The 144,179-nt window shown below is 45.3% G+C and overlaps 2 protein-coding genes, 1 long non-coding RNA gene and 3 pseudogenes across 9 annotated transcripts; 4 read left to right on the forward strand and 2 right to left on the reverse strand.

The window, feature by feature from the left end:
- The first annotated feature begins 18,648 nt into the window (after nucleotides 1-18,648).
- On the forward strand, nucleotides 18,649-19,386 carry LOC125524616 (pEARLI1-like lipid transfer protein 2 pseudogene; annotated as a pseudogene).
- Nucleotides 19,387-21,876: 2,490 nt separating this feature from the next.
- Nucleotides 21,877-23,025, reverse strand: LOC125519167 (L-lactate dehydrogenase B pseudogene; annotated as a pseudogene).
- A 32,057-nt stretch (nucleotides 23,026-55,082) lies between these two features.
- LOC125530142 (protein SEMI-ROLLED LEAF 2) lies at nucleotides 55,083-63,267 on the forward strand. Of its 3 annotated transcripts, none has more exons than XM_087532678.1 (20): nucleotides 55,083-55,200; nucleotides 56,061-56,204; nucleotides 56,289-56,363; nucleotides 56,453-56,568; nucleotides 56,725-56,839; nucleotides 56,934-57,062; nucleotides 57,767-57,814; nucleotides 58,193-58,383; nucleotides 58,467-58,663; nucleotides 58,750-59,036; nucleotides 59,215-59,364; nucleotides 59,465-59,986; nucleotides 60,105-60,254; nucleotides 60,603-60,678; nucleotides 60,913-61,037; nucleotides 61,621-61,821; nucleotides 61,908-62,045; nucleotides 62,161-62,283; nucleotides 62,531-62,749; nucleotides 62,864-63,267. In XM_087532678.1, the coding sequence occupies exons 2-20, from the start codon at nucleotides 56,070-56,072 to the stop codon at nucleotides 63,032-63,034; spliced, it is 3,168 nt and encodes a 1,055-aa protein (XP_087388804.1). In that variant the 5' UTR covers nucleotides 55,083-55,200; nucleotides 56,061-56,069; the 3' UTR covers nucleotides 63,035-63,267. The 3 variants fall into 3 exon arrangements, with proteins under 3 accessions (XP_087388804.1, XP_048550496.1, XP_048550497.1); XM_048694539.2 differs by lacking the exon at nucleotides 55,083-55,200 and adding an exon at nucleotides 55,249-55,602; XM_048694540.2 differs by lacking the exon at nucleotides 55,083-55,200 and adding an exon at nucleotides 55,251-55,602 and having other exon boundaries at nucleotides 62,867-63,267.
- A 10,034-nt stretch (nucleotides 63,268-73,301) lies between these two features.
- Nucleotides 73,302-74,255, forward strand: LOC125521623 (auxin-responsive protein SAUR19 pseudogene; annotated as a pseudogene).
- A 6,358-nt stretch (nucleotides 74,256-80,613) lies between these two features.
- Nucleotides 80,614-81,365, reverse strand: LOC125520937 (auxin-induced protein X15-like). Its single transcript, XM_048685979.2, has one exon. It carries the CDS (start codon nucleotides 81,255-81,257, stop codon nucleotides 80,853-80,855), a length of 405 nt encoding a protein of 134 aa, XP_048541936.1. The 5' UTR covers nucleotides 81,258-81,365; the 3' UTR covers nucleotides 80,614-80,852.
- Nucleotides 81,366-90,195: 8,830 nt separating this feature from the next.
- On the forward strand, nucleotides 90,196-93,175 carry LOC125532232 (uncharacterized). Of its 5 annotated transcripts, none has more exons than XR_015610923.1 (7): nucleotides 90,196-90,606; nucleotides 90,735-90,788; nucleotides 90,885-91,005; nucleotides 91,100-91,377; nucleotides 91,856-91,983; nucleotides 92,100-92,544; nucleotides 92,677-93,175. It is a non-coding gene; the product is annotated as an uncharacterized LOC125532232 (long non-coding RNA). The 5 variants fall into 5 exon arrangements; XR_015610921.1 differs by having other exon boundaries at nucleotides 90,735-91,005; nucleotides 92,677-92,706; nucleotides 92,851-93,173; XR_015610922.1 differs by having other exon boundaries at nucleotides 90,735-91,005; nucleotides 92,677-92,706; nucleotides 92,855-93,173.
- Nucleotides 93,176-144,179: the final 51,004 nt, after the last annotated feature.

Below are 144,179 nucleotides of genomic sequence, written 5' to 3' on the forward strand. Positions count from 1 at the left end.
AAAATGTCTGGGTATCATAATCACTTGACTCAACTGGGGGTTAATCTTCCTGTTGATAGTGTCATTGATAGAGTTCTTCAATCACTGCCACCAAGCTACAAAAGCTTCATGATGAACTATAATATGCAAGGGATGAATAAGACTATTCCTGAGCTCTTCGCAATGCTAAAAGCTGCGGAGGTAGAAATCAAGAAGGAGCATCAAGTGTTGATGGTCAATAAGACCACCAGTTTCAAGAAAAAGGGCAAAGGGAAGAAGAAAGGGAACTTCAAGAAGAACAACAAACAAGTTGCTGCTCAGGAGAAGAAACCCAAGTTTGGACCTAAGCCTGAGACTGAGTGCTTCTACTGCAAGCAGACTGGTCACTGGAAGCGGAACTGCCCCAAGTATTTGACGGATAAGAAGGATGACAAAGTGAACAAAGGTATATGTGATATGCATGTTATTGATGTGTACCTTACTAATGCTCGCAGTAGCACCTGGGTATTTGATATTGGTTCTGTTGCTAACATTTGCAACTCGAAACAAGGGCTACGGATCAAGCGAAGATTGGCTAAGGACGAGGTGATGATGCGCGTGGGAAATGGTTCCAAAGTCGATGTGATCGCGGTCGGCACGCTACCTCTATATCTACCTTCGGGATTAGTATTAGACCTAAATAATTGTTATTTGGTGCCAGCGTTGAGCATGAACATTATATCTTGATCTTGTTTGATGCGAGACGGTTATTCATTTAAATCAGAGAATGATGGTTGTTCTATTTATATGAGTAATATCTTTTATGGTCATGCGCCCTTGAAGAGTGGTCTATTTTTGATGAATCTCGATAGTAGTGATACACATATTCATAATGTTGAAAGCAAAATATGCAGAGTTGATAATGATAGTGCAACTTATTTGTGGCACTGCCGTTTAGGTCATATCGGTGTAAAGCGCATGAAGAAACTCCATACTGATGGACTTTTGGAATCACTTGATTATGAATCACTTGGTACTTGCGAACCGTGCCTCATGGGTAAGATGACTAAAACGTCGTTCTCTGGTACTATGGAGAGAGCAACGGATTTGTTGGAAATCATACATACAGATGTATGTGGTCCAATGAATGTTGAGGCTCGTGGCGGATATCGTTATTTTCTCACCTTCACAGATGATTTAAGCAGATATGGGTATATCTACTTAATGAAACATAAGTCTGAAACATTTGAAAAGTTCAAAGAATTTCAGAGTGAAGTTGAAAATCATCGTAACAAGAAAATAAAGTTTCTATGATCTGATCGTGGAGGAGAATATTTGAGTTACGAGTTTGGTCTACATTTGAAACAATGCGGAATAGTTTCACAACTCACGCCACCCGGAACACCATAGTGTAATGGTGTGTCCGAACGTCGTAATCGTACTTTATTAGATATGGTGCGATCTATGATGTCTCTTACTGATATACCGTTATAGTTTTGGGGTTATGCTTTAGAGACGGCTACATTCACGTTAAATAGGACACCATCGAAATCCGTTGAGACGACGCCTTATGAACTGTGGTTTGGCAAGAAACCAAAGTTGTCGTTTCTGAAAGTTTGGGGCTGCGATGCTTTTGTGAAAAAGCTTCAACCTGATAAGCTCGAACCCAAATCGGAGAAATGTTGTTTCATAGGATACCCAAAGGGGACTGTTGGGTACACCTTCTATCACAGATCCGAAGGCAAGACTTTTGTTGCTAAATTCGGAGGTTTTCTAGAGAAGGAGTTTCTCTCGAAAGAAGTGAGTGGGAGAAAAGTAGAACTTGATGAGGTAAATGTACCTACTCCCTTATTGGAAAGTAGTACATCACAGAAACCGGTTTCTGTGACACCTACACCAATTAGTGAGGAAGCTAAAGATAATGATCATGAAACTTCAGATCAAGTTACTACCGAACCTCGTAGATCAACCAGAGTAAGATCTGCACCAGAGTGGTACGGTAATCCTGTTCTGGAAGTCATGCTACTAGATCATGATGAACCTACGAACTATGAAGAAGCGATGGTGAGCCCAGATTCCGCAAAATGGCTAGAAGCCATGAAATCTGAGATGGGATCCATGTATGAGAACAAAGTGTGGACTTTGGTTGACTTGCCCGTTGATCGGCAAGCAAGTGAGAATAAATGGATCTTCAAGAAGAAGACTGACGCTGACGGTAATGTTGCTATCTATAAAGCTCGACTTGTTGCAAAAGGTTTTCGACAAGTTCAAGGGATTGACTACGGTGAGACCTTCTCACCCGTAGCGATGCTTAAGTCTGTCCGAATCATGTTAGCAATTGCCGCATTTTATGATTATGAAATTTGGCAAATGGATGTCAAAACTGCATTCCTGAATGGATTTCTGGAAGAAGAGTTGTATATGATGCAACCAGAAGGTTTTGTCGATCCAAAGGGAGCTAACAAAGTGTGCAAGCTCCAGCGCTCCATTTATGGACTGGTGCAAGCCTCTCAGAGTTGGAATAAACGCTTTGATAGTGTGATCAAAGCATTTGGTTTTGTACATACTTTTGGAGAAGCCTGTATTTACAAAAAAGGTGAGTGGGAGCTCTGTAGCATTTCTGATATTATATGTGGATGACATATTATTGATTGGAAATGATATAGAATTTCTGAATAGCATAAAGGGATACTTGAATAAGAGTTTTTCAATGAAAGACCTCGATGAAGCTGCTTACATATTGGGCATTAAGATCTAGAGAGATAGATCAAGACGCTTAATTGGACTTTCACAAAGCACATACCTTGACAAGGTTTTGAAGAAGTTCAAAATGGATCAAGCAAAGAAAGGGTTCTTGCCTGTGTTACAAGGTGTGAAGTTGAGTAAGACTCAATGTCCGACCACCGCAGAAGATAGAGAGAAAATGAAAGATGTTCTCTATGCTTCAGCCATAGGCTCTATCATGTATGCAATGCTGTGTACCAGACCTGATGTGTGCCTTGCTATAAGTCTAGCAGGGAGGTACCAAAGTAATCCAGGAGTGGATCACTGGACAGCGGTCAAGAACATCCTAAAATACCTGAAAAGGACTAAGGATATGTTTCTCATATATGGAGGTGACAAAGAGCTCATCGTAAATGGTTACGTTGATGCAAGGTTTGACACTGATCCGGACGATTCTGAATCGCAAACCGGATACGTGTTTTTACTGAACGGTGGAGCTGTCAGTTGGTGCAGTTCTAAACAAAGCGTCGTGGCGGGATCTACATGTGAAGCAGAGTACATAGCTGCTTCGGAAGCAGCAAATGAAGGAGTCTGGATGAAGGAGTTCATATCCGATCTAGGTGTTATACCTAGTGCATCGGGTCCAATGAAAATCTTTTGTGACAATACTGGTGCAATTTCCTTGGCAAAGGAATCCAGATTTCACAAAAGAACCAAGCACATCAAGAGACGCTTCAATTCCATTCGGGATTTAGTCCAAGTGGGAGACATAGAAATTTGCAAGATACATACGGATCTGAATGTTGCAGACCCGCTGACTAAGCCTCTTCCACGAGCAAAACATGATCAGCACCAAGGCTCCATGGGTGTTAGAATCATTACTGTGTAATCCAGATTATTGACTCTAATGCAAGTGGGAGACTGAAGGAAATATGCCCTAGAGGCAATAATAAAGTTATTATTTATTTCCTTATATCATGATAAATGTTTATTATTCATGCTAGATTTGTATTAACCGGAAACATAATACATGTGTGAATACATAGACAAACATAGTGTCACTAGTATGCATCTACTTGACTAGCTCGTTGATCGAAGATGGTTAAGTTTCCTAACCATAGACATGAGTTGTCATTTGATTAACGGGATCACATCATTAGGAGAATGATGTGATTGACTTGACCCATTTCGTTAGCTTAGCACTTGATCGTTTAGTTTGTTTCTATTACTTTCTTCATGACTTATACATGTTCCTATGACTATGAGATTATGCAACTCCCGTTTACCGGAGGAACACTTTGTGTGCTACCAAATGTCACAAAGTAACTGGGTGATTATAAAGGTGCTCTACAGGTGTCTCCGAAGGTACTTGTTGGGTTGGCGTATTTCGAGATTGGGATTTGTCACTCCGATTGTCGGAGAGGTATCTCTGGGCCCTCTCGGTAATGCACATCACATAAGCCTTGCAAGCATTGCAACTAATAAGTTAGCTGCGGAATGATGTATTACGGAACGAGTAAAGAGACTTGCCGGTAACGAGATTGAACTAGGTATTGAGATACCGACGATCAAATCTTGGGCAAGTAACATACTGATGACAAAGGGAACAACGTATGTTGTTATGCGGTCTGACCGATAAAAGATCTTCGTAGAATATGTAGGAGCCAATATGAGCATCCAGGTTCCGCTATTGGTTATTGACCGGAGACGTGTCTCGGTCATGTCTACATTGTTCTCGAACACGTAGGGTCCGCACGCTTAATGTTACGATGACAGTTTCATTATGAGTTTATATATTTTGATGTACCGAAGGTTGTTCGGAGTCCCGGATTGAAGGAAATATGCCCTAGAGGCAATAATAAAGTTATTATTTATTTCCTTATATCATGATAAATGTTTATTATTCATGCTAGAATTGTATTAACCGGAAACATAATACATGTGTGAATACATAGACAAACAGAGTGTCACTAGTATGCCTCTACTTGACTAGCTCGTTAATCAAAGATGGTTATGTTTCCTAACCATGAACAAAGATTTGTTATTTGATTAACGGGATCACATCATTAGGTGAATGATCTGATTGACATGACCCATTCCATTAGCTTAGCACCCGATCGTTTAGTATGTTGCTATTGCTTTCTTCATGACTTATGCATGTTCCTATGACTATGAGATTATGCAACTCCCGTTTGCCGGAGGAACACTTTGTGTGCTACCAAACGTCACAACGTAAATGGGTGATTATAAAGGTGCTCTACAGGTTTCTCCAAAGGTACATGTTGGGTTGGCGTATTTCGAGATTAGGATTTGTCACTCCGATTGTCGGAGAGGTATCTCTGGGCCCTCTCGGTAATGCACATCACATAAGCCTTGCAAGCATTGCAACTAATGAGTTAGTTGCAAGATGATGTATTACGGAACAAGTAAAGAGACTTGCCGGTAACGAGATTGAACTAGGTATTGAGATACCGACGATCGAATCTCGGGCAAGTAACATACCGATGAGAAAGGGAACAACGTATGTTGTTATGCGGTCTGACCGATAAAGATCTTCGTAGAATATGTAGGAGCCAATATGAGCATCCAGGTTCCGCTATTGGTTATTGACCGGAGACGTGTCTCGGTCATGTCTACATTGTTCTCGAACCCGTAGGGTCCGCACGCTTAAGGTTTCGATGACAGTTATATTATGAGTTTATGAGTTTTGATGTACCGAAGTTAGTTCAGAGTCCCGGATGTGATCACGGACATGACGAGGAGTCTCGAAATGGTCGAGACATAAAGATTGATATATTGGACGGCTATATTCGGACACCGGAAGTGTTCCGGGTGATTTCGGAGAAAACCGGAGAGCTAGAGGGTTACCGGAACCCTACCGGGAGAAGTAATGAGCCTTATGGGCCTTAGTGGAGAGAGAGAGAGGGGCAGCCAGGGTGGGCCGCGCACCTCCTCCCCCCTGGTCCGAATTGGACTAGGAGAGGGGGGCGGCGCCCCCTTTCCCTCTCCCTCCCCACTTCCTTCCCCCTCCTTGTAGGAGTCCTCCTCCTACTAGGAGGAGGACTCCTCCTGGCGCGCCTATAGGGGCCGGCCGGCCTCCTCCCCTTGCTCATTTATATACGGGGGCAGGGGGGCACCCCTAGACACAAGTTGATCCACGTGATCATATTCTTAGCCGTGTGCGGTGCCCCCTTCCACCATAGTCCTCGATAATGTTGTAGCGGTGCTTAGGCGAAGCCCTGCGACGGTAGTACATCAAGATCGTCACCACGCCGTCGTGCTGACGGAACTCTTCCCCGACACTTTGCTGGATCGGAGTCCGGGGATCATCATCGAGCTGAACGTGTGCTAGAACTCGGAGGTGCCATAGTGTCGGTGCTTGATCGGTCGGGCCGTGGAGACGTACGACTACATCAACCAAACGCTTCCGTTGTCGATCTACAAGGGTACGTAGATCACACTCTCCCCTCTCGTTGCTATGCATCACCATGATCTTGCGTGTGCGTAGGATTTTTTTTGAAATTACTATGTTCCCCAACAGTGGCATCCGAGCCTAGGTTTTATATGTTGATGTTATATGCACGAGTAGAACACAAGTGAGTTGTGGGCGATATAAGTCATACTGCTTACCAGCATGTCATACTTTGGTTCGGCGGTATTGTTGGACGAAGCGGCCCGGACCGACATTACGCGTACGCTTACGCGAGACCGGTTCTCCCGACGTGCTTTGCACATAGGTGGCTTGCAGGTGACAGTTTCTCCAATTTTAGTTGAACCGAGTGTGGCTACGCCCGGTCCTTGCGAAGGTTAAAACATCACCAACTTGACAAACTATCGTTGTGGTTTTGATGCGTAGGTAAGATTGGTTCTTGCTTAAGCCCGTAGCAGCCACGTAAAACTTGCAACAACAAAGTAGAGGACGTCTAACTTGTTTCTGCAGGGCATGTTGTGATGTGATATGGTCAAGACATGATGCTGAATTTTATTGTATGAGATGATCATGTTTTGTAACCGAGTTATCGGCAACCGGCAGGAGCCATATGGTTGTCGCTTTATTGTATGCGATGCAATCGCGCTGTAATGCTTTACTTTATCACTAAGCGGTAGCGATAGTCGTGGAAGCATAAGATTGGCGAGACGACAAAGATGCTATGATGGAGATCAAGGTGTCGCGCCGGTGACGATGGTGATCACGACGGTGCTTCGAAGATGGAGATCACAAGCACAAGATGATGATGGCCATATCATATCACTTATATTGATTGCATGTGATGTTTATCTTTTATGCATCTTATCTTGCTTTTATTGACGGTAGCATTATAAGATGATCTCTCACTAATTATCAAGAAGTGTTCTCCCTGAGTATGCACCGTTGCGAAAGTTCTTCGTGCTGAGACACCACGTGATGATCGGGTGTGATAGGCTCTACGTTCAAATACAACGGGTGCAAAACAGTTGCACACGCGGAATACTCAGGTTATACTTGACGAGCCAAGCATATACAGATATGGCCTCGGAACACGGAGACCGAAAGGTCGAGCGTGAATCATATAGTAGATATGATCAACATAGTGATGTTCACCAATGAAACTACTCCATCTCACGTGATGATCATACATGGTTTAGTTGATTTGGATCATGTAATCACTTAGAGGATTAGAGGGATGTCTATCTAAGTGGGAGTTCTTTAAGTAATATGATTAATTGAACCTAAATTTATCATGAACTTAGTACCTGATAGTATCTTGCTTGTTTATGCTTGATTGTAGATAGATGGCTCGTGTTGTTGTTCCGTTGAATTTTAATGCGTTCCTTGAGAAAGCAAAGTTGAAAGATGATGGTAGCAATTACACGGACTGGGTCCATAACTTGAGGATTATCCTCATTGCTGCACAGAAGAATTACATCCTGGAAGCACCGCTGGGTGCCAGGCCTGCTGCTGGAGCAACACCAGACGTTATGAACGTCTGGCAGAGCAAAGCTGATGACTACTCGATAGTTCAGTGTGCCATGCTTTACGGCTTAGAATCGGGACTTCAACGACGTTTTGAACGTCATGGAGCATATGAGATGTTCCAGGAGTTGAAGTTAATATTTCAAGCAAATGCCCGGATTGAGAGATATGAAGTCTCCAATAAGTTCTATAGCTGCAAGATGGAGGAGAACAGTTCTGTCAGTGAGAATATACTCAAAATGTCTGGGTATAATAATCACTTGATTCAATTGGGAGTTAATCTTCCAGATGATTGCGTCATTGACAGAATCCTCCAATCACTGCCACCAAGCTACAAGAGCTTCGTGATGAACTATAATATGCAAGGGATGAATAAGACTATTCCCGAGCTCTTCGCAATGCTGAAAGCTGCGGAGGTAGAAATCAAGAAGGAGCATCAAGTGTTGATGGTCAACAAGACCACTAGTTTCAAGAAAAAGGGCAAAGGGAAGAAGAAGGGGAACTTCAAAAAGAACGGCAAGCAAGTTGCTACTCAAGAGAAGAAACCCAAACCTACACCTAAGCCTGAAACTGAGTGCTTCTACTGCAAGCAGACTGGTCACTGGAAGCGGAACTGCCCCAAGTATTTGACGGATAAGAAGGAGGACAAAGTGAACAAAGGTATATGTGATATACATGCTATTGATGTGTACCTTACTAATGCTCGCAGTAGCACCTGGGTATTTGATACTGGTTCTGTTGCTAACATTTGCAACTCGAAACAGGGGCTACGGATCAAGCGAAGATTGGCTAAGGACGAGGTGACGATGCGCGTGGGAAATGGTTCCAAAGTCAATGTGATCGCAGTCGGCACGCTACCTCTATATCTACCTTCGGGATTAGCATTAGACCTAAATAATTGTTATTTGGTGCCAGCGTTGAGCATGAACATTATATCTGGATCTTGTTTGATGCGAGACGGTTTTTCATTTAAATCAGAGAATAATGGTTGTTCTATTTACATGAGTAATATCTTTTATGGTCATGCACTCTTAAAGAGTGGTCTATTCTTATTAAATCTCGATAGTAGTGACACACATATTCATAGTGTTGAAACCAAAAGATGCAGAGTTGATAATGATAGTGCAACTTATTTGTGGCACTGCCGTTTAGGTCATATCGGTATAAAGCGCATGAAGAAACTCCATACTGATGGGCTTTTGGAACCACTTGATTATGAATCACTTGGTACTTGCGAACCGTGCCTTATGGGTAAGATGACAAAAACACCGTTCTCCGGTACTATGGAGAGAGCAACAGATTTGTTAGAAATCATACATACAGATGTATGTGGTCCGATGAATGTTGAGGCTCGTGGCGGATATCCTTATTTTCTCACCTTCACAGATGACTTAAGCAGATATGGGTATATCTACTTAATGAAACACAAGTCTGAAACGTTTGAAAAGTTCAAAGAATTTCAGAGTGAAGTTGAAAATCATCCTAACAAGAAAATAATATTCCTATGATCTGATCGTGGAGGAGAATATTTGAGTTACGAGTTTGGTGTACATTTGAAACAATGTGGAATAGTTTCGCAACTCACGCCACCCGGAACACCATAGCGTAATGGTGTGTCCGAACATCGTAATCGTACTTTACTAGATATGGTACGATCTATTATGTCTCTTACTGATTTACCGCTATCGTTTTGGGGATACGCTCTAGTGACGGCCGCATTCACATTAAATAGGGTACCATCAAAATCCGTTAAGACGACGCCTTATGAACTGTGGTTTGGCAAGAAACCAAAGTTGTCGTTTCTGAAAGTTTGGGGCTGCGATGCTTATGTGAAAAAGCTTCAACCTGATAAGCTCGAACCCAAATCAGAAAAATGTGTCTTCATAGGATATCCAAAGGAAACTATTGGATACACCTTCTATCACAGATCCGAAGGCAAGACTTTTGTTGCTAAATTCGGAAACTTTCTGGAGAAGGAGTTTCTCTCGAAAGAAGTGAGTGGGAGGAAAGTAGAATTTGACGAGGTAACTGTACCTACTCCCTTATTGGAAAGTAGTACATCACAGAAACCTGTTTCTGTGACACCTACACCAATTAGTGAGGAAGCTAATGATAATGATCATGAAACTTCATAACAAGATACTACTGAACCTCGTAGATCAACCAGAGTGAGATCCGCGCCAGAGTGGTACGGTAATCCTGTTCTGGAAGTCATGCTACTAGATCATGATGAACCTACGAACTATAAAGAAGCGATGGTGAGCCCAGATTCCGCAAAATGGCTTGAAGCCATGAAATCTGATATGGGATCCATGTATGAGAAAAAAGTATGGACTTTGGTTGACTTGCCCGATGATCGGCAAGCAATTGAGAATAAATGGATCTTCAAGAATAAGACGGACGCTGACGGTAATATTACTGTCTACAAAGCTCGACTTGTCGCAAAAGGTTTTCGGCAAGTTCAAGGGATTGACTACGATGAGACCTTCTCACCCGTAGCGATGCTTAAGTCTGTCCGAATCATGTTAGCAATTGCCGCATTTTATGATTATGAAATTTGGCAGATGGATGTCAAAACTGCAATCCTGAATGGATTTCTGGAAGAAGAGTTGTATATGATGCAACCAGAAGGTTTTGTCGATCCAAAGGGAGCTAACAAAGTGTGCAAGCTCCAGCGATCCATTTATGGACTGGTGCAAGCCTCTCGGAGTTGGAATAAACGCTTTGATAGTGTGATCAAAGCATTTGGTTTTGTACAGACTTTTGGAGAAGCCTGTATTTACAAGAAAGTGAGTGGGAGCTCTGTAGTATTTCTGATATTATATGTGGATGACATATTACTAATTGGAAATGATATAGAATTTCTGGATAGCATAAAGGGATACTTGAATAAGAGTTTTTGAATGAAAGACCTCGGTGAAGATGCTTACATATTAGGCATTAAGATCTATAGAGATAGATCAAGACGCTTAATTGGACTTTCACAAAGCACATACCTTGACAAAGTTTTGAAGAAGTTCAAAATGGATCAAGCAAAGAACGGGTTCTTGCCTGTGTTACAAGGTGTGAAGTTGAGTCAGACTCAATGCCTGACCACTGCAGAAGATACAGAGAAAATGAAAGATGTTCCCTATGCTTCAGCCATAGGCTCTATCATGTATGCAATGCTGTGTACCAGACCTGATGTGTGCCTTTCTATAAGTCTAGCAGGGAGGTACCAAAGTAATCCAGGATTGGACCACTGGACAACGGTCAAGAACATCCTGAAATACTTGAAAAGGACTAAGGATATGTTTCTCGTTTATGGAGGTGACAAAGAGCTAATCATAAATGGTTACGTCGATGCGAGCTTTGACTCTGATCCGAACGATTCTAAATCGCAAACTGGATACGTATTTACATTAAACGGTGGAGCTCTCAGTTGGTGCAGTTCTAAACAAAGCGTCGTGGCGGGATCTACGTGTGAAGCAGAATACATAGCTGCTTCGGAAGCAGCAAATGAAGGAGTCTGGATGAAGGAGTTCATATCCGATCTAGGTGTCATACCTAGTGCATCGGGTCCAATGAAAATCTTTTGTGACAATACTGGTGCAATTGCCTTGGCAAAGGAATCCAGATTTCACAAGAGAACCAAGCACATCAAGAGACGCTTCAATTCCATCCGGGATCTAGTCCAGGTGGGAGACATAGAGATTGGCAAGATACATACGGATCTGAATGTAGCAGACCCGTTGACTAAGCCTCTTCCACGAGCAAAACATGATCAGCACCAAGACTCCATGGGTGTTAGAATCATTACTGTATAATCTAGATTATTGACTCTAGTGCAAGTGGGAGACTGAAGGAAATATGCCCTAGAGGCAATAATAAAGTTATTATTTATTTCCTTATATCATGATAAATGTTTATTATTCATGCTAGAATTGTATTAACCGGAAACATAATACATGTGTGAATACATAGACAAACAGAGTGTCACTAGTATGCCTCTACTAGACTAGCTCGTTAATCAAAGATGGTTATGTTTCCTAACCATGGACAAAGAGTTGTTATTTGATTAACGGGATCACATCATTAGGTGAATGATCTGATTGACATGACCCATTCCATTAGCTTAGCACCCGATCGTTTAGTATGTTGTTATTGCTTTCTTCATGACTTATACATGTTCCTATGACTATGAGATTATGCAACTCCCGTTTACCGGAGGAACACTTTGTGTGCTACCAAACGTCACAACGTTACTGGGTGATTATAAAGGTGCTCTACAGGTGTCTCCAAAGGTACATGTTGGGTTGGCGTATTTCGAGATTAGGATTTGTCACTCCGATTGTTGGAGAGGTATCTCTGGGCCCTCTCGGTAATACACATCACATAAGCCTTGCAAGCATTGCAACTAATGAGTTAGTTGTGAGATGATGTATTACAGAACGAGTAAAGAGACTTGCCGGTAACGAGATTGAACTAGGTATTGAGATACCGACGATCGAATCTCGGGCAAGTAACATACCAATGACAAAGGGAACAACGTATGTTGTTATGCGGTCTGACGGATAAAGATCTTCGTAGAATATGTAGGAGCCAATATGAGCACCCAGGTTCCGCTATTGGTTATTGACCGGAGACGTGTCTCGGTCATGTCTAAATTATTCTCGAACCCGTAGGGTCCGCGCACTTAAGGTTTCGATGACAGTTATATTATGAGTTTATGAGTTTTGATGTACCGAAGGAGTTCGGAGTCCCGGATGGGATCGGGGACATGACGAGGAGTCTCGAAATGGTCGATACATAAAGATTGATATATTGGAAGCCTATATTTGGATATCGGAAGTGTTCCGGGTGAAATCGGGATTTTATCGGAGTACCGGGAGGTTACCGGAACCCCCCAGGAAGTATATGGGCCTTAGTGGGCCTTAGTGGAAGAGAGGAGAGGTGGCCAGGGCTGGGCCGCGCGCCCCTCCCTCCCTAGTCCGAATAGGACAAGGAGAAGGGGGCGGCGCCCCCCTTCCTTCTCTCTCTCCTCTTTCCCCCCTCCCGAATCCTATTCCAACTAGGAAAGGGGGGAATCCTACTCCCGGAGGGAGTAGGACTCCTCCTGGCGCGCCCTCTCCTGGCCGGCCGCACCCCCCCCCCCTTTGATCCTTTATATACGGAGGCAGGGGGCACCCCTAAAGACACAAGTTGATCCACGTGATCATATTCTTAGCCGTGTGCGGTGCCCCCTTCCACCATAGTCCTCGATAATATTGTAGCGGTGCTTAGGCGAAGCCCTGCGACGGTAGTACATCAAGATCGTCACCACGCCGTCGTGCTGACGGAACTCTTCCCCGACACTTTGCTGGATCGGAGTCCGGGGATCGTCATCGAGCTGAACATGTGCTAGAACTCGGAGGTGCCGTAGTTTCGGTGCTTGATCGGTCGGGCCGTGAAGACGTACGACTACATCAACCATGTTGTGCTAACGCTTCCGTTGTCGATCTAGAAGGGTACGTAGATCACACTCTCCCCTCTCATTGCTATGCATCACCATGATCTTGCGTGTGCGTAGGAAAATTTTGAAATTACCACATTACCCAACATTGGAGACTTCATATCTCTCAATCCGGGCATTTGCTTGAAATATTAACTTCAACTCCTGGAACATCTCATATGCTCCATGACGTTCAAAACGTCGTTGAAGACCCGGTTCTAAGCTGTAAAGCATGGCACACTGAACTATCGAGTAGTCATCAGCTTTGCTCTGCCAGACGTTCATAACATCTGGTGTTGCTCCTGCAGCAGGCTTGGCACTTAGCAGTGCTTCCAGGACGTAATTCTTCTGTGCAGCAATGAGGATAATCCTCAAGTTAGGACCCAGTCCGTGTAATTGCTACCATCATCTTTCAACTTTGCTTTCTCAAGAAACGCATTAAAATTCAACGGAACAACAGCACGAGCCATCTATCTACAATCAAACATAGACAAGAAAGATACTATCAGGTACTAAGTTCATGATAAATTTAAGTTCAATTAATCATATTACTTAAGAACTCCCACTTAGAAAGATATCCCTCTAATCCTCTAAGTGATCACGTGATCCAAATCAACTAAACCATGTCCAATCATCACGTGAGATGGAGTAGTATCAATGGTGAACATCAATATGTTGATCATATCTACTATATGATTCACGCTCGACCTTTCGGTCTCCGTGTTCCGAGGCCATATCTGTTATATGCTAGGCTCGTCAAGTTAAACCTGAGTATTCCGCGTGTGCAACTGTTTTGCACCCGTTGTATTTGAACGTAGAGCCTATCACACCCGATCATCACGTGGTGTCTCAGCACGAAGAACTTTCGCAACGGTGCATACTCAGGGAGAACACTTATACTTTGATAATTTAGTGAGGGATCATCTTATAATGCTACCTTCAATCAAAGCAAGATAAGATGCATAAAAGATAAACATCACATGCAATCAATATAAGTGATATGATATGGCCATCATCATCTTGTGCTTGTGATCTCCATCTTCGAAACACCGTCATGATCACCATCGTCACCAGTGCGACACCTTGATCACCATCGTAGTATCGTTGTCGTCTCGCAATCTTATGCTTCCACGACTATCGCTACCACTTAGTGATAAAGTAAAGCATTACAGCGCGATTGCATTGCATACAATAAAGCGACAACCATATGGCTCCTTCCAGTTGCCGATAACTCGGTTACAAAACATGATCATCTCATACAATAAAATTTAGCATCATGTCTTGACCATATCACATCACAACATGCCCTGCAAAAACAAGTTAGACGTCCTCTACTTTGTTGTTGCAAGTTTTACGTGGCTGCTACGGGCTTTAGCAAGAACCGTTCTTACCTACGCATCAAAACCACAACGATAGTTTGTCAAGTTGGTGCTGTTTTAACCTTCGCAAGGACCGGGTGTAGCCACACTCGGTTCAACTAAAGTTGGAGAAACTGACACCCGCCAGCCACCTGTGTGCAAAGCACGTCGGTAGAACCAGTCTCACGTAAGCGTACGCGTAGTGTCGGTCCGGGCCGCTTCATCCAACAATACCGCCGAACCAAAGTATGACATGCTGGTAAGCAGTATGACTTATATCGCCCACAACTCACTTGTGTTCTACTCGTGCATAACATCAACGCATAAAATCTAGGCTCGGATGCCACTGTTGGGGAACGTAGTAATTTCAAAAAAATTCCTACGCACACGCAAGATCATGGTGATGCATAGAAACAAGAGGGGAGAGTGTTGTCTACGTACCCTCGTAGACCGGAAGCGGAAGCGTTATCACAACGCGGTTGATGTAGTCGTACGTCTTCACGGCCCGACCGATCAAGCACCGAAACTACGGCACCTCTGAGTTCTAGCACACGTTCAGCTCGATGACGATCCCCAGACTCAGATCCAGCAATGTGTCGGGGAAGAGTTCCGTCAGCACGACGGCGTGGTGACGATCTTGATGTTCTACCGTCGCAGGGCTTCGCCTAAGCACCGCTACAATATTATTGTGGATTATGGTGAAAGGGGGCACCGCACACGGCTAAGAGAACGATCACAAAGATCAACTTGTGTGTCTAGATGTGCCCCCTTCCCCTGTATATAAAGAAGCAAGGGGGGAGGCTGGCCGGCCCTTGGGGCACGCCAAGGAGGGGGGAGTCCTCCTCCTAGTAGGAGTAGGACTCCCCTTTCCTAGTCCAACTAGGAAAAGGGAAGGGGGAAGGAAAGAGAGGGAGAGGGAGAGGGAAAGAGGGGCCGCGCCCCCCTCCCCTAGTCCAATTTGGACTCCCCATGGGAGGGGGCGCGCCACCTCCTAGGCTGCTGCCCTCTCTCTCCCCTCAGGCCCACTAAGGCCCAATACTTTCCCGGGGGGTTCCGGTAACCCTTCCGGCACTACGGTTTTCTCCGAAATCACCCGAAACACTTCCGGTGTCCGAATATAGCCGTCAATATATCGATCTTTATGTCTCGACCATTTCGAGACTCCTCGTCATGTCCGTGATCATATCCGGGACTCCGAACAACCTTCGGTACATCAAAATATATAAACTCATAATGAAACTATCATCGTAACGTTAAGCGTGCGGACCCGACGGGTTCGAGAACAATGTAGACATGACCGAGACACGTCTCCGGTCAATAACCAATAGCGGAACTTGGATGCTCATATTGGCTCCTACATATTCTACGAAGATCTTTTATCGGTCAGACCGCATAACAACATACGTTGTTCCCTTTGTCATCGGTATGTTACTTGCCCGAGATTTGATCGTCGGTATCTCAATACCTAGTTCAATCTCATTACCGGCAAGTCTCTTTACCCATTCCGTAATACATCATCCCGCAGCTACTTATTAATTGTAATGCTTGCAAGGCTTATGTGATGTGCATTACCGAGAGGGCTCAAAGATACCTCTCCGACAATCGGAGTGACAAATCCTAATCTCGAAATACGCCAACCCAACAAGTACCTTCGGAGACACCTGTAGAGCACCTTTATAATCACCCAGTTACGTAGTGACGTTTGGTAGCACACAAAGTGTTCCTCCGGTAAACGGGAGTTGCATAATCTCATAGTCATAGGAACATGTATAAGTCATGAAGAAAGCAATAGCAACAAACTAAACGATCAAGTGCTAAGCTAACGAAATGGGTCAAGTCAATCACATCATTCTCCTAATGATGTGATCCCGTTAATCAAATGACAACTCATGTCTATGGTTAGGAAACTTAACCATCTTCGATCAATGAGCTAGTCAAGTAGATGCATACTAGTGACACTATGTTTGTCTATATATTCACACATGTATTATGTTTCCGGTTAATACAATTCTAGCATGAATAATAAATATTTGTCATGATATAAGGAAATAAATAATAACTTTATTATTGCCTCTAGGGCATATTTCCTTCAGTAGGTTATGGTTTTTCTAGAACGAAGGCCCAAGAAGAGCCCGGCTTTGAATTAACAAAGCCATCGACAGGCCAGGATTGCAAGAACACCAACTTACAAGGAAAATTAAGAAGAGAAACAAGCGACTGGTACAAGGAGCAAAGCAAAACAGACTCAAAGGCAGCAGTGATAGCAAGCACGCCATGCTGCCGCCATCACCCTACAGGACGACCTACACCAACCGGACAAGCTACGGACTTGAGAGGGTGCACCACCGCGCAAGCATCGTGATTGTAGCCCAACTCGAAGACAGAACTGTCACTCCTCTGGAACTGCCGCTGCAAAGGGCCCCTGCCCTCTCATCCTGGCTCGAAGGATGCCGCACCGGCAGGCGGCAGCTCGGTTCACCCTAGAACCCAGAGAAAGACGTCCAAGCTGCGCATGAAGAAGGAACTAGGAGCAGACTTGCTAGCTCAGAGCACACCATTCCGAGCACCGTCGTCGTCCGCGGTTAAGCCACACCGAAGGGCTAGAGCTGTCGGCCACCGTCGCAACAACAAGGGTAACAGCGATGAGCCACCGAAGAAAAGGCAGTGAAGCGCCGAGCCAAGCCGCCACCCGCCACCATCACACCCACAACCCGACTCTCTCGCCTCCCCTGCAATCCCGGACTGCGCCTCCAAGAAGGAACACATCACGGATGTGCCGTCGCCTCCCGAATCAGGGGACGTAGGTTTTCACCTAGCAGGGAAATGGAAGGAGGGGGAGAAGGATCCTCACCACAGCCTCCAGGGAGGGGTACGGCACCCAGGGTGTCGCCTGCGGCATGGCTGCGCCGGCCAGGGGTTTCCCCTGGATCCAACCCCACTCGACGAGATCCGCGCTAGTGGCGCCCGGGAAGAACGGTCTAAGCCACCAGGACCCGGATCCGGCGATGGAAGGAGCAGATCGAGGCGGAGAGGATGAGATGCATCTGGCGGCGGCAACCGCGCAGGGGAGGCCGCACACCAGCGACCGTGGACCGACGCCTCCTCGTCCCCCGCGAGACCGAGGGAGGCGCCTCACCAGCTCCGGCCGGAATGGCCCGTCGCCCGGGCCACCCCGCGCTCTCCGCCCGGGGCCGTCGCCCCGGATGCCGAGGCCCTCCAGGCTATGTGGAGCCGCCAGATCCCCTGCCGCCACCTTCATCGGTGTCGAGCGCGCGCCGGCGCACACCTCTGGCGGCGGCGGAGGGGAAGGGGAGGGGGGAGGAGGGGTGTGGCGGCGGCAGTTAGGGTTTCCCCCGAGTCGCCTCGAAGGAGACGACGTTGTGGCGGGGGGAGGGGATTTTCCTTCAAGATGAGGTTACGGTTTTTGGGTAGCAGTCTAGAATATAAGGACACAATACTATATGATTTTCTCGTTGAAAAGGAGAATAAGCCCGGCCTTAGCACTGTGCGATGCACATAATCATACAGAATTATTTATATCAAAAATCCAGCAGTCGAACAAAACTGACATGAAAAAAAATACAAGGCCGCATACACCGCGATAATAATTCCAACAGACAACCACTGACCCTATGATAAAAGATAAACTCAAAATGAAAAATACATACCTCCTAGGCCGCGCCTTTAAGAAGAAATCATCGCACGTGCCGATGATGACGAGTCCAGCCCAAAGTTAATCTCGGGATTCGCATCCCAAAACCAAGCTTCGATCCATCACCTTTACTAAGAACACGAGGAAAGATGACATGTAAATTTGCCATAAACATAGTAATTTAATTTGATGTCAGCCACAAAAAGGTGTGTGGGAGTTTGATGCAAATTGGATGATTTTTTTTTCGGGTAAATTTGGATGGACCTGCTTGCGCTGCTTGTCATCTGATTTTGACATCGGCCGGCTGATGGTTCACGGGTGCTTGTATGTTTGCTCTGGGAAGTTGTTTTGCTGCAACTAGTAAGCTGGAGCTCCTCGGATGGCCGGCCGATTACAAGAATTTATACACGCAATTTGCGCAATCCATCAGCATATCCTTTGTCTTTCTGGTTGGGTCGTATAACATGTCCCTTCTGTGTGCAAATCATTGATCTATTGCCCTGAGCTAGCTAGCTTCCAGGAACAGGCAAATCGATCAGTATCTGATCGATGACCATACTGCCCCGGCCACACAGTTTCGATCCCCTATAAATACTCTCCAGATCACTCATATACTCACACAGTCACGAAGCTAAAGCAAAACTTGAACTAGCACAGCTACATCACCAGGCCCACTCACGAACTAGAGCGAGCAAGAGCAATGGCTGCATCCAGGCCGAGCAGCATGGCCGTAGCAATGGTGGCGGTCGTGGCCGTGCTCCTATGCGCGGGCGTGCGGCCGGCGGAGGTGTGCAACGGCCACCCGTGCCCGTCGCCGGCGGGCAATTGCCCCGTGAACGCGGTGAAGCTGGCGGTGTGCGCGGACGTGCTGGACGGGCTGATCCACGTGGTGCTGGGGCAGTCGCGGCCCAAGCAGCCGTGCTGCTCCCTCATCTCCGGCCTGGTCGACCTGGACGCCGCCGCCTGCGTCTGCCTCGCCATCAACGCCAACGTCCTCGGCATCAACCTCGACGTCGACGTCGACCTCACGCTGCTGCTCAACTACTGCGGATGCAAGGTGCCCAAGGGCTTCCACTGCGCTTGATTGGATCAGCCATCGTGCATGCATGCGTGTGCATGTGCATGTACTACGTGTCAGGTCGTGTGTTTTTGTTATCAACATCAGTACCGGTCGTACGTAAAACGTATCTGCGTGTAGAGCGTGTGCGCTGGTTGTAAAAGCGACATTTTCCTCCAATAAAAAAGCACTTTTATCCTGAATAATGGTTCGTGAGGCGTAGACAAGCGCATCCGCCTACCCCATGGTTTCTCTGCCTCTAGCCGACACCGTCGCTGGTCCCTTGTCTCCGATGGCCTTAGGGTCACGGCGGTGCGGTGGATCCGGCGCTTGTCGGCCAGAGGGGTCTATTTTTAGATGTTCCTTTGAGTTTTTTTAGGGTTTATGTCCTATTCAGAAAAACGAGACGGCGGTAGCTCCTTGATGATGCAATAAGATTCTTCCCGTTTAACCCTGTCTCGATGATGCGTCTAGCATCATTGGTGGACGTGTGGAGATGTGTCTTCGACAGATCAGTACTTGGTGGATTTGTTCGGATCTGATCGTATTTCGTTTACGTTTCTATGTCCTCAAGTTGGAGCCTTCCGATCTAAGCTACTCTTCAATGGTTGTGGTTGATCTTCTGGTGCGTTGGTCCTATGTAGTCTTAACACGATGACTTTTCGACTATCTACTACAACAAGCTTTGTCCGGTTTCGATGAGGAAGAGACGATGACGGCGGCACGTTTTCGGCTCGCTTCAGTGTTCGTAATTGTCGGTAGGTGGTTTACAGATCGGGATGCAATTTTTATTATCTTTGGTGTTCATTATACTGGTGATTGAAATGAATAGGTTGAAAATTGTGTCGAAATAAAATCAATGTATCTATGAAGTCTATCTCTATCAAATTATCTCTACTTTGACAAAACTTATTAGGAAAAATATCAACATTCACAATGCCAAACCAATATTTTAAGATTCACTATGAAATGTAGTCATAGTATATATATTTGATATTACATATATTGATATTTTTTAATAAATTTGATCAGACTTTATAATGTTAGACTTGACACAAATCTAAAACATAGAGTAAAAAGGACCGGAGGGAGTACGTTCACGGTCTGTTTATTCGCAGTCGAGGTAATAACACCTGTGGTGCCTAAACTTGTCATTGACGTTCACTTTGATGCCTAAACTTGAAAAATACACCGAACTGGTTTTATAACTTGGCGGTATGGTTCAAATACGGTTCAAATCATGTCCAGATACATATGTATTGTTGACTAGACATGCCAGCGTAGCACGGGGCACACTTACAGTGCTGAGACAGGCTAACATGGAAAGAGTGCGTCTAAATGATCATCGGGTCCCACCTATCAGTACACAACTGAAATAAATAAAAATGGAGCTTGGTTGGGTTTTGTTGAACAAGAGACCTGGGAGCTACGAAGGGCCTGCGCAAACCACTTCGCCAGGGAAAGTTAGTTGACTATTAGGCATCGCTAATCTGTATCTAGCTAATTAGACTTGCAGCCAATTTTCCACATGCTAGTTATTTTTCGTTTTTCTGGAGAAAAAAATCAACCTATAGTAACAATATTAAATAAATAGTTAATAACCCCTAAAATGTTAATGAAATTTAAAATATTCAAAAAAATAAAATAATACAAAATAATTAATAAAATGGTTTCATAATATTTGTAAGGATTCATGAAATATAATAAAACAATTTAGCAATTTTTAAAAGTTATACATATTCGAAATGCTAATCTCATTTTCAGAATATTCATGTTTAAAAAAATTTATCACATGGTCCTTTTTTAAAACTATTAGTTATTTTCCCTTTTGTATGTGACCCTTCAAGATGTGAGTTTCTTTTTCGTTTTTTGTAATTCTAAAACTCATGTGAATTGTTGTATTAGTAATAAAAAAAGCTAGAATCTTCTTGTCTTAGAAATAATATGTTAATGTGATTTTATAAAATATTTACGTATTATTAAAAATTCATGTAATTAAAATGTTTTTAAGTAGACAAATGTATGTATAGTTTGAAAATTGTAATTTAAATTTAAGAATGTATAAAATCCTAGGGGAACACTAGGCCATTGTTTATTTATCACACATTTTTTTAAATTTATTTTTATTTGAAAATATATCTTTTGAAAAATACATATACTTTATTAAAACACATGAACACTTTTTACAATTAGAAATACATTTCCTAAAAGAACAATCACTTCATATACTATCTAAATATTTTATAATTTCTACAATAAGAAAAACATCTAACATGTGGAAAATGGGTGCACTATCTGCAGCCCATTTAACTCCAGCGATTGTGTCATATATATTATAAAACCTATATAAAATGTTGCAGTGTGTGAAAGACAGTAAACGTACATGGGGCAATTGGTTGGCACATGTTCTCTGTGGCGCACAGGTCACCTGTTTGAAACTCAGCCAAGCAACTTTTTTGTTTATTTCAGTTGTGCACTGACAGGTGGGACCTGATGGTTATTGAGACGCACACTCTTCATGTCAGTCTTTTCGGACACTGCAAGTGGGCCCCGTGCCATGCTGCCATATCTAGTTAGCAATACATACATATCTAGACGTGATTTGAACCGTATTTGAACCATACTGCCAAGTTATAGAACCAGTTCGATGTATTTTTCAAGTTCAAGTACCAAAGTGAACATCGATGGCAAGTTTAGGCACCACTACTGTTGTAGCTCGAGCTCCTGACAGTAGCCCCAGAGCGTCTCCGCGGACCGGCGGAGCGTCATTTCCTCGTCTCCGGTGAGCTCCAGCTCCGCGGCAACTCCGAGCACGCCGCGGCGCCCGAGCCTGGCCGGGAGGCTAAGGAAGACCTCGTGGACGTCGCTGGGGACGAACCCCTTGGCGAGCACCGACACCGAGTGCACGCGCCGCTGGTCGCGGAGGAGCGACCTGGCGAGGCCGGCCACCGAGTAACCAATGGCCCAGGACGTGTACCCCTTGAGGCCGATCACCTCGCGCGCGCCGCCCACCACCGCCCGCCGGATCCCCTCCAGGGCCTCCGCGTCGAACGACGAGTGAGTCTTCTGGAGGTAGCTCAGCACCGGCATGCCGCCGACGCGGACGCTCGACCACAGCGCCAGCGCGCCGTCTCCGTGCTCGCCGACCATGTACGCTTGCACGTCCTGCGCGCCCACGCCAAGGTGCTCGGCCAGGAGGCACCGCAGCCTGGCGGAGTCGAGGTCCGTGCCGGAGCCGATCACGCGGCTCGACGGGAACCCCGACAGCTTCCACGCCGCGTACGCCAGCACGTCCACGGGGTTCGACACCACCACCAGCAGCGACTCCGGCGACCCCTTCGCCACGGCCGGCACGACCTCCCTCAGCAGCGCCACGTTCCTCCTCAGCTGGCCCATCCGCGAGGCCGCCGGCGTCTCCCTGGACACCGTGATGATGGCCAGGTCGGAGGCTCGGAGCCCCTGGTGAGCGCGAGGACGTCGGTGCCTGCGGCGATGCGGACGCGCGGGAGGAACGCCGCGGCGTGCTGCAGGTCCAGCATCTCGCCGCGGACCCTGTCGGCCTCGGCGTCCACGAGCGCGATCTCGTCGGCGAGGCCCTGCGTGAGGATGGTCTGCGCGATGGCCATGCCCACGTTGCCGGCGCCGATGACGGAGACCTTGGTGAGTCGCTCAGTCCGCCGCAGCGGGGTCAGTTCCCCGTCGCGGCCGCACGATGGAACCTGGCGGTAGAAGCCGGCGCCGGTGTCGGCGTCGAAGCCGAGCTCGGACAGCGAGGACGCCTCCTTCTTCATCAGGCTCATGGTGTCAAAACGATCGGGTTGTGTTGATATTGTGCTTGCTCGATCAGTTAGGTTTGGAACTTTGGATGTGCTTTCTCAGTTGGTTTTTGAACTTTGGATGCATGGTACGTAGCTGAGGGCTCTCCTACTTATACTACCACAGTAGTTGGCTAAAAGTAGGTTCCTTCCTACTCCGTATATCTCTATAGATCATAACCTCATAAGTGTATCTGTTTGTCAACGTCTTTTTTTTTTTGTCTTTCTGGAAAGCGAACCAAAGAAAGAAATCGAAGTCTATGTTGACGGAAATAAAGAATGCGACTTTACAATACCAGAGAAGTTCCTGCCGGTTTTGGTCCACTGTTCATTCGTTGGACAAAGAGAGTATGAGAAAATTGGAGATCTGCTTATCCATGCAACTAGTTTTGGCTTTCAAGCGAAGGAAAGTCGACGCAAACTGAAGTGATAGTGGGTCGACTTTTGCTGACCACAGGAAAATAGGTGAATTCATGAGTCAATTCTTGGGGCCTGCTTTCTGTTTCTCTTGTTTCATTTGTTTGTTTGGCAGTTGACAACTTTTTTAAAAAGTATTCCCACCGTTCACAAATATAAGATGTGTCGGATATTGCAATATGGACTATATACGGACTGAAATGAGTGAATAAACACACTAAAACATCTCTATATACATTTGATTAAGAAAGAAGTTAGAACATCTTATATTTGTGACCGGAGGGAGCAACATTTTTAGGAAACCTTAACAACTGGACAAAGCTAACGGCATTCATACTACGGGTTTCTCAAAAAGAAAAAACAAGGGCATTCACAACATTTTTCTTTTCTGGAGAGCAACCAATCCGTGTATAGGCGGATCCTATTTGACGCCCGCAAGCATCAAACTGAAGCGAGCGAGCGCTACGATATGGCCTGGCCCACTTTGACCGAGCAACAGGTTTGGGAAGGTTCCCTGAACTGTATTTTTCCAGTTTTCTTTTTCCTTTACCAGGTTTTCTGAATTTCTTCATGTTTTTACTTTCATTTTTATTTTATTTTTTCGTTTTTTCTGCTTATTTCTTCTTCTTTTTATTTTTCCTGTTTTTTCATAAATTAAAAAACAAAACTTCATAATTTCAATTTTGTCTAAATATTTAGAATTAAACATTTTTTTCAAGTCCCATAAACTGTTCACGTTTTTAAAATTTCGTTCAGGTTTTCAAAACAAGTTCACCATATTGAAAAAGACATGTCCACTGCATATAAAAAATGTTCATAAGGTATAGAAAAAATTGTTCAATGTGCATTTCAAAAACATTTACCATATATTTAAAAAATGTTCAGCGTGTATTTGAATAATGTTTGCCGTATACTAAGAAAATGTGCAGTGTGTATTTTAAATGCCTTTTTCAAAATTGTTCATAGTTCAAAAAAATGTTCAGAGCTCAAAATGAGTTCACAATTTCAGAAAATGTTCAAAAAAATTGAAAAAAAATTGTTCATGTTCAAAAAATTTAATTTTGAAAGAAAATAACGATTAGAAACATTATTCGCATTTGAAAATAAATATTTCACAATTTTTGAAGAAATGGTCAACAAAATTTGAAATTTTTTAATCTGTCACTGCATTTAGTTCTTAAATGTTCATGGCCTATTAGCCGCTTACACCCAACAGCTCAAGTGGTAAGGAACACTTGAGGCTGCGAGTTCGATTTTAGTAGCCGCACAAGACAGCTCGGTATGGCGCCACCGAATGGGCTGGCCCATTAGGGTCACACCCTATGCGAAAGCGCTGGTCTTTGATGCTCACGAGCGTTGGCTAGGGGTTGTCCCCACTATGTGTGAGAAAATGATGATATTTCATAATGGCCCAGCGGATTTACACATTAGGCTCAATTATTTCTATACCATATCCATCTTTCTGACAAGCCCACAAAGCTCCTAAGCCAAATGAAAAAAAGAACTCGGAGAAACTTGTAGATGAAACGCATCCAAACAACTAGGAAAAAGAAAACAAATATTCCGAAAATGACATGATTTCGATAAAATTCACAAATATTTCTGTATTATCTGTAAGTTTAGTCGAATTCGCTAGTTTTTTTTCATAATAATGTGATCTTTGCCCTTTTTCTTACAAATAACATGATTTCTTGGTAGAGGAAATATTTGTCAACCTCATAATAAGGATTAGGTTTAGGAACAACTATTTATCATTTATCCTAGATTTAGGAGGTCTAGACTTGCTTGAGAGCTAACTGGCTGCAGATGTGGCTGTCGATAATGCATGAATGAATACAGGGGTAAAATTACTGATAATCAGAAGGGAAAAGAGAGGAATATGGGCATAATGTTTGCCTTCACGAGGAGGCGATTTGATGAGATGTACCCTTTGTGAATTCTCTGGATAACCTCGTCTGGAGCGCGATATGCAAGACACGTCAACAAAATCTTTTGAGGACCTGAAACCCCACAAATCCAAGAGGGACCCTGTTCGGGAATTCGGTGGCTATGGGCTTCCCTAGGTCGACACGATCACCCTAAGGCCTCGAGTTTGCTGCCATCGAACATGGAAAACAACGACGGATGAGGAAGGAGAGAATGAGGATAAATTAGGAGAAAAGATAGAAGATAAAAGTGACAAACCGGTTTGACAATTGTGTGTTATTCAACCGACTATCACCTCTCATCTGTATATGAGGCGATTGGACTTCCTGTACAAGAAAATAAATATGATTTTCATCCAAATATCCAAACCAACCATAATTCGGAAAAGTGGGTCCAGAACTTTGCACGGGTCAAAAGACAGAAAAGTTGCATCAGCCGAGATGTTGTATAACGCCTCGGATTGAAATGATTCAAAAGCAAAAAAATGACAAGACAAAGAACTTCCATATTTAACACTTTTCCATTTAAATCAATCTTGAAGCCAATTCTGTAGTGCATTAAAAATGTATTTCCAAGATGGATCTATCTTGTCAAACTTTCTAGGTTGCAAATAACCTCGGATGAAACTGATTCCAATAGCAAATTTCTTTATTTCCACAAGACAAACAACTTTCATATTGAAAGTTTTACAATCTAAGGTCGTCTTGATGTTGAAAAATGCCTCATGATGTTAACACAAAAATTTGGGACAAAACGGGCTGAAGCGGGTTCATTCGGGGCAATACAACAACCACTCTGAGGATGGGATCAATTATACTGGCCTAACAGCTGCGTGTTTTCGGGCCCAACTCCTATTTGGCACCCTCAACGCCGGTTATAGCCTTTTTGCATCTAAACACACTGCTTTATTATTTAAGAATGTTCATAGGGATATAATTCAAAACTGGAGGGTTTATAAGCCACAAATGACGCCCTAAATCAAGACAAAAAGTGTGTTTAGCAAGGCTATGTGCCTCGTGATTACTACTACGACCTTTGAAGATTAAGGTGCATTGCTGAAAAAGTGCAGAAGTGTCTCTTATCTCCTTCACAATACTTGCACACATGCCTCCAATGCCTTGATTGATGTCGTTAACCACCCCTTTGCAGTCAGAAGCAACAAGAACTGGCGCACACACCCCTTCAATCTTGGGCTTGGCCCATTTACTTTATTTTCCTTTTTCTTAACCTTACAAACAAGGTGCGCGAGAGATTCGAACAGTAGACCTCACGGTTCAGCACCACCCGCAGCGACCAACAACTGGGAAACCATACGTAATGTATGTACTTACTTTTTTTTTTCTTTCTTGCTTGCTTGTTGTGCGTCAAATGCGCCTAAACTATCTGGTTTTTTTGTTTTTCTTTTGTTTCACCTTTTTCTTTGTTTTTAGGCAATTTTGTATATTTATTTTCATTTTATTATCCTTTTTAAATTTTGCAAATCTTTTAAAAATCATGAACTTTTCTTAAATTTGTAAAAATTTCAAATTCATAAATATTTTTCTTAAATTCATGAACTTTTTTCAAATCCGTGATTTTTTTCTGAATTCATGAACTTTATTTTCAAATGCATGAATATTTTTTAATCCAAGAACTCTTTACAAATTTTATGATACTTTTCGAAATCCATGAACTTTTCACGATTTCAGGAACTTTTTTCTTCAAAATTGATGGACCTTCTTCAAATTCACAATTTTTTTTCTAAATCTATGAACTTTTTTCATTTTTCATCAACTTTTAACAAATGTCATGAACTTTAAAAAAAATGAACTTCTTGAAATCCATTGACTCGTTTTAAATCTTGTGAAATTTTCTCACAAACCTTTTTCCAAATTTGTGATCTTTTTTTTGAACTTTTCCCATATTTTACAAACTTCTTCAAATTCATATCTTTTACCCAAATTCACAAACTTTTCTCAAATCGGTGATTTTTTTTATAAAGCCATAAAGGTTCCTTGATTTAACAATTTTTTCAGTAGTATTAAAAAACTGGTCGGTTTTTTCCCTACTGAACTAACAACACAAAAAATGGAGAAAAAAACTAGCGGGACAAGCAAGTAGGGGCTTGTCGGTTATACAGGGCTCGGTTAGACTAAGCTGTTTTTTCTCAGCTACGCTGCACGATTTTCTCAGCACATGGATGGAATGAGACACATGATAAAGAGCCTAGAATGATCTTTCCGGATCTTTTGAAGGTTAACAATAAAAACTCTGTTGTATCGATGCACTGTTATCAAACGACACTGAACACAAAAATGGTGCATCAAGGCGTGAATAAGGAAGAAGTCACCTTTGTTGGTTTTCTTACACACAACAGAGTCAGGTCAAGTTTTTGTACCCGAGCTCAAATGAGTTCGGGTGAACAGTAAAGTCGAACAATATTTAAATGTTCGAACAAATCTGATTTTTTATGGAAAACTTTGACAAATGTTTTAAGAGCTTGCAAAGTTTCATCATGAAATCACGTGTGGAAGTCGTGGCTAAAAAATCAATACTCTGGAAATTCTACTTTCAAAAGCATTTTGGAGCACTAATTTTGTTTCTTTGCCACAACTTCTACAAATATGATTTCGTGATGAAATTTTGCAAGCTCTTAGAACATTTGTCAAAGTTTTTTGTTATGAAAAACAGATTTTTTTTTAAATATATATGTTGAAAAGCAAGGGGATAAATTGACCAAAATTAGGAGCAATTCATAATCCTATTTTGTATACTATAAGAACAATGCACTGAAAACTTGGAAAGGGGAGATGTCGCATACAATCTTGGATGGAGATCACTCAAATATTGGAATTGTTCTTTTCTACGAAGCAAACAACTTTCATGTTGTGCATTTTTTATTTGAGGTCATCTTAATTGCATTTTTTGTCATGCCAAAATCTGATATCAACACATGCCTTCTGTTTTTTCGGTAAAGCTAGCATGGAAAAATATAACTTGCACCGAATCTCTACTCCTAATATCTTGGTTGGTAGAATAGCCTTCACGGTTTTTTTCGTCTAGTCAATTTTTGTCCAGTTTATTTCCGTCTCACCTCCCACCACCCCTCCCACGTCAATTTTTTCTTCTTCGCACTTAAAACCGAATCGCGTCTGATACTCCTTCCATTTATTCGTACTTGCTTTGGCAGGTGTTGATTCAATTCAATCATATAAATATTTGGTAATTAAGAATTCAGAGATAATACCATACACTCCCTCCGTTTCTTTATATAAGGTGTATTTTTTGATAAAATTTCATAATGCACGGTGCATTTTTTTTCTAAATCCTCATAATTCCCTTTTTATCCCTCCAGAAAGAGGAAAGTATATCTCTCTCCTAATTTCCCGTATCTCTCCTTGTATCAAAAAAGGAAACTATCTCTCTCTCTCTCTCGATTGCATGTATCTCTTACTTTCCTGGACTCATTGATTTACTTGTCACTAACAAACAAATTTACCAAGGGTAATTTTGTCCTAACACCTCTATGATTATGTGCCTTGGTCACGGCACCAAAAATAATACACCTTGCATAAAGGAATGGAGGGAGTACATGAGATCACCTTCCAAACAGATCACCTCCCTCTCCAATTTATTTCTCCCACCGATCCCCTTCCACTCCTAACTAGTAAGCATGCACGTGCAACACACGTCTCAAACGTAAAACAGGTGAATTCACATAATATAAAAAAAACGTTTTTAAAAATATAAATCAAATGGATACACAATGTTTGATGTCGCTCAAATTGTATTTTCAAAAGCGAGTGGTTATGTTGCTGCATAGAGTAATAGCAGGAAAATATTCTCATTTAAATAAAATCAGCAATTATTTATTAATGCAGTAATATAGGCATGTAGTATAGTCTTCTCTTCGAGTGTAGCCAGGAAAAAAAGTATAAACTGCCTTACGGTGCAATCATATTGTTCAAGATGCTTAATTCTCGAACCTTATTTTATTCTACTAATCTGCATAGCAAAATATATATTTGTACTAATTTGGATCAAATTATATATATTTTTTGGTTGTGTGGACTGCCAAAATTATATAGCTACCTACTATGGATAATAGGAAATAGAAGATGATATGTGACTACAACGACTTCTATATGAAATAAAGATGATTTACAAGAACTAATTGAAATGTAAAAGGGCTAAAAGAAATCCAATAATTACCATGATAGAAAATATTTATCTGGTTTTGTATGTGTTTATGCGTTGGCAACCATACTAACTTACAATGATGTAAGACGCTTTGTACGTATAGAAACTGAAATGAGTTATGAAGAAAAATAAAGATAGAAGGAAAAGTATTCTAGAGTATTTGTCAAGCTTAACCTTATCAAGCTTTCAGGTCAGCTTCTAAATTACAAAAAAATGATGAATCCTCGAATAAGAAAGAGCCAACAATTTGGAACATGCTACAAAACTGGTGAAGATAGAAAGCATTCATCCTCTTTTTCCTTGTCGTAAGGAGTAGCTTCAGCATACATTTGTAACAGTGTAATACCTGATCCGGAAAAAGTTGTTCATTATTATTATTGGAGGAAAGAGGTGCGCAGACAAAGAAAGAGAGGCGGTGCAAATAAGGCCTTAAACAACATGTCTTCAAGTTTGATGACTGCAGATATGTTGGATCATTCGAAACTGCACAAGTATATAAGAATAAATATATATGCCAAAATAGCAAAAGGTATTTGGTTTCTCTGTCATGAAACAAAATAAATTCGACTGAGTACAATTTATATGATTTCTCTATACCAATATACGGCAGTTGTATTAGGACAGATCATTTGAAGGATCTATTTATTGGAACTCAGCCGGATTAGTTTCTTCATTGGATCCTTCTGTATGGTAAAATTCTCTTTATTGGAACGCAGTAGAGATTGTATAACTTTACAGAACAGCGAGACATATTCTCTAACAACAGTTACGGAGTCATGTGGCCCGTTTTAGATGTATAGAATCATGTAACTGAAATAGTAGTACATCTTCAATATCTTGCCTCCTACTGAATCTTACATAATTTACTGGATTTCTATGCAATTATGTTAAAGTGACGCGTGTAAAGTTTTCTCTAAGAATGAATCATATATTCTGATTTCCAACCTATCCCTGGAGATAGTGCCTAGGCAGGTGCAACCCACCTTAATTCCAGGTAAAGCAACGTCATACGTAAAACACACACTGATCAAATAGCACAAATAAGGCAATTCTAATCAAGGGGATGGCGTTACCTCTTGATATGGTCCAGTTTAATGCATATGGTGGTACAAAATAAAGCCCAAGGAAGCCGACATGAACATGAAACGCCCGTACATACCCGCCAGTGGTCGTCACTCCTGGCGGGATCTAGACTGGCCCCACAGATCAATACTAGTCTTTTCTGCGCACTTTGTCCTCACTCGTGCGCACCCGGGAGCAACTTCCCGGTCGGTCACCCATCCTGACACTACTCCAAGCTGAGCACGCTTAACTTTGGAGTTTTGTCCGAATTGGCTCCCGGAAAAGAAGGAATTCCTTATTGATATGAGTAGTCTATCATCCCTAATAAGCCAGGCTATCACATACACCCCCACTCAGAGGAAACGACGTCCTCGTCGGGCCACAGGAACGTTCCCTCTTGGCACAAACGTCTATGCTTCCAGTCCGGTACATGTGACATGCCGGGTGCCACGACGGGTCACAAACGTCATGAACAACATGACCACGCACCTGTCCGCAACCATCCGTGTAACCGCGAGGGTCGGCTCTGATACCAACTTGTAACACCCTCGATGCGACTATAACTCCCACGTGTCGAGGCATGACTTAGAGGCATAATCGCATTGAAGGAATATGTCGCAAGTTAGGCAATCTTCACAACATCCCATGTAATATGATAATAAAAGGGGAGATAATATAGTTGGCTTACACTCACCACGTCAAACAAGTAAATAAATAACATTACATCATCCAAACACTCATGGCCCGACTATGGCACCAAAATAAAAGAGAACCTAACTTGCGACATATGCCTTCAATGCGATTATGCCTCTAAGTCGTGCCTCGACACGTGGGAGTTATAGTCGCATCGAGGGTGTTACAGAACATGATAAGTAATTATGGGAAATAGACTCTGCATCTTGACTTCTTCAGTATCCCTCTTGATTCTACTTTGTAAGACAAGATTGTTGCATTTTTATGTACGTGCCATATATAATTACACATTTTCAGTACAGCAATCGGCAACCTAAGATAATCCCAAATCTATAATTCTAGATTGCTTGAAGCCCCACGATTCTTATAATATGTAATGCACGTGCACCCACTGAACAGACACTTTGTCGGCGTGGGTGCTGCGAGCGGAGCTGAAGTCAACGCGGATGCCGATGGTTGCCGGAGAGCATGCCCTGGACGTGTATGGAGTCGTGGCAGTAGCGGCAGAAGAGCGGCTTGCCTCCAGGCAGAAGACGATGACGGCGATAGCACGTGTGTTCCCGGAGGAAGACGAAGCTCCTCGCACTTCCCCCATCGTGGCTAGCGTGCATGATGGCGGCAGGCGGCTCGCGATTAGCTTCCTAATAGGATGGTTGCGTCCGAGATAAGTTTTTTAATAGGATGGATTTGTCCGAGATTAGTTTCCTAATAGGATGAATGCACTCTGATTTAGTTTCCTAGAATAGGATGCACACGTGATTATTAGTTTCCTAATTGCTCAGGCATGGAGTTTCATATTTTCCTCCACGGTGGAGTACGGTTAGTCAATGTAAATTGCTAAGTGCACACAGAAAATGGTTTAGGTTAAGGCTAACCGTTAGATTGATTTTAGTGGGCCTAATCGTGCGGTGATATTGGATTTGTGTACGCTTTGTGGGGTGTGCTTAAAGAAGTTCTTATTTGATTGTTTAATAGTAGTATAGATGTTTCAATCGGTAGTCTCGCCTCACCCACCACATCTCACAACTCCTATCTTTTGCCCACCTTTCACATCACGTCGATCCCTCCTCTCCTCGATCTTTGATCCAACTCCTCCTTCCCCGCCGTCGCCCCTGCCATAGCAGAACCCTAGGCTAGATTGTGGCCGCCATCATTGCGAACCCCAGGGCAGCTCCTGCTTGTGGTGAGTCATTGTCGCTGCTGTCGCCGTCATACAGGAAACGAAGAGGGCAGAGCGTGTTCGTGTTGCGGGTAACGAGGAAGGGCGCAAGGCCATGCCGACCCCTCCCTCTCGCGGTCTCCCCACTCTCTCCTCCCAAACCTTGTTGTTCGGGCGCTGCCAACCCCCGATGCCGCCGCTCAGGATGCCTATGGCCAGCCGGAGAATTAGGTATTTCCTGCATCTCTCTCTCTCTCTCTCACTCTGTCTAAGCGTACTCCTTTGATGCTCCCTTTGAGCAGCAAGAGCCCATGGGGCGGCAGCCTGAGGGCACGGGCGATAGTCCATTGGGTGGTGGTGCGGCGGTGGAGTACGTGCGTGGGTGGCGGCCCAAGGTCGCGGCGAGGCGATGGTGTGGTGTGGGCGACTCCTATGTCTGTCAGGATCTCACGCGGCAATACCCTGGGAGGTCATCCGGCCTAGAGCTCGCCCGGATCATCTACTCACCAACGTGAGGGACTACACCAGTTGCCTCCTCCTTCCTGTTCTACAAAGGTAGTGGGACGAAGTTACCTCCTCTCCTATCTTTTCTTTGGTTGGGATCTGATTTTACATACGGTATTGTTGGGGAACGTAGTAATTTCAAAAAAATTCCTACGCACACGCAAGATCATGGTGATGCATAGCAACGAGAGGGGAGAGTGTTGTCCACGTACCCTCATAGACCGAAAGCGGAAGTGTTTGCACAACGTGGTGATGTAGTCGTACGTCTTCATGATCCGACCGATCAAGTACCGAACATACGGCACCTCCGAGTTCAGCACACGTTCAGCCCGATGACGTCCCTCGAACTCTGATCCAGCCGAGTGTTGAGGGAGAGTTCCGTCAACAGGACGGCGTGGTGACGATGTTGATGTTCTACCGACGCAGGGCTTCGCCTAAGCACCGCTACAGTATTATCGAGATGGACTATGGTGGAGGGGGGCACCGCACACGGCTAAAAGATCAACTTGATCAATTGTTGTGTCTATGGGGTGCCCCCCTGCCGCCGTATATAAAGGAGCAAGGGGGGTGCGGCCGGCCAGGGAGGAGGCGCGCCAGGAGGAGTCCTACTCCCACCGGGAGTAGGACTCCCCCCTTTCCTATTTGGAATAGGATTCGGGAGAAGGAAAGAGAGAGGGGAAGAAGGAAAGAGGGGCCCGGCCCCCCTTGCCCTAAACCAATTCGGTTTGGGCCTTGGGGGGGCGCGCCCCACACTCTCCTTGCTTCCCTCTATTTTCACTAAGGCCCATGTAGGCCCATTAAGCCCCCGGGGAGTTCCGGTAACCTCCCGGTACTCCGGTAAAATCCCGATTTCACCCGGAACACTTCCGATATCCAAACATAGGCTTCCAATATATCACTCTTCATGTCTCGACCATTTCGAGACTCCTCGTCATGTCCTTGATCACATCCGGGACTCCGAACAATCTTCGGTACATCAAAACATATAAACTCATAATATAACTGTCATCGTAACGTTAAGTGTGTGGACCCTACGGGTTCGAGAACTATGTAGACATGACCGCGACACGTCTCCGATCAATAACCAATAGCGGAACCTGGATGCTCATATTGGCTCCCACATATTCTACGAAGATCTTTATCGGTCAAACCGCACGACAACATACATTGTTCCCTTTGTCATCGGTATGTTACTTGCCCGAGATTCGATCGTCAGTATCTCAATACCTAGTTCAATCTCGTTACCGGCAAGTCTCTTTACTCATTCCGTAATACATCATCCTGCAAATAACTCATTAGTTGCAATGCTTGCAAGGCTTAAGTGATGTGCATTACCGAGAGGGCCCAGAGATACCTCTCCGACAATCGGAGTGACAAATCATAATCTCGAAATACACCAACCCAACAAGTACCTTTGGAGACACATGTAGAGCACCTTTATAATCACCCAGTTACATTGTGACATTTGGTAGCACACAAAGTGTTCCTCCGGTAAACGGGAGTTGCATAATCTCATAGTCATAGGAACATGTATAAGTCATGAAGAAAGCAATAGCAACATACTAAACGATCGAGTGCTAAGCTAATGGAATGGGTCATGTCAATAACATCATTCTCCTAATGATGTGACCCCGTTAATCAAATGACAACTCATGTCTATGGTCGGGAAACATAACCATCTTTGATCAACGGGCTAGTCAAGTAGAGGCATACTAGTGACAATCTGTTTGTCTATATATTCACACATGTATTATGTTTTCGGTTAATACAATTCTAGCATGAATAATAAACATTTATCATGATATAAGGAAATAAATAATAACTTTATTATTGCCTCTAGGGCATATTTCCTTCAGGTATGTGCTTGTTGCGTCGGTGTATGTAAATGTCACTATTTGCACTTTTTGATTAAGCTATTTGGTGGAGAAGATTCATGCATCCAATTTGAGCCACACATACTTTCCTCTAGATGGCTTGCATCGCTAGATTCATCCATGTTTCCTCACCTCAGGTAGTGTATTCATTTGATGGTGATTGTTTTTGATTTTTATGTGTATATTTCTTTTGCGGGTTTACTACTATTGCCCGTTTTCTGCTCTTTCGGACCCAACCAAGCTTTTCGATGATCTCGGATGGAATTTCAGTAGACCTAAGGATCAGGGTTTTGAGGCTTTGAATTTTTAGGCCGTTCAGTTTCTATGGCATGCTCGAAATTTGAAGATAACATGCTCTATTTATTTAAGTGTGTATGAATGTTCATGCATGAAGCTACATAACCAAGTATTGCTAGATTTAGTGATGCTTTCATCGGAGTTCTTGTACATCAGACTGCACTGTTATCAGATGCTTGATATTTATCATGTGATCATTGGAAATGGGCCAGAGGAGAAGTTCTAAACGCTTCAGCCTATGATGTGCAATGGGATGTAGGCGCCATCGATGGAAACCATGTTGTATATGACTTCACGTATGTTCTAATTTTGTTCAGTGCTTTGTGGTTATGTACTCCGGTTTATGTGGTTCTTGCTTTATTTTGAAGGAAATATGCCCTAGAGGCAATAATAAAGTTGTTATTTATATTTCCTTATATCATGATAAATGTTTATTATTCATGCTAGAATTGTATTAACCGGAAACTTAGTACATGTGTGAATACATAGACAAACAAAGTGTCACTAGTATGCCTCTACTTGACTAGCTCGTTGAAACAAAGATGGTTAGGTTTCCTAACCATAGACATGAGTTGTCATTTGATTAACGAGATCACATCATTAGAGAATGATGTGATTGACTTGACCCATTCCGTTAGCTTAGCATTTGATCGTTTAGTATATTGCTATTGCTTTCTTCATGACTTATACATGTTCCTATGACTATGAGATTATGCAACTCCTGAATACCGAGTTGGCATAGATCGAGATTAGGATTTATCACTCCGATTGTCGAAGAGGTATCTCTGGGCCCTCTCGGTAATGCACATCACTATAAGCCTTGCAAGCAATGCAACTAATGAGTTAGTTGCGGGATGATGTATTACGGAACGAGTAAAGAGACTTGTCGGCAACGAGATTGAACTAGGTATTGAGATACCGACGATCGAATCTCGGGCAAGTAACATACCGATGACAAAGTGAACAACATATGTTGTTATGCGGTTTGACCGATAAAGATCTTCGTAGAATATGTAGGAACCAATATGAGCATCCAGGTTCCGCTATTGGTTATTGACCGGAGATGAGTCTCGGTCATGTCTACATAGTTCTTGAACCCGTAGGGTCCACACGCTTAACGTTCGATGACGATCGGTATTATGAGTTTATGTGTTTTGATGTACCGAAGGCAGTTCGGAGTCTCGAATGTGATCACGGACATGATGAGGAGTCTCAAAGTGGTCGAGACATAAAGATTGATATATTAGACGGCTATATTCGGACACCGAAAGGGTTTCGGGTGATCTCGGAGAAAACCGGAGTAGAGGGGTTACCAGAAACCCCCGGGGGCTAATGGGCCTTGATGGGCCCTAGTGGAGAGAGAGGGGCCAGCCAGGGCAGGCCGCGCACCCCGTCCCCTTGAGTCCGAATAGGACAAGGAAGGGGGGCGGCGCCCCCCCTTGCCTTTTCCCTCTCCCACTCCTTCCTTCCCCATCCTAGTGGGACTAGGAAAGGGGAGTCCTACTCCCACTAGGAGGAGGACTCCTCCTCTTGGCGCGCCCTCCTAGGGCCGGCCGGCCTCCCCCTTGCTCCTTTATATACGGGCGCAGGGGGACACCCTATGGACACACAAGTTGATCATTGATCATTTAGCCGTGTGCGGTGCCCCCTCCACCATAATCCACCTCGGTCATATCGTAGCGGTGATTAGGCGAAGCCCTGCATTGGTAGCTTCATCAACGCCGTCATCACGCCATCGTGCTGACGGAACTCTCCCTCGAAGCTCTACTAGATCGTGAGTTCGTGGGACATCACCGAGCTGAACGTGTGCAGATCGCGGAGGTGCCGTACGCTCGGTACTAGGATCGGTCGACCGTGAAGACGTACGACTACATCAACCGCGTTGTCATAACGCTTCCGCTTACGGTCTACGAGGGTACGTGGACGACACTCTCCTCTCTCGTTGCTATGCATCACCATGATCTTGCATGTGCGTAGGAATTTTTTTCAAATTACTGTGTTCCTCAATAGTGGTATCAGAGCCAAGTTTATGCGTAGATGCTATATGCACGAGTAGAACACAAAGGAATTGTGTGCGTGGGTATATAAATATTGCTTGTCGTCACTAGTTGATTCTTGATTCAGCGGCATTGTTGGATGAAGCGGCCCAGACCGACATTACGCGTACGCTTATGCGAGGCTGGTTCTACCGACGTGCTTCGCACACAGGTGACTAGTGGGTGTCTGTTTCTCCAGCTTTAGTTGAATCGGATTTAATGAACAGGGTTCTTTCTGAAGATCAAAAAGCAATCACTATACCGCGTTGTGGTTTTTGATGCGTAGGTAAGAACGGTTCTTGCCAGCCTATAGCAGCCACGTAAAACTTGCAACAACAAAGTAGAGGACGTCTAACTTGTTTTTGCAGGGCATGTTGTGATGTGATACGGTCAAGACATGATGCTAATTTTTATTATATGCGATGATCATGTTTTATAACACAGTTATCGACAACTGGCAGGAGCCATATGGTTCCCGCTTTATTCTATGAAATGCAATCGCCATGTAATTGCTTTACTTTATCACTAAGCGGCAGCAATAGTCGTAGAAGCAATAGTTGGTGAGACAACAACGATGCTACGATGGAAATCAAGGTGTCGCGCCGGTAAAGATGGTGATCATGACGGTGCTTTGGAGATGGAGATCAAAGGCACAAGATGATGATGGCCATATCATATCACTTATATTGATTGCATGTGATGTTTATCTTTTATGCATCTTATTTTGCTTAGATTGACCGTAGCATTATAAGATGATCTCTCACTAAATTTCAAGGCATAAGTGTTCTCCCTGAGTATGCACCGTTGCGAAAGTTCGTCGTGCCGAGACACCACGTGATGATCGGGTGTGATAAGCTCTATGTTCACATACAATGGGTGCAAGCCAGTTTTGCACACGCAGAATACTCGGGTTAAACTTGATGAGCCTAGCATATGCAGATATGGCCTTGGAACACTGAGACCGAAAGGTCGAGCGTGAATCATATAGTAGATATGATCAACATAGTGATGTTCACCATTGAAAACTACTCCATCTCACGTGATGATCGGACATGGTTTAGTTGATATGGATCACATGATCACTTAGATGATTAGAGGGATGTCTATCTAAGTGTGAGTTCTTAAGTAATTTGATTAATTAAACTTTACTTTATCACGAACTTAGTACCTGATAGAATTTTGTATGTCTATATTGTTGTAGATAGATGGCCTGTGCTGTTGTTCCGTTGAATTTTAATGTGTTCCTTGAAAAAGCAAAGTTGAAAGATGATGGTAGTAATTACATGGACTGGGTTCGTAACTTGAGGATTATCCTCATTGCTGCACAGAAGAATTGTGTCCTGGAAGCACTGCTAGGTGTACCACCCGCACCGGCAACTGCAGACATTGTGAATGTCTGGCAGTCGCGTGTTGATGACTACTCGATAGCTCAGTGTGCCATGATTTACGGCTTAGAACCGGGACTTCAACGACGTTTTGAACGTCATGGAGCATATGAGATGTTCCAGGAGTTGAAGTTAATATTTCAAGCAAATGCCCGGATCGAGAGATATGAGGTCTCCAATAAGTTCTGCAGCTGCAAAATGAAGGAGAATAGTTCTGTCAGTGAACATATACTCAGAATGTCTGGGTACTACAATCACTTGATTCACCTGGGAGTTAATCTTCCGGATGATAGTGTCATTGATAGAATTCTTCAATCACTGCCACCAAGCTACAAGAGCTTCGTGATGAACTATAATATGCAAGGGATGGATAAGACTATTCCCGAGCTCTTCGCAATGCTAAAGGCTGCTCAGGTAGAAATCAAGAAGGATCATCAAGTGTTGATGGTCAAAAAGACCACCGGTTTCAAGAAAAAGGGTAAAGGGAAGAAGGGGAACTTCAAAAAGAACGGCAAGCAAGTTGCTGCTCAAGTGAAGAAGCCCAATTCTGGACCTAAGCCTGAGATTGAGTGCTTCTACTGCAAAGGGACTGGTCACTTGAAGCGGAACTGCCCCAAGTATTTGGCAGATAAGAAGGATGGCAAGGTGAACAAAGGTATATGTGATATGCATGTTATTGATGTGTACCTTACTAATGCTCGCAGTAGCACCTGGGTATTTGATACTGGTTCTATTGCTGATATGTGCAAATCGAAACAGGGACTACGATTAAGCGAAGATTGGCTAAGGACGAGGTGACGATGCGCGTGGGAAATGGTTCCAAAGTCGATGTGATCGTGGCTGGCACGCTACCTCTACATCTACCTTCGGGATTAGTTTTAGACCTGAATAATTGTTATTTGGTGCCAGCATTGAGCATGAACATTATATCTGGATCTTGTTTAATGCGAGACGGTTATTCATTTAAATCTGAGAATAATGGTTGTTCTATTTATATGAGTAATATCTTTTATGGTCATGCACCCTTGAAGAGTGGACTATTTTTTTATGAATCTCGATAGTAGTGATACACATATTCATAATATTGAAGCCAAAAGATGCAGAGTTGGTAATGATAGTGCAACTTATTTGTGGCACTTCTGTTTAGGTCATATTGGTGTAAAGCGCATGAAGAAACTCCATTCTGATGGACTTTTGGAATCACTTGATTATGAATCACTTGGTACTTGCGAACCGTGCCTCATGGGCAAGATGACTAAAATGCCGTTCTCCGGAACAATGGAGCGAGCAACGGATTTGTTGGAAATCATACATACTGATGTATGTGGTCTGATGAATGTCGAGGCTCGCGGCGGGTATCATTATTTTCTCACCTTCACAGATGATTTAAGCAGATATGGGTATATCTACTTAATGAAACACAAGTCTGAAACATTTGAAAAGTTCAAAGAATTTCAGAGTGAAGTAGAAAATCATCGTAACAAGAAAATAAAGTTTCTACGATCTGATCGTGGAGGGGAATATTTGAGTTACGAGTTTGGTCTTCATTTGAAACAATGTGGAATAGTTTGCAACTCACGCTACTCGGAACACCACAGTGTAATGGTATGTCCGAACGTCGTAGTCATACTTTACTAGATATGGTGCGATCTATGATGTCTCTTACTAATTTACCGCTATCATTTTGGGGTTATGCTTTAGAGACTACTGCATTCACGTTAAATAGGGCACCATCTAAATCCGTTGAGACGACGCCTTATGAACTATGGTTTGGCAAGAAACCAAAGTTGTTGTTTCTTAAAGTTTGGGGCTGCGATGCTTATGTGAAAAAGCTTCAACCTGATAAGCTCGAACCCAAATCGGAGAAATGTGTATTCATAGGATACCCAAAGGAGACTGTTGGGTACATCTTCTATCACAGATCCGAAGGCAAGACATTCGTTGCTAAGAATGGATCCTTTCTAGAGAAGGAGTTTCTCCCGAAAGAAGTGAGTGGGAGAAAAGTAGAACTTGATGAGGTAACAGTACCTGCTCCCTTATTGGAAAGTAGATCATCGCAGAAATCTGTTCATGTGACTCCTACACCAATTAGTGAGGAAGCTAATGATGATGATCATGTAACTTCAGATCAAGTTACTACCGAACCTCGTAGGTCAACCAGAGTAAGATCCGCACCAGAGTGGTATGGTAATCCTGTTCTGGAGGTCATGTTACTTGACCATGACGAACCTATGAACTATGAGAAAGCAATGATGAGCCTTGATTCCGCAAAATGACTTGAGGCCATGAAATCTGAGATGGGATCCTTGTATGAGAACAAAGTGTGGACTTTGGTTGACTTGCCCGATGATCGGCAAGCCATCAAGAATAAATGGATCTTCAAGAAGAAGACTGACGCTGACGGTAATGTTATTGTCTACAAAGCTCGACTTGTTGCGAAAGGTTTTCGACAAGTTCAAGGAGTTGACTACAATGAGACTTTCTCACCTGTAGCGATGCTTAAGTCCGTCTGAATCATGTTAGCAATTACCGCATTTTATGATTATCAAATTTGGTAAATGGATGTAAAGACTGCATTCCTGAATGGATTTCTGGAAGAGGAGTTGTATATGATGCAACCTAAAGGTTTTATCGATCCAAAGGATGCTAACAAAGTGTGTAAGCTCCAGCGATCCATCTATGGACTGGTGCAAGCATCTCAGAGTTAGAATAAACGTTTTGATAGTGTGATCAAAGCATATGGTTTTATACAGACTTTTGGAGAAGCCTGTATTTACAAGAAAGTGAGTGGGAGCTCTGTAGCATTTCTAATATTATATGTGGATGACATATTATTGATTGGAAATGATATATAATTTCTGGATAGCATAAAAGGATATTTGAATAAGAGTTTTTCAATGAAAGACCTTGGTGAAGCTGCTTATATATTGGGCATCAAGATCTATAGAGATAGATCAAGACGCTTAATTGGACTTTCACAAAGAACATGCCTTGATAAAGTTTTGAAGAAGTTCAAAATGGATCAAGCAAAGAAAGGGTTCTTGCCCGTGTTACAAGGTGTGAAGTTGAGTCAGACTCAATGCCCGACCACTGCAGAAGATAGAGAGAAAATGAAAGGTGTTCCCTATGCTTCAGCCATAGGCTCTATCATGTATGCAATGTTGTGTACCAGACCTGATGTGTGCCTTGCTATTAGTTTTGCAAGAAGGTACCAAAGTAATCCAGGAGTGGATCACTGGACAGCGGTCAAGAACATCCTGAAATACCTGAAAAGGACTAAGGATATGTTTCTCGTTTATGAGGTGACAAAGAGCTCGTCGTAAATGGTTACGTTGATGCAAGCTTTGACACTGATCCGGATGACTCTAAGACACAAACCGGATACGTGTTTATATTGGACGGTGGAGCTGTCAGTTGGTGCAGTTCAAAGGAAAGTATCGTGGCGGGATCTACGTGTGAAGCGGAGTACGTAGCTGCTTCGGAAGCAGCAAATGAAGGAGTCTGGATGAAGGAGTTCATATCCGATCTAGGTGTCATACCTAGTGCATCGGGTCCAATGAAAATCTTTTGTGACAATACTGGTGCAATTGCCTTGGCAAAGGAATCCAGAGTTCACAAGAGAACCAAGCACATCAAGAGACGCTTCAATTCCATCCGCGATCAAGTCAAGGAGGGAGACATAGAGATTTGCAAGATACATACGGATCTGAGTGTTGCAGGCCCGTTGACTAATCCTCTCTCACGAGCAAAACATGATCAGCACCAAGACTCCATGGGTGTTAGAATCATTACTGTGTAATCTAGGTTTTTGACTCTAGTGCAAGTGGGAGACTGAAGGAAATATGCCCTAGAGGTAATAATAAAGTTGTTATTTATATTTCCTTATATCATGATAAATGTTTATTATTCATGCTAGAATTGTATTAACCGGAAACTTAGTACATGTGTGAATACATAGACAAACAAAGTGACACTAGTATGCCTCTACTTGACTAGCTCGTTGAATCAAAGATGGTTAAGTTTCCTAACCATAGACATGAGTTGTCATTTGATTAACGAGATCACATCATTAGAGAATGATGTGATTGACTTGACCCATTCTGTTAGCTTAGCATTTGATCGTTTAGTATATTGTTATTGCTTTCTTCATGACTTATACATGTTCCTATGACTATCAGATTATGCAACTCCCGAATATCGGAGGAACACTTTGTGTGCTACCGAACGTCACAACGTAACTGGGTGATTATAAAGGTGCTCTACACGTGTCTCCGATGGTACTTATTGAGTTGGTATAGATCGAGATTAGAATTTGTCACTCCGATTGTCGGAGAGGTATCTCTGGGCCCTCTCGGTAATGCACATCACTATAAGCCTTGCAAGCAATGCAACTAATGAGTTAGTTGCGGGATGATGTATTACGGAACGAGTAAAGAGACTTGCCGGTAACGAGATTGAAATAGGTATTGAGATACCGATGATCGAATCTCGGGCAAGTAACATACCGATGACAAAGGGAACAACGTATGTTGTTATGCGGTTTGACCGATAAAGATCTTCGTAGAATATGTAGGAACCAATATGAGCATCCAGGTTCCGCTATTGGTTATTGACCGGAGATGAGTCTCGGTCATGTCTATATAGTTCTCGGACCCGTAGGGTCCGCACGCTTAACGTTCAGTGATGATCGGTATTATGAGTTTATGTGTTTTGATGTACCGAAGGTAGTTCGGAGTCCCGGATGTGATCACGGACATGACGAGGAGTCTCTAAATGGTCGAGACATAAAGATTGATATATTGGACAGCTATATTCGGACACCGGAAGGGTTTCGGGTGATCTCGGAGAAAAGCGGAGTATCGGAGGGGTTACCGGACCCCCCGGAGGCTAATGGGCCTTGATGGGCCCTAGTGGAGAGAGAGAGAGGGACCGGCCGGGGCAGGCCGTGCGCCCCTTCCCTTGAGTCCGAATAGGACAAGGAGGGGGTGCCCTCCTTGCCTTTCCCCTCTCCCACTCCTTCCTTCCCCCTCCTAGTGGGACTAGGAAAGGGGAGTCCTACTCCCACTAGGAGGAGACTCCTCCTCTTGGAGCGCCCTCCTAAGGCCGGCCGGCCTCCCCCTTGCTCCTTTATATACGGGGACAGGGGCACCCCATGGACACACAAGTTGATCATTGATCTTTTAGCCGTGTGCGGTGCCCCCCTCCACCATAACCCACCTCGGTCATATCGTAGCGGTATTTAGGCGAAGCACTGCGTCGGTACCTTCATCAACACCGTCATCACGCCATCGTGCTGACGGAACTCTCCCTCGAAGCTCCACTGGATCGTGAGTTCGTGGGACGTCACCGAGCTGAACATGTGCAGATCGCGGAGGTGCCGTATGTTCGGTACTAGGATCGGTCGATCGTGAAGACGTACGACTACATCAACCGCGTTGTCATAACGCTTCCGCTTACGGTCTAGGAGGGTACGTGGACGACACTCTTCCCTCTCTTTGCTATGCATCACCATGATCTTGCGTGTGCGTAAGATTTTTTTTGAAATTACTACGTTCCCCAACATATTTCTGGTGTGGCCTTGAGGTACAAGAAGCTGGAGTCTGGGGAGAGGCAGTTTGATCGAGCTCTTGCTGGAGAGGGAGGTGGACGCAGACCTTGCGGAGTGATACGTCTCCAATGTATCTATAATTTTTTTTGTTCCATGCTATTATATTATCTATCTGTTTTGATTGTTTTATATGCATTAGTATGCTATTTTATATTATTTTTCGGACTAACCTATTAACCTAGAGCCCAGTGTCAGTTTCTGTTTTTCCTTGTTTTTGAGTTTCGTAGAAAAAGAATATCAAACGGAGTACAAATGGAATAAAACTTTCGCGATGATTTTTCTTGGACCATAAGACACCCGTAGGACTTGGAGTCCAAGTCAGAAGACCCACGAGGCGGCGGCAAGCCACAGGGCGCGCCCCTGGCTTGTGGCCCCCTTGGGAGTCCACCGACCTACTTCTTCGTCCTATAAATTCACATATATTCCCAAACCCTCAGAGCAAGCCACGAAAATAGTTTTTCGCCACCGCAACCTTCTGTTCCCATGAGATCCCATCTTGGGGCCTTTTCCGGTGATCTGCCGGAGGGGGATTCGATCACGGAGGGCATCTGCATCAACCCTATTGCCCTTCCGACGAAGCGTGAGTAGTTTACCTCAGACCTACGGGTCCATAGCTAGTAGCTAGATGGCTTCTTCTCTCTCTCTATGTTCTTGAATACCATGTTCTCCTTGATGTTCTTGGAGTTTTATCTTATGTAATCTTCTTTTGCGGTGTGTTTGTCGAGATCCGATGAATTATGGATTTATGATCAGATTATCTATGAATATTATTTGAATCTTCTCTGAATTCTTATATGTATGATTTGATATCTTTGTATTTCTCTTTGAATTATCGGTTTGGTTTGGCAACTAGATTGGTATTTCTTGCAATGGGAGAGGTGCTTAGTTTTGGGTTCAATCTTGCGTGATTTCACCCAGTGACAAAGTAGGGGTAGCGAGACACATATTGTGTTATTGCCATCAAGGATAAAATGATGGGGTTTTCATCACATTGCTTGAGTTTATCCCTCTACATCATGTCATCTTACTTAAGGCATTACTCCGTTCTTTATGAACTAAATACTCTAGATGAATGCTGGATAGTGGTCGATGTGTGGAGTAATAGTAGTAGATGCAGGCAGGAGCCGGTCCACTTGACACGGACGTGATGCCTATATGCATAATCATTGCCTTGGATATCGTCATAACTTTGCGCTTTTCTATCAATTGCTCGACAGTAATTTGTTCACCCACCGTATTATTTGCCTTCAAGAGAGAAGCCTCTAGTGAAACCTATGGCCCCCGGTCTATTTTCCATTATACATTTTCAGATCTATAAACCAAAAATACTAAAAATATCTTGCTGCAATTTATTTAATTTTATTTTGTTTTACGTTTTTGCAGTCTTTTATACCTATCTATATGAGATCTCACCTTTGCAATTGACCGTGAAGGGATTGACAACCCCTTTTTCGCGTTGGGTGCAAATATTTGATTGTTTGTGCAGGTGCATAGATTGGGGACTTGCTTGTATGTCCTACTGGATTGATACCTTGGTTCTCTAACGGAGGGAAATACTTATCTCTACTTTGCCATGATATGTTTATTTTCATCTCTAGCCATGGGCGTTAATATATTTATTGTAACAAGTAACTATCCGAGAGAAAGTAGGTGGATATATTACTGTAAATGCTTAAACTTTTTAGCCTGTAGCGCTTCCTAATCATAATACTTCAGTATACTTTTTGGCTCCTATTGAATTAATCCCGCTACATGTATTCATCTGCCTTTGGGTGGTTTTCCCCTTCCTTACATATATGTAGTAGTTATATATTTCCAAGCTATTGTTATTGTACTAGAATGAGTGGTTGGGTACGCATCCCTTTGTTTAGGACAATTACAGCAAGGAAGTAGGATGAAGAATAAATGCAGGCGACCTCATGAAAGCCAGCAGCAAAGATCCACATGTCAGCAATCTTGGTTCCTCTGCTTTTGCATTGCATATATATTTATTTTCTAGAGAACTTTTCTTTTTTCCAATTTCTATTATTTTGCTTACTACAAGTAACATGGAGATGTCATATGATTTTGTTCTATTTGTGAAGATGCAGAAGTCAGAGGAGGAACCATAAATTTTGATCAAGCATTAGTCTGTGACTCATGGATGAAGATTACAAGTACTACTTTGTAACTTTTCCATATTGTTGGCCGTGCTCTGAATTTAAGCCTACCATAAGCAAAATTAAAAGTAAGGTCTCATGTAACATGGTGAGGGCAGTCATGTCCTGAGCTTGCTATGTAGAATTATTTGCCATTTATATTTTGGATTTATTTTTTTTAAAAATAGTGATGTATAGGTATATTATTTTCAATATCTATTTTTTATATATCTAATGGAAATTAAGTGGTGACATTGTCCGCAAACATGAATTAGGGTCATTCCTCCGTTCCTTGGATACAATGGTTTGTTTATTCGCTCTAATTACACCTACGTGTGATGGTTCCAGTTATATCTTATGCAAATCGAGGGACACTCTGCGTTTAGATGTAGGGTTATTAGGTTAATTTCATTGAAAAGAAAACATGACTTTAGGAGGGCGTTAAGATAGAACTTCAGATCATGATGCGACCCTATAGGCAGGAAGGCATGGAATCAACGACAAAGCTTTTGGTTGAGATGCAGCTCTTTAGGCAGGGATGGCATCGATCCAGCGCCAATAACATCAATCAGGATGGATTCAACCAATGTGCTAGAACACTGGATGACATAATACGGTTATGATATGGGTTGATGATGGTACTCTAACTCCAACAAAACTCTGGCTCATCCGACCTCCAGTTCATGCTCACTATTCATCGATTTTAGTGCTATGTATTCATCAATTATACTTGCTCCATAAAATTATCGAATAAGGGAACTCTTTTTGTTTGGAAAGGGACATTAGTATTTCCAGAATCAGATACAACCAACTGATCCATGATTGTTCTTGGGCATCATATTTCAAAAAAAAATGGATTCTGTAAAGATTGTGGATAACAAGCCGGTGAGAGCTGACTGTTCAGTTAGACCCTCCCACTTATGTTATGCAGCAGATGTGGATATGGACGGGGGTTGGTGTTGGTCTATTCAATTAAGGATATTTGAGCGGAATAATTTCTTTACTTTAGAAAATGTGGCAAATTGCATTTCATTAGAGATGGCTTTGTAGTGAATTGCGTGAGGGACCAGTTCATGTATATCTTGTTATCAAGTTAGTACAATTTTTTTGTTAGGATAGAAGGGTAAATGCATTGGTTGGTTGCTTCAAGAGTTAATAATGGACACGGTGAGGTAACAGTTGCATGCAAGAAAATGGACATCGTCATATTTTTGTTTCATGGTAAATGCAAGACATTCGATTGTATGTTACAACGTGACAATGACTCGGAAGGCATCGGATCTGTCTTCTTGGCTCGGGGGGCATCATGTGAGGCGCACACCTCCTCCCCCTTGATGGCATTGGAAGATTGGCATGAGCCGATGGGAAGGGATCAGTCCAAAGAGCGAGGTGGTTGGCGTGGGTACTCCTCCTTAATGGTTCGTGGGGAAGTACGAGTGAAGTAGATAGGGTGTCATGGTGAAAGTGAGGTGGGAGTCATCCGACATTAAAGGAGAGGGCTCCAGCAAGAAATGTTGTGCTACAAAGGAAACCAAGCGGAAAGGAGATGATTCGACGGGAAAAGGGAAGGGTGCGTCGTAGGTTTAGGTTATTCTGTTGGAGATAACATGGCAGATAGTCCGGACAATAACATTTCTCCCCCACATGGTCTACATTTGGGAATCCTAGACTGTCCAGAGGGTTTGAATTTTCGGGAGCCCACGGGATGTCCGTTTGATGGTCAAACACGCTCGGGCGCATGAGGAAGAAATGAGCTTTGACCTTGAAGACAATCTTAATCATTTATTTGATAGATTTATATACATTGTAGCCCGTAGCAACACACAGGCATTCTACTAGTTTGTTCTAACGACGATGTTGACACTCCATCAGTCATTTTATTTTCTTAGGATGATAATTATATATCGGCCATATTTATGCTTAGGACGATAAGCATATATCAACCATTGGGAATAGCAACAAAAGTGTAGCTAATTAAATGTATAATGATTAGGTACTACCATTTCATGATATAGAAAAATTGTGGTGTCATCAGAATAAGCCTATAAAGAATAACCAATCATACATGGGGATGAGTTCCATGACATAGGCATCAATGACATGGTGGAAAATATATGAATGATGCGTCAACCGAAGATTCTGATGGGGGGATGCAAACCTTTGGCTTAATTGCTCACCAACTTCATTATCTCTTTGTTCACCTTTGCTGCACATTTTGTAGTAGAAGTTTGCACATTTTTTTATTTGACCGCTCCGTTTGAGAATCCATGACATGTTCTTCTCCTTTATCTTTCCTGTACTACGCCTTTGCAAATTCTTCTTTTGCCAATTTCATGAGCCGAGTGGACGCTCCGACTGTGATTTTGTTTCAAGCAATAGCAATTTTTATTTGACCGTGTGAGCTCTCAACTTCTCTCACTCAGATTTGACATCTTGATTTTGCTTCACTTCTTTGCCTTCGGTAGCCAATATCAGGACTTTAATTGTCTCTTTATCATATGAAATTGGATTTGAAGTAACACTCATGTGACCATATTTTTTAACGCGATAAACTTGCTTGATCATCTTTTTATTTCTTTTTCTTGAGCATCGGATTATGATTGAAAGCAGTGTCGCAGCCAGGATTGTGCCAAGTCCCGCGCAAGCCCTGGGCCAATCACTACAGTGCTAAAATAGTGTTAAAATTGATAGACTTTGTGGATCGGTCAGGCTAGGATTCCGGCAACAGTGATAGGTATTACCTTTCCTTGTGGATCGAGGAGCTCCGGATGCCGGCTATGGCACCGGTGCCAGTGTGATGGCAGAGAGTGGTGGTGGCGGTGCTTCCCATCAGCACTGCACTAACCCTAGATCGGTAGGGATGTAGGTGGGGTGTACGGCCCTGTGACGAACCTCGTGATGCGAGCCGCCGGCCCCCACCTCTTTATATAGTGCAGGTGACAGGGGCCCGTCACCCATAGTGGGTTGAGCGCCCCCGATCAGGGCGCGGATCTAAGGGCCCGGTGGGCCGTTGGACCCACGCGGTGGAGATCATCCTAACATTCTCCCCCTTGATCTCAACTTTTACTTTTGACCTTATACTTTTACTTTACTCATTTCATAACAGATCAATACATAGAACATGTTTCATCGTCACAGCTCAATTGCCGATAGAATCAGACAGCCATAACGTACCTCTCTGTTTTGAAACAAATTCTTTAACCTTGGGCCCTTTTATTGTCCGGAAATTTTAGACTATACCATAAAACCCATGTCGACTGTGTGTTCTCCGAACACACTGGGCGGTAAGCCTTTAATAAGAAGATCTGCAAACACTTGTCTGTTGCTTTTATGCTCCAAGTATTTCAACATAATTCCGGACTTTCTCCTTAACAACGTACAACTTTGTGTCAATGTGTTTGGCACCACACTTGACTCGTTGTCATAGGAGTGAATTACTTAACATGGTTATCGCTCTTGTCAACCATTATCAACTCCGGGTACAAGTCTCTTTAACCATTTTGCCTGTCCCTCAGCCTCATATCAAGCTATAAAATATCTTTGCATCACATTGATGATAATTGTTTCATTCTTTGGAGCTTTTCCACGCAAAAACCTCCAAGTATGAAAGTTAGCGACAATTGTGGATTTCGCTATACATTTCACAAGTCATGTCTTTGTACTCACAATCTTTTGAGAGCACTTATTTCTTTCAGCTTGAGGTCGATATCTTTGACTCCATTCCAGTGATCTATATATGGACTGGACATTGCCAAAACAACCCGGATATGTGAACTGTGTCAGGGTAATGTATTGAGCTTCCAACAACTGAAGCATATGGTACCATATCCGTTTTTCAATCTTTTCTCATCAACTCTTGGAACACCATAGTTTCCAGTTCCATTACCCTTGACTATAAGAACAGGCGTATGTTTTCTCGCATGCATACTTTAGAGACCTTTCTTAGCATGTCCATTCGACATCCCTAATACCCCCTTTTATTCTTTTCTTCGTGAATCTCGCTACTTATAACGAGAGACACTCTACCGAGAACATTCTTTTAACTTTGAGGACAAGAACTTATTTTCTCCTCCTGCAGTAGGTTGACATCACCATTAGCAAGTAGGATGTCATCCACATGCACAGGATTAGGAAATGAATTTCTCATTCTATAACTTTGCACGAATACAATTGTCCTATCATTTTCTTTGACCCAAAACAACATTTTGATTGCTTTAGTCCATAAAGGACTTCTTCAGGTAGTATCCCTTGTGTTCTTTACTTTCATCTGATGTAACTCAGATCATAATATCTTTCATCTGATGTAACTCAGATCATGATGTGCTACCAACACTCATGGTAATCTATTCAGTGCAAAACACGCAAATGTGGCAAGAACTTTTTTGCCACAATTTCGAAAACCATTGATAACTCTTGTGAATTGAGGAAACTTCGATTATCTACTTCATTCATCAGATTACTTCATACGAAATGAAGTTATCTCTTCATACAAAATGAAGTTATCTTTTAACTAGTATGGGAGTACTTTTTCCTCATTTCATTTCAGAAACTCAACAGAGTTCTTTGTCATTAGTACTTTCCCAAGTCTCACTTGCATATAATTCTTATCTTTAGGTTCATCTGTAACTTTTAATCTCTTTGGATTTATTGAGTGCTTAATGACCATTACACATAAGGTGTACGGTCGAAACTAGGAAAGCACAATAGCTACTCCATACTTTTCTCCTAGAGTGAGACACATTAAGCACATGAGTCATCATATCTTTCTCCTGTCATACAGGATAAGTTCTTTGCCAGAATTTCTCCTGACATATAGGATTTTTGACATAATACTATGTCAACTTTACCCAGTTACGCAGGTATTTTCCCAGACTTTCCCCGCCATGCGGGTTTTACCATAATCCTCTTTCCTGCTATGCAGGTAATTCCTTGTAAGGAACATGAATGCCAGAATTGGCTCTTTTGACCGCATATGCAATCATCAAATTCAGTAATAAATTCGAACGTTCTTTGAAACACATGCTTAATTCGACGTTGGTCAAATTAAACACACATGTTGCTTGTTTCATCTCAAATCATGTTGACTGAAAAATCTTCTTCATATAGAATACATGAAAGACATTCGTCAACCAAGACTCTCAATGATCTATCTGTTTTCTTCTCTTGGACTAATATCCAAGAATTCTTTTCTTTTGAAGCCATTCTTTAGAGAGAACATACTCCCTCACGTTATGACCTTTCTTGGTCATCTTTCGGTCACAAGTACCCAACCATTCGATTTCATGAATGAAAGCATGGAAAACTTTTAGTCTGAGAAAACTTAGCCAATAATCAACAATAATGAGCATAAAAATAACCCTACGTTGGTCTGGTTAAAAAATATGCACAATAAACTTTTGCAAAACTTCCTTTTTATACTCCAAATCATCGTTCTGGTAGAATTAGAATAAAACTCATTCTTCTACATTAATTCCATATCACCGTTGGGCGGAAATGGAAATAATGCATAAAACTCATGAACAATGTGATGATAGTATTTCTATTAAATAACTTTGCTCAGAAATAATAATAATCATCAACTTTATTGCAGCGGAAAACTAGCAATATACATTTCTCAGTTTTTTATCAAATTCTCTGAAAAAAGGTCACTTTGATACAAAATTTATCAGAGATTTGAACTTTTAACTATAAGACTCATTGAATTATAATATTGTCATCATCAACGTTGGTCAGTAAATAACAATACCATAATTAAACTTTAATCAAATATATTTGTACTTCATAGCAGAAGCTATCTGAATCGGATTTCACCCATAAGTGAAAAAACTTCTCTCAAAAAACTGTTCATCCAATTAAATTTTCCCGTTGGTTCCAATTTAATTGAAGGATAATATTTTTCTTTCTTTGTAAAAGAGTACTATTAATTATTTACGCAGTGGAAAAACATGAATAAAAAATTCATGAACTTTTTACTGTTTACATAAACTTTTCTTTGACTAAATAAAAAATTCATGAACTTTATTATTTTCTTTATAAATTCATGAACATTTATTTTTATGAAATTTTCATGTTTTCATTTTCAGAAACTTTTTCTGTTTACTTTTATATTTTCTAAAACAAAATTTTCGTTGGAAAAAAATTGCATAGAAAAACTATTTGAAATCTGCCCAAAAAACTGGACAAGTAACAAAAAAACAAAATGAAAACAGCAACAGCCGGCCTCGACTCGGCCTGGGCCGCCCGCGGTTGCGGCCTCGCCCTCGCTCGCGCGGCAGCGCCCACACTGCTGCGGCCTCAGCCTCTTTCGGCCCAAAAAGCCCGCAACAAGCTAGGGTTTTAATCCCGGGCGTTGATTTTAATTGGACGGTTGCCCGCTCTTTTCTCTCGAACAAAACTAGTAGACCGTGCGAGACCCTGATCCAGTTCCTCTCCTCGCCTCTCGTCGCGGTCTCACTGACGGCGCAGAGAAGGGCTTCGCCCCGGCCGCCAGCGACGACAACGGATGCCACCGCGCCGCGCGAGCCTCTCCTTCCTCTCTCGCTCCCGCGGCGGCGGAGCTGCTACAGCGGTCCAGGCGAGCCGGCGACGGCGTCGGCCGTCACAGCGCCGCACGCCATCTCTTCTTTCCTTTCCCCTTCCCCTCTGTCCTATCCTCCAACGACAGAGAGAAAAAATGACGCGGCGGAGCGGTCCTCTGCACCACGTCGCGCGCTCGCTGTTGCTCTCCTCGCCGGAGACAGCAGGAAGAGAGGGGTTCGCCCCGGCCGCCGGCGACGGTGTCGCGCCACCGTGCTGCACGGGGCTCTCTGCCCGCTCTGCCTCCTCCCCCATTTTCTTTCCATCTTTCAAGCCCCCATCCACCAAAACCAGTGGCAGATCGAGATGCAGCGGCGCCCCCCGCCCCCCTTGCCGGCGCGCGCGAGCTCCCGAAAGAGAGCGCGCCGCCGTCAAGCGGCTCGGTGGCGGCGCCCTTTGCCCCTCTCGGGGTGGTGTTCTTCTTCCCGGATCCTCAGCATGCCGATGCGATTCGGGATCGAGAGGAACGGCGCGGTCATAACGGCGGCGCGACATTTCCGGCAAGCGCGAGGCTCTCGCCAGTGATTTCTTTTGCCCTTTTCTTTAGGGTTCTCAGGGAGGGGGTTGAGTTCTTTGATTTGTACCAGAATCCTAAACCGAAAACATTGCTGATACCATTGATAGACTTTGTGGATCGGTCAGGCTTGGATTCCGGCAACAGTGATAGGTATTACCTTTCCTTGTGGCTCGAGGAGCTCCGGTTGCCGGCTATGGCACCGGTGCCGGTGTGATGGCAGAGAGTGGTGGTGGCTGTGCTTTCCATCAGCACTGCACTAACCCTAGATCGGTAGGGATGTAGGTGGGGTGTACGGCCCTGTGATGAACGTTGTAATGCGAGCTGCCAGCCCCCATCTCTTTATATAATGCAGGTGACAGGGGCCTGTCACCCATAGTGGGTTGAGCGCTCCCGATCAGGGCGCGGATCTAAAGGCCTGGTGGGCCATTGGATCCACGCGGTGGAGATCATCCTAACAAAAATTGCTACCCTGAACGAATCAGTCTAGCCTCATGACCCAGACCATGGCTTTGGCAGCCTTGGGCTTGGCTACACCCTTCATTGAAACGGTGACGAAATGTGATCGTGTAACGCCCCACGGCCGACACTATGTGGACTAGCACCTCTGCTAGCATCCGCATAATATCGATCCTACGTGCCCACTAAAAAGAACATATACATTGTTGAAAAACGTAGTACAAAATAAATATATCAACGTAACACATGCACGCGAGCATCAACCTAACGAGCCCGTCCATCCATCCATTAATCCATTAACATTTTGTTGAATGCCAATAAATATCTTAAATGATACAAACAAATATTTCTATTGAAAATTTATGATTAAAAGAAGAAAGCACAACAGAAGCAGACAACAACAACAACTTCGCGAACCGATTTATGGTTGCATGGTTAGAGAGACTGTGGTATCCCCAGCCTATCAAGGTTCAAATCCTGGTGCTTACATTTATTCCTGTGTTTATTTCAGGATTTCCGGCGATACGCATTCAGTGGGAGGAGATGTTCTCGTCGATGATGAGGTGCCTACGATGAGTTTGTAAATCTTAAGATGATATGTTGGCTCAGTCTTTCAAGGTGCTCATATGGGTAGAGTGTGCGTGTGTGCGTTCATAGGGGTGAGTGTATGCGTGTGTATATGAGCGCTTGCGTCTGTACTGTGTTCAAAAAACAACAAAGACTTTGATGTAATGAGTAGTGACACATATTACCCCGTTCAGTGGAACTTCTATCAAAATATCATATTTTGGAGACTTTTAACACGGTTTTATCCTAGCTTTGCATTTTGCTTGTTTATGTTAGATGGCATGTTGTGTCAATGATTCGTAAAAATGTGTGTAAAAATTAGAGGGCGTCATTGACGATTATGTCCAGATTTCTCTTGTCCATCTGTCCTATTCTTTGTCATCGTCCAGTTATTGTTGGACCCCAGGTGTCACCTCACACATTGCCTGATGGACACGCATCAGAAAAAGAGGGGCCAAAGCTTATAAAAAAGGATATTCTAACCGAATTTCCACTTGACGGGTAATTAATGTCACAAATGCATATCTAGGGAGTAAAATGTGGAATTCACTAAAAAACACAAAGGCTACAATCATGTCACATAGCCATATTTCTCTATTCTTCTTTTGTAAAATCGCACATTTGGATGGATGGGATGGGATGGCATGCCATGTGCCACCGTCTGAATCCGCCGTCCACCTCACGGGTCAGCATGTCCTCCGTCCTGCAGCTGGCAGCGTCACCTTCTGTTTGCAAGGAAAAAAAGTTGCAGTCTTTTCGCAGTGAAAATCGCGCACGCGGCGCCGTGTGTCCCGGCGGCCACCTCGGGCGCACGAACGGTGAGGGGCGCCACCACCCCTCCCTCCCGTCCCTTCCTTCCACCTACCACCACCACCCCGCCCGCGCGCGCGCGCGCCCTTCCGGCACCAGCACAGCACAGGCAATGGGGGCAAAACCCGAGGCCCGGTCGTGAATAACCACCGTGGGGCGTGCCACCCCGCGCGCGAGCCTCTCTCCCACCACCACCACCACCACCATCCCGCCCGCGTCTCCCTCCCCTCCACACCCACCCCCGCCCCGCGTCTCTCTCGCCCGGAGCGGCAGGCAGGAGGCGGAGAGGACGACCGCCGCCCACCCACCACCCGCGCCGCGGCCGGCGTCCACCGCGTCCCCCACGTCCGCCGTCGCCGCCGCAGCCCGATCCGACCGACCGACAGGCCGGTTTGGCCCCTCGTAGTAATGTACGCGACTCCCTTCCTATCGCCGTGTGCTTCCTCATTGAACGCCGCTTACGATTTCGCTTTGCCGATCGTCTTCGGCAAAGCTCCCAAAACGATTCCATTCACCAATATACTAGATTTGGCATTGTTGTACTAGAGGATGGGTATCTGGTCGATCGATCGCGTTGCAGCTCGATTTTGATTTTGGTTCGCCCATCGTTATCAGCAAAGCTCCCAAATGACGCGTTTCACTATTTGGGGGTTGACCAAAATGTAGCCTTATTTGGTAGGGTTGGGGGCGAACCAGCAGCTCGCTTGCCATGAAATCTATTTGTTGGCTGACCGATCCTGGCAAGTTAGACAGAGCAGCCTTGGGTGTTTGCATTGATGACATCGCTAGAAATTTGAATCATGATGTGTTTGTAAATGTGCGTTGTAGTGACACTAATTAACATGTGCATTATCAATTCTGCCTGCAGTAGTAGAGGATGGGTGTGATATCGCGGAAGGTCCTGCCGGCGTGCGGGGCCCTGTGCTACTTCTGCCCCGGGCTCAGGGCACGGTCCAGGCAACCCGTTAAGCGGTACAAGAAGATCCTTGCTGAAATCTTCCCCAGAACACAGGTTGGGCCATCTCCGTCTTTCATGTTATCAATTAGCCGATGTTCCGGATCAATGTAAAAATCATCTTGTGCTTTTGCCATGTAGGACGAAGAACCAAATGAGAGAAGGATCGGGAAGCTGTGCGAGTACGCCGCCAAGAACCCTCTTCGAGTGCCCAAGGTTCCCCCTCTTCTCTTCAGAACCTGAAATGTTTACTCGATTGTTTTGGTAACTTGCGTGCATTCTAATGTGTGTTCATATTTGAGCAGATCACAGTTTACCTGGAGCAAAGGATTTACAAGGAATTAAGAGCCGAGCAGTATGGTTTTGCAAAAGTGGTGATGCTGATATACCGCAGACTGCTGGTTTCTTGCAAAGAACAAATGTCAGTCTTACTTTCCAACTATCTTTTTGCTCATGTCACTGGATTCCATAAGATTATTTGCAGCAATGAGCACCATCCTGGTGACATTTATTAGATGTGAATACAGTTTAATATTATATCTGAATGGCTAATATGAAGGTGATTTGCTCGATGCAGGCCACTGCTTGCGAGTAGCTTACTAAGCATTGTACACACACTTTTGGATCAAAAGAGGCAGGATGACATGCGCATAATAGCTTGTGAAACCTTGTTTGATTTTGCTGTCAATCAGGTATGCCCGTTGGCCTAATCCTCAGTGGATGGCATTATTCGATACCTAAAATGTCATAACGCCTATTTTGTGTTTACATTCTTGTGTATTCCAGGTGGATGGTACATATCAGTTCAATCTAGAAGGGCTGGTTCCAAGACTTTGTGAACTAGCTCAAGAAGCAGGAGAGGATGAGAGAGCAACTTCTCTGCGTGCTGCAGGCCTGCAAGCTCTTTCAGCTATGGTACGCTCTATCACAACTCAATATCAAACAAGTACTACATCTTAACATTGATTGCTAAAAATGGTGAAGAAGTGAATGGGACAATTTCAAGTGTAGGAGACTGTCATTGCCAAAAGAGGTTTAAAATAACACATCTGACACGCATATTTTATATTAGAATTTGGTGCATTCCTTATCATGTGATGAATGAAATATCATAAGCAATAAATATTACTTCCTCCGTTCACTATTATAAGACCTTTTGGATATTTTAATATGGACTACATACGGATTGAAATGAGTGAACAAACACACTAAACGCATATATATCCATCCGATTCAGAAAATAGTTAGAACATATTATAATAGTGAATGGAGGGAGTAAATGCTAACTAAATATCTTTCAAGCTACTTGATATCCATTTACTGTTTCCCAACTGAAATTCTAGATAGATCCATACATTCTCACAACTTATTTCTACAGCCAAGGATGCTCACTCCAATTGTATCCATATTATCCTCTATTGCTCTAATTTATTTTCTAGGTCTTCTATTTGTGCTCCAGTGTAGTCATAGGACTCACATGAATGATGTAAAATGGAAGTGTCATTCATTTATTATGCACTAACTACTTTCCTCAAGCTTATACACTAACTACTCTGAACATCTGGATCTTGCAAACCAAATATTATTGGTACTAATAATATTCTTCTTGTGTTAAACAGATCTGGTTCATGGGAGAGCTTTCTCATATCTCGTCAGAGTTTGATAATGTAAGTAATATCTGCACAGTACTTTTCTTTCTGTATCTTTCTTTTTCATATTTACTACATAAAAAATGCTTCATTCCTGGCCTATCTAAATCCTAACCCAGCTAGCATACGTTTTCTCCCATCTATTTACACTTATTTAAGTGAAATGACCATGAACTGCCTCTCTTAAGAGGTTGTCATATAATTGTTAAGTTTTAATTCTAGCATCGTTGAAATATCAAGACCACTTCTAGAGAAGAGATATGTAACTTGCTAATGCATGGGAGTTTTCTTATTGGTATTTATTTTGGTTAGTATCAGGTTTTCAACTCCTTGCACAAGTAGACCGTATTTCCAATTGTTCCATCATAGTTTTTCTTTTTATATATTCATTTCCAGGTTGTTGAAGTTGTATTGGAAAACTACAAACCTCAGAGGGCCCAGATTGATGACCAAGTGACCAAAGTTCCAGACAATGAATTTGCACAAGAAGTCCCAAAAACAGAGGACAATGCCTCCCCCTTTGTCATTATCGAGATCTCCACCTGGGAGAGCATAGTTAATGCTAAGGGAGGAGTTAACCTGCCTACGTAATATAATCGTATTCCTACTCTGTCTGTTTGATATTTTTCTTATTCTGTAGTTGGCTTCTCAACAGACTCCTGTGCTGCAGGGAAGAAGCTAAGGATCCTAAGCTCTGGTCCAGAATCTGTGTGCACAATATGGCCAAGTTTGCTAGGGAGGCAACAACATTCCGTCGTATCTTAGAGTGTGTGTTCCGGTGCTTTGGTAGCAGTAGTTCCTGGTCACCAGATAATGGACTTGCTCTGTGTGTATTGTTAGACATGCAACTGTTAGTGGAACACTCAGGTACTTCATTTGCATTCTATGAGAATATAGAAGTATGTCGTATTAAAGCAACCCAGTTTCTTATTTTGTTTAAATGACTTACACAGGGCTAAACATGCACTTACTGCTGGCTCTACTGATAAAGCATATTGAAAACAAAGCAATGGTGAAGCAACCAGACATGCAGCTTAGCATCGTAGAAGTGGCAGCTATCCTTGCAGAGCAATCCAATGCTCAGGCTTCAGTAGCAACTATAGGTGCCATAAGTGATCTAGTCAGGCATTTAAAGAGAACATTCCATATTACTCTTGGTAGCAAAGATGCGGAGCTAGTAAAAAGGAACGAAAAATTCCGAAAGGCCATAGATGAATGCCTAGTAGAACTGGCAAAGAAGGTATGTTTTCTTTTCTGTCCATCTGAAATTTTATGCTTTATCTGCTTGTTCCTTCTGTAAATACAATATTTTAACTGATGCCCTCCAGAAGTCTTAGCTGTGCAATTATATAGTTATCTTCAAGTGAAGATCTCTCCAAAATGCATGGACAGATCATTAAGATTATTTTGTTGATCAGGTATCTGATGCTGGGCCAGTTCTTGATATGATGGCGGTGATGCTAGAGAACATTTCAAGCACTCCTGTTGTGGCCAGATCAACCGCGGCTGCTGTTTATCGCACAGCTCAAATAATTGCGTCTGTGCCAAATATTCAATATCAGAATAAGGTATAATCTTGAAGCAAAAAAAAAGTGAAGTGTTTAAATTCATATCAGGCAGCAATACCATTTTCTGCTTTGGAAATTTATCTTCTTTATATGCTGTCAGGTGTTCCCAGAAGCCCTATTTCATCAGTTACTCTTAACAATGATCCACCCTGATCATGAAGCTCGTGTGGCTGCACACCGCATATTTGCTATTGTCTTGGTCCCCTCTTCCGTTTCCCCTATACTTCAAGCAAGTGCTACAAGCCAGGCTAGGTCACGTGACATGCAGAGAACACTCTCTAGGGCTGTCTCCGTGTTTTCATCTTCAGCTGCTATCTTTGACAAGTTGAAAAAGGATAAGCACTCTGACAATTCACAAGGAGAAAGCAAGAGTAATTCACATGGCGTTGGTGAAGAGACTGGAAGTGCTAATCGGCAAAAGCTACCTGTGTCTCAAAGCCGCCGCAGTAGCATGAGAATGCCTAACTTTTCCATGAAAAAAGGTCCATCAATGGCTTTGAGAGCTCCTTCATCTGTTAAAGCTCCCTCCATCGTTCTTAGAGGTCCTTCAATGGCTCTGAGAGCACCTTCTATGTCTGTGAAGGAAGACAAAAAATCCTCAAGCAAGTCAGATGATGAAATGGTACCTCCATAAATAATCTTTCTTCAATTCAGGATTATTAACTAAAAAGTCAATGACCTTTGAGTAAAATATTTATTACCATGAATAATCATTTCTGCAATATATTGAATGCGTTCAGGATACACTTTTGCTGAAGTTGAGTAGTCGTCAGATCACCCTTTTGCTGACATCCATTTGGGCTCAAGCAGTGTCTCCTGAGAACACTCCTGCAAACTATGAAGCCATTGCTCATACCTACAGCTTGCTTTTGCTGTTTTCTGGATGCAAGGTAACCTACTCTTCCAATCAAATTCTTTTCTTTTCTTCATCATTCTTGGCATGATTATGTGCTTGTAAAACAGACACTAGATATTTAATGCAAAACCTTAATCTCATGCTAACCAAGGATCCACTTTGCGGAACTAAATGTTCCACTTTGCGGATGAGTATCAACACTGGAGAGCAAAGTGTTATACAGTTTCAGGCAGTTGACACCCGAAAGAGCAAAGTGTTTTATTTCTATTTCTTCTAATGAATTAACATCTATTCGTGCTTCAGCTCAAAACCAGAATGATATCTCTATCATGAATTCATGATATCCTCTTTTCTGATGGTTTTCCTTCCTTTGCTCTTCCAGGCATCCATTTTTGAGGCTCTTACTCAGAGCTTTCAGGTTGCATTTGCTTTGAGGCACTATTCACTAACTGAAGCAGGTAACACAGTCTAATCGACTATAAGCATTATTAGCTGTAAATATAAATGCAGTGTTCCGCGTAACCTATTTTTTATGTAGAAAATATATAATCTAAAACTTATGTTGTTCATGAATCATGATGCTGTAATAATTGTTCAACAATATAATATGACGTTCTAATAATAACCTTACACTAGAATTCAGTTTTGACTATTTTGCATCTATCTGAGTTTTCTGTTTGTTAACCTTGTAGAATTACCACCATCTCGACGCCGCTCCTTGTTTACTCTGGCTACAGCCATGACAATTTTCTCTTCAAGAGCTTTCAATGTGGCACCTCTTATTCCAATCTGTAAACAGATGATTAATGACAAAACGGTATGTGATAAAAGATCTCCCTTGTTTGGTTTCTGGTATATATTTTTTGATTATGGTAGTGTAATCTCCAAAACAAGACATGATCCTGCGAAATGATATGCTTAGATATTTTAAGTGGGATGAAGACATTAGCCCATTCTTGTTACTTTCCAGAATTTCTTGTTTTTCCCAAATGTTCATGTTCATATCACAAGTCCATGGCCTTTACTGAAAATTTTGTTTACCACACAATCACCTGAATTGTCACATTAAACATGTATAAGTATAATAATGATAATCACTTGTATACCTTCCTTTATTGTTTTCTTGCCATCAACAATGTACTGTGGTTTTTAGAAATCATTTGGTAAATACAGTGAAATTCACAGGCCATGGTCATCCTCATTTATTTGTCCACCATGCTTATGTTACGATTCCTAATTTGTGTAACACATACTAGATGGATTACAGTTGCATCTCTGTTTATTCCGGAGATTAACCAATTAGACTTGTTCACTGTGTTGCCATTGAACATATTTTCATTACATCTTCACTTCATGTTGACATAGACCTTATATCTTGCGTTTGTTGGTGTTTTACCTAGGGCGATCCATTCCTCCATATAGTGGATGATAGTAAACTTCAGGCTGTGAAAGATTCCCCTGATAACCCATCGAAAATATACGGATCACCAGAGGACAATGCTAGCGCGTTGAAGGCCCTTGAAGCAATAGAAGTATCAGAAAATCAATCTCGAGAGTGCATCGTCTCTACAATCATGAACAATATAGCAAATATTATTGATGTAATGTTCACCTTCTCACTTGGTATTGGGTTCATCGTTTGAACCAATTTCCATGCAGCTGTTTTTTGACTTTTCTGTTTCTACAGGCAGAGTTGCACAGTGTGAGAAGCCAACTGCTAAGTGACTTTGCTCCCGATGACATGTGCCCAATGAGCAATCAGTTCTTTGAAGAATCTGCTGAGCATTCAGTATCAGGATCTCATGAGAATGGCCACCATGAAGAGGTATATGTGTCCCCCACATATATATTTGCCTGCAGCTTTTACTTCTGAAACCACCATAATTTTTGACCACTGTATTCTTCGACTACTTTTGTTGCTAATTGAGTGTGTTCAATAGGCTATGCTGATTGACCTGGGAAATGAGAACGATATCTTTGGGGAAGCTTCAGGAAGTACAGCAACTTCTGCAACATCTGTACCTACTGCAGATCTTATGAGTATTGATCAGCTTCTCGAAACAGTATGTCCTTGTCAGAATCCCATGCTTTTCTTTGGGTACTGTCATGATAAGATAACCTGGCATGAGTTGATTACCGGTTCTGTCAGCAACTATCTGTCCTCCAGTAGCATATCTAGGGAGATTATCTCTAGAAAAGTAGCACATCCAGGCAGAAGACAGTCGAGGTTTATCAGGATTGAAATTGCACAATCTGAACAGAATGACCGCTTCATTAACTTACATTTGTCATCATTTTGCCATTTCATAGGTCGGCGCAGACCCTGCACATCATACGGAAAAATCTTTCGTGTCAGCAGACATGCCATACATGGAAATGACGAGCCAATGCGAAGCCCTGACGATGGGGAAACAGCAGAAGATGTCTACCTTCATGAGCTTCCAGACGAACATGCAAGCAGCTCCCCTGCCAAGCCACCAGCCCAACCAGATGGAGATGGCTCTTTTCCATGATCCGCCGTTGCCTCAGGTAGCATACTTTCCACTCTGCAGACCATTCTTCGGTCTCTCTCAACGCATCTGAGAGAAGCAGATTAGCAGTGCATTTTAGCAAGACGCTGAAACCAACGAGGCTTTGTCTAAGCAGGCCGGGGCGCAGAGCACCAACCCGTTCGCTGACGACAACTTCAAGGCTTACCCTGAGTACACGAACACCAGCAACCCGCAGCCGGCAGACGATCCCTTCCAGCAACATTTCCTGAAGCTGCCGGCGTCAAGCCCCTACGACCACTTCCTCAGGGCTGCTGGCTGCTGAGGTGAATGAGTTTCTGCCCGGAGCAGCAGCAGCAGCAGCAAGTCTGTCGTGTCACGTCTCGACGCATGGTACCGAAACAGGTACGTAGTTCGCACGGATCAGGATCTCAGGTTGCTCACCAGAAATGTGGCAATGCCCATGAATGGTTTTTGCCGGAAAAAGGCTGTAATATATCCGCGCGCGCACGCACGCGCTGTTAGAGGGTCGACCGGATTCAGCACCCATTCTTTCCATTCTTTGTGTATAATAGTGGTATATAGGTTGGTTGCTGTGTTGTATATTATCTCCATCTCGGCGACGCGTAGAGAGGGATTGGGGGGGGGGGGGGGGGGGGGGGGGGAGCAGTGCCTTCTGCCCCAGAATTGTGTGCATCCATGTAACATAACATGCTGCCTCAATGGCAGCAGATTGCAGGAATATATGATGAAAATGGTGTGTATAATATGTGTAAAAAGAAGTACTCCCCCATCTACCAGAACATGCATCTGAATGATTGCCATTGTTGAGATCGAATCAGGCAGGTGCCATGGTCTGAATTTGGCCTGACACCTGAATCGAAAGGTTTCCTTCTTTCCATTTTGTACCGTATTTAGCTATTGCATAAATTCATCGCAATTGTGGCCTATGCACTTTATGCGAAGGTTGCGAGTGTGGAGGATGGTGAAGGAGTGGCTCGGCTTAAATTAGGGGCATTGCCAATAGATCGATGGCGAATGAGCGTACTGTCAAGAATTGGTGGACCAACATGTCGAAGATCACCGGAATGCCATGACCACCCTCATCGTGCTTATCTTTTGGGTCATCTGGAATAGGAGGAACACTGACATCTTCCAAAAGAAATTAACGCCACCATTCTACATTCTAAAGCTTATAAAGGATGAGACTAAGCTTTGGGTCACTGCAGGAGCTAGGCACTTGAGCGCTATCATGCCGCGAAAGTAATTGGTTGACATATTTTTTGTTTACGGGTTAGATGTTGTGCCGCTTCTAGCTCTTGCCGCGTTTTTCCACTCTCATTTTATTTTGTAAACGTTGGAAGTTGGCAGTTGTGTCCATGGATTCGGATGCGAATATGTGTTCCTAATATTCTCTGGGAACTGGGCAGCATCTTTTGACCAAATCATGCAGCAGGCAGTGACTCATCTGATTAATTAAGCTAGCCGTGGACCGTTACAGTCTCCAGGCCAGTGTTCATCTGTCTCCAATCTACAGTACGATTTCGTTGTCACAGGTCATGCACCGCGTCCATCGTGGAGAGACGCAACCGGTTTAATTTTTGACCCGAGTGACAAAACATTATTCTTCTGCTCTCTTTTTGAGATTGTATGTACTCCGTCCGATCTCTTGCAGTAAAGCCGATTTGACTCGAGCAACACCTTTGCAGTAAAGGCTTAGCGTGGCCAGCTTTTGATGGATTAATTTGACCATGGAAAAGGAAAACGCTCCTCACGATTTCCGCCTTGTCATATTTTACTGGTGCTATATATCGATCTGCGAATATCCTTTTCGCTATTCGTCACCCTGGGTGAGGAATAATTATTCTTATCCCCCCTCTATTTTATCATCAATGCATTGTAATTTTACGTTCCGTAAGTTTTGTCTTATTTCCGACGTAAAAACAGACCGTAAGAAAATATATAATCGCCGTAAAAAATATTTTATATTATGTAAAATTACAAACGTAAAAACATAGTCTAAAATACACATAAACTGCAAATTTTTTTGTCTTATGACCTATATTTTTATTTTCTTATGTCAAATTTTACGTAGTAAATCAATAGAAATGTAACTATTTGAATTCCAAACAGAATTTAATTATGAAATGATCGTAAGATTACCTCGGATGAAAAATAACTTATTATGCTCCCTGGATGAAATGATCGTAATATATAATGTTACTATTCATCATCCAGGGAGCATAATAAGTTATTTTTCATCCAGGTAATCTTACGATCACTTCCTAAATAAATACGTTTACAATATAAAAAGTTATTTTTCTTACGTTCTCTTTTTATGTATGAAATAAGACAAAATTTCCGAAACGCAAAAATACGATGCATTAATGTCAAAATAGAAAGGGGGTGAAGAATAGCTATTCCTCATCCAGGGTGGCGAATAATATATATATATATATATCTCGATATGTGAATATGCCCACTCGCTGGCCGGCCACTGGAGGTCTGGAACGTGGCTGCCTTATATACCTCAGCCGGCATCATCATGAGAAAAAGAAAAATAAGAGATCACGTCTCGTGATAGGATATCATGTTGTTTTTCTTCTGAGAGATTCAAGAGAGTAGTAGTTAATTTGGTTTAGTTCGGTATAATTATCATGTTGTACGGGGGAGCTAGCGGGCAGTTGAGATGGCCGTTTTCTTGTGATCATGCACACGGAAGGAAACGCGTACGCGCGTCACAACTCTCAACGGGGAAATTAATAAGGTACAGGAGCATGATATCTGTACCCGATTGCCGAGAAAATTCGTGTCGACAGAAATAAGCTCACCGATCGTTCTCAGCTTAGACTGGGATTTCCTCTTAAGCTGCTTCACTTCGTGGTCAGTGAAAGTTACTAGCTAATTCTACTTGATCGCCATATTTTTCCTTCCAGAAAAGCAATCAGGTCTGCAAGTGTGGTGAGCAACTTTAAAACAAAGCAATGTCTAAATTATCTGTACAGACATCCTGAAAAATAAGTGTAGAAAATAAAGGATATCACAGAAAAAAAAAAAGGATACAACGAGATCCTTAGGAAGCCGGCCGTCTTCTTCCTTCCTAACGGGCCAATTACTGTTGCTTACCGTGGACACGAAGTCATCATCGCCACACGGTCTTATCAAACCAGCTCCCCTACAGGAGAAGCGGTCACAGTCGAAAGAGTCATAGATCCAAGAGTTAAACCTCCATAATTTCTCACGGGCCTCATGTCGGCACCGTAAGCCGCACCGATGCGACGAAGATGAGGCCAAAGAACCAAACTGCAAATAAAAGTCGTTGTCGTTGCCACGCTGACAAACCCTAACCTCACCGGCTAGAAAGGCTAATAAAAATTAATGTCATCAACCCCGCAAAAATATAATCAATGCCATTCAATCATGGCCACCGCCGCTAATAACACCCTCAAAACGGAAAGACTTGGGGAAACCTTATTCGCCACGCGGGAGTCGCTGCCATCACCCACAAGGCGATGATATGAAACCCTAACCTATCTAGGCACCTAGGTTCCCAAACCCTCACACTAGTAGAGAAGTGGGCTAAGGTGGGAAAAACCCACAGGCTCGATGCTGGCAGTGGACAGCGGGGAATAATGGCTCACCCTTATCCTCGTAGAGGTGTTGGGAAAGGGAAGAAAACTTTGTTTTTCAATGACCATATGTTCATCTCACATAAGGAAAAAACATCGTGTCTTCCTTAATTATGTTGGATCGATAGAGCGCCCTTGCACTTGTTTTAAAATTGGTTAGGAACTAATAGCCTATATGGTATGAGTTGTAGAAAGTGTTTCTAAAAGACACTCACTAATATGAGAGCGCTTATTCAACAAGTACCTGGAATTTTTCTCTCATCTATACAATCAACGCCCAATGCCTATCGTGCATGCATTGTTCTTCTTCCTCCGCATGCAATGGTTCCCCCCTCGACCTCCCCCTACCGTCACATTGGCCACCGCCCAAACCATCCTTCCAGGCCTCAACCCCCCCCCCCCCCCCCCCCCCCCCCCCGACCTGCATGCGTCAAGTTTCCGACTCGTCCATGGGTCGGCCTATCCATGGCCGGCGCTCCACACGCCATCCCGCTTTTGGACTTGCACGAAGCGAAAAAAGTACGTAAATGGCGCGCAAAAAAATCTAGGTACCTGATGTTTACCAAACCTGTACTAGAGATATCAATCCGAGGTTTGATGTTTTTTTCCCCCTGAAATGGAGAGGTTTGATGTGTTTTTTCTTTCTTTTTTTGCGGGGGAAAGGGGGGGAGGTTTGATGTTTGCTGAGATGGGGAGTAAAAATGAGAAATATCTTACAAGGCATGAAAAGCATCGATCCACGCGAGTCTCCTAGTCCTAAGCAGATGAGCCAAGTCCCGTGGTGTGGATCCGGTCTCTCGATATCATCATATCAGACTGCTTTACCTAGGCGCTTATCGTAATGAACGTCAAAATGTGAACACAGCCGGTAGGATTCGTTGAATCTGCTCCGCGCCACGTAGCGTCCGTTCCATGCCGTACCCTCACCGTACGCCAATGCCCAAAGGTGTGCCTGCTCGTTGAGAGCGGCGGTAGGCGGTTGCGCGACTCTTCGCAGCTAGCTTTGCTCGCCATTATCACGAAGAAGACTGGTGCACCACCGTACGTATCAAAAAGCACCGTCTTTTTCACACACAAAAGAAGAAGAAGAAGAAGAAGAAGAAGAAGAAGAAGAAGAAGAAGAAGAAGAAGAAGAAAAACCCTAAAAAAAGGAAGAGGAAAGCAATCCCTGCTTGCCGCCGGATTATGTATTTTAGCAGCCCGGTTTGACCGGGGATTTTATTTCTAACCTTGACGTGCATTCCACGCACGCGCGCCGGGCGCCGAAAAGGACGCGAGGAAGAGAGGAGACAAAGTAATGTTCCATGGTGTCATTGTTAATTATCCTATATACGTGGATGGATGGATTAGGTCGCGAGATTAGAGCGACTTCAAAGGACCGATCTATTTCATCCGCCTGCGTTTGTTTGGATCGGCGCGGATAAAAATGGCTGCCCAATACGTCGATCCAAACCCAAATCACGTCTGCGTTACGTCCGTGCCGACGCATTTGCGGCCTAAATTTGCGCTTCAAATGCGTCGGCGCGGACACTGAACGGACGCTTCGCGCGCCTTCGCGCTATCCGCCGCGTCCTCACATGGCAGCCGTTCAACTACCTACTGCCCACACGGTTAGCTTAATTTATGACGACGGGCCCACACGTCAGCGACGAAACTCGTCCTTTTTTAAGCCGACCGTGCGGTGAGGCCGTCCTCATCCAAACTCGCCGTCCTCATCTGCCCACCTTGCTCCCTCGTCGCCGGCAAACCCTAGCCACCACAACCACAACGAGGATGGGCCTCTTCTCCGGCGCCAGCGGCAGCAAGGCCAAGGGCAAGTCCCCCGCTACCCCTTTCCCCTTCGAGTTCCTCCCACCCCCGCTGGCGCCTCGCCGGCAGAGGCAGCGCGTCAGCGTGCCAGTGCACCAGGCGGAGTGGCACTGGCAGAACCGCCAGCCGCTGCCGTATCCGAACGTGACGCTGCCGCACGACTGGCATCTGGATCCAGATAGGATCCCAATGCCTGCGGCGCCGCGGGCGGCTCGTGCTCACGCGGAGGAGGTGCGGCGCCGTGGGCGGCTCGTGCTCACGCGGAGGAGGTGTGGCGCCGGCGGGCGGTGCTAACGCCGGAGCAGCGCCTCGACAAGGCCTACCCAACCGACTCGCCCAACTGGGTGAGGTGGTTTGCCTTCGAGCACGAGGAGCCGAGGCGACGGGGCGTGCGCGAGGTCGACCGGAGGCCAACGCCGCTGGTCGTCCGTGAGGAGGACCAGGCGGCAGAGGACGCCTACCAGGCGGCCCTTGCGGCCGTTTACCGGGAGAGCGAGGAGGACGAGCGGCGCAGAGCGAAGGCGGAAAAGAAGGCCCGCTACGAGGCGGCAATGGAGCAGGCCCTTGCCTTCTCCGCGGCGGGCGACAGCGTGGTGCCACCGGTGGCCCCGCCGTCCCCCATCAAGCCGGAGCCGCAGCCCGAGCCCGAGCCCGAGCCCATCGCGCGCTTCTCCTGGAATGGAGTGATGCGCGAGTGGGTGTCCGCGCCACCGGTTTGGCTGGGGGCGACGCCGGCACAGGAGCAGGCCTACCTCAGATGTGGCGCCAGCGCCGGCTGGCAGAGGAGCGCCGTCAAGGCGAATACGAGGAGATGCTCGAGCGCGACCTCGAGGAGGAGGCGCGCGAGGCCGAGGAGGAGGCGCGCGAGGCCGAGGAGGAGGCGCGCCAGGCCGCGGCTGCACAGGCGGCCGCACAGCCCCTCGCCACAGCACTGCTTGCGTCGGCACAGCCCGACATGGCGTCGCCCTGGAACACGGCGTTCGCCTGGGCCGGGCCAGCGCCGACGCTCATCGACCTCACGGACCCCGAGGACGACGACGACGCCTAGGGCAGCGCGCCGCCTCATAGTTTAGGCTGTTTTTATTTTTTTAAATGCAAATGTGGACGCTTGGACTTTCGCCGGCCTTCGTTGCCGGCTTTAATATTTAATTAATGATGTTTCTTTTTTTTAAAAATATGCATGCTTTTATTTTTTTAGCGCCGTCAAAATGGGTCTCAGGCCAGCGTTGGGCGCAGGCGCTGACTCAAATGTGGAAGCGGACATCCGTATCTGTCTGGCCGATCCAAACGGAAAAAAACGGAAGAAATCTCCGTCCGTTTAGATCGAGAGTTGCTCTTAGGCCGTACTCTGACCCCGGCAGCTTTGTGTACCTTGTTGTACGTACTCCGCTCCGTCAATCCCGCGCGTCCCCATCGGCCGCACCCAACTTGTCAACCGGCCCGGCGCGCACGGTCGGGGCGACAAATGCTCTTTCCACCGCAATTCCGCTGCCTCTTTCCGGCTGCAGTCGTCGGAAAGGGACTGAACCTGGCTGATTACTTCAACACTTTGCTTGATGATGATGGTTCATTTTACTCTTCACCAACGTGTCTTGTAGTAAATGGCTATGGGTTTCGTAACCGTGTGGTACGTACTACGTCCCGTTACCGCAACACGTACTACGAGGCGGTGGCCGACCCGCGCAATCGGCTCGTCCTAGACAAATCTTGTCTCTGCCACAATTCCGGCAGCAGCCAGCAGCCCCTTCGTCACAGACAGATTCATTTGAGCCTCTATGGCTGGTTTTGGGCCAACACTTTGCTTCGTTTTTTTCTTTGAGAATCCTTTTGAAAGAAATTGAGAATCTTCGCGGAGCGTGTTCACTTCATCACTGATATGTTAAACTTGTCACAAACATCGGTGTTCATGGCTAAGAAATATGTTGAGGTTTCAGTTCATAGAAAGATCACATTTTGGATGGCGGCGACTTCCCTGGTCATGTGAACTTACCGATTCACTCGGGGCGTTTCTTCCTCGCCCGCTCCTGCGACCACGGAATGGCGGCGGCTGATCCACCTTTTTCATGTTGAGATCATGTGGCCCCCTATCCCTTCATTTGTCGTCGCGCCGGTGATGGGGGGGGGGGGGGGGGGGGGGGGGGCGGGGACTCTAATGCCTCCATTTGGTGGAGATGGGTTAAGGATAGAATCTAGGGTTTGGTATTCGATCGGCGGTGGCGAGATGATGGTGTCACCGTCGCGTGGAGTAATAAGAACACTCTAAATCGCCCCCGTTTTGGTAGTGCCTATTCGTATCATCAAGAGGCGTGTGAAGGCTATTGTGTTATGAATCTGGTTTTTCATCTGCCTTTTCTTCTACAAATTTATCTAAGTGGCATTGTCCTGCAAAGTGGGCAGCTTGATTGTGCATCTTAATACTTTGATACTTCGGCTCCAGTTTCGGCCGGTGCAGCTTGACCAACTTCGGTTTTGTCGTAGAGTGTGTGAGGGTTGTGTCCCCTCGCTCTGTCTGGATGGACCCAAGGCATTCCACATGCCCTCTCCGACGCTTTCTTCTTCTAAGGACCGCTTCGTGTCAATATGGATTTAAACAAGTTTGCTCCGTTGAAACGGAGGCTTAGAGACGGCAATGAATTTTGCTTGTGACGTGCCACTGATGGATACAGAAGAGTGAGGACTTCAGCACACATTCGAATGTGTTTTAATTTTTGTAATGGTGTTTTTATGGATGTATGCATTTAGTGTAAGGCTTTTGGCCTTTTCGAGGAAAAAACATATGGATATAGTAGGGTCTGAATACACGGTCATTCAGACGACTCCGGGTCGAATTGGTCATCGCAAGGGGACTCCGTGTGTACCTGATTTCTATCGGTATGCGCACTCCCACGGTCACGCTAGGAAATTTCTTTGTAACTGAGATCTGAGAGGGTAGTTGCATGCCGGGTTCATACTTCCCGGTGACTACTTCTACTAAATTGACTTACACCAGGACTCCAGGAGAGTCTCTTTTTTTTTAAAGCCAACGGCAACGGTGATTTGGCGCCAAATTAACTACCAAACGATGGGGAAATGCGGGAGCCATCTACGTATACGCGACGCGTAATCCGATAAATTGTTTCCGTTTGCCTATCCAAGCTCTCTGTCGGCTATGGAACGGATGTTGCGCTCTTTCTTTTTGTACTTTTCGAAAATGCTCTTTGTTTTTGTGATATATGGATGTAGCTAGAGTCTTGTGGAGTAGCTTTCTAAACAACACTAGACTTAGAAAAGTCTAAAAAATAAAGAGGAGAACAAACAACAGAGAGGATAACCACCCGCAAAAAGAGAGAGAAAGAGAATAACCAATTATTGGTTAGATGGTTAGTGGGGCGGTGGAATCCTTGGCTCACCACGGATCAATTCTCAGAATTAAGGCTTAATAGTCCTGTTGATGCAGATTGTCATTTTTCTGTGGGCCAGGGGCGACAAAAATTTCGATAGGAAAGCATACGACTTCATTAGTTTAGAAGCTCCACAACTTTAATTGGGTCTTTAGAAAGAAATGTGTAAGTGCGCGTGTACAGTGGTATAAGAGTTTGTGTGTATCCCTCGCATATTCAATCAGCTAAATCTTTTTAAAGATTTCACGGTAATAAGAACAATAAAATTTTGCAACACCATGCGTGTTGCAACACGCTAACTCACGCAGTCGCCTCCTCTCAACAATTTTTTTTATGGTTCCTCTGCCTTCTGTCCGCGCTGCCGCTGATCTGCCTCGTCTCTGGTGGATCCGGTCCTTGCCGATGGGAGGGCTTTGTTTTTAGACGTTTCTTTCATTTTTTGTTTGGGTTTACGTCCTGCTCAGGAAGGCGCGAGATGACGGTCACATCCTGAAGAGGTGGGCGTGTGGAGGTGTGTCTCCGGTGGATCTGTCTTTGATGGATTTGCTTGGATCTTGTTGCCATTCCTATTCGTTCGCGTGTCTTCAGGTTGGGTCCTTTCGATCTACGTTACTCTTCATCGATGACGGTTGCTGTTTTGGTGCGCTGGTCCTATGGTTCCTTAGCACGGTAACTTTTCGGCTGTCTACTACATCAAGTTTTGCCGGACTCCAGTGAGGGAGGGATGATGACGACGGCGCGCTTTCGACTCGTTTCAGTGCTTCTAAACGCTAGGTGGTCTAAGATCTGGATGTAATTTTTTATCATTTCTGATGTTCGTTCTATACCATGATTGAAGATGAATAGATCGGAAATTTTCTATTTTTTTTACTTAATCTAAGTTTAACATCACCATATTATATGGGCAATGAAATGACTAACCTGACATAAAAATCATGCGACAAATGTAAACAAAAACACGCAGGGCACGCACTTGCCCAGCCATGCCGACAGCCTGATCCGCAAAGTCTTTAGATCCCGCATGAGGGCACAACGAACTTTCAAAAGCTCAATAAAATATATTCAAAATGTATCTCATTTGAAATCCCTCATCACAGGAAACGCGAATATGCAAAAGAAACTTAATTTAAATTTTTGATTTGAAAGATATAAAAGATTGAAAATCAAAATGGTCGCGTGCCCCGCTCCTGCTTGCCACAAATCATTGTAAATAGTACTCCCTCTGCCCCAAAATATAAGAACGTTTTTGATACTACTCCCTCCTTCCATCTATATAGGGCCTAATGCGTTTTTCAAGACGGTCTTTGACTATTGACAAGATTAATAGTACATGACATGCATAATGTGAAAATTATATCATTGAAATCTTCTTTCACATACGAATTTGACGGTATGCTTTGTGTAAAGCTGCATGTCATATATTGTTGCTTTAACATTTAGTCAAAGTTAGTCTCGAAAAATACAGTAGGCCCTATATAGATGGAAGGAGGGAGTATGCTAGTGTCAAAAATGTTCTTATATTTTGGGACGGAAGGAGTAGCTGTAAGGATGTTGTTGCCTCGGGGGCGACTGGCCGGCGGAGTAGAATGGATAAACAGGATACGGGATTTCTGCCTGCCTTGGTTCTAGCCATGTTCTTAGACATCCAAAAAAAAATGGGGAGCATGTTCTTAGAGGAGTGAAGCTGATTAATAAATAAAACAAGCTAAATTAAACTTCGATACATTATGTCTGACCCCACCACCATATCAGTATAAAACCAAGGCTAACCCTGGCTGCCGCCTAATCATTTCCCAGTTGCAACTGCACCTAATCACAAGTTGAGAGCAGAGCACGAGACGAGGAGACCACGTCCTCTTCCACGCACGCCAACCCCACTAGGACCTCCCGCTAGCTTGCCGGCGATCGTCGACCATGGCAGCCACCAACCCACGACCAGCCGCACCAACTCCACCTCCCGCATGCCTTAACTGATCCACCCATCCTCCTCACCTCCGTACACCGCCGGCCCGCTGCGCAGTCACGTGCCGTCCTCCTCCTTCTTCGACGACGACCGGAAGCTACGACGAGCGCCGTGAATCCTGCTGCAGCGCGCGGCCGGCGACGATGATGGTGATGGGCTACTTCCGCGCGCCGAGGATCGGCGGCAGGAGGAAGGAGAGGAAGGGCAAGGCCGGCGCGGCGCCGCGGGCCGAGGAGGCGGGGCTCCGGGAGGCGCTGCTGGAGCCGGCCGGCGGCGGCGCGCTGCCCAAGGGGTACTTCGCGGTGTACGTCGGGGAGGAGGCGCGCCGGTTCGTGGTGCCCACGGGGTACCTGCGGGAGCCGGCGTTCCGGGACCTCATGGAGCGCGCCGCCGACGAGTTCGGCTTCGCGCAGGCCGACGGGCTGCGCGTGCCCTGCGCCGAGGAGGACTTCGAGGAGCTGCTCCGCCGGCTCCACCGCAAGAACGGCTCCGGCAGCGGCAAGGGGAAGAACTAAGGAAGGAGGCCATTAGCTAGCAGCTTAATTGGACGACGCCATGGCAGCGGCACCGGCGGCCGTGCCGTGCCGCGCCCGCGCGTACGTAGAACGATGAGTTTATTTACTTTTAAACTAGCCAGATCGCTTCTCGCTTGGTTGAAGATTGTACAGAGTGCAAACGGCCACATGCATGATGCGTTAGCTTAGCTTCGTGCGTGGTGTGTTGATCGTCATCGTTGGTTTCATGGAAGATTTGAAGTTCATATCATCTCCCTTTGGTTTTTACTGCTGACTTGCACACACAAACACACACAAGGTACGGTCTTCAGTACGGAAGTCGCAAAGTAACTTATGTACTCTGAAAGTTCGGAAAAGTTTCTCTTTTGGAAAGACAGGAAAAACATGCAGGCTAGAGGGCGAAATTTCTTCTGACATTCTAGAAGGTCCTAGATTCCGACATAGGATTCATCGGGGAACGGATTCAGCTTGGCTGTTTTTCCACAGGGATGAAATTTCTTTTGACATAAGGTTACTCAAATTTTAGACCTAACTTTGCCAATAATTTTGACCGTCAAAATATGAGTTATGTGCCATGAAAATTATATCATTGATAACCTCTTTATAATACGAATTCAATGGTATGCCTCATATGCTGATTGTCGAATTCCTGGTGAAAGTTAAGCCCAAATTTGAGGAGCCCTTGTATATATTTGGACAAAGGGAATAGGCAGAATCCGATCTCCAATATAAGGACCCATATCTATTATTCAGGTTCACTTTTTTTTTTTGCAAAAGAGACCCAAATCTATTGTAAAGTTTTTTTTGCGGGAATATTATAAAAGTTTAATATAAGTACGAAAGATCTCAAATATAATAAAAAATACATTTAGATCTTTGGACCACGGAAGAAGCACCGTTGCTGCCTGAATGAGCTGTTTTCGAACATGCTCTGCTCCATTTAAGTCGACGTGCCGCTGTTCGTTGATCCCATATTGAAGTTGACACGACCTTGTCGATGGCAGTATGAAAACTTTTGTGAATATGCCTCTAAGGACCATTGAACTCTTTATTCGATCCAAGGAATCTGACACCAAATCTCACCGCCACGTATGCAAGGTGAGAAATCCTAACCTTGCCGACGAGCCCACAAGAATACACACTGGAGCTCCATTTAATCCGTACCGACGAATGAACTTGAGCAAGACCGGAGCCTAGAAGACTGACTCAAAGATTTCAAAACCCTAACCTATGTAGTAGCCGGACTCGAGACACAAGGATTTCGCTCCCCGCCACCAACCGCTGGAGTAGTATGCATAAGAAAAGCGAATCCACGAGCTCGTCGACGAAGATCGATAAGAGGGAGACTTTCACCTAATCGCCTTGTGATAGGCGGAAAGAAAGAGTCTTGTGAGGTTAACAGTTTTGTTTGATAAACTAGCTAAATAGTTGCATGTTGGTGTCGATAAAGGAAATAGGACCGCCTGGACAATGGTCACTAAAATCTGACAAATCACGATGGAGTATTTTCTTTTATCCTTTCATTTTCGCTCACTAAGTACATTCTTATATTATTGTTAGATAAATTAGCCTTTATGCTAATCAACGTAAGGTCCTAATCTCGAACTAGATCAACAACTTTATGCGGAAGCGTACAAACTTACAGGTACTTGGCGATATTTCCTGCGTACTCCATCCAGCCCCTGTGTAGCCCACGATTGCACCTTTGCGTCTCCAGTAGCGAGGAGATGTTGGGGGAAGCAACACGGTGACGACGACGTCAGCAAGGTTGCCGCAGGAACAGCTCTGCGGTGGCCGGTGGTGGAGATGGCCTTCACGTACCTCAGCACATATTCAGGATCGGATGGCCTTCACGTACCTCAACACATATTTAGGATCGGCGGTTAGGTGATTTAGATCGATATGCTGTTATCCATAATGAAAACCCCCTTTTCCTTATATATGTGTGTGATGGGTACATGGGACCAAAACCAAACGTGCGGAGGTGTGGTGTGCTTCCGATCATTGCACACCCGGGGTCAAAAGGCTCCCCCTTTTCTCTCACGGTTTGTTTCAACCGTAGATCAAATCCAACAATTACAACTACTTAAACTAATTAATCAATTAATAAAATAAAAAAAATTAGATACTTCTTAATCAAATAAACAAAATATGTTCAGTTATAGCTTTCACACAAACAAATAAAGAGCAATTACGCGCTAGCTCACACACACCATAGGGCTGCATGTGTGGTGTGCTTAATCATCGTCACTTTCATGGAAGTTTGGTAGTTTTTTTGGAGGGTTGAAAGAGAGTATTATTCCATTGTTACAGGGTTATAATCTCGAGCCAGCTGCTCCTCACAACACGGAGGACTCGAGTTCAACCATACCGCAGTACAACACTTGGTGCGGTTATAGTGTGCTAAAACATGTGCTACCCTGTTTTGATATCTACCAATTTTCAGAGAAACAAAATCCCTATCAACCAAAACTGCTTTAATCTCTGCATCTAAATGACCATAGGCAGATCTAGAAAGAGTATCGCCAGAAAGGATGCTCAGCTCACCTGTAAAATCCGATTGAACAATCACCGGCTTGTCTGAATGCTAAATGACCAGTACTATTCCTTGCATGAGAGCATGGATCTCCATTCCAGTGCATCATTATAATTGAAAATATATTTGTATGCCGCAAAAATCATTGCACACCATAGGGCTGCATGCGTGGTGTGTTGTATCATCGTCACTTTCATGGAAGTTTGGTAGTTAATATCATCTCCCTTTCGTTTTTACCTTGCTTTAGAGATGGACACGTTCATTATACGAATATGACAAAGCAACACATTCTAGAAGTTTCATATTGGAATGACAGGATAATTAGTGCCGACGATGAAATTTCTTCGGATATACTCTTTGGTCCAAATATGTAAGGCAGCTCGAATTTTGAGTTTAACTTTGACAATAATTTTGACTCACAAATCATGATCATTATGTCATCAAAGTTATACTGCTGGAAACCTCATCCAAATATGAATCCAATGATATATCTTTTATGGCATTTAACTCATATTATATTAGTCGAATACATGGTCAATGTTTTTTTGGCGCAAAGTTCATGGTCAAAGTTAGAATTCAGTTTCAATGTTTGTTTGACAAACTAGCTAAATGGTTGTGCATTGGTACCGGTAAAAGAAAGGGCTAGCTTGGAGGACAGTCATATGAAATTTAAAGAATTATTTCTTTGATTCATTCTTTTTTGTTCGCGCTAAGCACCTTCCTATATTACCGCTACTTAAAACAATTAGTTAGTAAAATACATAATTACATACTTCTAAACCAAAAACTGTAACAAAAATATGTTCAATTTTGGATTTCAGCCAAACAAAGAAAGAGCAAGTGCATAATCTGGTGACATGCCTAATAACAAAATTAAAGAGAAAAATGGAAGAAAACAATATAAGTAAGAAAAACAGATAATCAAAATACATGCTGCCAAAAAAAAACTTGTTTACACTGTACACAAACTTACTTTTGCTGCATTTGTACTCCCATATGCTGTGAAGTGATAGGTCTTGGGTTCCTCTTCCTCACAGGCACGTGATTTTTCTTGTATTTTTTTTCCTAAAAACACAAACGTCGGTTTGAATCTCCGTGCAAGATCAAACGGTCCATGAACCAACAATGAGTTCGCCAAAAAAAAAAAGAGTCGCATGAGCTTTTGCAGAGCCATAAAAGAAAATCATCCTGACATGCCAAACCGTGCTCGGTCCACAAATTAACTATGAGTTTGCAAAGGAAAGAAAATCTTAAGCTTGAGCAGAGCCTACAATAAGATAACCGTCCCAACATGTCGAATGAACATCCGTGCAAGATTACACAGTCCACAAAATTGATGACGATTTTGCAAAAGAAGAGTCACCTGAGCTTAAGCATAGAAGTTTCTAAATCTCCGCGCGATAGATATATAGCTGAGAGCTGTAAATGATGGGGTTGTGTATCCCGTCCATGATTCCATCAACTCTGCGTCATGGATGGTATGCTAGCTCCATTTAAAACTGAGTGGGCTATGCATTTCCTGGCATCCCTAGTAAATTGCCTGCTCAATAAACAGAATGGACTGCCGATTCAGTCGAACGGCATGCCATCCTTGGATCTGGATCTCAAGCTCTCGCTCTTGACTGGACATGTATATTGCCCAAGGATAATGTTCGATCGATGATTGCTGTATAACTCATCTTTGCTACATGAAAAACAAGGATATATATATGTAATCTCACGATCATTTCATAATTAAATTATGTTTGAATTCAAATAAATACATTTCTATTAATTCACTACGTAAAATTTGACATATGAAAATAAAAATATAGGCCATAAGACGAGAAAATTTGTAGTTTATGTGTATTTTAGACTATGTTTTTATGTTTTAATTTTACATAACATAAAATATTTTTTACGGCAATTATATATTTGCTTATGGTCGCTTTTTGCGTCGGAAATAAGACAAAAACTTACGGAACATAAAATTACGATGCATTGATGGTAAAATAGAGGGGGGTGAAGAATAACTATTCCTCACCCAGGATGACGAATAGCGCGATATATATATATATAGGAAAAATCCATCCTACCACCTGGGGGTAGTTACCTCACATGTCTCATATACTACCATAGGGTAGTATATATTTTACTTTATTATTTTAAGTATGTTCATGTACTATATATAAGATACTCCAAAGTGAGTTACGTGAAAAAATTGCAAGTTGGCCCATGATTTTTATTATATTTGTGAAATACATACATATTTGTACGTAAAAAGAAGCATACTCAAAATATGATACATACTATCAAAAAAGTAGTATATATACTACCTAAACATTCTTATATAGTACATACTACGCGTACATACTCTCCGCTTTGATTGATAGTACATACAACATACAAAACTCAAGTGGTGGTAACCACCACCGGTGGTAGATATAGTGTTACTATTCATCACTCAGGGTGCAGAATAAGTTATTCTTCACCCGAGGTAATCTTACGATCATTTCATAATTAAATTACGTTTGGAATTCAAATAGTTATATTTCTATTGATTCACTACGTAAAATTTGACATAAGAAAATAAAAATATAGGTCATAAGACAAGAAAATTTGTAGTTTATGTGTATTTTAGACTATATTCTTACGTTTGTAATTTTACATAACATAAAATATTTTTTACGGTGATTATATATTTTCTTACGGTCTCTTTTTGCGTCGGAAATAAGATAAAACAACTTACGGAACGTAAAATTACGGTGCATTAATGGTAAAATAGAGGGGGGCGAAGAATAACTATTTTTCACTCAGGGTGACGAATAGCGCGACATATATATATATATATATATATATATATATATATATATATATATATATATATATATTTCGTGTCAACAACTTGAAGAAGAGCTGCCCTTGTTTTGTGCTTGTCTCTGCACAGTTCGTTTTCCACCATTTGGGCATTACTGGATTCAGGTAAAGTGTCGTGCAACATTTTGTTTCTTCTGAAGTTCAGTGTGCTGCAGCGTTGATCCATCACTGCATTTCCGTTAGCTGCTGGGATTAAGGAAAGCATCACTTTCACCTGATTTGTTGGGTATTACTGGATTCGGGCATAGTGTCCTACTGCCCTGCAACATTTTTACCTTTTTTTGATGTTCAGTGCGCTGGAACATTGATCAATCACTGTACTTTCCTTAGCTGTTGGTGTTGGGATCAAGGAGAGCATCACTTTCACCTGATTTCTTGTCCTCGATGTGCTTGACAGAAACCTCTGTCAGTTTCAGACTGCCTCCTTCCTGCCCTGGAGGAAGACCTACATCAGATCCTATGATGGCACCAAAAACTCAGTACAAAGCAAGTAGAGATTATGATTCCGATTCCAAAATCAAGAGCTCGGACACCAAACAAATGAAACCGATCGATCCCCGGCTACCCACACACACCTGCTGCTCCATTGCAGCAGCACATGCAAGATTCAGGTAAAGATGCAGAGAGCCTCCCCCCTCGTGTGTTGATGCTCCGAGGGCCTGAGGCCAGGTGCGCCGTGCGCCTGCCATGTGAACATGTACTACGCAATCTCCCTTTTTATCTGGCTCCTCTCTTATTAATGCCTTGACACTATATGAGGTAGTGGCAACATGATTCAGAAGATGCTGATTCCACCCATGTATTGACAATGAAGAATGGAGTTAGGGCCGCGGCGGGCCTGGGGCCGGAGCACCGGTGCGCACATGGGGCCGATCGATCATCTCGGCCGCCATGGCGTGAAGCGCAGGCGAGCCTGGACGTAGTAGTAGATGATAAGCAACTCTTGTCAATGGAGTGGGCATGGTGCATCTGTACATGCGTATGCCATGAGCCATCAGAAAGAAAACGGCTTTTCTTAATGCCAGAGCAGTTGCATTTTCCCCAACACTCTTGTGACCTGCTGCCGGTGCCTTGGCCTGGAACAGTTTCGGTTGCTGAACTGTTAAGCGAAGGGGGCATCTGAACTGTGAAGTACTACAGGCTACTGTTCTTCAGTTGCTTAATTGGTTTCAGTTTCTGAAACAATGGAGGCAGGGGAATGCAGAGACACGGATAATGGCGCGCACAAACAGCATCAAATGCCTAAGTTTTTGCATTGGAACAATCCTTGGTGTTGTACAAATTACAGATCCAGCTAGCTGCAACCTCTTCCCCTTTCTTCAGCTAAAACCGAGAAGAAAGATCGGGAGAACGCAAGAAAGGAGAGAGGAAAAAAAAGAAGAAGGAAGGAGGAGATCCCCGCTCCCCGTCTGAACTCATTCTTCAGAGCGAGGGAGCAGCCAGCCGGCCGTCGCCTCATCTGCAGAGGATCTCGGTCTCGGAGGAGCAGGAGCGGTCGCACATGTCGGCGGCGGCGCCGGCGGAGTCCTTCTTCCCGGCGGCGACGAGGCGGAGGATGCCCTCGAAGGCCTCGACGTCGCAGGGGATCCGGAGCGCGCCCTCGTGCCGGAACCCGAACTCCTCCTCCGCCTCCCGGAGCAGCTCCTCGAAGGCCCAGTGGCCCAGGTACTCGGTGGGGATCACGAACCGCCGCATCTCCTCGCCCACGTACACCGCGAAGGACCCCTTGGGCACGGCGCCGCCGCCGTTCTTGCCCCGGCCGCCCGGCGCCACCGCCATCCGCTTCCACCGCTTTAGCAGCTGCTGCAGCCGCACGATGTCCCGGATCTTGTTGCTCGCGCCCCTGCCCCGCTCCTCCATTGCCGCCGATTGATCGGTCGAGCGGGCTGCGGCGGCGCTGTGTGGCTGGGCGCTGCTGGTTGATGGTTGGCCTCGGTTGGTTTGGCTGGTGCAGAGAACTGCGGCGGGGGGTGTATATATAGAGGAGGGAGCTCGGCGACCTCTCGTGGTTGCCTGCGGCTCCGAGCCCGCCTCCTCGTGACCTCTGAGTCTCTTCGGTTTGTTTATCAGTTGCTCAAATCGATGCACCATTTTTTTTCTTTTTCTCGAGGCAATTTTTTTTTGCAAAGGTCTAATGCACTATTATTGAGGTATAATAAGGGTTTGTTTGTTTAGCAGGGTTTCGAAATTGCTAGAGCATAAAAGATCACTTAGGAACAACTGTCATGGCAATGTTAAATTCCGCAACCCCGCAAAAAAAAAGTTAAATTCCGCAAGAACTGAGAACAGAATTACATATAGTAAATGGGTGTGCCCAGGTCTTAGTCGATTGAAATTTAATCAAGTTTCAGTCAAGTGACATTAACATGCAAAAGGGGAAAAAAACTGAAAAGAAAATTTTGCACAGATTTTAATGTAAGATCTCATGGCTATAGTATCGACTGGGACTTTTTTGAGAAATACGCTCAGGGGCGTATCTTTTCATTGATAGGGGAGAGTAACATAAGAGCTTGTCCCTTGCCGTACACATGCTGGAGGCAAAAAGGAAAACAGAGTGAGCATCGGAAGGGGTTGCTCAGCCCCTACAGAGGTTCATATTACAGGAATGATGCTCTCGAGCCCTGTGGCTCCAGCTCTAGCCGAAAGTCTTGCCTCGTCTTTGATTAAAGTCAGCAGGTTGTCGATGGGGACTTGTGCATCATCGAAAATCTTCCCATTACAATGTTTCTAGAGCAACCAAGCGGTTAGAATGATAAGTGAGTGAAGTCTTAGTCGATCGAGACTTAGCAGGACTGATAGTAAATATTGTTTGGTTGCACCAAAAGAAAAGGCAACAAAATATGTAGAGTGTTATATTTTTTTAATGAACCAGAGTGTTATAAGTAGACGCCCTACTTGTCAATTGTCATGACAGAAATAAATGAAAATTTTCAATGAGGTTGGACTCGATGGATTTTTTTCCCTTTCAAAAAGTTACCTCCTCCTATTGTTTCTTATCCTATATAAACAAAACAAGGTTTATACAAGAAAATATTAGGAAACAGAATCCTCCACAATTTCTATGAAATTCTTTTGAACCAAACAGGCCCTTAATGAGAGGAGTGGTATGTGTTATAATGTCATACTCCATCTATAACTTTTTATAAGATGTTTAGCAAAAGAAGAAACTGATAGTGACATTTATTTATTTTTCACTCATGTAAAATTGCTAGCTATTGGGCCACCGCACAAGCAATTCTTTCAGCCTGTTTTTCAGCCTTTTCCAGCTGTGATGTGGAGAATGGGCTTCTACAGTTTTCTCCCCTTGAATTCTGTGATGATACGGCGGTTACTAAAAAAATACTCCCATTCTTGTTGCACTGAATGCTATGCTACAAGAGAACAAGTCCTCTGCTCATTGAATGAGATTCCAAAAGCTCTGCTGCTTCATCAGAGTGCAAAGATCAGACTGAAACCACCCTCACAGTCACTTTCAAACTGCAGGATATTACACGCTTGCTGGACAGTAAAAATCTGCGTTTGAACCATCAGATCTCTGAATCACCTGATGTCTCATTTCATTGGTTTACTTATTACTATTTTTCAATTATTGGGATCCAGGAAAATTTAACTGATTGTGTGCATCGTGAGAGCCCACACAGGATATGCGCTTCAAATACATTAGAAAAACATATACTCCTGACATATATGTACAACTCATATGAACACGTAGCTAGGGCTAGATTCACAAACCGTGCTCAGTTCTGAAACTATTTCTTCTGACATATGTGTACCTCGATCGCCCCTGAGTATTTGGCTCCTAGCATACGTGGAAAGGAAAGTTTAAGACTGGCTCAGGCTCAGGGAATCCTTTTGCCTTACGTGTATCCAACTAATGGACGCCAAAAACAAACTGCTGAGGCAGAATGAAAACAATGGTAGAGCTAAAACAAACTGCTCACTTGATAATTTAATCTGTTAGCCTGCAATAATGCAGATCTAAACTAACTAACAAGTTTCTGGGGCTCTCAACTTGCCATCTAGGTGCATCAGCAGACTGATTTGATTAGAAAATCCCATGTCCCTCTGACTGCATTAGTACTTTATCATTACGTCTAGCTTGATGAAGACTTGCTCTTTTCAGCTTCAAACTGTGTGCCATGCATGCATGGCAGTTCTGAAGATTGTGGAGGGGAGCTGGACGCCTGCATGTGAGGAGGAGGCCTCACATGGCATCATCAGCAAAGTCTTACCTCCTAAGCAAGAAGGGGGAAATAAAGCTTAGGAAGTACAATACCTCTATTTTTTTTAGATACTAGTAATAGTACTGCCTAAAGATGCCTGAAATGCACATGATTACATTAACTCTGATGATAATAAGACTTCTTGTTTTTTTTATATGAAGGTGTAGAATGATTCCAGGAAATGCATGGGTCTGATGAAGTGTGTGAAAGCAATTAATGAGATATTATTCCTTGATTGTACCAACCTGTTAGCTAGGCCCCTCATTTGGCCAAGTGCTCTTCCCAAGTTCATGTGAGCATCGATTGACTATTTCCTAGTATTCCAATCGAGGTTGCAAGTACAATCCAACCCAAGTTGGTGAAGGATTCCCTCCCACCATGCAATCATGGGCAAGAGGGCCAAATAAGCATCAAGCACAAATCAGCATCCAAAGACACACAATCAATTTAGCTTGAACTACCATATGCATATGATTTGCAGCAATAACATTAGGTGCAAGCAGCTGGGCAGATCATGGACTTTCGGGAAGGGGGCAGCCAAATCCTTAGGAGTTCCTGCTGGGTTTGCATGTACTGGTGGTTTCACTACAGTGTCTAGACATTGCTGTAATCTAAGATTCCCTCGCGATCTTGATGACAATATCTTCGTCACAGTGTTTTAGGATGCTCCCAATGCATCATATCTCAAGCTTTTTTTTTTAGAAAAGGAGGAAGACCTCCGGCCTCTGCATCTGGGCGATGCATACATCCACTTTATTAATTATTCTTAAAAGACCTTACAAAGAAATACAACAGTAAGTCTGAAGCCACCGTCTAGGCAACATCTGTTGCTACTCCTATTCATTTGATGAAGGGATGCTAATAGTCTGGGCCTAATACCAAACAGACCTCGCAGTCAAACCTAACATCTAAGACCTGAGTTCCCATCCAGGACGCCTGCCGGGTATGGGTCACCCACCGGTCCGGCGCACTCCTCAACCAGGACGCCTGCCGGGTATGAGGCCGCCGCAGCCACCTGCCACCAATCCATCTTCAGAGATGTACTGCTGCATCTACCTTGCCCGGTCTAGCTGTCGTCGACGCCACCACGATGCCAGACAACGCCACCATCCTGCGCTCGTCCATCAACACGCGCCCAGCAGCGAGACCCCGCTGCTCCATGCCGCTGAGACCCGCCATTGTCGACGTATCAGATGCAACGCCGCTCCTCCTTCGCGAACACCACCTTCTACCACTAGTCCTATCCCCTCGACCTGTAGATCCTCTGCACTCCCAACCGAGCCCCAGTGCCCCTGACGACACCTCCAGGAAGGTCACGACGCAAAAAGCGCCGCTGCCGCCAGATCCGAAAAGGACTGAAGGTTTTCACCCGGCCAGGGATCGGGGTGGGTAGATTGGGCCCTCAGCTGCGCCTTCATGAAGGAAAGCGGTGCCCATGAGCGTCGCCGCCGCCGGGCCGGCTAGACTGGCCAAGGTTTCCCCCGGACCCAAAGTACACCACCAGAGCTTACCAGCACCGGAGCTTGCAGCCGCAAACCACCAGGACGACGACAGAGGCAGCAGGAGAAAGGGGAACCTCCAGATCTGACGCAATGGAGAACCACGCCATGGCCGGACTCCACCAGTGACCCGCCACCCGCGCGGCCGAGTACGCTGGCCAGCGTCGCCTGCAGACGTCTCCAGCCGCCGGACGCCGCCGCCTCACCGATAGGGCCGCCGCCCAAGGATCCGTAGGCCACCGACGCGATACTCCAGCCCGCAGGCCGACGAGATCGATCCGGGCGCCGAGATCCCCGCCGCCACCTTCCCCGGCGTCCACGCGGGCTTTTCCGGCGGCCGTCTCCGGCGGCGGCGAGGGACGGAAGGGGGATGAGGGGAGGCGGGCGGCGATAGATGGGATCGCCCCCGAGTCGCCAGGGGCGACGCGAGGGCCGCGTGAGTTACCCTCATACAAGCTATATCGTATAGATTAAATTTGTGTGTACATACAACTTCTGTACTGGCTTTTATCTTAGTGTTGTAGTATCTAAAACTGCCATCACTTGTCGCGTTCTGTTCTGAGAGAAAAAATATTAGTTCTCGTTGTTTCGGTGCTAAGAGTTATATCTAGATTAAGATATGGTAAAACTCTACTTCCTCGTGAAATATGGTGCCACAACGGGTTTTTGCCTAGAGAAACCTTTAGATATACTCCATCCGTCCCAAAATAAGTGTCTTAATCTTTTATTTTGGGACGGAGGGAGTAGTACACAGTGGAGTTGCTGGGACTGTCTTTAGTTTGGAGCACTAACTTTTCATTTGTTGCAGAAATCGTACCCCTCGCACCTGAAATTCCTATAAAATTCGTGTGTTCGAAACATAACCAGCCTTTTTGTTGCTACATAGAAATTTGATAGGGGTTTGAAAAGAAAAGAGGTGCTTTCAAGACACATTAAAGGAAAATTTCATGAGGCCTAACACCTTTGCTAAAGGAAAATTTTCATGAGGCCTAACATCTTTGCTAAAGTCATGTGGAGTGGGTGTGTAGGAAAGTAATCTACTGAAATATTGGCGATCTCATTTCTTCGATCCAAGTTAAGGGGTCAGTGAGGAAAGATCTCACAAGTTGAAATTATACTGTATATACAAGTTTCATTAAAAAAAATCTTCAATACAAAGAATCCTTGATATGCGCTAAAATTTAGCTATGGGTGGCGGTAATATGTTTTATAATCACAGTACAAATTTCTGTCATTTGCACTTTGATATGAAACCATTCCATCCAAAGAGCCATTTATATGTATTCGCACTTGGAGGATTAAGAAACTGATTGGGATTTGAATGTTGAAGCATACTCGGTCAAGCTCCGATTCAAACTAGAGATTTTAGTACTATAGATAGATTGGTATGGGGGACTATTGTCGTACGGTAGAAGGGAAAGATTCGGCGACGCAGATCAACCACCGTAAAATTTAAAACCGATCACATCTGATACCTTAATCCAACCATAGATTAAGCATGGCATTGTTTTAGGCGTTCCCTTGGCAAGTTGGTAGACGACGTTGATCAGCTAGCAGCAGCTCATGCATGTGAAGCGATCATGCAACCCCTCTCTCTCTCTCTCTCTCGGCTTTCTATGTTTGAGTAGTATGAGAGGACGGTACGGCTGTTAAAAATGGTATGAGGTACGGCTTTGTCTCGTTGAATCCACTGGAAGCGCGCACGCGTTTGCTGTTTGGACCACACCACTCTGCGTCTACGTTGATCTTTGTCATTTGGCTAGCTAGCTAGTTAATCTTCTGGTCATGTGAGCATTGTCCTGGAGCTAGCCTCGACCTCAGATTTTTTTTTACTGTCGCCGGGGTTTTTTTGGGGTCCACCTGATGGCCTGAACATGAGTAGCAACGGGCATAGGCAAGCCTCGGCTGCGAGCAGCGAGGTGAGTGGTCTCAACACCACTTTTGCCAGCTGAGATAGTATTTTCTCTAGATGATGTTTACATTGAACCACTCACACTCCAATCAATGCTGCTTTCAATCAATAACAAAAAGTAAAACCTAAAATTATGTGGTGTGCCCAAGGTTAGATATGGCAAGATGGGGAGAGTGGATGTCTACCGTGCACTGGAGGTCCCTTGCGTACACTGGCGTTTCAGCCAAGCCCAAGTATACATCCCCCACCCAGGGACCAGCCCAACGAACCGACAACCTCTCCCATTACCAATGCGTTGCCCCTTCGGCCGTAGCCGCCCTGTGGTTGTCTATGTGGTTGCATCGATCCGCATGCTGCCGCTGCGTTGCCTATTCGGCCGCGGCGCGCGGTCCTCGTCGTCGCCACGACGTACACGATGCCATTGCGTCACTCTTTCTGGTCGCATTGCCATGGCATGCAATCTATTTTGTCGTTCCCGCGCGTCGACTTCTATATGGTATGCGTCGTCAGGGCCGGCCCTGTGTTTCGGTAGGCCCTAGGCGAACTCGACGACATGGGCCCTATGTCCTAAGTCCTAAGACAATATATATGTATGCGTGTGTTATATATATATAACTTATTAAAAATAACTTTCAATCACACATCTTTAGTTTAAAATATGAGTATAATAATTCAAATGACTCCATCGAGAACAATAATAACCAAATTCGAACACACTCCATAAAAAACAATGATACTAAAAAGATCGCAAAATGAAACTAACACGACATGATTACCTCAAATAAGAACGAAATTAGACTGACTCCATCGACAACAATAATACTTCAGTGCTTCAAAAAAAGTTTCTTCGGGCATTTCTTGATGCGAAGTCATTAAGGGCACAATCTAGAGTTTTTAGATCACTTTCTTTCTTCTTCCTCTCTTTTTCAGCACCCGGCAATTGCTTCTTCTTAGATAACATGGTAGGCTAATGTCTTAAAATCATGAAGAAAAGGTCAAACGAGCATACAAAAAATTAGAAATTTATAGATCGGATGATTGAAACCCTAGACATGTTACATAGAATGACAAAAATTGATAGATTGGATTACAATACGTACATACTAAATAAAGAATAAATAAACTACTGAGATTGTCAAATTAAGGTTTGGGGATGGACAGGAACATGGATGTGTACTTCTTGACTTCCAGTCGAATGCGTACTTGTATAGGCATTGCCGTATTGCCGCGGTGCCGCCGTGCCGGATGCCGGATGGCCGATTGGCCGGGCTTCCGCCTGCCCGCCGGACTGCTTTGTGGCGGCGACGGCGAGCCGGCGAGGTGAGGGCGACGTGGCAAGGGCCAAGGGGCAAGGCGCCGAGCGAGCGAGAAGACCAACGGGCTGGCGAGGGCGACGAATCTTCTACGAAGTAAACGTCGAAACGAGCGTGAGCCACGGCACCGCTTCGCCTACGCGTATCCATCAGCGATCGCTAGCTAGCTATATCTGGGCCGCCTAGCCCATCCTATTTCCTTTCTTTAATTCTTTTGTAATTTTTTACTTGCTTTTTGCTGGGCTATAGTATATGTATATACTTCATCATGTGCCCCCCCTCGCCTGGGCCCTGGGCCGTCGCCCCGTCGCCCATGCCCCAGGGCCGGCCCTGTGCGTCGTGTCGCCTTCTTAGGTGGAGGAACGCCACCGTCCACGCACGGTCTTTGTCATGATGTTGGGTTCTTCTTCACCTACTTCGAGCACCGCCGCCGCTTCTGCCAGCGACCGACGTGGCTCCCACGGGTTGCCTCTGATTCTGCCGCCTACTTCGTCGTCCACTTCTTCGTCTTCATTTTGCACCAGCTCACTTAGCTTGGAGCATCGCCGTCGCGCTCCTACTGGCGACCGACGTGGCTCCCACGGGCCGCCTCTGGTTCCGCCACCTACTTCGTCGTCCACCTCTTCGTCTTCATCCCGCACCAGCTCACTTAGCTTGGAGCACCGCCGCCGCACTCCTACCGGCGCCCGACGTGGCTCCCACGGGTTGCCTCTGGTTTTGCCACCTACTTCGTCGTCCACTTCTTCGTCTTCATTTTGCACCAGCTCACTTAGCTTGGAGCATCGCCGCCGCGCTCCTACTGGCGACCGACGTGGCTCCCACGGGCCGCCTCTGGTTCCGCCACCTACTTCGTCGTCCACCTCTTTGTTTTCATCCTGCACCAGCTCACTTAGCTTGGAGCACCGCCGCCGCACTCCTACAGGCGACCTACGTGGCCCCCATGGGCTGCCTCTTGTTTCGCCGCCTACTTCTTCGTCCACCTCTTCATTTTTGTCCTGCACCAGCTCACTTAGTTTCGAGCACCGCTGGCGCGCTCCTATCGGTGACCTATATGGCCTCCACAGGTTGTCTCTGGTTACACCGTCTATTTCATCATCCACCTCTTCGTCTTCGTCCTACACCAGCTCATCGCTAGCGTAGTCGCCATCTTCCTTGATCACTTCATCTACTCCGACAACCGCGCTCGACATCGGCACCTTCTACCAGACGTCGACTGGCGCCGCAAACGTGGTCGAGTCCTCCTCTGTTGGCCCCTCCGACATGGCGTACAGCTCGTGCAGGTTCCCTTCTGCGGATGTGCGGTGCTGGCAAAAATTACGCGTGCCTTCGTCCACGACATATCCCCGGGCCTGGCAAGCTTGGTGTGGTGCCTCGTCAACATCGACTTCGCCCGTCTACGCATGCCATGTGCTGGCAGCATCAACACATATCTTCATCGAGGACGTGTCCCCGGACTTGGCAAACCCGGTGGGATGCCTCGTCAACACCATCACCTTCACGGCGCATCACTATCTCGACACCACTGCGCCCATGACTAACACGGTGCATCCTTGCGCCCGTGGCTCCATGGCAATTACCTTGACACCGGCCACCCCGACTCGACATCGACCATGGCGTCCCTCGCACGACTACCTCGACCACGGGTACACCACAGTACGCGCTCGGCTACATCGACATCACAAAGGACTACCACCTTGCTTGAGCAACCTCGCCGGTTTTCACTCTAGCCACGACTTCCGCGATGCATCAACCGTTACAACTGTGAGGGGATGTCCATCGGCTTATCTTCGGATTCTTCTCTTGTCTCACCGTCTGCGTCGCTACCGTTGTGACTGTGGGGGAAACACAAGATAGACTAGGATTTGCTATTCAGGTGGCGGCTCGGGTGACCGGCCGGCGGTTGCGGGCTTGGATCTGGGTGATCCTTCTCCCCCGCCCTCCCCCTCCATGGCCAACGGCACGAGGTGCAGCGACCTCTTCCGCCCCCACCATGGCTCCTCACTATCACACCACCAGCACCCTCCTCATCCCTTCCCCACTCTCGGCTGATCCCCAAGGCTGCCCCCTCTCTCATTAGATCTGGTCCGGACGATCACTCGACCGAGCTCGATACCACACTGCTTGTCTTAGATGGCCGGAACATATTGTTGGCCATCTCACACTTTGGTTGCAGCAATTGGATGTGCCCTGTGAAACCTGCAACATTTGACCATTGCAAGCGGCGGTATGGCAGTCTGAATCCTGAAGTTCTTGGGAGTGCAGGTGAGGACAATCCTAATTTGTTAGCTCCAGACAACCGACGAAAGAATATTGGTTTCCATTCCCGTGTTGCCAGTTTTCTACCCCGTGACAAAATTGCAACCTTCGAATAACCTTGTTAGTTCTAATAGGTTGAGTGTTTGTTGGAAATAGGGGGGGCGAGACCCATAGCTCCTTAAAAAAAGGTGTATTTCCTCTCAATCACTTGCACAAGCAAACAAGTACTTCCTGGTCAGTTGTATTCGTTTTGTTATATTTATGAGAACTGCCTTTTCAAACAGGAGAAGAACGGCTATCTTGCTTTTCTGAAATCAACATGAGCTCAGTCTGGAAAAATGTTGGATATTCTTGAAGAAATACTTGCGATGAAGGATAGCCATTGTTTGCATGCTTCCTCCCTGTGTAAGAATTTCATAACCATTGTATTGTAAGTATTGTAGTTAGCTTATTTTTTTGGCACATCCATAAACAAACCAATTTCTATATGATGATTTAGGGTGCATTTGGTTCCTAAGCCATCCTCTCAAGCTCCCATTTCGATAGTTGTGATCCCTGGGTCTGCGAAGCCAGGTTTGCAGAAGAAATTGGGGGGGGGGGGGGGGGGGGGGGCTCAAGTCTGCAATCAAGGGAGTCTGCATGGTGGTCTCTGTTGTTTGAAGGCAAGGTGCTCGGGAATGAGCTACTGGCTAAATCGTTTGGTGATCTCAAGGATGTGCTCTCTGATGTGGGAAACGTGGTCGACGACAAGCTCTGACTACTACAGGCTCCAACAAGGTAGAATTAATTTAGTTGTGGTTTTATATTGCAAAACACGGTGAAATTAGAATTTACCCGAGTTTCTTTGTTTAGGTGGTGTTGTAGAAATAGCAATGTCGATGCTACTGTCAAATGTTTTGTTCAGTTCGTACGTGCTACTAAAGATGCACTCGATCTGCCTTTGCTCGGTTCCTGAAAATTGCTATGTTGATTTTGTTTTGAATTTGCATGCATGTAGATTGAATCCAAATGTCCAATGATAAGAAAATATTAACCTTTTATCAATAGAAGTGTACACCAAAATATCACCGATTTGCCAAGACTACAGATTTTGTTATTATTTTGGTTAATCGCATTAGATAATTACGGCTCTTTGGATTAGTCTTCAATCCTAATGCTTTGAAAATGCAAGCAGTAGTTCTATATACCTTCTAATCACTGGGGTGCTTGTGTTTTCCTTCGCAGTATTGTGATTATCTTCAATCTTTATCTTCAGGCTTCTATTCTGAACCAATAAACTTGAACAGCTACAAGAAGCATCTTTCCATGGAGCTTAAATGCCTTTTCCAATACATAGTTAATCAACCGACGAAAGGATTGGGTACTGAGCTTCTTGTACTTGAGGTTTGTTGGCTATGTCGAAACTTTCTTGCTGTCTGAAGTTTAAATTGATGTACCATGTAGAAACTCTTCAGCAAATGGCAAATGTACAGTACACTGAGAACATGACTGATGAACAGGATGCTATGTCAGGAAGTGAAACGTTGTGGCTTCAAGGAGTGAAGAAATTGGATTGGGATCAATGGAGTAAATCAAACAAGGATGCAACTCATGTTCGTGTTGGTAGTCATTCAGACATTTATTAACTCTGTAGTAAATAGTTCACATAGTAGAGCTAGCCGTGGTGCAGAGGCTAGATAGTTTTAGTATTCAGACTTTCAGTTGCTGCTAGCTCTACTCTGCTTTGTCCTTTCATAATGGCAATGTAGCAGCTGTGTGATACGTTGGCAATACGGAGTCTTCACTGCATATTACCTACCGGAACCGATATGTGTTTGTCGACATAAAATTTTAACCTAAATTTGCTATTCAGGTGGCAAATCCAATAATTTATGTACTGTATTTGCATTTTGCAAGATAATTTGACTGCCAAAGTGCTACATCGTATCTCACTGGACCTATTGAGTAAGTGGTAATTTTTCATTTATATACCATTCAGATTTCTATATGCACTGTTCATAGATTCCTTGCATTGTTTAGTTACCAATTTTCGTAAGGGTCATACTTACTGGACCATGGCACACCCTTCCAATGCAGGTTGCTTCCATGACCATACTTCAAATAGGGGTATATTAGTTTGCCTCTCATCATCAACTTTGGACCCTCTTTATGTGGGCATTTTTTCTCAAAGCGTACTTGTATAAAATAAACTGTATTTGGTTTTCAGTTTATATCTGTCCATGGTTTTGCTCACATCACAAATTTTGACAGCTAGACAGTTCCCGAGTTCGGTCCAACCGAAACACTGCATTTATCTTTCTCCATGAGTATGGTGGAACCCAACATCCATTCAACCTTTAAATTGGGGCTCCATGGCTACCAACCGATGGAGCAAGACTGGAGACCACCCTCTCCTCCTCCAATTTGGAGCTCCATGGCCGCCATTCAACAGGCGCACTGCCATCGTTGCCTCCTCACCGCCTCACCTGGGAGAGCACAGGCGCCAACATCGCCCACGACCCGCCGCATGTTCGATCAACAAACTGTAGTTCAATTAGGTCTGTTGCTCCTCTTACATGCAGAGCCTGGGAAGATCATGGTCTTCTCTCATTCTCTTGTGAACAATGTAAAATAGGGTCTAGCATATTGTACATGTACACGTATTTGTATACGTATGTAATTGTATTCTGATCATCTATATATTGAGACGTGAGGCTGGATGTTAGCCACCCACGCAAAACCCTAAACCCAATGTTTCAACTTGGTATCAGCTAGGTCAGGCCGCCGCCGCAGGTCCCTCGTGCCGCCGTCCGATCCTCTCTCCGCGTAGCCGCCGCTTCCGCTTGCTGCTTCACGTACGAGATTAATCCAGCCAGAGGAATCCATCCAGCTGCTTGCTAGCTAGCTAGCTAGCTTTGCCTGTACGCTGCGCCGCTTCCGATCGCTGCTCCCGCCGGTGTCATCTTTCGCGCCGCCGCCGCATCTTGCCCCAGCCGCCGCCGCGTGTCGTTCTTCTCCACGCCGCCGCAGCGATAGCCGCCGCAGCGATGTCGTCTTCCGCCCTCTCCACCGGCCAAACTGCCGGCGCCCTCGTCTCGTCCCCCGTCGCCATGATTCCCGCCGCGCTCACCGTCCCGACGATCTCCGTCCGCCTCGGTCGTCACAACTTCATGCTTTGGGGAGGCATCACCAGCACTGTCCTTGCCGGTGCCAACCTCCACGGACACCTCGATGGCACCAAGGCGGCACCGGCCAAAACACTCGTTGTCGGCACCGGCGACGCTGCTACCGCCGTCGACAACCCGAAGTACCACCAATGGTGGGTTCACGATCAGCGCGTCAAGGGGCTCCTTCTCACCTCCATGGATGAGGATATTGCATGCCAACTCATTGGCTACAAGTCGGCGCATGCGGTGTGGACAGCCGTCGCCGCCATGTTCGGCGCCCAGAGCCGCGCCAACGTCCGTCACATCCGGCGGCAACTTCATTCGCTGAGGAAGGACGATCTCTCCGCCGCGGAATACATGCACAAGATGAAGGCGCTTGCCGACATTATGGCCGCCGCCGGCTCCCCGATCCGCGATGATGAGCTTATCGATCACATCCTTACCGGCCTCGGCTCCGCCTACAACTCCATCGCCGCCTCCTTGGGTGTGAGTAATGCACCCATGCCCTACTCCAGCTTTTACTCATTGGTTCTATCCTTCGAGGCGCTGCAGGCACAACAGAGTGCGGTGGAGGGGTGGACTTCCTCGGCTAACGCCGTGACTCGCTCTGGCCCCTTCGGACATGGTGGACGCGCTCCCTACTCGGAGCCCTACCCCTCCCAGGGCGGGGGTCGCCCGGCCGATGGCAACGGCCAGCCCGGGCAAGGCCGTCAAGGCGGCAACGGCGGCCCCAACGGTGGCCGCGACCGCAACTCCTCCTACGCCGGCAATGGTCGGCAAGGTCGCGGGGGTAACGGCGGCAACAACGGTGGTGGTGGCCGTCGCAACAACCGCTGGCGCCCCCGGTGTCAAATTTGCAAAAACTGGGGGCATGAGGCCGATGATTGCCGCAAGCGTTATGACCAGGACCACAACTCTCGCTCCGCCAACTCGGCCTCCACCAACACCGTCGACTATCCTTGGGTGCTGGACACCGGAGCTACAGATCACCTGACGAGTGATCTTGAACGCCTCCAGGTTCATGAGCGCTATGATGGCAAGGACCAGGTTCAGGTGGCCAATGGTGCAGGTTTGTCTATTTCACACATTGGTCATTCCCGTTTACCCGGTTCATCTCTCATACTGCGCAACATCCTTCATGTTCCACACATCAGAGAGCATCTTCTTTCTGTCTATCGCCTTGTTTGTGATAATGACGTGTTTGTTGAATTTCACCGTCATTTTTTCTTTGTTAAGGACAAAGCAACCAGGCGCGTCATTCTTCAAGGTAGCAGTCGAGGGGGGGGGGGGTCTATCTGATTCCCTTTACTCGTGCTTCGTCATCTCGCCATGCTTCATCCAGTGTCCGTGTTTCGTCGTCGCAATGGCATCAACGTCTAGGTCACCCTACAAATAATGTGGTCACCTCCATTGTTTGGAGTCATGATCTTCCCTGCTCTAGTTCAAATACTTCACCATTAGTGTGTGATGCATGTCAGCGTGCTAAGAGTCACCAGCTACCGTATTCCACGTCTTGTCATGTCACTACTGTACCTCTTGAATTAATACATTCAGATGTTTGGGGTCCCGCTATTGCGTCTTCAGGGGGGGGGGGGTACAAGTATTATGTCAGTTTTGTTGATGATTACACGCGCTTCACTTGGATTTATTTGCTTAAACATAAGTCCGATGTTGAGCAAGTCTTCTATAACTTTCAGGATCATGTCAAACGCCTCTTGGATTGCAAAATCAAGGTTGTTCAGTCCGACTAGGGTGGTGAATACCACAAGCTCCATCGCTATTTTCAACGCACGGGTATCTCTCACCATGTGTCGTGTCCACATACATCTCAGCAGAACGGTATTGCCGAGCGCAAACACCGTCATTTGGTCGAGACCGGTCTTGCCTTACTGGCACACTCGTCTCTCCCACTCCGGTTTTGGGATGGGGCCTTTCTTACGGCGTGTTATCTCATCAACCGTATGCCCACTCCGGTTCTCAACAAAGACACGCCTCTGTTCCGCCTGTTTCATGTTTAACCCAATTATTCCTCTCTCAGGATTTTTGGGTGTGCTTGCTGGCCTAGTCTCCGCAAGTATAATGCTCACAAGTTGGAGTTCCGTTCGAAGATGTGTGTCTTCCTTGGCTATAGCCCTCTGCATAAGGGCTATAAGTGTCTTGATCGCACCTCGGGTAGGATCTACATCTCCCGTGATGTTGTTTTTGACGAGTCAGTTTTCCCTTACTCTAGCCCGGGTGTCTCGGTTGACATTGCCTCCATTGAGCATGCTCTCACTTTTCCATCTAATGAACCAGTTTCGGATGTCCATGTGCGGAAATACGACCTGTCCTATTTGTCACCTGACTTGTTTTCTGCAGATGCTGCTCTAATTTCTTCCCAGGAACCCGTCGTCGCACCTGTATCCACCGGCGCGATCGACGTGCATGGCCCCGACGTATGTCACGTCTCCCGAGGCAGCCTTGTCGGCCTCGCCCACTGGCGCGTTCGCGGTCCCGTCTGCCTCGCCCGCTGGCGCGACCGCAGGCACGACTGGGTTGCCCGCTGCGTTCCCCGCCTCGCCCGGGTCGGCCCAGCCCGCCTCGCCTACTTCGGTTGTCGTCGAGTCGCCAGCCGCATCCTCTGGGCTGCCGTCTCCACATGGATCTCCCTCGTCGCCTGTTTCGGCCCAGTCCGACGCGTCCCTCCGGCCCGTGTCGCCTGTTGCTGACGATCGTTCAGCCGTGACACCACCGGCCGGGTCTCCTTCGTCGCCGCCACCTTCTACCGGTGATGCAGCTACCGGGCACACTATGGTCACCCGTCACCACGATCATACGCGTAAGGCCAAGACATACACGGATGGTACGATGCGGTACGACACTCGTCGGCGTGCATTCTTCGTCGCACCCACCTCTCATCGTGATGCTCTTGGTGAACCGGCTTGGCGTGCCGCCATGTCTGAGGAATTTGCTGCCCTTCGTCACACAAACACATGGGTGTTGGTGCCTCGGCCTCCTGGTGTTAATATTGTGGGTTGCAAGTGGATCTTTAAGACCAAACATCGTCCGGATGGTTCTGTTGACAAGCACAAAGCTCGCCTCGTTGCTCGCGGTTTTACTCAACAGCAAGGGATAGACTATGGAGATACTTTCAGCCCCGTGGTGAAGCCTACCACGGTTCGTCTGGTCCTCTCTCTCGTCGTCTCCTGCGGGTGGTGTCTTCGCCAAATTGATGTGAGTAATGCTTTTCTTCACGGATTTTTGGCCGAAGATGTCTACATGCAGCAGCCCCCTGGCTTTGAGGATGCTCATCATCCCTCTCATGTCTAAAAACTCCAGAGGTCCATCTACGGGCTCAAACAGTTGCCGTGTGCCTGGTATGCTCGATTGAGTCAGTGTCTCTCACAGCTTGGCTTTGTTCCTTCCAAGGCGGATGCGTCCTTGTTCATATTTTCACATGGTGCTATTCAGATCTACATGCTGGTGTATGTTGATGATATTGTGATTGCCGGTTCTACACCTCATGTGGTGGATCGCCTTGTGCAGTCCTTGTCTGCGAGTTTTCCCATCAAAGACTTGGGCAGGCTGGAGTACTTTCTTGGATTGGAAGCGTCCTTTCATTCAGGGGGCATGACATTGACATAGAAGAAGTATGCACTTGATCTTCTTCATCGCGTCAACATGGAGAACTGCAAGTCCACTTCCACTCCACTTGCTACATCCGAGAGCCTCTCGCGTCACAGTGGAGCATTGGTGAGTATCGATGACTCTTTCAGGTACCGCAGTGTAGTTGGAGCACTGCAGTATCTGACACTCACCCGTCCAGATATCTCCTTTGCCGTGAACAAAGTGTGCCAGTTCCTGTCTCAGCCTACCCAGGTTCATTGGGAAGCAGTTAAGCGTATTCTGAGGTATATCAAAGGTACGCTAGACACGGGACTACGGATTCGTAAGTCCAGATTTACTGGAGTCAGTATATTCACCGACGCAGACTGGGCAGGTTGTGTTGATGACCGGCGTTCTACTAGTGGCTTTGCTGTATTTGTTGGACCCAATCTTATATCTTGGAGTTCCAAGAAGCAACCTACGGTCTCGAGGTCTAGCACCGAGGTAGAGTATAAGGCATTGGCAAATGGCGCGGCTGAAGCCATTTGGATAGACACAGTTCTCACAGAACTTGGAGTCACACGGCAGCGCACACCCATATTGTGGTGTGATAACTTAGGGGCAACTTACCTAACGGCGAATCCAGTGTTTCATGCTTGTACCAAACACATTGAGATTGATTTCCATTTTGTGAGGGAACGGGTAGCTGTTGGTAAACTGGAAGTCAGGTTTATATCAACTGATGATCAGTTAGCGGATGTATTTACTAAACCCGCTACTCGACAGATGCTAGACCGTTTTAGAACCAATCTGAATCTTGTATGTAGTTCAGATTGAGGGGGCATGTGAAATAGGGTCTAGCATATTGTACATGTACACGTATTTGTATACGTATATAATTGTATTCTGATCATCTATATATTGAGACGTGAGGCTGGATGTAAGCCACCCACGCAAAACCCTAAACCCAGTGTTTCAACTAACAATATATACATTGTAGGTGTGCGAGAAGAAATATTGTATTGCTTGGAAAAAGATATGCGAAATTAGGAGGCATCAATTTGACCATGTTTACAAGCTATTAGATGTGCATTTTTAAGATGCGGTAGTCATACTTTGTACTGGAATTTGACTTATAATTCTAAAAATTTGCTGAGCAATGTATCAACAGAATGCAGCTGCAACTTGAATTTTTTATGTCAACTGGACTTTAGATGAAGAACACATATGTTTCTAGAATGTTGACCTGTTTCTATATGCAAAATGAACTATTGTACTTTATAAAACTAAATATGTGCAATGGTTGCTGACAAGGAATTTTTGCTTAACTATTTTCTCTCTCATTTGAACCATAATGAAGATGATACGGTCAAATTATTTGAGGTGACTCATCCTGGTTTATTTTCTCATTGTCATATAAAGTGCCAAATATCAATATTCTACATTAATTTGCTGCCAATATTGTACAAATTAGCTTCAGTTATTTATTGTTGTGCATCTTTTTTTTTCTTGAGATGCTTCTATATATATTTGCTGCCCACGACCCTTTTGTTGGTTACTTAATAATAATTGACATGTTTTTTTCTATACCCCACTCTTTCTTGGTGTTCCTGTTTTCTGTAGAATCAGTGTGGTATATTTCATAGTTGATGCAGTCATGCCGTTGTAGGTGTGCTTTTCTGGTACAGGGAGGAGAGTTCTATTTTTCTAGAACATACAGTAAGGATAGTTCAGCAGAAACTTTCACAAAGTAATAGTTATGTATTGCCTATGCCCAACTTTCAGGAAGTGGTATCGAGGAACGTGTTTCTTGATGAAGGATCAAGGCAGATAGTTGAAGTACAAGATGCAAAAGTATGGAAATTCGTGGGCAGTCTGCTGCTTCTTTTAGGGGAGGGGATGGTGGTTCCCTTTATTGGTATCAAATAATAGTTACACTGTTTATGCGATTACATTGAGAAAAGCTCAGGGTTCATTGGCCCAATTACAGTGGTTTTTACCCTAAAAACAAAAGCTAGCTAGCTCTTGTGTCATCTCTTTCACTTCTCTTGCATGGTGCTTGCATTTGATCTTCCAATTGGATTAACAATTTAAGCATTAGTTGTGAAGCCGGCGGATTGATGAAGCGCACAGTGGTCGAGGGAGACATGATGCGAGAGAGAAACTTTAGCACTTGTTTCGACGCACATTCATTCCTCGCCCTTTCTCTTCAGCGAAGCACGTACCTATACGTACTCTAATCTAAGCATCACAGAAGTGAATTATAACTTCGAAACTGTTTAAAAAAATCTATAGGAATAACCCATTAGTATTTGATTGAATAACTTTGAACCAGTTACTATTTTTAAAATAGGATGCTGTGTTGAAATAGAAGGCGGGAGTCTCCATCCATGTTTTTACCGAGTACTGTTTTCTCCCGTTGCATCGCACGGACATTTGTGCTAGTGTACTCTAAAATGTTCATGTGTTCCTATATGTCACTAGGCTAAAGCAATAATCATCAATTCCACCAGCCCCCCTTTATTCCTCTTACAATGGGGACGCACACATACATTACAATGTCCAGCGTAGTTGTGTTTTCGTGTGGACTGTCAGTATTATGCCTATAGTCTAACAGTTAGTTTTTTTTAATGAAAAAGAAGTCTAACGGTTAGTTGCACATTTTAATGAAAAATAATAATGCTGCACAAAAAGGAAGATAAAGCAAATAATGGTTTAAGCTGAATACTTTATGGACAATAATTGGTCGGTACCAGTTAGCATGTCCTTTATTTTCAGAGTGTGAACAAGCAATCTTTTAGGGCATGTACAATGGTGCTATCTTAGGAGTGCCACGTAGGATAAATAATGATGAGGTGGAAGAGAGAGAACTCATAAGAAAAGACTTGTCTTCTTTTATTTAAGATAAGACAAAAGATGATCTCTTAGTACAATTTGTCTCACCATATTTTAAGGAATTACTAGTTATTAAAGATAAGGCTAAGACATAGCTCATTGTAGACATACTTTTGTGTCATCTCTAAATTGTATGTAAAACTTAAGATAAGACTGTGATATCAATTATTGTATATGCCCTTAGGCTCCACGTTTTGAAGCCAAATGGAGCGTCGTCGCCGTGCTTCGGACCAAATTATTACTGTACCCCGGTCACTACATTGCATTGCATAACTGTCGAAACCGTTGGTCACGCGTATGGTGGGTTATACTATGGCTTGCACGCCGTTGCACATGGCCACTAGCTTAACGAGCACTGCATGCATGCGGCGAGAGAGCGGGCCGCACGGCGGAGCCACATGCAACGGCGCCGTAGACAAATCGATCTCGCCCGGATCCGGCGACGCCGTGGCGCCCGCACGTGCAGGAACAGCGCCAGCCAGCATCAAAAGTCGTACTACTGTATGTACGTGACATCCCGTTTTATTTCCTCCGCATATTCCCGATGGACGATCTGCAACTAGTACATCGCCACACATGCAGCGACCGCGGGGTAGAGCAGGTGAGTTTCTTACTATAGTTCTTAGGCCATCTTCAACACCAACACTCAAATCGACTGGTTCGAACGTGTTTTGCTATCCGACACGATCATATATGGTCCGTACGTTTTATTCCTTTTTTATTCATATATGGTCCATAGGCTGGTCCAGACACGTTTCCCCCTTGCAAACCGCACACATGGGAAGGGGGGAGGGGGGTGGGCGTCCTAACCGGTGGCACGTTAACCCTGGCCCATACAAAACTCCCAAACGCACCTACGCGCGTTCCCGTCTGTCGCTAGTCAGCACCGCATTCATGCTAGCACAAAGTGGACCAGACCTCTCACTAGAGGCGACATTGAAACGGCGCACCGGCTGAGGGCGCCGCCCGCGCCGCTTCCTGCTGCAGGCGGCGTCCCTCCGGCATTCAAAAGGCACCGGCCCATCCGCCTGCCTCCATTAAACACACACAGTTGCAAGGAACGGCGAGACGGCGCCACCCGTCCATCCGTCTGCCGCCTGCCATTAATCCTATTGCCGGTTGCCCTGCGATCCCCCCCCCCCTATATAAACCGCAGGCCCGGCCATAGCCACATCCATCATCCTCCGCTCCCTTGCTCCTCTCTGCACCACGCCCGTCATGGCCTCCTCGAGCTCCAAAGCTGTCATGGACAAACTATCGTGCGAGGAGACAAAAGATATCGCCGCCATTGCAACCGGCTGGCAGGCAGACGGAGGCCGACGCATGTCGGCATCACCATCGATGAGGCCCGTCCCCACTACACGGACATGGTGTGGGAGGAGCGGAAGGCCAAGTTCCAACAGACGCAGGCCGACCAGGCCTACAACTCCCATCTCCTTGACGAGCATCCGCGCGCAGATGAGCAACTCGCCACCAACACGGCCATCGCGTCGGACATGAACGTGGCGGAGTAGGAGGCGCTGCTCGACTCCTACCGTTCCGCCCGTGACATCCGCCGCGACCGCTGGCGGTACTGTCTCCATCAGGCGAAATTACAAGCCACCTACAAGGAGATGAACGAGGCGGCAGATGAGGTGTTCGGCAAGAGCGACGATGAGAAGGACATCGCCAGCTTCGCCACAGCTGCCCCTCGCCACCATGACCACGAAGCCGACATGTCCGTGAGCGCTGCCGACAACAAGAAAGAGTAAAGCATGGGAGGTCATGGGTGCTCGGGTCCCAGGAAGGCCACCACTCCTCTCCTTCCATTGAAGCCAAACTTGGTGCGCCGAATATCATCGGCCGATTAGCCGCTTTGCGACCACGTGGAGGCTGACCGGGAGCTCATGGCTGCGGAAGCAAAGCTTGAGACTGCCGAGGTGGAGTTGGAGGCTGCGAACGAACGCCGGCGATCATTTAGGTTAGGTTCAAAGTCACGTATTGTTAAAATATGTCCGAATTGTAATGAATATGCTTCAGTTTATATGAACATCCGTCGTGTTTGCATAAGTTTCGTCCGATTAGTTGAAACATTGTTTGAATGTATGTGGACAGTGTTTGATGGCCGGACTCCGCATCCGTGTTTGCGGACTGATCCCGTGTCTGCAGACGGATTTGAAAGCAAATTTACGGGTCAGTGTCGAAGATGTCCTTACCATGTACCAAGTGAGTTCTCATTCTTCCGGTCAACTTAGAAGCTGACGATAGCTCTAGATACAGGTAAGGTCAAACTTTCAAACCTTGACTACTAATATTATTAGAAAAACAGATGATATAACTTACAATATGATACCAGAAAAACGGTGCATAATCTATGTCAAATGTATTTTCGCAATATGTATTTTTTGTAAGTTGTGTTTTTTTACGGGTGTCTTAAGTTGTGCTTTTCAACCATGTTGAACTATGGATCCGCAAATGACGTATTTTACAACGTTTTTTGCTAGTTATATTCTTAGATGCATGATAATTGGCTAGTCAAAGCTCAGTGAACATTAAGAAACATCATCGGGAGTAGATTTGGGGCGCGTAAATGCGGGGGCACCAAGTCCCTCGAGTGTGCCTTTTTCTTTTGGCTTTTGATCTTTAATCTTTCATAGCTTTTGAATAAAAGTTTAAATTAAGTTATATTTTCACATTTGTATTTCTTCAAATAAGATCCATTTTAAATACATTTTGAATTTTAAAAGTAAATGTTAAGTTTTAACTCCTGAAACTTAGTACGAACAATCGATAAAATTACGATTTTGTGCCTATGACCGATAAAAAAAAGTCTGAAAGTTTTATCTATGAAGCTTGGTAAGAGTGAGCGAGAAAATTGCAAGTTTCAGATGAAAAGTCAGAAGTTTCAATGGCTGAAACTTAAAAGTCACTGTCCTCATGCGTGATCCAACTACTTTACGAATAGCCAGGCAATCGAGTGTCCAGGAAGGGCTTGACAGGTACGTGCCCCTGCGAATTTCCGATGTTGAAATCCATGCAAGATTCCTCTCTTTTTTACCCTGAGAATAAGCGCTACACTTTTTTTGCACTCAATGAAGAAACTATACAGTACGCTAGATGTTTACTGAAAATACATGTGAACAAATTTGTAAAATTCTCAGTCGAATGAGGCGTAGGCATGGAGTATATAGGAAGCTTTGTATGGACATCGATATATTGATTAGGAATCGGCGATGAATTCCTACAAGGCTAGCTATATCATGACACAAAGATCTGTTACTGCCGCCTAGGATGCAGAACATGAATTCAGCTAGCAGTAGTAGGCCTGCTCGTCATTTTTCTCCATGCCGATCAACTCAATTGGCTTGACGCCATGGTCCTGGAGAGGCCCGGACCGTCGTTATTCCTGTCCCTTGGGTGGATCGGTACGATGCTCTCCTCCGTATACTCCAGAGAGATCATGGGGGTGATGGATCCGACCGTTTAGTAGTAGGACGTAGCTTAGGCCTTAGGATGATCTTTTCCGGTTCCAACGCATGTGTATGCATGCACGTACCCCAGAAGGGCCGAAACGGACGATAACAAGCAACAAACCGGATGGTGCAAGTGGGAGGGCTAGGCCAGATTCACTGCTGCCGAGAAGTGTGATGCATGCGAGATAGATTCATCAGCCAACGCACGCCTTTCAACGGACGACGCTAGGGTTAACTACCAATAGTATATGTACGTACGTCTAACGCCGTTTATCTAGCTAGTACAAATTAAACAGTTCCGTAGTTCAGGAACGGATGCAGATTGTGGTTTGCATCGGCGGCATTTGAAAGATGGTGAATCATGTGCTGGGTTCGTGGTTCGTGGATAGCAGGTATGATTTTCTCCTCCGGCGTTTTAGTCATGTGGGGGTGCCAGATCTGGAGTTCGATGACGTGTCCGGGTTGTTGCCCTGGTCTGATTCGTTCAACGGTAATGTTTTCGCTTTTGATGAACCACCTTGGAGGTCCGCAAAACTGCATATCAGCGATGGAGCCGCTTCGAGCTCGGGTGTGAAGGTGATCCGTCATTGTTTCCTTTGGTGGCTGCTATGGTGGTTCCAGAGGCCTGTGACGGGCGTTGGTGTCAAGTTCAGAGGTTTCTTCGGTTTTGATTGTAATTTTACTTCTTGGCTGTTATTCCTTTGTACAAAGGTTAGCGTTTTGCTGTCTTTTTAGTTTTGTCAGGTCGGTTTGTACGTGGCTTGTATTATGATTCTTATTTCCCGACTATCTACTACAATAATGTTTGCCCGGCTCCGACGAGGGAGGGGCGATGACGGCGGCGCGCCTTCGGCTCGTTCCAGTGATTATAGTCGTCGCTAGATGGTCCACGGACCTGGATATAATTTTTACTTCTAGTGTTCTTTGTACTATCTTAACAGTTGATAAATAGATCGAAAGTTTTCACGCAAAAGAAAAGCCTATACCTAGATAGGCTAACTAGTGGACCCTAAACAACAAAATAGTAGACTGGATCGGCGTGGGGTTCGGCGTGCTCCTCCCTCTCTAGAACGTAGCGAAAAATGTATTTGTAAGCTCTCTTAAATTTTATAAGTTGCACATGTATCTTAAGCGTTGAAAACTTACCATGTATCACCTCCGTTCTCAATTATAAGATGTTTCGGATATTTCAATATTGATTACTTACATACAGACTGAAATGGATGAGCAAATACACTAAAAGGCATCTATATACGTATGATAGAACTAGTAATTTGAAATAATAAGCTTATCTACCCACACCTCGCCCTCCCCCTCCCCCTCGCATCGCCTCCCCCTGGGCGGCGCCAGGGGTCCCTAAACCCTAGCACCGCAGGCCGCATCTTGCGCCTCTTTCTGTCGCCGCTGCCGTCGGCGTGGGCCGCGGTGGCGGCGGGCCCGGTGCTGAAGGCACCTGGGCGGGTGGATGCGACGAGATCTCATCTGAGACGGCAGGGGCAACACCTCTCGTGGGATCCTAAGGCGGCGGCTGGGGCAGCGACCCCATACCGTGCGGCGGTGGCCGAAGCACCATAAGCTAGCGGAGTGGCGTCCTTGAGATGGACAGCGGCGGTGGAAGCGCCCCATCCGGCGGGGTGGCTAATCTGTGCGGAGATGGTGAAGGCAGCGACTATGGATCCAACGCCCTGCTACGTCTTGAGTTTGTGTTGGTTTTCTCCGAAGAGGAAGGGATGATGCAGCAGAGTAGCGTAAGTATTTCCCTCAGTTTTTGAGAACCAAGGTATCAATCCAGTAGGAGCCCACGCTCAAGTCCCTCGTACCTGCACAAAGCGATAGCTACTCGCAACCAACGCGATTAGGGGTTGTCAAGCCCTTCACGGTCACTTACTAGAGTGAGATCTGATAGATAGAATATTTTTGGTATTTTTGATATAAAGATGCAAAGTAAAAAGTAAAGCAAAGTAACTAGCAAAACAATATAAAAGTGATGGAGATTGATATGATGAGAATAGACCCGGGGGCCATAGGTTTCACTAGTGGCTTCTCTCAAGAGCATAAGTATTCTACGGTGGGTGAACAAATTACTGTTGAGCAATTGGTAGAATTGTGCATAATTATGAGAATATCTAGGCATGATCATGTATATAGGCATCACGTCCGTGACAAGTAGATCGAAACGATTCTGCATCTACTACTATTACTCCACTCATCGACCGCTATCCAGCATGCATCTAGAGTATTAAGTTAAAAACAGAGTAATGCTTTAAACAAGATGACATGATGTAGAAAGATAAATTCATGCAATATGAAATAAACCCCATCTTGTTATCCTCGATGGAAACAATACAATACGTGCCTTGCTGCCCCTTCTGTCACTGGGTAAAGACACCGCAAGATTGAACCCAAAGCTAAGCACTTTTCCCATGGCAAGAACTACCAATCTAGTTGGCCAAACCAAACGGATAATTTGAAGAAACTTGCAAAGATAACCAATCATGCATAAAAGAATTCAGAAAAGATTCAAATATTGTTCATAGATAGACTTGATCATAAACCCACAATTCATCGGTCTCAACAAACACACCACAAAAAGAAGATTACATCGAATAGATCTCCACAAGAGAGGGGGAGAACTTTGTATTGAGATTCAAAGAGAGAGAAGAAGCCATCCAGCTACTAACTATGGACCCGAAGGTCTGAGGTAAACTACTCACACTTCATCGGAGAGGCTATGATGATGTAGAAGCCCTCCTGATGACGGTCCTCTTCCGGCGGAGCTCCGGAACATGCCCCAAGATGGGATCTCGTGGATACAGAAAGTTGCGGCGGTGGAATTAGGTTTTTGGCTCCTGTTCTAATCGTTTGGGGGTACGTGTGTATATATAGGAGGAAGGAGTACGTCGGTGGAGCACCGAGCGGCCCACGAGGCAGGGGGCGCGCCCTAGGGGGAGGGGGCGCCCCCACCCTCGTGACCTCCTCTTTGATCCCTTGCAGTAGGGTCCAAGTCTCCTGGATCACGTTCGGTGAGAAAATCACGTTTCCGAAGATTTTATTCCGTTTGGACTCCGTTTGATATTCTGTTTATCCGAAACACTGAAATAGGCAAAAAACATCAATTCTGGGCTGGGCCTCCGGTTAATAGGTTAGTCCCAAAAATAATATAAAAATGGAAAATAAAGCCCAATATAGTCCAAAACAGTAGATAATATAGCATGGAGCAATCAAAAATTATAGATACGTTGGAGACGTATCAGGCATCCCCAAGCTTAATTCCTGCTCGTCCTCGAGTAGGTAAATGATAAAAAGAGAATTTTTGATGCGGAGTGCTACTTGGCATAATTTCAATGCAAATCTTCTTAATTGTGGTATGAATATTCAGATTAGAAAGATTCAAGACAAAAGTTTATATTGACATAGAAAATAATAATACTTCCAGCATACTAACAAAGCAATTATGTCTTCTCAAAATAACATGGCCAAAGAAAGTTATCCCTACAAAATCATATAGTCTGGCTATGCTCCATCTTCCCCACACAAAGTATTTAAATCATGCACAACCCCGATGACAAGCCAATCAATTGTTTCATACCCTAACTTTTTCAAAACTTTTTCAATCTTCACACAATACATGAGCGTGAGCCATGGATATTGCACTATAGGTGAAATAGAATGGTGGTTGTGGAGAAGACAAAAAGGAGAAGATAGTCTCACATCAACTAGGCGTATCAACGGGCTATGGAGATGCCCATCGATAGATATCAATGTGAGTGAGTAGGGATTGCCATGCAACGGATGCACTAGAGCTATAAATGTATGAAAGCTCAACAAAAGAAACTAGTGGGTGTGCATCCAACTTGCTTACTCACGAAGACCTAGGGCAATTTGGGGAAGCCCATCATTGGAATATACAAGCCAAGTTCTATAACGTGAAATTCCCACTAGTATATGAAAGTGACAACATATGAGACTCTCTATATGAAGAACATGGTTCTACTTTGAAGCACAAAATATGAGACTCGCTATATCATGGTGCTACTTTGAAGCACAAGTGTGGAAAAAGGATAGTAGCATTGCCCCTTTTTTTGGGCCTTCTTTTTTTCTTTGGACTTTTTTTATCTGGGACAATGCTCTATTGAATGATGATCATCACACTTCTATTTATTTACAACTCAACGATTACAACTCGATACTAAAACAAAGTATGACTCTATATGAATGCCTCCGGCGGTGTATCGGGATATGCAATGAATCAAGAGTGACAAGTATGAAAGAATTATGAACGGTGGCTTTGCCACAAATACTATGTCAACTACATGATCATGCTAAGCAATATGACAATGATGGATGTGTCATGACGAACTAGATGGTGGAAAGTTGCATGGCAATATATCTCGGAATGGCTATGGAAATGCCATAATAGGTAGGTATGGTGGCTGCTTTGAGGAAGGTATATGGTAGGTGTATGATACCGGTGAAAGGTGCGCGGTATTAGAGAGGCTAGCAAGGGTGGAAGGATGAGAGTGCGTATAATCCATGGACTCAACATTAGTCATAAAGAACTCATATACTTATTGCAAAAATTTAGAAGTTATCAAAGCAAAGTATTACGCGCATGCTCCTAGGGGGATATATTGGTAGGAAAAGACCATCGCTCGTCCCCGACCGCGAATCATAAGGAAGACAATCAGTAAATAAATCATGCTCCGACTTCATCACATAACGATTCACCATACGTGCATGCTACGGGAATCACAAACTTCAACACAAGTATTCTTTAAATTCAAAACTACTCAACTAGCATGACTTTAATATTATCACCTCCATATCTCAAAACAATTATCATGCTTCAATTTTTTCTTAGTATTCAACACACTCAAAAGAAAGTTTCACAAATCTAGAATACCAAGCATATTATTATTAGGCAAATTACCATGTTATTAAGAGACTCTCAAATTAATTTAAGTGAAGCATGAGAGATCAATAGTTTCTTTAAAACGAATCCACCACCGTGCTCTAAAAGATCTAAGTGAAGCACATAGAGAAAAATTATCTAGATCAAAGGATATAAGTGAAGAACATAGATCAAAATTATCTAGTTCAAAGGATATAAGTGAAGCACATAGAGTATTCTATCAAATTTTAATTAATGTATGGCTCTCTCAAAAGGTGTGTACAGCAAGGATGATTGTGGTATACTAGCAAACAAAGACACAAATAATACAAGACGCTCCAAGCAAAACACATATCATGTTGGTGAATAAAAATATAGCTCCAAGTAAATTACCGATGGAAGTGGACGAAAAGAGGGGATGCCTTCTGGGGCATCCCCAAGCTTTAAATTTTTGGTGTCCTTGGATTATCTTGGGGGTGCCATGGGCATCCCCAAGCTTAGGCTCTTGCCACTCCTTGTTCCATGATCCATCAAAAGAATTCACCCAAAACTTGAAAACTTCACAACACAAAACTCAAAATAGAAAACTCGTGAGCTCCGTTAGCGAAAGAAAACAAAAGACCACTTCAAGGTACTGTAATGAACTCATTCTTTATTTATATTGGTGTTCAGCCTACTGTATTCCAACTTCTCTATGGATTATAAACTATTTTACTAGCCATAGATTCATCAAAATAAGCAAACAATACACGAAAAACAGAATCTGTCAAAAACAGAACAGTCTGTAGTAATCTGTAGCTAGCGCAAGATCTGGAACCCCAAAAGTTCTAAAATAAATTTCTGGAAGTGAGTAATTTATCTATTAATCATATGCAAAAAGAATTAACTAAATAGCGCTCTTTAAATAAAAATGGCAGCAGTTCTTGTGAGCGCTAAAGTTTCTGTTTTTTACAGCAAGTTCAACAAGACTTTCCCCAAGTCTTCCCAACGGTTCTACTTGGCACAAACACTAATTAAACACAAAAAACACAACCTAAACACAGGCTAAATAATTTGTTTATTACTAAACAGGAGCAAATAGCAAGGAAAAAAAATAAAATTGGGTTGCCTCCCAACAAGTGCTATCGTTTAACGCCCCTAGCTAGGCATAACAAGCAAGGATAGATCTAGGTATTGCCATCTTTGGTAGGAAATTCTTTAATTGGGCATCTACCATCTTTAGGAATCTCTTTCTTTTTATTAATAATCAAACTTTTAGGCACAAGATCGAAAAATTCATTTGTAATAAATGGTTCTTTAATGATAGCAAAAAGATTGGGATGAATACTTATAGATTTAAGATCAGCAGTTTCCTTACTAGATGATTCACCCTTATGTTTAGGAACATACATGAGCTTGGAAATTTTAGTAGGAGGACTAGGAGTATTTTTTACGGAAGAAAAAGCGGTTCCCAAATTTGTAATGATACCCTCAAGCTTATCAATTCTAGTAGAATCTAAGTTCATCTTCTCATTAACGATGAGTTCCTTTTTCTTAATATTTTTCAAGGTCATTCCTACCTTAGATCCATATTGAGTGATTTTATTGTGGATCTTTTTACCTAGATTTTCAATTGATTCAATAGTAGCAACTTTATTTTCAATAATTTCAAGTCTTTACATAACATGCTCCAAAGTTAACATGGTTCCATTAACCAAAAGAGGTGGTGAGCCAAATAAATATAACATAGCATTATAAGAATCAAAAGTATGGCTACCCAAGAAGTTCCCTCCGGTAATGGTATCGAGGATATATCTATTCCAAGGATTAATACCTACATAAAAATTGCGGAGAAGAACTAAGGTAGATTGCTTTGTGGTAGATCTATTTTGAGCATTGCAAATCCTATACCAAGCATCTTTTAGATTTTCTCCCTCCCTTTGTTTAAAATTTAGAACTTCACTCTCAGGAGACAACGGAGAAGATATGAGACTAGCCATGACGACAAGCAAACAGACAAGCACACAAGCAAACAAAAAGCAAATGGAGAGGGGGGATAGAGAGAGAGGGTGAATAAAATGGCAAGGGTGAATTGGGGGGAGAGGAAAACGAGAGGCAAATGGCAAATAATGTAATGCGAGAGATAGGGATTGTGATGGGTACTTGGTATACTGACTTTTTGCGTAGACTCCACGGCAACGGCGCCAGCAATCCTTCTTGCTACATCTTGAGCTTGCGTTGGTTTTCCCCGAAGAGGAAGGGATGATGCAGCAGAGTAGCGTAAGTATTTCCCTCGGTTTTTGAGAACCAAGGTATCAATCCAGTAGGAGCCCACGCTCAAGTCCCTCGTACCTGCACAAAGCGATAGCTACTCGCAACCAACGCGATTAGGGGTTGTCAAGTCCTTCACGGTCACTTACGAGAGTGAGATCTTATAGATAGAATATTTTTGGTATTTTTGATATAAAGATGCAAAGTAAAAAGTAAAGCAAAGTAAATAGCAAAACAATATAAAAGTGATGGAGATTGATATGATGAGAATAGACCCGGGGGCCATAGGTTTCACTAGTGGCTTCTCTCAAGAGCATAAGTATTCTACGGTGGGTGAACAAATTACTGTTGAGCAATTGATAGAATTGTGCATAATTATGAGAATATCTAGGCATGATCATGTAGATAGGCATCACGTCCATGACAAGTAGATCGAAACGATTCTGCATCTACTACTATTACTCCACTCATCGACCGCTATCCACCATGCATCTAGAGTATTAAGTTAAAAACAGAGTAACGCTTTAAGCAAGATGACATGATGTAGAGAGATAAATTCATGCAATATGAAATAAACCCCATCTTGTTATCCTCGATGGCAAGAATACAATACGTGCCTTGTTGCCCCTTCTGTCACTGGGTAAGGACACCGCAAGATTGAACCCAAAGCTAAGCACTTCTCCCATGGCAAGAACTACCAATCTAGTTGGCCAAACCAAACGGATAATTTGAAGAGACTTGCAAAGATAACCATCATGCATAAAAGAATTCAAAGAAGATTCAAATATTGTTCATAGACAGACTTGATCATAAACCCACAATTCATTGGTCTCAACAAACACATCGCAAAAAGAAGATTACATCGAATAGATCTCCACAAGAGAGGGGGAGAACTTTGTATTGAGATTCAAAGAGAGAGAAGAAGCCATCCAGCTACTAACTATGGACCCGAAGGTCTGAGGTAAACTACTCACACTTCATCGGAGAGGCTATGATGATGTAGAAGCCCTCCGTGATGACGGTCCTTGAGGGAGTCCTGGATTAGGGGGTGTCTGGATGGCCGAACTATACCTTCAGCCGGACTCCTGGACTATGAAGATACAAGATTGAAGACTTCGTCCCGTGTTCGGAAGGGACTTTCCTTGGCGTGGAAGGAAAGCTTGGCGATACGGATATGTAGATCTCCTACCATTGTAACCGACTTTGTGTAACCCTAACCCTCTCCAGTGTTTATATAAACTGTAGGGTTTTAGTCCGTAGGACAACATATAGAACAACAATCATACCATAGGCTAGCTTCTAGGGTTTAGCCTCTCCAATCTCGTGGTAGATCTACTCTTGTACTACCCATATCATCAATATTAATCAAGCAGGACGTAGGGTTTTACCTCCATCAAGATGGCCCGAACCTAGGTAAAACTTCGTGTCCCTTGCCTCCTGTTACCATTCGGCCTAGACGCATAGTTCGGGACCCCCTACCCGAGATCTGCCTGTTTTGACACCGACATTGGTGCTTTCATTGAGAGTTCCTCTGTGTCATCGCCGTTAGGCTTGATGGCTCCTACAATCATCAATAGCGATGCAGTCCAGGGTGAGACCTTCCTCCCCGGACAGATCTTCGTCTTCGGCGGCTTCGCACTGCGGGCCAATTCACTTGGCCATCTAGAGCAGATCGAAAGCTATGCCCCTGGCCGTCAGGTCAGATTTGGAAGTTTAAACTACACGGCTGACATCCGCAGGGACTTGATCTTCGACGGATTTGAGCCACTGCCGAGCGTGCCGCACTGTCACGACGAGCATGATCTAGCTCTGCCGCCGAACAGTGCCCTGGAGGCCGCACCCGCATCGGCTTCGACCCTTAATTCGGAGCCAACTGTGCCGATCGAGGATGGGTGGCTGGACGCCGCCTTGGGGGCTGCGATCCCAACGGCGATCGAGCCGAACACCAGCCCCGCACTCCGCGAGACTCGTGACTCCAAGGAGCCGGACTCCTCTCCGGACTCCGAACCCTCCGCGCCCCTGCCGATCGAATCTGATTGGGCGCTGATCAAGGAGTTTACTACCGCGGACATCTTTCAGCACTCGCCTTTTGGCGATTCTGAAGACACTAAAGTCTCTCTCTTTATCAGGAGAGCCCTGGCTGTTGGGGAACGTTGCAGAAAACAAAAATTTTCCTACTCGTTTCACCAAGATCATCTAGGAGTTCATCTAGCAACGAGTCATCGGATGCATCTACATACCTTTGTAGATCGCGTGCGGAAGCGTTCAAAGAACGGTGATGATGTAGTCGTACACGACGTGATCCAAATCACCGATGACCAAGCGCCGAACGGACGGCACCTCCGCGTTCAACACACGTACGGGACGGGAGACGTCTCCTCCTTCTTGATCCAGCAAGGGGGAATGAGAGGTTGGTGAAGATCCAGCAGCACGACGGCGTGGTGGTGGATGCAGGGCGTCACAGTAGCAGGGCTTCGCCTATGCTACAAGAGAGAGACGTAACGGGAGAGAGGGAGGCGCCAGGGGCTGGTGTGTTAAGTCCCTCCTCTCCCCCACTATATATAGGAGGGCCAAGGGGGGGTGGTGCGCAGCCTAGGAGATCTGATCTCCTAGGTGCGGCGGCCAGGGGGAGGATTCCCTCCCCCCTAAGGCACCCAGAGGTGCCTTCCACCACTTGGAATCCTCCCCTTTGGAAACCCTAGGCGCATGGGCCTAGTGGGGCTGGTGCCCTTGGCCCATGAAGGCCAAGGCGCACCCCCTACAGCCCATGTGGCCCCCCGGGACAGGTGGCCCCACCCGGTGGGCCCCCGGGACCCCTCCGGTGGTCCCGGTACAATACCGATAACCCCGAAACTTGTCCCGATTGCCGAAACAGCATTTCCTATATATAATTCTTTACCTCCGGACCATTCCGGAACTCCTCGTGACGTCCGGGATCTCATCCAGGACTCCGAACAACATTCGGGTTTCTGCATATACATATCTTCATAACCCTAGCGTCACCGAACCTTAAGTGTGTAGACCCTACGGGTTCGGGAGACAAGCAGACATGACCGAGACGACTCTCCGGTCAATAACCAACAGCGGGATCTGGATACCCATGTTGGTTCCCACATGCTCCACGATGATCTCATCGGATGAAACACGATGTCAAGGATTCAATCAACCCCGTATGCAATTCCCTTTGTCAATCGATATGTTACTTGCCCGAGATTCGATCGTCGGTATCCCAATACCTCGTTCAATCTCGTTACCGGCAAGTCACTTTACTCGTACCGTAATGCATGATCCTGTGACCAGACACTTGGTCACTTTGAGCTCATTATGATGATGCATTACCGAGTGGGCCCAGTGATACCTCTCCGTCATACGGAGTGACAAATCCCAGTCTTGATCCATGTCAACCCAACAGACACTTTCGGAGATACCCGTAGTCTACCTTTATAGTCACCCAGTTACGTTGTGACGTTTGGTATACCCAAAGCACTCCTACGGTATCCGGGAGTTACACAATCTCATGGTCTAAGGAAAAGATACTTTGACATTGGAAAACTCTAGCAAACGAACTATACGATCTTGTGCTATGTTTAGGATTGGGTCTAGTCCATCACATCATTCTCCTAATGATGTGATCTCGTTATCAATGACATCTAATGTCCATAGTCAGGAAACCATGACTATCTGTTGATCAACGACCTAGTCAACTAGAGGCTCACTAGGGACATGTTGGTGTCTGTTATTCACACATGCATTACGATTTCCGGATAACACAATTATAGCATGAATAAAGACAATTATCATGAACAAGGAAATATAATAATAATGCTTTTATTATTGCCTCTAGGGCATATTTCCAACAGTCTCCCACTTGCACTAGAGTCAATAATCTAGTTACATTGTGATGAATCGAACACCCATGGAATTCTGGTGTTGATCATGTTTTGCCCTAGGGAGAGGTTTAGTCAACGGATCTGCTACATTCAGGTCCGTATGTACTTTACAAATCTCTATGTCTCCATTTTGAACATTTTCACGAATGGAGTTGAAGCGACGCTTGATGTGCCTTGTCTTCTTGTGAAACCTGGGCTCCTTGGCAAGTGCAATAGCTCCAGTGTTGTCACAAAAGAGTTTGATTGGCCCCGACGCATTGGGTATGACTCCTAGGTCGGTGATGAACTCCTTCACCCATATTGCTTCATGTGCTGCCTCCGAGGCTGCCATGTACTCCGCTTCACATGTAGATCCCGCCACGACGCTCTGCTTGCAGCTACACCAGCTAACTGCTCCACCATTCAACATATACACGTATACGGTTTGTGACTTAGAGTCATCCAGATCTGTGTCGAAGCTAGCGTCGACGTAACCCTTTACGACGAGCTCTTCGTCACCTCCATAAACGAGAAACATTTCCTTAGTCCTTTTCAGGTACTTCAGGGTATTCTTGACCGCTGTCCAGTGTTCCTTGCTGGGATTACTTTGGTACCTTCCTACCAAACTTACGGCAAGGTTTACATCAGGTCTGGTACACAGCATGGCATACATAATAGAACCTATAGCTGACGCATAGGGGATGACGCTCATCTCTTCTATATCTTCTGCCGTGGTCGGACATTGAGCTGAGCTCAATTTCATACCTTGTAACACAGGCAAGAACCCCTTCTTAGATTGATCCATATTGAACTTCTTCAATATCTTATCAAGGTATGTGCTTTGTGAAAGACCTATGAGGCGTCTCGATCTATCTCTATAGATTTTGATGCCTAATATATAAGCAGCTTCTCCAAGGTCCTTCATTGAAAAACTTTTATTCAAGTAGGCCTTAATGCTGTCCAAGAGTTCTATATTATTTCCCATCAAAAGTATGTCATCCACATATAATATGAGAAATGCTACAGAGCTCCCACTCACTTTCTTGTAAACGCAGGCTTCTCCATAAGTCTGCGTAAACCCAAACGCTTTGATCATCTCATCAAAGCGAATGTTCCAACTCCGAGATGCTTGGACCAGCCCATAAATCGAGCGTTGGAGCTTGCACACCTTGTCAGCATTCTTAGGATCGACAAAACCTTCCGGCTGCATCATATACAATTCTTCCTTAAGGAAACCATTAAGGAATGCCGTTTTGACGTCCATTTGCCAAATTTCATAATCATAAAATGCGGCAATTGCTAACATGATTCGGACGGACTTTAGCTTCGCTACCGGTGAGAAAGTCTCATCGTAGTCAACTCCTTGAACTTGTCGATAACCCTTAGCAACAAGTCGAGCTTTATAGATGGTCACATTACCATCCGCGTCTGTCTTCTTCTTAAAGATCCATTTATTTTCTATGGCTCGCCGTTCAACGGGCAAGTCAGTCAAAGTCCATACTTCATTTTCATACATGGATACTATCTCGGATTTCATGGCTTCTAGCCATTTGTCGGAATCCGGTCCCGCCATCGCTTCTTCATAGTTCGAAGGTTCACCGTTGTCTAACAACATGATTTCCAAGACAGGGTTGCCGTACCACTCTGGTGCGGAACGTGTCCTTGTGGACCTTCGAATCTCAGTAGGAGCTTGATCAGAAGTATCTTGATCATTATCATTAACTTCCTCTCTAGTCGGTGCAGGCACCTCAGGAACATTTTCTTGAGTTGCGCCATTTGCCGGTTCAAGAGGTAATACTTCATCAAGCTCTACTTTCCTCCCACTTACTTCTTTCGAGAGAAACTCTTTCTCTAGAAAGGACCCATTCTTGGCAACAAAGATCTTGCCTTCGGATCTGAGGTAGAAGGTGTACCCAATAGTTTCTTTTGGGTATCCTATGAAGACACATTTTTCCGACTTGGGTTCGAGCTTCTCAGGTTGAAGTTTCTTCACATAAGCATCGCATCCCCAAACTTTTAGAAACGACAGCTTAGGTTTCTTCCCAAACCATAATTCATACGGTGTCGTCTCAACGGATTTCTACGGAGCCCTATTTAAAGTGAATGCGGCAGTATCTAAAGCATAGCCCCAAAAAGATAGCGGTAAATCGGTAAGAGACATCATAGACCGCACCATATCCAATAGAGTGCGATTACGACGTTCGGACACACCGTTACGCTGAGGTGTTCCAGGCGGCGTGAGTTGTGAAACTATTCCACATTTTCTTAAGTGTGTGCCAAATTCGTGACTCAAGTATTCTCCTCCACGATCTGATCGTAGAAACTTGATTTTCCTGTCACGTTGATTCTCAACCTCACTCTGAAATTCCTTGAACTTTTCAAAGGTTTCAGACTTGTGTTTCATTAAGTAGACATATCCATATCTACTCAAGTCATCAGTGAGGGTGAGAACATAACGATAGCCACCGCGAGCCTCAACACTCATTGGACCGCACACATCAGTATGTATGATTTCCAATAAGTTGGTTGCTCGCTCCATTGTTCCTGAGAATGGAGTCTTGGTCATTTTACCCATGAGGCATGGTTCGCACGTGTCAAATGATTCATACTCAAGAGACTCTAAAAGTCCATTTGCATGGAGCTTCTTCATGCGTTTGACACCTATGTGACCAAGGCGGCAGTGCCACAAGTATGTGGGACTATCATTATCAACCTTACATCTTTTGGTACTCACATTATGAACATGTGTAGTAATACGCCCGAGATTCATTAAGAATAAACCATTCACCATAGGAGCATGACCATAAAACATATCTCTCATATAAATGGAACAACCATTATTCTCAGATTTAAATGAGTAGCCATCTCGAATTAAACGAGATCCCGATACAATGTTCATGCTCAAAGCTGGCACTAAATAACAGTTATTGAGGTTTAAAACTAATCCCGTAGGTAAATGCAGAGGCAGCGTGCCGACGGCGATCACATCGACCTTGGAACCATTCCCGACGCGCATCGTCACCTCATCCTTCGCCAGTCTCCGTTTATTCCGCAGCTCCTGCTGTGAGTTACAAATATGAGCAACGGCACTGGTATCAAATACCCAGGAGTTACTACGAGTACTGCTAAGGTACACATCAATTACATGTATATCAAATATACCTTTGACGTTGCCGGCCTTCTTGTCCGCTAAGTATTTGGGGCAGTTCCGTTTCCAGTGACCCTTCCCTTTGCAATAAAAGCACTCAGTCTCGGGCTTGGGTCCATTCTTTGGCTTCTTCTCGGCAGCTTGCTTGCCGGGCGCGGCAACCTCCTTGCCGTCCTTCTTGAAGTTCTTTTTACCCTTGCCTTTCTTGAACTTAGTGGTTTTATTGACCATCAACACTTGATGTTCCTTCTTGACTTCCACCTCCGCTGATTTCAGCATTGAGAACAACTCAGGAATGGTCTTTTGCATCCCCTGCATGTTGAAGTTCATCACAAAGCTCTTGTAGCTTGGTGGAAGCGACTGGAGGATTCTGTCAATGACCGCATCATCCGGGAGATTAACTCCCAGCTGAGACAAGCGGTTGTGTAACCCAGACATAGTGAGTATGTGCTCACTGACAGAACTATTTTCCTCCATATTACAGCTGAAGAACTTATCGGAGACTTCATATCTCTCGATCCGGGCATGAGCTTGAAAAACCATTTTCAGCTCTTCGAACATCTCGTATGCTCCATGTCTCTCAAAACGCTTTTGGAGCCCCGGTTCTAAGCTGTAAAGCATGCCGCACTAAACGAGGGAGTAGTCGTCAACACGTGTCTGCCAAGCGTTCATAACGTCTTGGTTCTGTGGGACGGGTGGATCACCTAGCGGTGCTTGTAGGACATAATCTTTCTTGGCAGCTATGAGGATGATCCTCAGGTTCCGGACCCAGTCCGTATAGTTGCTGCCATCGTCTTTCAGCTTGGTTTTCTCTAGGAACGCGTTGAAGTTGAGGACTTCGTGGGCCATTTGATCTACAAGACATAGTGTAAAATATTTTAGACTAAGTTCATGATAATTAAGTTCATCTAATCAAATTATTAATGAACTCCCACTTAGATTAGACATCCCTCTAGTCATCTAAGTATTACATGATCCGAGTTAACTAGGCCGTGTCCGATCATCACGTGAGACGGATTAATCAACGTCGGTGAACATCTTCATGTTGATCGTATCTTCTATACGACTCATGCTCGACCTTTCGGTCTTCTGTGTTCCGAGGCCATGTCTGTACATGCTAGGCTCGTCAAGTTAACCCCAAGTGTTTTGCATGTGTTCCGAGGCCATGTCTGTACATGCTAGGCTCGTCAACACCCGTTGTATGTGAACGTAAGGATCCATCACACCCGATCATCACGGCGTGCTTAGAAACGACGAACTTTAGGAACGGTGCACAGTTATGGGAGAACACATCTTGAAATTGTTATGAGGGATCATCTTATTTACTACCGTCGTTCTAAGTAAACAAGATGCAAAACATGATAAACATCACATGTAATCAAATAATTAACGTGACATGATATGGCCAATATCACATAGCTCCTTTGATCTCCATCTTAGGGCTCCATGATCATCCTATCACCGGCTTGACACCATGATCTCCATCATCATGATCTCCATCATCGTGTCTCCATGAAGTTGCTCGCCAACCATTACTTCTACTACTATGGCTAACGCGTTTAGCAATAAAGTAAAGTAATTTACATGGCGTTTCTCGATGACACGCAGGTCATATAAAAGAATAAAGACAACTCCTATGGCTCCTGCCGGTTGTCATACTCATCGACATGGAAGTCGTGATTCCTATTACAATAGCATGAACATCTCATACATCACATATAGATCATTCATCATTCATCACAACTTTGGCCATATCATATCACAAACCACTTGCTGCAAAAACAAGTTAGACGTCCTCTAATTGTTGTTGCAAGTTTTACGTGGCTGATTTAGGGTTCTAGCAAGAACGTCTTCTTACCTACGTTAAAGCCATAACGTGATTTGTCAACTTCTATTTACCCTTCATAAGGACCCTGTTCATCGAATCCGCTCCAACTAAAGTGGGAGAGACAGACACCCGCCAGCCACCTTATGCAACTAGTGCATGTTAGTCGGTGGAACCGGTCTCATGTAAGCGTACGTGTAAGGTTGGTCCGGGCCGCTTCATCCCACAATACCGCTGAAGCAAGAAAAGACTAGTAACGGCAAGAAAGTTGACAAATCTACGCCCACAACTCATTGTGTTCTACTCGCGCAAGAAGAACTATGCATAGACCTAGCTCATGATGCCACTGTTGGGGAACGTTGCAGAAAACAAAAATTTTCCTACTCGTTTCACCAAGATCATCTAGGAGTTCATCTAGCAACGAGTCATCGGATGCATCTACATACCTTTGTAGATCGCGCGCGGAAGCGTTCAAAGAACGGTGATGATGTAGTCGTACACGATGTGATCCAAATCACCGATGACCAAGCGTCGAACGGACGGCACCTCCGCGTTCAACACACGTACGGGACGGGAGACGTCTCCTCCTTCTTGATCCAGCAAGGGGGAAGGAGAGGTTGGTGAAGATCCAGCAGCACGACGGCGTGGTGGTGGATGCAGGGCGTCACAGTAGCAGGGCTTCGCCTATGCTACAAGAGAGAGACGTAACGGGAGAGAGGGAGGCGCCAGGGGCTGGTGTGTTAAGTCCCTCCTCTCCCCCACTATATATAGGAGGGACAAGGGGGGGGGTGGTGCGCAGCCTAGGAGATCTGATCTCCTAGGTGCGGCGGCCAGGGGGAGGATTCCCTCCCCCCCAAGGCACCCAGAGGTGCCTTCCACCACTTGGACTCCTCCCCTTTGGAAACCCTAGGCGCATGGGCCTAGTGGGGCTGGTGCCCTTGGCCCATGAAGGCCAAGGCGCACCCCCTACAGCCCATGTGGCCCCCCGGGACAGGTGGCCCCACCCGGTGGGCCCCCGGGACCCCTCCGGTGGTCCCGGTACAATACCGATAACCCCGAAACTTGTCCCGATTGCCGAAACAGCATTTCCTATATATAATTCTTTACCTCCGGACCATTCCGGAACTCCTCGTGACGTCCGGGATCTCATCCGGGACTCCGAACAACATTCGGGTTTCTGCATATACATATCTTCATAACCCTAGCGTCACCGAACCTTAAGTGTGTAGACCCTACGGGTTCGGGAGACAAGCAGACATGACCGAGACGACTCTCCGGTCAATAACCAACAGCGGGATCTGGATACCCATGTTGGTTCCCACATGCTCCATGATGATCTCATCGGATGAACCACGATGTCAAGGATTCAATCAACCCCGTATGCAATTCCCTTTGTCAATCGATATGTTACTTGCCCGAGATTCGATCGTCGGTATCCCAATACCTCGTTCAATCTCGTTACCGGCAAGTCACTTTACTCGTACCGTAATGCATGATCCCGTGACCAGACACTTGGTCACTTTGAGCTCATTATGATGATGCATTACCGAGTGGGCCCAGTGATACCTCTCCGTCATACGGAGTGACAAATCCCAGTCTTGATCCATGTCAACCCAACAGACACTTTCGGAGATACCCGTAGTCTACCTTTATAGTCACCCAGTTACGTTGTGACGTTTGGTATACCCAAAGCACTCCTACGGTATCCGGGAGTTACACAATCTCATGGTCTAAGGAAAAGATACTTTGACATTGGAAAACTCTAGCAAACGAACTATACGATCTTGTGCTATGTTTAGGATTGGGTCTAGTCCATCACATCATTCTCCTAATGATGTGATCTCGTTATCAATGACATCTAATGTCCATAGTCAGGAAACCATGACTATCTGTTGATCAACGACCTAGTCAACTAGAGGCTCACTAGGGACATGTTGGTGTCTGTTATTCACACATGCATTACGATTTCCGGATAACACAATTATAGCATGAATAAAGACAATTATCATGAACAAGGAAATATAATAATAATGCTTTTATTATTGCCTCTAGGGCATATTTCCAACAGTCTCCCACTTGCACTAGAGTCAATAATCTAGTTACATTGTGATGAATCGAACACCCATGGAATTCTGGTGTTGATCATGTTTTGCCCTAGGGAGAGGTTTAGTCAACGGATCTGCTACATTCAGGTCCGTATGTACTTTACAAATCTCTATGTCTCCATTTTGAACATTTTCACGAATGGAGTTGAAGCGACGCTTGATGTGCCTTGTCTTCTTGTGAAACCTGGGCTCCTTGGCAAGTGCAATAGCTCCAGTGTTGTCACAAAAGAGTTTGATTGGCCCCGACGCATTGGGTATGACTCCTAGGTCGGTGATGAACTCCTTCACCCATATTGCTTCATGTGCTGCCTCCGAGGCTGCCATGTACTCCGCTTCACATGTAGATCCCGCCACGACGCTCTGCTTGCAGCTACACCAGCTCACTGCTCCACCATTCAACATATACACGTATCCGGTTTGTGACTTAGAGTCATCCAGATCTATGTCGAAGCTAGCGTCGACGTAACCCTTTACGACGAGCTCTTCGTCACCTCCATAAACGAGAAACATTTCCTTAGTCCTTTTCAGGTACTTCAGGGTATTCTTGACCGCTGTCCAGTGTTCCTTGCTGGGATTACTTTGGTACCTTCCTACCAAACTTACGGCAAGGTTTACATCAGGTCTGGTACACAGCATGGCATACATAATAGAACCTATAGCTGACGCATAGGGGATGACGCTCATCTCTTCTATATCTTCTGCCGTGGTCGGACATTGAGCTGAGCTCAATTTCATACCTTGTAACACAGGCAAGAACTCCTTCTTAGATTGATCCATATTGAACTTCTTCAATATCTTATCAAGGTATGTGCTTTGTGAAAGACCTATGAGGCGTCTCGATCTATCTCTATAGATTTTGATGCCTAATATATAAGCAGCTTCTCCAAGGTCCTTCATTGAAAAACTTTTATTCAAGTAGGCCTTAATGCTGTCCAAGAGTTCTATATTATTTCCCATCAAAAGTATGTCATCCACATATAATATGAGAAATGCTACAGAGCTCCCACTCACTTTCTTGTAAACGCAGGCTTCTCCATAAGTCTGCGTAAACCCAAACGCTTTGATCATCTCATCAAAGCGAATGTTCCAACTCCGAGATGCTTGGACCAGCCCATAAATCGAGCGTTGGAGCTTGCACACCTTGTCAGCATTCTTAGGATCGACAAAACCTTCCGGCTGCATCATATACAATTCTTCCTTAAGGAAACCATTAAGGAATGCCGTTTTGACGTCCATTTGCCAAATTTCATAATCATAAAATGCGGCAATTGCTAACATGATTCGGACGGACTTTAGCTTCGCTACCGGTGAGAAAGTCTCATCGTAGTCAACTCCTTGAACTTGTCGATAACCCTTAGCAACAAGTCGAGCTTTATAGATGGTCACATTACCATCCGCGTCTGTCTTCTTCTTAAAGATCCATTTATTTTCTATGGCTCGCCGTTCAACGGGCAAGTCAGTCAAAGTCCATACTTCATTTTCATACATGGATCCTATCTCGGATTTCATGGCTTCTAGCCATTTGTCGGAATCCGGTCCCGCCATCGCTTCTTCATAGTTCGAAGGTTCACCGTTGTCTAACAACATGATTTCCAAGACAGGGTTGCCGTACCACTCTGGTGCGGAACGTGTCCTTGTGGACCTTCGAATCTCAGTAGGAGCTTGATCAGAAGTATCTTGATCATTATCATTAACTTCCTCTCTAGTCGGTGCAGGCACCTCAGGAACATTTTCTTGAGTTGCGCCATTTGCCGGTTCAAGAGGTAATACTTCATCAAGCTCTACTTTCCTCCCACTTACTTCTTTCGAGAGAAACTCTTTCTCTAGAAAGGACCCATTCTTGGCAACAAAGATCTTGCCTTCGGATCTGAGGTAGAAGGTGTACCCAATAGTTTCTTTTGGGTATCCTATGAAGACGCATTTTTCCGACTTGGGTTCGAGCTTCTCAGGTTGAAGTTTCTTCACATAAGCATCGCATCCCCAAACTTTTAGAAACGACAGCTTAGGTTTCTTCCCAAACCATAATTCATACGGTGTCGTCTCAACGGATTTCGACGGAGCCCTATTTAAAGTGAATGCGGCAGTATCTAAAGCATAGCCCCAAAAAGATAGCGGTAAATCGGTAAGAGACATCATAGACCGCACCATATCCAATAGAGTGCGATTACGACGTTCGGACACACCGTTACGCTGAGGTGTTCCAGGCGGCGTGAGTTGTGAAACTATTCCACATTTTCTTAAGTGTGTGCCAAATTCGTGACTCAAGTATTCTCCTCCACGATCTGATCGTAGAAACTTGATTTTCCTGTCACGTTGATTCTCAACCTCACTCTGAAATTCCTTGAACTTTTCAAAGGTTTCAGACTTGTGTTTCATTAAGTAGACATATCCATATCTACTCAAGTCATCAGTGAGGGTGAGAACATAACGATAGCCACCACGAGCCTCAACACTCATTGGACCGCACACATCAGTATGTATGATTTCCAATAAGTTGGTTGCTCGCTCCATTGTTCCTGAGAATGGAGTCTTGGTCATTTTACCCATGAGGCATGGTTCGCACGTGTCAAATGATTCATACTCAAGAGACTCTAAAAGTCCATTTGCATGGAGCTTCTTCATGCGTTTGACACCTATGTGACCAAGGCGGCAGTGCCACAAGTATGTGGGACTATCATTATCAACCTTACATCTTTTGGTACTCACATTATGAACATGTGTAGTAATACGCCCGAGATTCATTAAGAATAAACCATTCACCATAGGAGCATGACCATAAAACATATCTCTCATATAAATGGAACAACCATTATTCTCAGATTTAAATGAGTAGCCATCTCGAATTAAACGAGATCCCGATACAATGTTCATGCTCAAAGCTGGCACTAAATAACAGTTATTGAGGTTTAAAACTAATCCCGTAGGTAAATGCAGAGGCAGCGTGCCGACGGCGATCACATCGACCTTGGAACCATTCCCGACGCGCATCGTCACCTCATCCTTCGCCAGTCTCCGTTTATTCCGCAGCTCCTGCTGTGAGTTACAAATATGAGCAACGACACTGGTATCAAATACCCAGGAGTTACTACGAGTACTGCTAAGGTACACATCAATTACATGTATATCAAATATACCTTTGACGTTGCCGGCCTTCTTGTCCGCTAAGTATTTGGGGCAGTTCCATTTCCAGTGACCCTTCCCTTTGCAATAAAAGCACTCAGTCTCGGGCTTGGGTCCATTCTTTGGCTTCTTCTCGGCAGCTTGCTTGCCGGGCGCGGCAACCTCCTTGCCGTCCTTCTTGAAGTTCTTTTTACCCTTGCCTTTCTTGAACTTAGTGGTTTTATTGACCATCAACACTTGATGTTCCTTCTTGACTTCCACCTCCGCTGATTTCAGCATTGAGAACAACTCAGGAATGGTCTTTTGCATCCCCTGCATGTTGAAGTTCATCACAAAGCTCTTGTAGCTTGGTGGAAGCGACTGGAGGATTCTGTCAATGACCGCATCATCCGGGAGATTAACTCCCAGCTGAGACAAGCGGTTGTGTAACCCAGACATAGTGAGTATGTGCTCACTGACAGAACTATTTTCCTCCATATTACAGCTGAAGAACTTATCGGAGACTTCATATCTCTCGATCCGGGCATGAGCTTGAAAAACCATTTTCAGCTCTTCGAACATCTCGTATGCTCCATGTCTCTCAAAACGCTTTTGGAGCCCCGGTTCTAAGCTGTAAAGCATGCCGCACTAAACGAGGGAGTAGTCGTCAACACGTGTCTGCCAAGCGTTCATAACGTCTTGGTTCTGTGGGACGGGTGGATCACCTAGCGGTGCTTGTAGGACATAATCTTTCTTGGCAGCTATGAGGATGATCCTCAGGTTCCGGACCCAGTCCGTATAGTTGCTGCCATCGTCTTTCAGCTTGGTTTTCTCTAGGAACGCGTTGAAGTTGAGGACTTCGTGGGCCATTTGATCTACAAGACATAGTGTAAAATATTTTAGACTAAGTTCATGATAATTAAGTTCATCTAATCAAATTATTAATGAACTCCCACTTAGATTAGACATCCCTCTAGTCATCTAAGTATTACATGATCCGAGTTAACTAGGCCGTGTCCGATCATCACGTGAGACGGACTAATCAACGTCGGTGAACATCTTCATGTTGATCGTATCTTCTATACGACTCATGCTCGACCTTTCGGTCTTCTGTGTTCCGAGGCCATGTCTGTACATGCTAGGCTCGTCAAGTTAACCCCAAGTGTTTTGCATGTGTTCCGAGGCCATGTCTGTACATGCTAGGCTCGTCAACACCCGTTGTATGTGAACGTAAGGATCCATCACACCCGATCATCACGGCGTGCTTAGAAACGACGAACTTTAGGAACGGTGCACAGTTAGGGGAGAACACATCTTGAAATTGTTATGAGGGATCATCTTATTTACTACCGTCGTTCTAAGTAAACAAGATGCAAAACATGATAAACATCACATGTAATCAAATAATTAACGTGACATGATATGGCCAATATCACATAGCTCCTTTGATCTCCATCTTAGGGCTCCATGATCATCCTATCACCGGCTTGACACCATGATCTCCATCATCATGATCTCCATCATCGTGTCTCCATGAAGTTGCTCGCCAACCATTACTTCTACTACTATGGCTAACGCGTTTAGCAATAAAGTAAAGTAATTTACATGGCGTTTCTCGATGACACGCAGGTCATATAAAAGAATAAAGACAACTCCTATGGCTCCTGCCGGTTGTCATACTCATCGACATGGAAGTCGTGATTCCTATTACAATAGCATGAACATCTCATACATCACATATAGATCATTCATCATTCATCACAACTTTGGCCATATCATATCACAAACCACTTGCTGCAAAAACAAGTTAGACGTCCTCTAATTGTTGTTGCAAGTTTTACGTGGCTGATTTAGGGTTCTAGCAAGAACGTCTTCTTACCTACTTTAAAGCCACAACGTGATTTGTCAACTTCTATTTACCCTTCATAAGGACCCTGTTCATCGAATCCGCTCCAACTAAAGTGGGAGAGACAGACACCCGCCAGCCACCTTATGCAACTAGTGCATGTTAGTCGGTGGAACCGGTCTCATGTAAGCGTACGTGTAAGGTTGGTCCGGGCCACTTCATCCCACAATACCGCTGAAGCAAGAAAAGACTAGTAACGGCAAGAAAGTTGACAAATCTACGCCCACAACTCATTGTGTTCTACTCGCGCAAGAAGAACTACACATAGACCTAGCTCATGATGCCACTGTTGGGGAACGTTGCAGAAAACAAAAATTTTCCTACTCGTTTCACCAAGATCATCTAGGAGTTCATCTAGCAACGAGTCATCGGATGCATCTACATACCTTTGTAGATCGCGTGCGGAAGCGTTCAAAGAACGGTGATGATGTAGTCGTACACGACGTGATCCAAATCACCGATGACCAAGCGCCGAACGGACGGCACCTCCGCGTTCAACACACGTACGGGACGGGAGACGTCTCCTCCTTCTTGATCCAGCAAGGGGGAAGGAGAGGTTGGTGAAGATCCAGTAGCACGACGGCGTGGTGGTGGATGCAGGGCGTCACAGTAGCAGGGCTTCGCCTATGCTACAAGAGAGAGACGTAACGGGAGAGAGGGAGGCGCCAGGGGCTGGTGTGTTAAGTCCCTCCTCTCCCCCACTATATATAGGAGGGCCAAGGGGGGGTGGTGCGCAGCCTAGGAGATCTGATCTCCTAGGTGCGGCGGCCAGGGGGAGGATTCCCTCCCCCCCAAGGCACCGAGAGGTGCCTTCCACCACTTGGACTCCTCCCCTTTGGAAACCCTAGGCGCATGGGCCTAGTGGGGCTGGTGCCCTTGGCCCATGAAGGCCAAGGCGCACCCCCTACAGCCCATGTGGCCCCCCGGGACAGGTGGCCCCACCCGGTGGGCCCCCGGGACCCCTCCGGTGGTCCCGGTACAATACCGAGAACCCCGAAACTTGTCCCGATTGCCGAAACAGCATTTCCTATATATAATTCTTTACCTCCGGACCATTCCGGAACTCCTCGTGACGTCCGGGATCTCATCCGGGACTCCGAACAACATTCGGGTTTCTGCATATACATATCTTCATAACCCTAGCGTCACCGAACCTTAAGTGTGTAGACCCTACGGGTTCGGGAGACAAGCAGACATGACCGAGACGACTCTCCGGTCAATAACCAACAGCGGGATCTGGATACCCATGTTGGTTCCCACATGCTCCACGATGATCTCATCGGATGAACCACGATGTCAAGGATTCAATCAACCCCGTATGCAATTCCCTTTGTCAATCGATATGTTACTTGCCCGAGATTCGATCGTCGGTATCCCAATACCTCGTTCAATCTCGTTACCGGCAAGTCACTTTACTCGTACCGTAATGCATGATCCCGTGACCAGACACTTGGTCACTTTGAGCTCATTATGATGATGCATTACCGAGTGGGCCCAGTGATACCTCTCCGTCATACGGAGTGACAAATCCCAGTCTTGATCCATGTCAACCCAACAGACACTTTCGGAGATACCCGTAGTCTACCTTTATAGTCACCCAGTTACGTTGTGACGTTTGGTATACCCAAAGCACTCCTACGGTATCCGGGAGTTACACGATCTCATGGTCTAAGGAAAAGATACTTTGACATTGGAAAACTCTAGCAAACGAACTATACGATCTTGTGCTATGTTTAGGATTGGGTCTAGTCCATCACATCATTCTCCTAATGATGTGATCTCGTTATCAATGACATCTAATGTCCATAGTCAGGAAACCATGACTATCTGTTGATCAACGACCTAGTCAACTAGAGGCTCACTAGGGACATGTTGGTGTCTGTTATTCACACATGCATTACGATTTCCGGATAACACAATTATAGCATGAATAAAGACAATTATCATGAACAAGGAAATATAATAATAATGCTTTTATTATTGCCTCTAGGGCATATTTCCAACACTGGCCAGACTACGGTCAGCAAGGTTGGGATACGGACGATGAAGAAATTCAAAGCCCACCCACCACCCACTTTGTAGCCACTGTCGATGATTTAACCGACATGCTCGACTTCGACTCCGAAGACATCGACGGTATGGACGCCGATGCAGGAGACGATGAAGAACCAGCGCCTATTGGGCCCTGGAAAGCCACCTCGTCATATGACATATACATGGTGGACACCCCAAAAGAAGGAGATGGCGATGGAACATCGGAGGATGACCCCTCCAAGAAACAGCCTAAGCGCCGACATCAGCGGCGCCGCTCAAAATCCCGCCAAAGCAAATACGGTGATTCCAGCACGGGAGATAATAATACTCCGAAGAGTGCCGAAGAAAACCCCCTCCAGCAAGATTCAGCACAGGAGGATGGAGAAGCCAACCCTCATGTGAGAGCGGCAGACAGAGAGGTCGAGGACGATAATTATATGCCTCCCTCCGAAGACGAGGCAAGCCTCGACGACGACGAATTCATCGTGCCAGAGGATCCCGTCGAGCAAGAGCGTTTTCAACGCAGGCTTATGGCCACGGCAAGAAGCCTCAAGAAAAAATAGCAACAACTTAGAGCTAATCAAGATTTGCTAGTCGACAGATGGACTGAAGTCCTTGCGGCCGAAGAGCATAAATTCAAACGCCCCTCCAAGAGCTACCCAAAGCGCAGGTTGCTACCCCGATTAGAGGAGGAAGCACTTAAACCTACATCACCAGCATTTGATACGGCCGACCGGCCACCTCGTGGCCGCGACAGAGAGGCCTCTCGGCCCTGCACTCAAGCCGCACCCCGTACCAAGGCACGGGAAAATGTGCCAGACCTGCGAGATATGTTGGAGGATAAGGCAAGGCAAACAAGATCGATCTACGGATCGCGTGGGCACCCCACGACTCGAGATGATAACCGTCACGCCGGACACAAATCCGGTAGGGCCAAACACAGTAGACAAAGCTCATTGGAGCTACGTCGTGATATAGCCCAGTACAGAGGCGCCGCACACCCACTATGCTTCACAGACGAAGTAATGGATCATCAAATCCCCGAGGGTTTCAAACCCGTAAACATCGAATCATACGATGGCACAACAGATCCTGCGGTATGGATCGAGGATTATCTCCTTCATATCCACATGGCCCGCGGCGATGATCTCCACGCCGTCAAATACCTCCCACTCAAGCTTAAAGGACCAGCTCGGCATTGGCTTAACAGCTTGCCAGCAGGATCAATCAGTTGTTGGGGGAACCTAGAAGCCACATTCCTCGACAATTTTCCAGGGTACTTATGTGCGACCACCAGACACCGATGACCTAAGCCACGTAATTCAACAGCCAGAGGAATCGGCCATAAAATTCTGGACACGGTTCCTAACAAAGAAAAATCAAATATTTGACTGTTCGGACGCAGAGGCCCTAGCAGCCCTCAAGCACAATATCCGTGACGAGTGGCTTGCCCGGCACCTTGGACAGGAAAAGCCGAAATCTATGGCAGCACTCACGACACTCATGACCCGCTTTTGCGCGGGAGAAGACAGCTGGCTTGCTCGTAGCAACAATATGACCAAGAACCCTGGTAATTCAGATACCAGGGACAGTAGTGGCAGGTCGCGTCGCAACAAGCAGAAGCGCCGCATTAACGGCGACAATGCTGAGGATACGGCAGTTAATGCCGGATTCAGAGGCTATAAATCCGGTCAGCGGAAAAAGCCATTCAAAAGAAATCCTAGGCCCGTCTAGTTTGGACCGAATACTCGACCGCTTGTGCCAGATACATGGCACCCCCGAAAAGCCGGCCAATCACACCAACAGGGATTGTTGGGTGTTCAAGCAGGCAGGCAAGTTAAATGCCGAAAATAAAGACAAGGGGTTGCATAGCGATGACGACGAAGAGCCCTGGCTGCCAAACAACAGTGGACAGAAGGGTTTTCCCCCACAAGTGCGGACGGTGAACATAATATACGCAACCCACATCCCCAAGAGGGAGCGGAAGCGCGCATTAAGGGACGTATACGCGGTAGAGCCAGTCGCCCCAAAATTCAACCTATGGTCCTCCTGCCCGATCACCTTTGATCGAAGGGACCATCCCACTAGCACCCGTCATGGCGGATTCGCCGCATTGGTTCTAGACCCAATTATTGACGGATTTCATCTCACTAGAGTCCTTATGGACGGCGGCAGCAGCCTGAACCTGCTTTACCAGGATACAATGCAGAAAATGGGCATAGATCCCTCGAGGATTAAGCCCACCAAAACGACCTTTAAAGGCGTAATACCAGGTGTAGAGGCCAACTGTACAGGTTCAGTCACACTTGAAGTGGTCTTCGGATCTCCGGATAATTTCCGAAGCGAGGAGTTAATCTTCGACATAGTCCCATTCCGCAGTGGCTATCACGCACTGCTCGGGCGAACCGCATTCGCCAAGTTCAATGCGGTACCGCACTACGCATACCTTAAGCTCAAGATGCCAGGCCCTCGAGGAGTAATTACGGTCAATGGAAACACCGAACGCTCCCTCCGAACGGAGGAGCACATGGCGGCCCTTGCAGCGGAAGTACAAAGCAGCCTCTCCAGGCAGTTCTCCAGTCCGGCCATTAAACGTCCGGACACCGTCAAGCGCGCCCGGAGTAACCTACAACAAGACCGCCTAGCACGTTCCGAGCAGGCGTAGCAATGCGGCCCCAACCCCATCCCTCGCAAAAATGCGACACCAGTGCTTCACGTACATAACTACGCTCTAGAAATACCATGGGTACAGGGGGAGGGGCACCATCACGACACGCCCGAAACACGGCTTAAACCGCACCAGGGGCTGCCGATTTTTTAATTTTCTCTTACTTTCAGGACTCCATTCTTCGAAAGGCCTGTCCGGCAGTTTAATTGTTGCACAAACGATGCAAGAACCAGGGAAGCAGACAAGCCATGCCGCATTACGAAACTCCCAGGTGGTCTCTATCACGAGCAGTATACCTGTTTCGCATACCATTCCGCAGCCTGCCCCTGAAACGGACATGTTAAATAGTCCAACCTTTTGCTTATCACATTATTTGTATCGTTCTGCTTTGATTGCAGCCCTTTTTAATAAACAATGCATATCTTTTGTCTATTTTTGCATTACTCTTTTTTTACAGTTCCTTAACGACATGTTGCACCCGTACACTTTGGTATGGCCAAAATACGTCAGGGGCTTTAGTACCCCTCAATATGGTGTGAGAAGTCCGAACACTTTAACAAGTGCGGCACCCCGAACTTATAGCATTATATGCATCGGCTCCGAATCATGTCTTGGGTCAATAGTTGGGTTTGCCCGGCTCCTATGTTTTGGTGCCTTACGTTCCGCTATGTCGGCTAAGGTAGCACTAGGAGAACTACTGCGATTGTGCCCCAGTTGAGCTGGGTCGAGCACCTTAGTAGAGAAAGCTAAAACTGACTGTCATGATGAAGCGAGAGCTGGTCGCTGTTCGAGAGGTTTTTCGAGTCCCTAAAGACTTATGCCGCTTAGAGCAAGGAGTCGGCTCTGTCCGGCCAAGGCGTGGATAGCACCCCGAACTTGGTCTTCCGAATACCAGGGGCTTCGCCGAAATTTAAAATTATAGAATTCTATGGCTAAGTGAGAGTGTTCATGCATTATAGTCCGATTGCCTTGTTCGTTGTGCTGAGCGCCTCCCTCGAAGGACCCAAACATGGGAAAAAGAGCACTCAGGTTTATCCCCGAACACCCCAACACTAGCGGCACGGGGGTAGAAGCCGACGACTCGCCATCTCTCAGAATTGATAAACAGCCGCACAGAAGGTAAGATTTTAAATTCCAACAGCATTGCTTAGCGCATATGAACAAGTTTTCAGCGCACAGGACAAAACGAGCGAGTTTTACTCAAAAATTACATCCCTGGAGCATTCATCCGCCATAAGGCGGGCACCCTTCAGAACATCCTTATAATAATTCTTGGGTCCCCGGCGGTGGCCCGTCCTTCACAAGCTTCTCAGCATCCAGCTTGCCCCAGTGCACCTTAGCACGGGCAAGGGCCCTACGGGCACCTTCAATGCAGACGGAGCGCTTGATGACTTCGAGCCTTGGATAGGCCCCCACCAGCCGCCGCACCAGCCCGAAATAGCTCCCAGGCAGAGCCTCTCCAGGCCACAGCCGAACTATGAGGCCCTTCATGGCCTGTTCGACCGCCTTGTGGAGCTCGACTAGTTGCTTCAGCTGGTCGCTCAGGGGCACGGGGTGTCTGGCCTCAGCATACTGATACCAGAACACCTTCTTTGTCGAGATGCCCTCCTCGGCTCGATAGAATGCGGCGGCATCGGACACGCTACGGGGAAGATCTGCGAACGCTCCTGGAGAGCTCCGGATTCGGGTAAGTAACAAGTAACTCACGTTTATGTGTTTGCTTTGCATAAAGAATGCCTTACCCGCCGCTATCTTTTTCACCGCATCCAACTCCTGGAGGGTCTTCTGGGATTCAGCCTTGGCAGACTTGGCATTTTCAATAGCCACCGCGAGCTCGGATGCTCGCGTCTTTGAGTCAAGCTCCAAATTCTCATGTTTTTCATGAGAGCCTGGAGCTCTTGCCGCACCTTGCCAACCTGGGCCTCATACTTCTCCCGCTCGGTGCACTCCGTGGCCGCCCTCTTCTCGGCCTCGAACAACGCTTGCTTCAGGGTCGCCACCTCAGACGTGGCCCCTACAATAGCCACGATAATCCTGTCATTTTTTGCAATTGCACTTTATATATATATATATATATATATATATATATATTTAAACAAGGTATTTCTTACCTTCCTTGTCCTCGAGCTGCTTCTTGGCACGCCCGAGCTCTTGCTCGGACTTCTCGAGGTTCTGCTTTAGCGTGTCCACTTCCGCAGTCTGTGCGGCGGACGCCAGCAGAGAAGCCTGCATACGCATATTGACTCCTTTTTGTTAGACTCCTGCGAATTTTATTTGATCCTCTATTCGGCTTTTCTTCCCGAACGCCAAACAGAGCATCAGGGGCTACTGTCTATGCGGTAATATTATTTACACATCCTTTACTTACCTCAAAGCCTGTTAAAAGGCTAGCACAAGCTTCAGTCAGTCCGCTCTTGGCGGACTGAACCTTTTGGACCACCGCACTCATAATGGTGCGGTGCTCCTCATCGATGGAGGCGCCTTTGAGCACCTCCAACAGATTGTCCGGCGCCTCCGGTTGGACGGGGGTCACCGGCACGGTGGGCTTGCTCCTCTTGGAAGGAGGTCGCCCACCGGACTCTGGAACCTTTGAAGGTTCCGGAGCGGTGTCTGGCCTAGAGCCGGACTTGGAGCCCTGGGGGGTTTTATCCCCTTTACTCCTGGAGTCCGGGAGGTCGCCTTGCGGCGCCTCCAGGACCACCTCCTCCTGGCTTAGAACCTGTTGGGACAAAACTTCGGCGTCGTCCGTAGGGCGGGGGGAGGTAGCCGTCGGAAGCGAATTCACATCCGACGAGTCCAGTGAACCGCTCGACGGCACGTCGAGCCGGTCTTTGGGTGGGCTGCATAATCATATTCGACATAAGGGAAAGCTGTGCAATAAAGGAATACTATGAATTACTCTGGTATCCGGATACTTACGATTTCGACAGGGGCTTGGCCCTGAGCGGCCACTCCTCTCCGCCGTCGTCGGTGTTGGTGGAGTAGTCCGGAGGAAGGGTTTTCCCCTTCTTGGACCCTTCGGCCTCCACGGTGAGGGCGGCCTTCCTTTTCTTCTCTCCCCCGCTGGAGGGGGAGAGGTCTCTTCTTCCTCCTCCTCGTCTTCATGGGAGGAATGCGCCTTGGAGCCGTCGGATGATGAACCCGACACCTCCTGGCGCCGGGCACTTTTTCGAGTCCCTGTGGCCTTCTTCGTGGACTTCTTCTCCGGCACCACATAGTGTGCCGGAACCAGCAGCTTCGCCAAGCGGGCATCGGCTGGGTCTTCGGGCAAAGGAGCCGGACAGTCGATCTGTCCGGACTTCGCCTGCCAATCCTGTCAAAGGTAAGGGAGCTTAGATCCCGCATAGAGTCAAACTATGAAAAACTAATACCCTGTAAAAGGTACAAACAACTTACCGCGCTAGCATGATGTTGCGCGCTGAATCCGCGATCCTCGGTAGCGGATGCGAGAGCCTCGGCGCCCTTGAAAAGCACCTTCCAGGCATCTTCGTACGTCGTGTCAAAGAGCCTGCTCAGAGTTCGGTGCTGCGCCGGGTTGAACTCCCATAGATTGAAGGCCCGTTGTTGACATGGGAGGATCCGGCGGATGAGCATAACCTGGACTACGTTGACAAGCTTGAGCTGCTTGTTCACCAGGGTTTGGATGCATGTTTGCCGTCCAGTCACCTCTCCTTTGCTGCCCCACGACAGGCCCGTCTCTTTCCAGGATGTGAGCCGCGTTGGGGGTCCGGATCGGAACTCGGGGGCTGCGACCCACTCAGGGTCACGCGGCTCGGTGATGTAAAACCACCCCGATTGCCACCCCTTCAGGGTCTCCACAAAGGAGCCCTCGAGCCATAAGACGTTGGGCATCTTGCCCACCATGGTGCCTCCACACTCCGCCTGGTTGCCGCGCACCACCTTCGGCTTGACATTGAAAGTCTTGAGCCATAGGCAGAAATGGGGGCGGATGTAGAGGAAAGCCTCGCACACGACGATAAACGCCAAGATGTTGAGGATGATGTTCGGGGCCAGATCATGGAAATCCAGGCCGTAGTAGAACATGAGTCCCCGGACGAATGGGTGGATAGGAAAGCCCAGTCCGCGGAGGAAGTGGGGAAGGAACACTACCCTCTCATGGGGCCTTGGGGTGGGGAGGAGCTGCCCCTCTTCAGGAAGCCGGTACGCGATGTCGTTAGACAAGTATCCGGCCTTCCTCAGTTTTTTGATGTGTCCCTCCGTGATGGAGGAGACCATCCACTTGCCTCCCGCTCCGGACATGGATGGAGAAGGTTGAGGTGGGGAGTGCGGACTTGGGCGCTGGAGCTCGAGTGCGTGAAAATCGATAGGCAAAGGAGGAAGAAGGCGTAGGTGAAAAGGTGGATCCTTATCCCCTTATATGGGTGGACGCAACTACGTGTCCCCACCAGCCTGGTAAAACTCGCTTATCTCCAAGCGCCGTAATCAATGGCGCAGTTGAGTTACCCACGCCCGTATTGATGAGAATCCCGGAATAAGGGGACACGATCTCTGCTTCGACGAGACGTGCCAAGGAAACCGCCTCGCATGACACGCTGAGGTGGGATAATAAAACGATTCGAATAAAGGCTTGGCCGTGGTGTTGTCATACTACGGAATACGTCAGCAGATTAGATTGGTGTGAACATTATTCTCTGTATGGCAATATGTGGAAATTTATTTTGCAGAGCCGGACACTATTCTTTGTGTTCAAAATCTTCTATGAAGTACTTGGAGGAGGAACCCGCCTTGCAATGCCGAAGACAAACTGCGCGCCGGACTCGTCGTCATTGAAGCCTGGTTCAGGGGCTACTAAGGGAGTCCTGGATTAGGCGGTGTCCGGATGGCCGGACTATACCTTCAGCCGGACTCCTGGACTATGAAGATACAAGATTGAAGACTTCGTCCCGTGTCCGGAAGGGACTTTCCTTGGCGTGGAAGGCAAGCTTGGCGATACGAATATGTAGATCTCCTACCATTGTAACCGACTTTGTGTAACCCTAACCCTCTCCGGTGTCTATATAAACCAGAGGGTTTTAGTCCGTAGGACAACATATAGAACAACAATCATACCATAGGCTAGCTTCTAGGGTTTAGCCTCTCCGATCTCGTGGTAGATCTACTCTTGTACTACCCATATCATCAATATTAATCAAGCAGGACGTAGGGTTTTACCTCCATCAAGAGGGCCCGAACCTGGGTAAAACTTCGTGTCCCTTGCCTCCTGTTACCATCCGGCCTAGACGCACAGTTCGGGACCCCCTACCCGAGATCCGCCGGTTTTGACACCGACAGTCCTCTTCCGGCGGAGCTCCGGAACAGGCCCCAAGATGGGATCTCGTGGATATAGAAAGTTGCGGCGGTGGAATTAGGTTTTTGGCTCCTGTTCTGATCGTTTGGGGGTACGTGTGTATATATAGGAGGAAGGAGTACGTCGGTGGAGCACCAAGGGGCCCACGAGGAAGGGGGGCGCGCCCTAGGGGGGGCACCCCCCACCCTCGTGACCTCCTCTTTGATCCCTTGCAGTAGGGTCCAAGTCTCCTGGATCACGTTCGGTGAGAAAATCACGTTTCCGAAGATTTTATTCCGTTTGGACTCCGTTTGACATTCTGTTTATCCGAAACACTGAAATAGGCAAAAAAACAACAATTCTGGGCTGGGCCTCCGATTAATAGGTTAGTCCCAAAAATAATATAAAAGTGGAAAATAAAGCCCAATATAGTCCAAAACAGTAGATAATATAGCATGGAGCAATCAAAAATTATAGATACGTTGGAGACGTATGACGCCCCGATTGGATGCGCCGCGGAGTGGCCTTTCGCCGACCGGCTGCGCGTGGAGGGACCGGTGAGGAGATGATGGATCTCCACCGGATTACCGATGATGGCGTTCGTCTTCGTGGCAAGGCTCTGCTCAGTTCCAGCCAGCCGCGAGATCGGGACGACGTGGCTTCCGATGAAAATCGCGCCTGACTGTGGTCATGCACTAGTAGTAAAGAGGGCTTTGGTCTAGGCCGAGGTGGCCCAATAGTCCCGGTTCACTCACAAACCGGGACCCATGGGGGAATCTGTCCCGGTTCGTGAGGCCAGGGGCCTGCCAGGCCTCATGGGGGCATTGGTCCCGGTTCGTCATGCCCCTTTGGTCCCGGTTGGTGGGAGGAACCGGGACCAATGGGCCTCGCTCCTGGCCCACCACCATTGGTCCCCGTTGGTGGCTTGAACCGGGACCACAGGCTTCCCTTTAGTCCTGGTTCATGCCACGAACCGAGACCAATGAGGTGCCTATATATACCCCTCGCCTGCGAGAGCACCCCAGTGCTCTGTTTTTCTCTGGCCGGCGAGGGGAGGGCTTTGTGGTGCTCTAGCTCACCTCCTATGCACATGAGGTGTTCGATGAAATGCCTGAGCCACACTAGTTAAGCTTTCTCCTATCGAAGCTCGACCTCAAAGCTCCATTTTCCTCGAGATTTGTCTAGGTTTAGCGGCCCATCACGTCCCACTCCCGTCTTCACCGCCGTGGATCGCCCGCACCGATCTCGTCGCTGGCACCACCGTGGTGAGCCTCTTGTTCTTATCTTCTTTCTGAAAGAAAAAGTTCTTACTTTAGCTAGATAGATACTTGTCTAATTTTCTTACTTTTATTATTGCTTGTTATTATATAGTGCGATGGTTTTGGTATCTGCCCCCTTCGGCCCTTGTCCTGGCTATGATTCGGATGTGGTATATATTATCTTTTTATAACTATTTGGTTCATTTATTGTTTATGACAATTATGCCGACCAACGTGACATAGATTTTATTTATCTAGGAGGTAGTTGAACCGGAAATTCCAACCAACCCAATTGTCTAGAGGTTAAATTCAGTTGAAGAAGAAAACAATTACTTGAAGGAAAAAATAAAAAAGATGAGGAGGAGAAGATGATATTGGAGTTGCATGTTGTGGATGTCGTCGATGATCACAAGATCAAGATGGATGCAATGCGGTTGAAGATGAGAAAGATTAGAAAATATGCCATTCATACCGAGGCTTGGTATCATTATGCCGTTGGATCAATTGTTACCTTGGTTGCGATTATGATCGCATTTGTTTTCGCATTGAAATGTTTTACATAGTTTCAATGTATGGTTTAATTATTTAGATGCTCTGGAGAGCTATATGTTGTTAGATGAGAACTATGTATGTACTTTGGTTTTAATGTGATGATGAACTTCTATTAATTTGGTCACTTAATTATCTATTCATGATGTTTTGTAATGGTTTTTGACACATTTAATTATATATAATGCACGTAGATAAACCAACAATGTATGTACGGTGACAGACACACCTCCAAGTACATTAAGGGCGTGCATGATTTTCTCGAAGTGGCTGAAGCAAACAAGCAGAATGGTTTTATGTGTTGTCCATGCCCTAAATGTGGGAATACGAAGTCTTACTCTGACCGAAAAATCCTTCACACCCACCTGCTTTACAATGGTTTCATGCCACACTATAATGTTTGGACGAGGCACGGAGAAATAGGGGTTATGATGGAAGAGGGTGAAGAAGAAGAAGAGGACGATGACAACTATGTGCCCCCTGAATACGGTGATGCTGCAGCGGGGGAAGCTGCTGAAGATCAAGAGGAACCAGACGATGTGCCCAATGATGCTGCAACGGGAGAAGCTGCTGAAGATCATGAGGAACCAGATGATGTGCCCGATGATGATGATCTCCACCGGGTCATTGTCGATGCAAGGACGCAATTGGAAAGTCAAAAGGAGAAGCTGAAGTTCGATCGCATGTTAGAGGATCACAAAAAAGGGTTGTACCCCAATTGCGAAGATGGCAACACAAAGCTCGGTATCGTACTGGAATTGCTGCAGTGGAAGGCAGAGAATGCTGTGCCTGACAAAGGATTTGAGAAGCTACTGAAAATATTGAAGAAGAAGCTTCCAAAGGATAACGAATTGCTCGACAGTAAATACGCAGCAAAGAAGGTCGTATACCCTCTAGGATTGGAGGTGCAGAAGATACATGCATGCCCTAATGACTGCATCCTCTACCACGGTGCGTGCAAGGATCCGAACGCATGCCCGGTATGCGGTGCATTGCGGTATAATATCAGACGAGATGACCCTGGTGATGTTGACGGCGAGCCCCCCAGGAAGAGGGTTCCTGCGAAGGTGATATGGTATGCTCCTATAATACCACGGTTGAAACGTCTGTTCAGAAACGAAGAGCATGCCAAGTTGATGCGATGGCACAATGAGGATCGTAAGAAAGACGGGAAGTTGGGAGCACCCGCTGACAGGTCGCAGTGGAGAAAAATCGAGACAAAGTACTGGCCTGAGTTTGCAAGTGACCCAAGGAACGTATGGTTTGGTTTAAGCGCGGATGGCATTAATCCTTTCGGGGAGCAGAGCAGCAATCACAGCACCTGGCCCGTTACTCTATGTATGTATAACCTTCCTCCTTGGATGTGCATGAAGCGGAAGTTCATTATGATGCCAATTCTCATCCAAGGCCCTAAGCAACCCGGCAACGACATTGATGTGTTCCTAAGGCCATTAGTTGAAGAACTTTTACAGCTGTGGAATGGAAACGGTGTACGTACGTGGGATGAGCACAAACAGGAGGAATTTAATCTGCACGCGTTGCTGTTTGTAACCATCAACGATTGGCCCACTCTCAGTAACCTTTCAGGACAGACAAACAAGGGATACCACGCATGCATGCACTGTTTAGAAGAAACTGAAAGTATATACCTAGAAAAATGCAGGAAGAATGTGTACTTGGGCCATCGTCGATTTCTTCCGACCAACCATCAATGTCGAAAGAAAGGCAAGCATTTCAAAGGCGAGGCAGATCACCGGAAGAAGCCCGCCATGCGTACCGGTGATCACGTACTTGCTATGGTCAATGATTTACACGTAATCTTTGGAAAGGGTCCCGGCGGACTAGCTGTTCTGAATGACGCTGAGGGACACACACCCATGTGGAAGAAGAAATCTATATTTTGGGACCTACCCTACTAGAAAGACCTAGAGGTCCGCTCTTCAATCGACGTGATGCACGTGACGAAGGACCTTTGCGTGAACCTGCTAGGCTTCTTGGGCATGTATGGGAAGATAAAAGATACACCTGAGGCACGGGAGGACCTACAACGTTTGCACGAAAAAGACGGCATGCCTCCGAAGTAGTATAAAGGTCCTGCCAGCTACACTCTTATGAAAGAAGAGAAAGAAATCTTCTTTGAATGCCTGCTCAGTATGAAGGTCACGACTGGCTTCTCGTCGAATATAAAGGGAATAATAAATATGCCAGAGAAAAAGTTCCAGAACCGAAAGTCTCATGACTGCCATGTGATTATGACACAATTGCTTCCGGTTGCATTGAGGGGGCTTCTACTGGAAAACGTCCGATTAGCCATTGTGAAGCTATGTGCATTCCTCAATGCAATCTCTCAGAAGGTGATCGATTCAGAAATCGTACCAAGGCTAAGGAGTGATGTGGCGCAATGTCTTGTTAGTTTCAAGCTGGTGTTCCCACCATCCTTCTTCAATATCATGACACACGTCCTAGTTCATCTAGTCGACGAGATTGTCATTCTGGAGCCCGTATTTATACACAATATGTTCCCCTTTGAGAGGTTCATGGGAGTCCTAAAGAAATATGTCCATAACTTTGCTAGGACAGAAGCAAGAATCTCCATGGCCCATCAAACAGAGGATGTCATTGGGTTTTGTGTTGACTTCATTCCTGGCCTTAAGAAGATAGGTCTCCCTAAATCGTGGTATGGGGGGAGACTGACTGGAAAAGGCACGCTGGGAGGGGCCTCAATAATATGCAGGGACAGATATTCTTGGTCTCAAGCACACTACACAGTTCTACATAACTCTACCTTGGTGACCCCGTATGTCGATGAACACAAGAACAGTCTGCGCTCCAAACACCCGGAGCAGTGCAACGACTGGATTACATGTGAACACATCAGGACTTTCAGCAGTTGGTTGGAAACACGTCTCAGAGGTGACAACACTGTTTGTGATGAGTTGTACTTGTTGTCCAGGGGACCATCTTTGACTGTATTGACTTACAAAGGATACGAGATAAATGGGAATACATTTTTTACACGATCGCCCAAGATCAAAAGAGCACCAACCAAAACAGCGGTGTCCGCTTTGATGCAGCAACCGAGAGGGGAAAGGACACATATTATGGTTACATAGTGGACATATGGGAACTTGACTACGGACATGATTTTAAGGTCCCTTTGTTTAAGTGCAAATGGGTCAATCTGTCAGGAGGCGGGGTACAGGTAGACCCACAATACGGAATGACAACAGTGGATCTCAACAATCTTGCGTATGCAGACGAACCGTTCGTCCTAGTCAATGATGTGGCACAAGTTATCTATGTGAAGGACATGTCTACCAAACCGAGAAAAAGAAAAAGATAAGGAAGGGAATACATCATACGATGAGCCAAAGCGCCACATAGTTCTTTCAGGAAAAAGGGACATTGTGGGAGTGGAGGGCAAGACAGACATGTCTGAAGATTATGAAAAGTTTCATGAAATTCCTCCCTTCAAAGTCAAGGCTGACCCAAGCATCCTGATAAACGATGAAGATTATCCATGGTTACGGCGCAATAAGCAAATGACACAAGCGAAGAAAAAGTGAAGACTTTCTCCCGCAACTATTATGATGATACCATGCCAACTTTGTAACAGACGAGTATGATACCATTGTCCGTTTTGTACATGCACATGCTATGTGGGTGAAATTATGATACCATGCCAACTTTCAACTTTTTCAGAGTTCATTTGAAATGCTTTAATGTCTTATGGTTCGGCCCTCGTAATACCATTATTCAAATTTTAGCTATTCAAATTTGAAAACTAATGGCACTAACAGAAAATTTATATTTTTTCTAAAACTAATGGCACTAACAGAAAGTTTATAATTTTTCTGACCTAAAGGCAAAAAGAATTAAAAAAATAAAGCGAAAACAAAATAAAATAAATAATGCAAAAAACAAAACAAAAAATCTGGAAAAAACTATTTTTATAGTAAAGTTAATCACAAACTTGTGATTCACACAAATTTCAAAGAATTCAAATTTTAACTATTCAAATTTGAAAACTAATGGCACTAACAGAAAGTTTATAATTTTTTTCTAAAACTAATGGCACTAACAGAAAGTTTATAATTTTTCTGACCTAAAAGCAAAAAAGAATAAAAAAATAAAGCAAAAAACAAAAGAAAATAAATAATGCAAAAAACAAAACAAAAAAACTGGAAAAAACTATTTTATAGTAAAGTTAATCACAAACTTGTGATTCACACAAATTTCAAAGAATTCAAATTTTAACTATTCAAATTTGAAAACTAATTGCACTAATAGAAAGTTTATAATTTCTAAAACTAAAAGCAAAAAGAATAAAAAAATAAAGCAAGAATCAAAATAAAATAAATAATTTAAAAAACTAAACAAATACTGGAAAAAATAAGAATGCCACCTATTGGGCCACACGGCCTTTATACGACTAGAAACCCATCTGTACATGGGCCAGGATGTAGGCCCGCAGGCCCAATAGGCCCAACAAGGCAGTGACAATGGTAGGCAAGTACTGCCTGCATATTAGAGAGGAGCTCAACACCTGAGCCGCAACACAGCTTATAAACAGGTGTTGAGCTCTCTCAGCTAGCGAGGTTGGACTAAACTTCCCACTGCACCGCGCCAGCGCAAGGCCATTGGTCCCGGTTGGTGGCACTAGCCGGGACTAAAGGGGTGCATTGGTCTCGGTTCGTGGCACGAACCAGGACCAATGCCCCCCTTTAGTCCCGGTTGGTGCCACTAACCGGGACCAAAGGCCGCCGCTTCCCGCCCTTTGGGCTGCTGAAAAAAGACCTTTGGTCCCGGTTGGTGGCACCAACCGGGACTAAAGGGGGGCATTGGTCCCGGTTCGTGCCACGAACCGGGACCAAAGCCTTTGCTATATAAGCAACACTTGGGAAATTTTCAGATTTCCCTCGCCAGTTGCCCCCGACGACGCCGATCGACCTCCTCGACGCTGCCAGGCTGCCCGTGCTCGCCGTCGCGCCCGCTCCTCGTCGCTGTCGCCCCGCGCCCCTCGTCGCCGTCGCCCTGCCCCTGCCCCGTCCCGCCCCCGCGCGCCGGCGCCCTCGCCGCCCCCGCCCCCGCCTCGAGCTCCCCTGCTCGCGCGCGCCGCCCCGGCGCCCCGAGCCCCTGCCCCGTACGTGCTCGCTGTCGCCGCGCCCGCTCCTCGTCGCCGTCGCCCTGCCCCTGCCCCGTCCCTCCCCCCCGCGCCGGCGCCCTCGCCCGCCCCCGCTGTGAGCCGCCGCCCCGGCTCTGTATTTTTTATTTTTATTAGTTTAATTTTTTTGTTCATATATATAATGTATATGTGTATGTATGTGGCTATATGTTTTTGTTCATATGTGGCTATATGTTTTTTTTATTTTTATTAGTTTAATTTTTTTGTTCATATGTGATGTATATGTGTATGTGATGTATATGTGTATGTGGAATATGCTAAATATATATGTCAAAAATGTTTTTTTGTTCATAGAAAGTTTTTTGTTCATATATAGAGAAGTTTTATATATGCAAAAGTTACAATTTTAGAAAAGTTTTATATATCTAGCTAGGAAGGGAAGAAGAAGAAAAAGAAGGATAGGAAAGAATAAAATAAGAAGAAAGA

Source organism: Triticum urartu, chromosome 7A (assembly GCF_056163025.1).
Source record: "Triticum urartu cultivar PI428250 chromosome 7A, HENAU_Tu73, whole genome shotgun sequence".
In the NCBI taxonomy this organism is placed as follows: domain Eukaryota; kingdom Viridiplantae; phylum Streptophyta; class Magnoliopsida; order Poales; family Poaceae; genus Triticum; species Triticum urartu.

Coding starts and splice junctions, on each gene's coding strand:
- LOC125530142 (XM_087532678.1), top strand. CDS start 56,070: ATGGGTGTGATATCGCGGAAGGTCCTGCCGGCGTGCGGGGCCCTGTGC. Junction 59,987..60,104: donor GCAAGTCAGATGATGAAATG/GTACCTCCATAA, acceptor GAATGCGTTCAG/GATACACTTTTGCTGAAGTT. Junction 60,255..60,602: donor TGCTGTTTTCTGGATGCAAG/GTAACCTACTCT, acceptor TTGCTCTTCCAG/GCATCCATTTTTGAGGCTCT.
- LOC125520937 (XM_048685979.2), bottom strand. CDS start 81,257: ATGGAGGAGCGGGGCAGGGGCGCGAGCAACAAGATCCGGGACATCGTG.